This window comes from Gossypium hirsutum, chromosome A12, assembly GCF_007990345.1.
Source record: "Gossypium hirsutum isolate 1008001.06 chromosome A12, Gossypium_hirsutum_v2.1, whole genome shotgun sequence".
Classification (NCBI taxonomy): Eukaryota; Viridiplantae; Streptophyta; class Magnoliopsida; order Malvales; family Malvaceae; genus Gossypium; species Gossypium hirsutum.
Genome location: NC_053435.1, coordinates 97781887 through 97926065, shown reverse-complemented (window position 1 = coordinate 97926065; position 144179 = coordinate 97781887). Strand labels below are relative to the sequence as shown.

The window sequence follows — 144179 nt, the reverse complement described above, 5'->3', positions numbered from 1 at the left end:
GCATAAAGCTTAGAGTTGCATATAAGTAAGTAACTACATCAACCATGCATATTATAAATTTACACAACATTCTTGAGTGAACATGGGTAAAAATAACTACATGCTTATATATATCGCAAGAATAAACCAAAGATTTCAATATCGTCCTATGACCATTATTTTAGCTAGAACTTACTCATGTCATTATTACCATCAAGGAAACATAACTAGACTCCTATCTCATAAGTTTCGAATAAGAACCTGTACCACTCACAACATGATTATATCATTCCATATTATTGTCATAAGCTTTTAAAAATAACCCGTGAAACCATTTGGAATACTAAAGAATATCTGACAAGAGGATGATTACACAAGAGGATGAATTGCCGATGCCATGTTCCAAGCATGGTTTTACACTGGCTCACATGTCGAGGCCGATGCCATATCCCAGATGTCGAAACCATCCCTCAATTTAAAAATTTTGAATTTGAAAAAAAGGGGGAAAGTCGACTTTTGAAAAACGAAAATGGAGTCGCCACCAATCCCTTTTGTTTAGGTGTGATTGGATCACCTAAGAGTTTGGTTATCTTAATAAAATATTTCTTTTTACTAAAACAACAATTTTGGCCTACGAAAATATGAGAAAACGGGTTCGGGAGTCGGTTACGTATAAGGAAGGGTTAGCACCCTCATTACGCCCAAAATTGGTACCAAATCGATTAAATACTGTCCTTATGTCTAAAATTTAAAAAATGTTTTTGAAATGTGGTTCTTGTTAATAACATTTGAATAACCCGAGTTGGTTGCCAAAAATTTCCTTATTTCGACGTCCGAAAGTTTATAATTAGAAAATCACAAAAGGATGTTTAACTATTTAGTCCAACGAAAAATTGAAACCTAGCACAGTAGGGCACGATTCCTCAAATTTCCAAACATTGACCATTGCCTCAGCTTGGAAAATATGAGTGAAATTCCGGAGAGATATTCGATTATTTTCAGCAAGTGGGAAATTGCAACCCAGCACGATAGGGTACTATTTCCCGAATTGCCAAACATCGAATATCGCATTCGTTTTAAAGGGTTTTTAGAAAACGTGAGAGAAATTTCGAAGGAATCTTCGATTGTTTTGAAAAAACGAGAAATCACAACCCAACACGTTAGGGCACGATTCTCGAATTATCAAACACCGAGTATTGTCTTCGTTTTTGGAAGGTTTTTAATAAACACGAGTGAAAACCTAAAGGAATATTCAGTTGTTTTGAACAAACGAGAAATCACAACCCAGCACGATTGGGCATGATTCTCAAATTATCAAACATCGAGTATTGCCTTCGTTTTGGAAAGTTTTTAATAAACACGAATGAAAACCTAAAGGAATATTTGGTTGTTTTGAACAAACGAAAAATCACAACTCAGCACGATAGGGCATGATTCTCGAACTTTCAAACATTGAGTATTACCTTCGTTTTGGAAAGTTTTTAATAAACACGAATGAAAACCTAAATGAATATTCAGTTGTTTTGAATAAACGAGAAATCACAACCCATCACGATAGGGCATGATTCTCGAATTATCAAACACCGAGTATTGCCTTCGTTTTGGAAGGTTTTTAATAAACACGAGTGAAAACCTAAAGGAATATTCGGTTGTTTTGAACAAACGAGAAGTCACAACCCAGCACGATAGGGCATGATTCTCGAATTATCAAACATCGAGTATTGCCTTTGTTTTAAAGGATTTTTAAAAGACATGAGTGGAATTTTAAGGAGATATTCGATTATTTTGAGCAAACGCAAAATTGCAACCCAACACGTTAGGGCTCTATTTCGCGAATTGCCAAATATCCAATCTCGTCTTCGTTTTAAAGAATTCTTAAACGAATACTTATAAAACTAACTTAAAACATATTAACTCGATTTGAAATAAGACGAAATTAATCATGAAAATTTGAATTTTATAAAAACCACATTTCGCAAACCAAGTGAAAAATGATGATATAGGATAAAAGGCACATATGATGGTACGATGCTTGATGAATAATAATATTAATCGACTAGCAGAACATGCAATTAAATATAATTGATCTAAAAATCATAATCAAATCACATACGAAGAACAATTTACAAATCATTAAGACGAATACCATGGAAAGATTGTATATATTCCTGCCATAAGATATAAAGAAAACAGCAAGATATGCGTGAAGCAAATGAAATGTAGAAATCAAAATGGTAGAAGATTAATAAGCTAGATATATCTATAGGTTGACAAGCTTAAAAAAAAATAGATATATATATATATTTTGAAATGGATATTAAAGAATGAAAATTTGAATCAAGTTGCAAGAAAAAAAAATTTAAAACACAAACATATTTTAAAGTTGACAAACTATATGACGAATTTAAATAATATGTCTAATATAAAAAGGAATAATGAAGACATATGGCAAAATATAATACACAAAGTACATTCATAGAACACATGTACATATAGATAGCTTTGAAAATAATTATTAGATTAATAAAAAGCTTTAACTTAGTCTAAAAAGTATATACATGCGTTTATATCAAAACGTTTAAATGAGGGACTATATAAAACACAAAGTAATTTAATACAAAAGAACATCCAAAAATACTAATTTTGTGATTGCAAAAAAAAATGGGGTTGCTAAAATTTTTCCATATACATGCATAAAGAAAATACTTGATAACTCATATCGCAAAAATGTTGTAAGTAGGAAAACCTATTAAAGTAATAATATCAATATATATATGTATATATAAATTTTGAAAATAATTACATGTAAATTACGTAGAAAAGATAATATTCATAGGGCTAAATTAATTTTATAATAAATTAAACAATAGATTAAAGAAAACATGCTTTTGTGTAAAGAAAATGTAAATATAAAATGTTTAGGTTTAGAAATATATATATATATAGAATATGTATACTAATATAAATAAGTATAAAAATAATTTAAACTTTACATAAAATATATGTACAAAATGTGTTAGAATAATAAAAATACATATTCCAAAATACATGAACAGAGTCAAGAATCATTATATACATGCAAATACATTAACTTTGTTATAACAATATGTATATGTATAATAATATAAAAGAAATAAATATTTAAAGAGTGCGAAATACGATCATAATATTACAACAAAAACGAATCTACAAGAATGAAGAAGCAATTATCAAGATTAATTAAAATGCACAAATAAAATAAAATAAAAATAGGTATAAGATAAAAGGACTCGATTAAAATTAAACTAAAATATATGGGGTAATTAAAAAATAAAATAGTAATGATAAGAGGACCAACATCCAACGCGCAAAAACACCTAGGGACTAAAGCTGGTAATATACCAGATCCCAAAACGTTGCGTTTAGGGGCGGGTTAGATTGCAAACAGATGTTAGTTACAGGGCCAAATTAAAAAACAAATAAGACAAGAACATGGGCTGATTTAAATTGGCGCGAAAGGGGAGGGGCCTGCTACCTAAATAACCCAATTTAGGCGCACAAAGGTGGAGTCGAGTCTCCAATCGGGTTGACGCGCGGACCCCTCCCTTTATGACACGGCACCGTTTCAAAATTAGGTCATTTAAGACCATTTTTTTCTTGCTTCTTTCATAAAACACAGCCCCACTTGTAGCCGAAAAACACAGCCTGGGAACTAAGTTTCTTGGGTTTCTTTTTAGCAGCCGAATCACCATTATTTTGGTGACTATCTGCATGTAAAAAGCACCCGCTTTCCCCGTTGAAGACACTTGAACAAGTTTTAAAAGGGTTTAGTAAATATCTTTCTGCTCTCCTTCTTTGTTTGAATGAAATACTCGAATCTCACGTTATTTTTTTTAAAAGAAAAAAAATGGAAACAGATTTGTAAAGTAAATACTGCTACTTGACCTCTCGCCATTATATCCGCATAGCAGAAATATTTTTGGCTTTCATCGGTTTTTAGTTGTATGTAATAACAATGAGTAAACTAAGAAGAAAATAAAATAAAAAATCAGAAAAAGAAAAGTATGAAATCACCTCTGCTCTTTGCATTCAATATGTGTATCCCTCCTTTTACAACTGATTCGCAGCTTCGCTTTTATAGCCGAAGAGAAAAAAGAAAAAAGGAAAATAAATTCCAAATACAATTTTCGTTCCCTTCTATTTGCTATTCTGCCATTTTTTGTTTGTATTTGTCGTTGTGTTTGTCCTTCTTGCAGGTACGGGATGCGTTGGCATCGTACAGAGACTGTACTGGCGTACGAGGGCTGCTGACGTGGTTGTTGGAGGCGTTGTACTGCGCCTGGAGGTTGCGGGGGCTACTACGGGGCAAGTGGAAAGCTGCTAGGGTTTCTCGGTTTAGACATTGGGCTTATTGGGCCTATTTTTGAGTCATGGTTAATGGGCCATTGTATTTGGTTTAGGTTTTAAATTTGGGTCATGTAATTTGGACTGTGGAATATTGTAATGATTTGAACTGTAAATGGACATTAGATGGGCTGTTAATTATTTTTGTTTTTTTCTTGGTTTATTCTTGCGGTCTGGGCTCAGGCAGAATTTAGGCCTTACAGCTGCCCCTCTTTGCTCATTGTCGTGTAACGAGAATGGGGCAAAGGCTATAAAAGGACCAAATTTGCCCGATCTGGCTAAGTCTCAAAATCTTGATCCTCATCTTCCCCAAAGGTATTCTGATGTCTTCAAGAGTGTCAAATTGGCTATCTACTTGCTTCTTGAAAACTCGGGAACACCAATCTGTTATTTTTGATATGCTCCCTGCCAATACAGAGATGCCAAATCTGCTATCTTCGATCTACTCTCCATCGCTACAGAGATGTCAAATTTGCTATCTTCGATCTGCCAATACAGAGATGCCAAATCTGCTGTCTTCGATCTACTCTCCATCGCTACAGAGATGTCAAATCTGCTATCTTCGATCTACTCTCCGCCAATATGGAGACGCCAAATCTGTTATCCAAATCTGTTATCTTTGATCTGCTCTCTGCCAATACAGAGACGCCAAATCTGCTATCTTCGATCTGCCCTCTGACAATACAGAGACCCCAAATCTTCTATCTTCGATCTGCTCTCCGCCAATACAGAGACGCCAAATCTGCTATCTTCGATCTACTCTCCGCCAATACAAAGACGCCAAATCTGTGGGATTTGTCAATGTCGTTTCACTGTCTTCTAGACACATGATATGTAGAATGGGTTTCTTGTATCTGTGTATGCCACATAATTAGGGTGCCATGATCTAAATGAATCCAATGCCCCTGCCTATATGTGGTGTTTATGTCAAGTAACTAGAATGCTATGATTGGAATGAACCAAGTGCTCCTAACTAAATGAATGATTATGGATGTACAAATGTTATGAGAGTGATTCCTTTTTAAACGCTTAAGGTGTCATTGCTCATAATTCACCCAGGTTCTATCATTGATGTGCTATCGCATCCTCTTGCTTAGTCGTTATCTCTGACAGAAAATTTGAAGAAATAGTCATAATTTAGACTACTCTTTTCTCAATGTTTTTCCACTTTGAACCTGGTTAGTCCTGACTAGTGGCCCTGTTTCAGGTCCTTGTACCATTTAGAGACTTTCCAGAGTAATATGCATAACATCTTTTATGTGAATATTACATGTTAAAAAATCGCGATTTCAACAAAAATACTCTAAAGAGATTATCATAACGGGTCAATGGAATTTTATTAAGAAAAATTTGATGTGAATACATATGATAACGAATCTGCTAAGGTGCAAAAAATGAGAAAAAGGTGCCCTAGATATCGCAGCACCAGTTTCACTATTCTAATTTCTCAAAGGCTCCTTCGAACCAAATGTGTGTTCAGGGGATCTTGCGTATTTTGTTGATGCTCCAAGGTGTACTGTTCCTATGTCCCATATTCCAAATTTGAGCTGCCCGTTTTCGGGTTTTCAACTCAAAGCCCATTTGGTTCCAAAGTGCCCTTTACGGGTTTTCACCTTGGCCTCTCCATTTTTTTTCAGATTTCAGAGCGCCCTTTACGGGTTTTCACTCTGGCCTCTCTTTCTTCAAGTAAAATACTTCTTGACCGAATCCAAATTTACAGGATTGGGTAAGTTTCTACCGTCCATCTCGGCTAAAATTAATGCTCCTCCGGAGAAAGCTTTCTTCACCACGTATGGCCCTTCCCAATTAGGCATCCATTTCCCTCGAAAATCCTTCTGTATGGGGAGGATCTTTTTAAAAACCAGGTCTCCCTCGTGGAATTCTCTAGGGCGAACCTTTTTGTCATAAGCCCTCATCATTCGTTTTTGGTACATCTGAACATGACGGATAGCTTTTAGCCTTTTTTCCTAGATCAAATTCAATTGGTCATATTGAGACTGGACCCACTCGGATTCTTCCAACTTTAACTCCGACAACACTCGAAGGGACAGGATCTCAACTTCGATCGGCAACACCACTTCCATTCCGTAGACCAAAGAGAAAGGGGTTGCCCCAGTTGAGGTTCTGACTGACGTTCGATAAGCAAAGAGGGCAAACGATAACTTTTCATGCCAATCTCTGTAAGTCTCAGTCATCTTCCCCACGATTTTCTTAATATTCTTATTGGCTGCTTCCACTGCCCCATTCATCTTCGGGCGATATGGTGACGAGTTGTGATGTCTGATCTTAAATTGACTGCAGACTTCTGCTATTGTACTGTTGTTTAAGTTTAATGCATTGTCAGATATGATCCTCTCCGGCATTTCATATCGACGTATGATCTCCTTTTTTAGGAACTTACTTAATATTGACTTTGTGACACTAGCATACGAAGCGGCTTCTACCCATTTGGTGAAGTAGTCGATAACCACAAATATGAACCGATGCCCATTGGAAGCTTTCGGCGATATTGGTCCAATCACATCCAGCCCCACATAGAGAATGGCCATGGAGAAACCATGACATGCAGCGGTGAAGAAGGCACATGAATTTTGTCTCCATAGATTTGGCACTTATGGCATCTCTTAGCGTAATTGACACAGTCTCCTTCCATGGTGGACCAATAGTACCCGATCTCATAATTTGCCTGGCCATTGTAAAGCTATTAGCGTGTGTCCCACAAATGCCTTCATGGACTTCTTCCAAGATTTTCTTAACCTCTACAACGTCTACACATCTTAGTAGCACTTGATCCTTCCTTCTTTTGTACAGGATATCCCCATCTAAGATATAGTCAATGGCCAATCTTCTTAGCGTTCTTTTGTCATTCTCGCTTGCCTGGTCCGGGTACTCACGATTCTTCATGTATTGCAATATATCGTGATACCAAGGGTGATCATCTTTCTCTTCGTCTTCTTCAATATTGTAACAGTGGGCCGAAATTTCATAAATGCTCATCCGGATGGGTTTGACATCTTCTTGTTTGTTCACCTTGATCATGGAGGCTAAGGTAGCCAAAGCATCAGCCATCTGATTTTCGTCTCGTGGAAGGTAGTGGAAGGTAATGTCATCAAACTCTTTAACCAATTCAATGACCAGTTTTCGATAGTCTATCAACTTGGGGTCTCTGGTCTCCCATTCTCCCTTGACTTGATAAATCACTAGCGCAGAATCCCCATACACCTCTAGCACTTTAATCTTGCGTTCTATGGCTGCACGGACTCCCATGATGCACGCCTCGTATTCCTCCATGTTATTCGTACAATAAAAATCCAATTTACTAGTAAATGGATAATGATCTCCGTTTGGGGATACTAAGACGACCCCGATTCCATTACCCACAGCAATTGATGCCCCATCGAAGTCCAATTTCCAATGAAGTTCTTCCAGAGCAGCTTCTTCAGTGGTAGCAACACACATTAGGTTTTCATTCGGGAAGTCGAAGTTCAAAGGCTCGTAGTCTTCCAAAGCTCTACTGGCTAGAAAATCTGCTATTGCACTTCCTTTTACCGCTTTCTGGTTCACATAGACTATGTCGAATTCAGAAAGCAGAATCTGCCATCGGGCCATCCTTCCATTCAAGGCTATTGACTACATCATGTACTTTAAAGGGTCCAATTTTGATATGAGCCAAGTGGTGTGATACAACATATACTGCCTTAGCCTGCGGGTTGTCCAAATTAGGGCACAACACAACTTCTCTATCCGCAAGTACCTTGTCTCACATTCCGTGAAATTTTTACTAAGATAGTAAATAGCTTTTTCTTTCCTTCCTGACTCATCATGCTGACCCAGCACGCACCCCATGGAGTTCTCCAATACTGTCAAATACAGTATCAACGGCTTATCAGGGTTAGGTGGCATTAGCACCGGGCTGTTGGATAAGTACTGTTTGACCTTGTCGAAAGCCATTTGGCATTCTTCATCCCATTCACCTGGGTTATGTTTCTTGAGAGGCGAAAGACAGGGTCACATTTCTCGGTTAGTTGTGAAATGAACCGAGCAATGTAATTTAATCTTCCTAGAAAGCCTCGAACTTCTTTCTGAGTGCGCGGCGGGGATAGCTCTTGTATGGCTTTAACTTTGTCTGGATCGATCTCGATCCCTTTCTCGCTGACCACGAATCCGAGCAACTTCCAAACTTGGCTCCGAATGTACATTTGGCGGGGTTGAATTTTAGCTGGAACTTTCTCAATCTCAAGAATAATTTCCTCAGGACTTGTATGTGCTCCTTCTCTGTTCGAGACTTAGCGATCATATCATCAACATAAACCTCAATCTCTTTATGCATCATGTCGTGAAAAAGGATTACCGTGGCTCTTTGATAAGTTGCCCCCGCATTCAGTCCAAACGGCATCACTTTGTAGCAGAACGTGCCCCACATGGTTACAAATGTGGTCTGCTCCATGTCTTCAGGATGCATCTTGATCTGGTTATATTCGGAGAAATCGTCCATGAATGAAAACAGTGAGTATCCCGTTGTGTTGTCTACTAGGGTATCGATGTGAGGCAGTGGGAAATTGTCTTTCGGACTGGCTTTGTTCAAATCTCTGTAGTCCACACACATTCGCACTTTTCCATCTTTCTTAGGGACGGGGACGATGTTGGCTACCCAATCTGAGTATTTTACCACCTTCAGGAATCCGGCGTCGAACTGCTTTTGAACCTCTTCTTTTATTTTTAGCAAGAAATCGGGCCTTATTCTTCGGAATTTTTGCTGAACTGGCTTACACTCTTCTTTTATGGGGAGTCGGTGCACCACGATGTCAGTGTCCAACCTGGGAATATCTTGGTATGACCATGCGAAGACATCTTTGAATTCTTGAAGTAATTCAATGAGGTCTCGCTTTATCTCCGTAGTGATAAATGTTCCGATCTTCACCTCTTGTCATTCTCCTAAGCTCACAATTTCGACTGATTCTTTGTGAGGTAGGATTTGTTTCTCATTTTGTTCTACCATCCTCAACAAATCAGGAGATAGGTCATAGCCTTGGTCATCTTCAAAATCCTGAGAATCATCCATACACACATCTTGCTCAAAAGGAAATTCTGAGTCGCTAGCAGTGTCACTCGTATCATTAATATCTGAGGACCTGTTATGAGGATGAAGGCAGATACAAAGAATCAAAAGAATTCGAAACGTTTATTTGCGTGGTATGATTGTGAATGATGAATGAAAGAACATTTAGAAAAATGTTTCAAGAATAAAAGAATCCGAAAGTAATCATTTGTATGGTTATCAAGAATAAAAGAATCCGAAAGTAATCATTTGTATGGTTATGAATGAAATGGAAAAGACGAGATAACATTTGCTCAAAAATGATAATAACCGTGCATTTTATTGAAATAACGTTTTTAAATATCAGCCTATTTCACAAAAGATCTTTATCACTCCTAGGCTTAGTGTTTTGGACATTACTCTGAATCCGTTCTAAAAACTATAGGGATCTCTTTCGCAGTCCAGTTGTCCAGAACACTTTCAGGTGTGTAGGGGCCAATGCCCGATAAACTTTCTCTTCCGGTCTCCTCTTTGTACATGACGTTGATGTCCAAGCTTTCCAGCCTTTCTTCTATAGCTTCCGTCATTAGCGTGTCTCTCTTGGGATGGATGATTCCCCCAGACACAAATATTTTCGATATATGAGGGAATATCATTGGTTCCCACTTGATTTCCTTCCCTGTTAATCGAGCTCTCCTTCTTTCTTGCTTTTTTTCCAGCTCCCTTCGTCTTTGTTTCACATCCGGCTTAAATCCTAAGCAGAAGCGGTGTCTCTTGTCTTTCAGCATTGGTGTTTCAATCCTTCCTTGTAGATGTCTCCCAAGTCCCCTTTTGGGTAGGGCCCATTTTCCAATCGTCAACTGGAGGCTCATCCTCGTGGTTTTGGATAATTTCGGCACTAGAATTTTGCTTCCCTCAGCGATGAACGTCGCGTTAACAAATTCCAAAGATCGAAATGAGCATTCGATTACTTCGTCATCTGTCTCCAAATAGGGTGCATTATTGCTCACAGTTGCAATAATATCTTCTTCAGCCTTAATCGTTATCAACCTCCCCTCCGACACCAGCTTCAATTTTTGATGCAATGAGGAAGGCACTGCCCCAGCTGAATGTATCTAGGGCCTCCCCAACAAGCAATTGTATGAGGGCTTGATATCCATCATGAGGAAATCCACCTCATATATGTTTGGCCCAATCTGAAGAGGTACCTCGATTCTGCTCATCACCTTTCTCTCCGTGCCATCGAATGCCTTCACGATGTTCTGGCACTCCTTCATGTGAGAGCTGTCTATAGGTAATCTATTCAGTGTGGTCAATGGCAGGACGTTCAAAGCCAATCCATTGTCAACCAGTACGCTTGGCAGCGTATACCCTTTACAGCGTGTGGTGATATGCAGAGCTTTAGTCGACCTCATGCCCCCGGGTGGTATCTCGTCGTCATTAAAAAAGATATAATTTTCGGCACTTATGTTGCTCATCAAACGGTCCAGCTTGTAAACAGAGAAATCATTGGCAACATATGTCTCGTTTAAGACCTTCATTAGCGTGCTACGATTAACTTCCGAGCTTAGAAGTAAGGCCAGCACCGAGATACGGGCTGGTTGTTTACGTAGTTGTTCTACCACACTATATTCGCTATGCTTTAGGAATTTTAAAAACTCATTGGCCTCCTCTTCGTTAACTGGCTCATTAATAGGTTTGGTTGCTTTTTCCTTCGTTTCTTCGACCATTGGGGCTTTTCCTTTTGTGGGCTGTGCCTCCTCATTCGCCGTATCGTAACGTCTCCTGCTACGTGTATAGGAACCCCTGTCTTGATCCCCTCTTGAAGCGTTAACTAGGCTCTCCTTTCCCGGCATCGTCACACTGCAATCATAATTCCATGGGACCTTTTTGCTGTCTTTGTAGGGGAAGACTGCAGGTCTTTGGATTATAACCCTCGGTGGCATTTGAACTCCAGCTTCATTATTTTTGGGTCTCGATATGATAACCACAGGATAGTTGGTCATTTGATTCTGCGCTGCCGATCCTCCCTCTGATGCACATATATCTCCCTCTACGGGATCTTCGGTCTTTTCATAGAATTCTATTTCCTTATTGTTTATCATGTTTTGTACTAGGCCCCTGAACTCCATGCAATCTTGGATTTCATGCCCCACCTCGTCGTGAAACTCCCAGTAGTTTGTCTCTTCTTTAGATTCTTCCCTCGAATCCAACGCGATCAATCCTCTCTTTGCCATCTCCCTCCATACCCGCCTCAACGGGGTCCTAACTTCTGCCACTTCATACTTGGTCTTCCTATTCAAGCCTTCACTTATCCCATTCACTCCTTGGTTGGTATGATTGGGGAGTGGGTTTTCTGCTACATTGGGTGTGGCTGGGTCGTCAAATCTCACGATCCCCATCTTAATGAGTCTTTCGACTAATTTTTTAAACGCAGCGCAGTTTTCGATAGAGTGCCCGATGATTCTCGCTTGGTATTCACATTGGGCGTTTGTGTCATACCATTTAGGATACGAGGGCTTTAGTGGCTTTAGGTAGAAAGGGGACACCACATGAGCATTGAATAGGTTCTGGTACAACTCCCTATACGTCATGGGTATGGGGGTGAATTGTGGCCTTTCTGTGTTCTCCCTCGCGTTGGATTCTTGTCTTACAGAGTTTTGCTGATTGGTGGTCACCGTCTTGGGTTGATTTACGGTGAATGACTTGGACTGACCTTTGTTAGATGTGCTCATGTTGTTCACTTCATTGTCTCTTTTCCTCGGGGCCGACTTCCTGACACTCTTTCCCGATTCTATCTTGCCGCTCCTCACAGCATTTTCGATCATTTCCCCCGTCATCTTTTTATGGCGCTTCCTAACATATGGGTGATAAAATGGGCTTTCAAGGTGTTGATAAAGAGCATTGTCGTCTCTTTTTCTAGAAGTGGCGGTTGAACTTGTATGGCCACTTCTCTCCACCTTTGTGCATACTGTCTGAAGCTTTCATTTGACTTTTTCTCCATATTTTGGAGAGTGATTCTGTCAAGGGTCATGTCCATCACATGATTGTATTACTTCATAAAGGCCTAAGCCAGGTCCTTCCACGAATTAATTTTAGCTCGGGTTAATTGGTTATACCACTTAAACACCGCCCCGACCAGACTATCTTGAAAGCAATGGATTAACAGCTGGTCGTTGTTAACATATCCCGTCATTCGCCTGCAGAACATAGTGATGTGGGCTTCAAGGCAGCTTGTTCCATTCTATTTCTCGAATTCAGGCATTTTGAATTTAGGGGGAAGGACTAAATCTGGGACCAGACTCAAGTCCTTGGCATCAATCCCTTGATGATAATCCACGCTCTCCATGGCTTTGAATTTCTCCTCAAGCCATCTACACCATTCTTCCAATTGTTTTTGCGAATCTATCCTCGCTTTTTCTTCTTCAGCAATTTCTTCCAAATCGGGAACGGGCGGATAGTTCGGGTTGTTGACGAAGTTAGAGCATGAGCCAGTTTGGAAATTCATCGGTATTGAAGCTCCGGCCTGAACCTGCTGGGGCATGATTGTGACAGATGGTTTCGGTAGATTGATCTCGAGCTTCATCGGTATATGTGTCGGAGTGAAGCCGGGGGGTATTGAGGATCTTCGTTAGTTTCTTCAATTTTGTCCATGGGGCCCTTTCCCTTATCCGTTCCTCCCAACACAATTGGGATAACTGACTCATCATTTCCCTCTAGGACTCCATCATTTGCTCTTTCATCTCTCGCTGAATCTTGGCTAGCTGCTCTTGCACCTGGGACTGCATTTGTTCTTGCATGTCTTTTTGCATCTGTTCCAATTTCTCGAGTCTTTTATCCATTAATTTTTTTCTTGTACCGTAGGGGTGTGTGGTTGGTTGGTTTTCGTTGGTTTCCAGGTTACTGAAATAATTTTTAATTAATTAATTAGAAAACTCTTATGGCCTTTAATGCATAACGATATGATGTAATGCAAATACATGAATGCAAAGGAGGCATCAATTTTGATTCAATTGCCCTTAGAAAATTTCACTTGAAAATAAAATCTTTTACATAAAGTCGGGTTACAAATAAAATTTCGCTCTAATACTCAAAGTCCTAATTTTTCTAAGCAACGAGGCCAGCTCTTGTCTGCGATCTGACTCCAACTTATACTTCGCGCTTAGTGTGTCCGCCTGAACCGCTAAAGTTTGTAAGTAGTCCGCTACTTCCCGAATCTGGGTTATGGCTTCCCCCATAAGGTAATCTCTGTTTCTGACTTGATCTTGCGCACGGTGAAGCTGCTCTTTCCAACGATCCTTGTTTGCCTCGAAAAACTGGATCCGCATCTCACAGTTTTGCAGTGACGCCTTTAACTCTTCTATTCTTTCTTTCATTTCTTTTATCTTGCTCAAGCTTGCCCTCAACTCTATTGCGGTGTTTCGATTTCGGTACTGATACAGAGACTTCTCGAGTTCTGCCACTCTAGCCCTTAATTCACCTCGCTCATTTCTGCTCTCCGATAGACTCTTCTCTAAATCTTCATTTCGTGCCTGAGCTTCTCGGAATTTCCTTTCCCACCGGTCGGTATTGGCCTTTTCTTCTCGAATTTCATGGTGCCATTGTTCGGAAGTCTTTCCTAACCCCGCAGTCCTCATGGATAGGCGTAGCTTCTTATAGTCAGTCTTTAAGCTGTTTAGATCCTCTTTAGCCTTGGTTTTCCCTTTTCTCCACTTTTCAGCCTCAGATCTTTGAACATCAGCGTCTAACCTTAAATGCATCTTCTCTTCCTCCAATTGTTCGATCTTCTCCCCAAGCTTCAAATTCTTCTTCTCAAAATCTTGCCTTATAATTTCCAATTCTGACGGGGCGACTTGTAATTGTTCCCCGATAGGTCAAGCATTCTCCAAGCTTGGCCTAAGAACATTATCATTAACCCTCTTCTTAAACCACTCGTTATACTTAGGCGTTACCATGGAACCGACGGCTAACCTCTTCATCCAACAAGTTTGTTTCCAAGCATCCGATAACTCCCGGACTCTCTTCTTATAATGAGCACCTTTAAAAGAGAATTCACTCTGAGCAAGTCCGTAGGTCGTGGGTACAAACTGCCTCGACTTATATTACCTCAAGGCTAGCAATGGAGTATACCCGGTAGCTCCCCAAATTCTTAACAGTGGCACCCAATCGAAGTTACCACATCGGTACATGATCTCGTCCAGAACCATCCAATAAGCTCTCCACTCGATATCCCCCTCCTTGAGGTTCTGAAGAATGTCCATCCATTTCTCCTCCGAGATATCCTCTCTCCTTTGTATAGCTGCCTCTTCTCTTAACGGGGAATAACCTTCGAAAAAGACCCGATAGGAAACCTTTTCTACCTTCCAAAAGGGCTCGTGAAACCATGCCATCAATAATTGTGCACATCCAATGAACCGTCCCTCACTTGTCTTCCGATGTGAGCTCAAAGATCTGAACGTTTCTGCCAATATCACCGGTACCAATGTGATTCCCTTCTCAAGGCAATTGAATAAATCAATGACTGCTTCGTCCACGTGCCTCAAATCCTTGGGAAAAATTACCAATTTGTAGATGCTTAAAGCGAAGATGTTGACCTTCTTTCTTTCGTTTGGATGCGTCAAGATCAAATCTTGCAAATTCTCCCAAGGGATACATTTGCTATCTCCTTTTTACTGAATCCGAGCAGTGACCCAAGGCTCGCTCATACCAAAAATGCTCATCAGTTTCTTCACAAAAGTCTGACTACTAAAAACCCGGGCATAAGTCTTCCGGACATGAATTTTTGGACACCTGAGCAAAGTAGTGTATTCCTCCATGGTAGGCACCAAATCCACTTCTCCAAAAGTGAAACTCTTGTACGCAGAATTCCAAAACTGCACCAAGGCTCGGAACAAATGCTTATCCACTCTAATGTCTAGCAAGTAGGGTATGTCACCATAGCTTTGGTAAGACAACTGCTTGATCCCTTCATCCCAACTAGCCCAAATATCTCTCAACTCTTGCAGCTCATTCTGTATTACATTGACGCGAGTGAAATCCTGCAGCTCTGATACATACCCTTCTACCAAGCTATCCCTTCTCTCTGATTGTAGCTTCTCCGACCATGCACGAACGGCCGCATTATCCTCAACTTGACTAAGAAATTTATTCTCCATGTCAAACTTTCTAACTTAGTAATTGAACACGGATTGACACCTCCTTTAATATGCAATGTCATGCAAAAAGACAATCAAAACAAAAACACAGGTTAGTATCAAATAATATCGATAAAATGCAAGCACATAAACGATAATCACAACGTACATACGGGTAAGTACTAAGGCTTGACGCGGCTCCACCCAAGGATAGCTCCTAAGGTTCACTATATATGGTTCGGTTCTAGAGATAAGGTACCCGAACCAGTAGATTCCTCAATCCTCACCCATTATAGGCTCATATAGATCAAGTTCGGTTCGGGGGGATACATTTCCCTATGACCATGCGGAGATGAAAATCTCACGAAATCATAGGTACGGATGTACCCCGGAAGCAATCCATTAGCCCATGCGGAGGTGAAAACCTCACGAAAGCGTAGTTTCTTACTCCCACTTAGAAGGTGTGACCACAGCGGTCATGCAATGAAATGCAGTACTATTCTACGAGATTTGAACCATAACAATCATACGAACGAATGCAATTATGATTTTCAAAACAAGTTTTCGATTTTTGATAAAAAGACAGCAAATAAATTGATTTTATGGCTTCACTCTCTAGCTCCCTAGTGGAGTCGCCAAGCTGTCAAAACCATCCCTCAATTTAAAAATTTTGAATTTAAAAAAAGGGGGGAAAGTCGACTTTTGAAAAACGAAAATGGAGTCGCCACCAATCCCTTTTGTTTAGGTGTGACTAGATCACCTAAGAGTTTGGTTATCTTAATAAAATATTTTTTTTACTAAAACAACAATTTTGGCCTACGGAAATATGAGAAAATGGGTTCGGGAGTCGGTTATGTATGAGGAAGGGTTAACACCCTCATTACGCCCAAAATTGGTACCAAATCGATTAAATAATGTCCTTATGTCTAAAATTTAAAAATGTTTTTGAAATGTGGTTCTTGTTAATAACATTTGAATAACCTGAGTTGGTTGCCAAAAATTTCCTTGTTTTGACGTCCGAAAGTTTATAATTAAAAAATCACAAAAGGATGATCAACTATTTAGTCCAAGGAAAAATTGAAACCCAGCACAGTAGGGCACGATTCCTCGAATTTCCAAACATTGACCATTGCCTCACCTTGGAAAATACGAGTGAAATCCCGGAGAGATATTCGATTATTTTGAGCAAGTGGGAAATTGCAACCCAACACGATAGGGTACTATTTCCCGAATTGTCAAACATCGAATATCGCCTTCGTTTTAAAGGGTTTTTAGAAAACGTGAGTGAAATTTCGAAGGAATCTTCGATTGTTTTGAAAAACGAGAAATCACAACTCAACACGTTAGGGCACGATTCCCGAATTATCAAACATCGAGTATTGCCTTCGTTTTCGAAAGTTTTTAATAAACACGAATGAAAACCTAAAGGATTATTCGGTTGTTTTGAACAAACGAGAAATCACAACCCAGCACGATAGGGCATGATTCTCGAATTATCAAACATCGAGTATTGCCTTCGTTTTGGAAAGTTTTTAATAAACACGAATGAAAACCTAAAGGAATATTCAGTTGTTTTGAACAAATGAGAAATCACAACCCAGCACGATAGGGCATGATTCTCGAATTATCAAACACCGAGTATTGCCTTCGTTTTGGAAGGTTTTTAATAAACACGAGTGAAAACCTAAAGGAATATTCGGTTGTTTTGAACAAACGAGAAGTCACAACCTAGCACGATAGGGCATGATTCTCGAATTATCAAACATCGAGTATTGCCTTCGTTTTAAAGGATTTTTAAAAGGCATGAGTGGAATTTTAAAGAGATATTCGATTATTTTGAGCAAACGCGAAATTGCAACCCAACACGTTAGGGTACTATTTCGCGAATTGCCAAATATCGAATCTCGTCTTCGTTTTAAAGAATTCTTAAACGAATACTTATAAAACTAACTTAAAACATATTAACTCGATTTGAAATAAGATGAAATTAATCATGAAAATTTGAATTTTATAAAAACCACATTTCGCAAACCAAGTGAAAAAATGATGATATAGGATAAAAGGCACATATGATGATACGATGCTAGATGAATAATAATATTAATCGACTAGCAGAACATGCAATTAAATATAATTGATCTAAAAATCATAATCAGATCACGTACGAAGAACAATTTACAAATCATTAAGATGAATACCATACAATGATTGTATATATTCATGCCATAAGATATGAAGAAAACAACAAGATATGCGTGAAGCAAATGAAATGTAGAAATCAAAATGGTACAAGATTAATAAGCTAGATATAAAAAAAATAGAGATATATATATTTTTTTTGAAATGGATATTAAAGAATGAAAATTTGAATCAAGTTGCAAGAAAAAAAAAATTTAAAACACAAACATATTTTAAAGTTGACAAACTACATGACGAGTTTAAATAATATGTCTAATATAAAAAGGAATAATGAAGACATATGGCAAAATATAATACACAAAGTACATTCATAGACATATGTACATATAGATAGCTTTAAAAATAATTATTAGATTAATAAAAAGCTTTAACTTAGTCTAAAAAGTATATACATGCGTTATATCAAAACGTTTAAATGAGGGACTATATAAAACACAAAGTAATTTAATACAAAAGAACATCCAAAATAATAATTTTGTGATTGCAAAAAAAATGAGGTTTCTAAAATTTTTCCATATACATGCATAAAGAAAATACTTGATAACTCATATCGCAAAAATGTTGTAAGTAGGAAAACCTATTAAAGTAATAATATCAATATATATATGTATACATATATATATAAATTTTGAAAATAATTACATGTAAAATTACGTAGAAAAGATAATATTCATAGGGCTAAATTAATTTTAGAATAAATTAAACAATAGATTAAAAAAAACATGCTTTTGTGTAAAGAAAATGTAAATATAAAATGTATAGGTTTAGAAATATATATATAGAATATGTGTACTTGTAATACCCCTACCCGTATTCATTGCCGGAATAGGGTACGAGGCATTACCGGAGTTTACGAATTAATTTTTTTTTTCAATTCAACATAATTTCATGATAGATTCATGCATTTATATAAGATAACGTCATCACATATCTATAACCAGGTTTGTTAACCATACTAATGGCTAACTTTACATTCATTTCACGTTAACATTTACTTTGTTAGCTTATACATGCCATTGATTTCCAAAATAAAATTTCTTTATAAAATTTCGTTGTATGGCGTGCTCGTTTGGGTTGGGCGTCGGCTAAGAGTGCTCAGAGCTTGGATTAACTCCAGTCGCCAATCAGGTGTGTATTTCTCGCTACTCTAGCTGTAGGATGGCTACTTCGGGCCGCGATAGGCCGAAAGGGGTCATGTGGGCCCAATGGGCCTACGGGCCCAATTGGATAAGTTGTTTGATTGTGTAGTAAATATTAGACTAGGCTAGGTGAATCTCAAATCTGTGGCTAGATTTGGGCTAAAATGGCCACACGAGCGTGTGGGCCCATTTAGGCCGAGAATAGGCTTTAGGCCCATTAGTATTGTTATCCCTGTTTAGAATACTTTAGTTTACCAAATTACTGAAATGCCCTCAAATTGTAAAATTTCCAAAGTACCCTCGATTTATAGAATTACCGTTTTACCCTCGATTTACAGAATTACCGTTTACCCTTAATTTATAGAATTACTATTTTACCCTTAATTTACAGAATTACTATTTTACCCTCGATTTACAGAATTACTATTTTACCCTCGATTTACAAAATTACTAAAATACCCTTGGTTTACAAAATTACCAAAATACCCTCGATCAGTAAAATTACCAAAATACCCTAGTCTGTAAAATTGCTAAAATACCCTTGGTTTATAAAATTACCGAAATACCTTCAATTTGTAAAATTCCCAAAATATCCCTAGTTTGTAAAATTACCAAAATACCACTGGTTTGTGAAATTACCGAAATACCCTCAATTTGTAAAATTACCAAAATACCCATGATTTACAAAGTTACAGAAATACCTTTGACTTTCTAAAAATTATGGAAATACCATTGGTTTACAAAATTACTAAAATACCCTTGGTTTGTAGATTTACCAAAACACCATTGTAGAATGAAATGACTAAAATACCCCTATTAGGTAAAAAGACCGTAAAGCCCCTGTAGGGTAAAGTGACCGTAAAGCCCCTGAAGGGTAAAGTGACTGTAATACCCCTGTATGGTAAAATAACGAATATGCCCTTATATTCCGTATGACTGATGTGCTTAGGATTTACATATATTGATATTAGATTAGTTAAGTTGAGTGGCAGGTGGTGGTTATCGTAGGGGATTGATTTTGGAAACGTTTCAACTTCAACTCGTAACAGGTGTGTACTAACCTTCGTAATAGCTTAGATTAATATTTGCTGAGAAGCCGAAATGCGAAAATACAGGTATTTCGGGAACTTGTAATGTTGCTTTTGGGTATAGATGCGATAAATACGATAAGATCGGTGTTTGGATCGATGGAACAGGTAAGAACTCAATTTTGTGCACGATGGTAAGTTGGGCTTCAATGGGCTAAAATTGGGCCCAATGGGCTTTCGGACCCATTTGGGTAGAATTGATAGAAAATGGAATTTGGAAAAGTTGCACGTTAACACGGTTAGTATTGTTGTAAAATTTGGGTTAAGTAGGCTAAATCAACATTCGTAGGGCCCATTAGGGGTTTTGGGCCCAAAAGCCCGAATTTGATAAAGTGGGTTAAAGATCATTGTTTAAACACTCGGAAATATTGATAATTGTAATGAACATGGAAAACCCTGATATTTGGTAAAATTATGAAAATACCCTTATAATGTGAAAAATGACTGATTTGCCCTTGTGGGCAAGTGACTGACTTGGACTGTGTGGTTGACGGATTTGATTGTGACTATATGTTGGTGATATGAATGACTTGACTGTGATTGTTTAATTCAAATATGGGCATGACATTCTGCATACATGACATGTTGCATTAGGTTGCGTTTTTATAATGGATGGAGGAAGTGCAAAAGGGCTTATGCCCTAGTTTATTGAAAAGGGCTTATGCCCCAGTTTACCGAAAAGGGCTTATGCCCTAGTTTATTGAAAAGGGCTTTGCCCCAGTTTACCGAAAAGGGCTTTGCCCCAGTTATTAAAGAGGCTAGGCCTCCAGATATATGATAAAGCAGCTATGCTGCCAGTGGTGTATTGGTTGGGTGGGTTGAGTTATTCCCCACATGGTGTGTTGGTTGGTACGGGTGGAGAGTAGCGGATGGTAGGTTGAGTAGTCTCCCCAAATGGGCTTGCATACATTCATTGGTATTTCATGTGATATTGAAATGGGCCTAAGGGCCATACCGTTTACAGTAAAGGCTTCAGCCCAATGATATGATTTATGAAATGGCTTCAGCTCAGTGATATGATTTATGAAAAGCTTTCGGCCCAGTAACCGTTAAACAAAAGGCTTCGGCCCAGTATATGCCAAGACTAAATAGGGCTTTGGCCCAGATTGTACTGACACTGTGTTTTCACTGTTTGTTTGTTATTGGGATTACACACTGAGTTTTCGTAAACTCACCCCGTTTCTAACTGTGCAGGTAATCCCTAAGCTTAGATGGTTTGGAGCTGCGAGGGACTCGGAGATGGCCACACTACTGTTTCTGTTTCTTTTAATTGCAATAAGTAGCCGGTTTATTTCTTTATAAGTTTTATCTTATTAATATTATTGTTTGGTTTTGGGTTGTAATAAGGCCATTTTAATTATTTTTCTGGGATTGTTTTATTTTTAATAACTTTAATCTGTTTGTTAATAAATGGGCTAAACTTAGGATGTGTTTTCAAAATGATAATTGTTTTCAAAATAACACCATGCCACGATTATCCGATTTATCAAAGATTTTAGCTTAAATAAATTACAACTCGATTTAACCAAGTGTGGCAATGGTTGTGGGCATGTCTAAGATTGGATCCATTAGAAGAGCTTGGTACTTAAGCAGCTTTCATGGCTCACCTCCTCTGTTACGGATTCCTATCTGGTGCCCAGCTCCCATTCACTTTGTTAGCTTAACAAAAGTCAGTTTTTAAAGCACTAAAACGAAACATGGGTTTTTAACTTCAATGTGGCACATCAGATTCGACCATAACGTCTGGGCCGGGTTTGGGGTATTACATAAAATATATGGGGTAATTAAAAAATAAAATAGTAATGATAAGAGGACCAACATCCAACGAGCAAAAACACCTAGGGACTAAAGCTGGTAATATACCAGATCCCAAAATGTTGCGTTTAGGGGCGGGTTAGATTGCAAACAGATGTAAGTTATAGGGCCAAATTAAAAAACAAACAAGACAAGAACATGGGCTGATTTAAATATGGCGCGAAAGGGGAGGGGCCTGCTACCTAAATAACCCAATTTAGGCACACAAAGGTGGAGTCGGGTCTCCAATCGAGTGGACACGCGGACCCCTCCCTTTATGACATGGCACCGTTTCAAAATTAGGTCACTTAAGACCATTTTTTTTCCTGCTTCTTCCCTAAAACACAGCCCCACTTGTAGCCGAAAAACACAGCCTGGGAACTAAGTTTCTTGGGTTTCTTTTTAGCAGCCAAATCACCATTATTTTGGTGACTATCTGCATGCAAAAAACACCCGCTTTCCCCATTGAAGACACTTGAACAAGTTTTAAAAAGGTTTAGTAAGTATCTTTCTCCTCTCCTTCTTTGTTTGAATGAAATACTCGAATCTCATGTTATTTTTTTTAAAATAAAAAAAATGGAAACAGATTTGTAAAGTAAATACTGCTACTTGACCTCTCACCATTATATCCGCATAGCAGAAATATTTATGGCTTTCATTGGTTTTTAGTTGTATGTAATAACAATGAGTAAACGAAGAAGAAAACAAAATAAAAAATCGGAAAAAGAAAAGTATGAAATCACCTCTGCTCTTTGCATTCAATATGTGTATCCCTCCTTTTACAACTGATTCGCAGCTTTGCTTTTATAGCCGAAGAGAAAAAAGAAAAAAGGAAAATAAATTCCAAATACAATTTTTGTTTCCTTCTATTTGTTGTTCTGCCATTTTTTGTTTGTATTTGCCGTTGTGTTTGTCCTTTTTGCAGGTACGGGATGCGTTGGCATCCTACGGAGACTGTGCTGGCGTACGAGGGCTATTGACGTGGTTGCTGGAGGCGTTGTACGGCGCCTGGAGGTTGCGGGGGCTGCTACGGCGCAGTGGAAAGCTGCTAGGGTTTCTCGGTTTGAACTGTAAATGGACATTAGATGGGCTGTTAATTATTTTTGTTTTTTTCTTGGTTTATTCTTGCGGTCTGGGCCCGGGCAGAATTTAGGCCTTACACCAGACATGGTCTTACATTAGCTTTCGTCTCAATGCCGATAACATGTCCTAGATATGGTCTTATACTAGCTCTCATAATGTGGCCGATGCCATGTCCCAGACATGGTTTTACACTAGCACACATAATGTGGTCTATGCTATGTCCCAGACATGGTTATACACTAGCGCACATATCAATACCGATGCCATATCCCAGACATGGTCTTACACTAGTTCTCACAACATCGCCGATGCCATATTATGGTCTTACACTGGCCCTCATATTGTGGCCGATGCCATGTCCTAGACATGGTCTTACACTTGCATACAGTGTAACACCGTATACCCGTAACCCACGCCGGGGCGGCGTACAAGGCATTACCTAACTTGATCTCATGCATACAACCAATCTCAAATTACTAAGACTCGGTCCAAATTTAAGACTTTTTCAATTTCTACTTTAATCTTCTTATTATAGGCCTACGAGTCCCAAATCGATCGTTGATAACTATTCGGAACTATTACGGGTCCTTAAACTAACCTTAAGAAATTGCCTTCAAAATAGGGCACACGCCCGTATAGAAGGGTAATGTGCCGGTGTGACTATTTCAACATGGTTGTGTTGATGGCCCGTATGGCTCAAACGGCCTAAGCACTCTAGGACACGCCCGTGTCCCACACCCGTGTAGAATTAATTTCAAATTCACACTTACAGGGGCTTTAAAATAGTTAGACACACGCCTGTGTCAATGGCCCGCATCCCTCGCACGGCCACGACACGCCCGTGTCCTAGTCCGTTTGCAAAAATATGAACATTCTGTTTCTGACGTCAACACGCTCAAGATGTCACACAGCCAAGGCACACGCCCGTGTGCTGGGCCGTGTCCTTCACATAGCTGAGATACACGGTTGTGTCTCTGCCCGTGTATTTAATACAATGCATATTGACTTGAAATTTTTATGTGCAGGGGACACACGGCCTGACTACACGCCCATAGGGTAGATCGTGTGTCACTCACGACCTAGACACACGCCTGTGTGTCTACCTTTGTGAACAATATAAGGCTATTTACCAAGCCTTATTGCCACCTTTACATACCTAGTTCCATACACATGTCAACCAATACCAACACAAGCACAATTCATATAACCAATTCAGCCATAATAGACATTCATTTAACCATAGTAATGCATCTTTTATAAATTCAAAATGAATGTTAACTATCATTTAAAACTTAATACAAATTGAAGGGTTCCAACCCAAGCCAACACATTTGGCCAATTCTCAAAGTCACAAAATAATAAAGTCTAAGTCCTATACATGCCATATTCAAAAATATAAATCCAACTATACTAAATACTTCGGTTGATAGTGCGATTGATATCTCTGACTTCTGTGATCCTTGAGCTAGTTAGGCGGTACTGTAAGGAAATGGAAAGAAAATGGAGTAAGCATAAAAGCTTAGTAAGTTGCATATAAGTAAATATACAACAACAATATGTCAATAATCAACATGCTCATAATACCAAGGTAGGCATAGACATAACTTACTCTTTACCATCCATACAAGTCACATATTATGTAATGAGCTTATATCTCATACATACCAATTAGGTACTTGTCCCACTCACAACATGGTTATACTTTCCTCATTAGCTTAGGAACATAATTTTCACCATTGAACCATTCAGAATACTACCGGATATACATTAAACCTCAAACATGGGTAAGGTGCTGATGCCATGTCCCAGACACAGTCTTACACTGGCTCACATCTCAAGTTGATACCACGTCCCAGACATGGTCTTACACTGACAATCATCTCGTAGTCGATGCATGGCCCAAACATGTCTTACATTGGCTTACGTCTCGAGGCCGATGCATGTCCCAGACATGTCTTGCACCAGCACTTGTTTCAATAAATAAATACAATTCAAATTTGCAATTTCAAATAATAATTGAGCGTGATGATCTGATCTTTTGACCCTCCCGTTAATCTACAATAGCAATAAACATTACAAGTAAGCTTACTATAGCTTAGTAAGTTCGTCAGCTTTAACTATAAATCTTACCAAATATTAGTTTTCCAAAATTCAAATCATATGGACATTTCAAGTAAGTTACTTTCATCCTGTAAGTCATAATTTCATTTTAAAAAATTACTTAATTGAGCTCAATAATAATAATGATAACATTACTTACATTTCTTTTTCTACACGTTACATTTACGACTTACCAACTTGTCCATTCAAGGAACAGCTTACGGATTTGAGTACATCGTGATCTGAAGCCCGAAGTCTAGTTGAAGCACATAAGTGCTAAACGGAAGCCCGAAGGCTAACTGAAGCACACAAGTGCTAAACGGAAGCCCGAAGGCTAGCTAAAGCTCATCAGAGTTGAACTGAAACCCCAAAAAGGTTAACTGAAACTTATATGAGTTAACGGAAGCTCGTAAGAGCTAAACGGAAAGCAAACACGAGAATTCGCAACAAATGCTGAATCTCAATTTACTTGGGTAATTTACCGTCAATTCATCTTTTTCACTGAACGATCATACTCATTTCCTGCGTTCCGTTCCTCCGAAATACTCAATTTAATTTCATAACTTTTGTACATAATTTACTTATTTTCAAAAATTAGCATACATAAATATTAATCACCATTCATAAAATAATATTGAAATTTAATAATTTAACCGTACGAACTTACCCAGAACAATTAGCAGTAGTTGTAGAGATTTCTGGAACAATTCTAGAATTTTCTCTTTTCTTCGTTTATCCTCAATTTCTTGATTTATAATATAAAATTTTTCCATTTATTCATTAGCATTTATTAAAATTCTACTCTAATTTATAGCTTATGCACATTAATTTTCAAAATTGCACTTTTATCCTAAATTTTACAAATTTTACAATTTAGTCCCTACTTAATTAACCCTCCAATTGAACTAATTTTTCTCAATTAACATTTTATTCTATTACTTTAAATACTTCATAACCTTTTTAAATCAGAATTTCAGCATTAGACATTAATTCCAAACTTTTTCAGAATTAGGTCCTAAAAATCAATTTCCACTAAAATTGCTTAATAAAATCATCATATAATAAGATTAAAACTTCAAATCCATGTTAAATCATCATAAAATTACAGAACTTATTCATGGAAACTTTCAATTTCACTCATAGAATCAAAAACCAATGAATTTAATAGTAGGACCTAGTTGTAAAAGTCTTAAAAACACAAAAATTATAAAGAAAAAGTAAGAATTAAACTCACAGGATGCAAAAATATGAAAACCAAGCTTATTCCAGGCCTCCTATGGCATTTTTAGCTGATGAGAAATAAGAAAAAATGAAGAAAAACCTAGATAATTCCAATTTAGTCCTAACTTTATTTAGTTAATCTTGGCAATATTCCAATTTTGCCCTTATTTCATTAATTTCCTGACTTTTTCTCAGCTATTTCCGTCCAAAATATCTCACTTGGGAAAATTTTCTCTTTAGGTCCTTCCTCATTAGACACTTAAGCTATTTAATCACTTTCACAAGTTTTACACCTTTACAATTTAGTCCTTTTTATTTAATTAACCACCCAAACGATAAAATTTTCTAACAAAAATTTACCATCATATTACTAACATCTCCATAAATATTTATAAAAATATTTTTGGCTCAGTTTTACGAGATCGAGGTCTCGATATCTCATTTTCAACTTAATTTATTTAATAATTTCTCTTTAAATTTTAATTTCACCTATTTAAAATATTTCTAACATCTCTCTCACTTTTAAATATTATTTTATTTTAATTTCCTAATCCCAGTAGTCGGATTTAGTGATCTCGAATCACTGTTCTGACACCACTGAAATTTTAGGCTGTTACATCATGCTATAACAATTCAAGCACATATAATAGCATTGCAGTTGTATTATTTACATACAACTTACTTCGGATTAAAAAATACACACAACTAATCAGTTTAGTCGATTTGCTTGGCTTTCTCACGGTCTAGGTTTGGATTTGGAAATTCTTGATCTATATTAGCAAAATACACTCATTTAGTCACTAAATACAATTAGGCAATCAAAATTTCATATATTTGGTAAAATGACCATTTTGCCCTTAAACTTTTTTACCCCTATACTCAAAAATCAATTTTTATCAAATTTCTTAGTATCTAAAAAAAATCAATTTTTATCGAATTTCTTAGTATCTCAAGCCTAATTGAACCATTATTACTCCTATTGCAGCTTCAAATTCTCACTATTTCACACATATATAAACTATTTTACAACTTATGCAAAATAGTCCTTTTAGGTGTTTTCATGCTAACACCTTTCATAAAAGTTGTCTATTACACTACTAAGACTCATATTCTTCCATAAAAACTCAGCAACCATTACAAATCCATTCATGGAAAAACCTTAAACTCTTAATCATTTTACAAAATAGACCCCCCATTTGAAAGCTCATGCTTCAAGGGTCTCAAAAATGCAAAAATATTCAAGAAAAGCCATTAACATCACTTAATTGGAAAGGAATAAGTGGCTGGAATTTTTTTGAAGCTTTCAAGCCCTCCTATGGCTGATTTTCGGTCAAAGAGAAGAAAAATAGACGAAGAAGGTGAATGCTAGGCTTTAAGGTATTATTAAAATGCATATTATGACATCAACCAACCTAACCCTTTGACCAAATACCCTTCCTTCTCTCATGGCCGGTCAAACTCTTTTAAAAGGGCCTAATCCAATTTTTTATTCTCTAGCTATTTGACACCTCTAGCTATCAATTTAGGACTTTTTCATTTTATGCGATTTAGTCCTTTTTCGCAATTGGGTTTATAAACGTTAAAATTAGCATACCAAATTTTTCGTGCACTGATATGAACATGCTATGACTCTATCTTAATAATAAAATAATCTCTCTAACTTCGAATTTCTAGTCCCAAGATCACTATTCTGACTAGGCCCTAAATCGGGCTGTTTCACACATATCACCCAAATGGCATGGCATGGATATCCAATCTATTCCTAGGTTCAACCAAGAATTTACCGCATTAATTTCATCATACATTATTCATAATCATATTAACCATATTATGAAAAATAAATCATTCAACACATAGGAACGATAAAGTTACCTTACTTACGTACAACTTACCTCGGTATACAAAAAATGGATGACTAATTGGCTTTAGTCTACTAACTTGGCCTTTCCCCAGTTTAGGTCTGAATTCGTATTTCTTGATCTAAAATAATATAAAAATCACTAATTTAATCATCATATCAATTAGTGCATTTCATAAATCATATTTTGGCAAAATGACCATTTTACCCCTAGACTTTCATAAAATTACTATTTTACCCCTAAGCTTATAAATTGATTTTTATCGAATTTTCTCACTACCCAAGCCTAGCTGAGTTCTTTTTATACTAGAAGTAACCCAAAATTCCTATTATTTCACACATTTACCTCATAGTTTATAACTTATGCAAAATGGTCCTTAGTTAGGGTTTTCATGAAAACTACTTCACAAAATTTGTTTGTTTAACAACCATGATTCATTGTCTTCCATAAAAATTTAGGAAAAAACATGAAAACTCTCATGGAAAAACCTATACTTTCAACCATTTTGCAAAATAGTCTCCTCATTACAAAAATTATGCTACAAGGGTCCTAAAAGTACAAAAATTATCAAGAAAGGCCATCAAAATCACTTACTTGTATAGGTAAAGAGTGGCTGAAATTTTAAAGCTCCAAAACCCCTATTTTTTCTAGTATTTTCGGTGGAGAGGAGAAAGATGAAAGGTGATATCTTTTTCTTTTATTATAAATCTAGTTAATTTAGTCACCCAATTTCACTTAACGTTGACCTTACAATTTTTTTGACCCTATGATAAGTTATTAACAAATTTGTAGTCTATTTACTCAATAAAGACCTATAATTTAATGTTCCATAGCTATTTGAAATCTTTAGCTAGTAGAGCAAAACTTTCACACTTTATACGATTTAGTCCTTTTTCTCAATTAAGCATGCAATCGCTAAAATTATTTCACCAAAATTTTCATGCACTGACATAGTCATGCTACAACACATAAAATAATATTGAAAATAACTTATCTGACCTCAGGTTAGTGGTTCTGAAACCACTTTTCCGACTAGGCCCAAAACCGGGCTGTTACATACCACATATGGCACACTTAACTCAGGCTGAGTCAACACTAGAGCCTCTGTTAACATTTTCTTAGGTTGATTAAAACTTTTCTAACACTCCTCAGACCATACAAATTCAATATTCTTCTGCAGTAATCAAGTCATCGGTGATGCAATCATTGAAAAGTCTTTTACAAATTGGCGGTAATAACCGGCTAGTCCTAAAAAACTTCGTACTTCTATAACATTCTTCGCAGTTTTCCAATTAATCACCATTGACACTTTGTTCGGATCTACTCGTATCCCATCGGCCGACACAGTATGACCCAAGAATCCAACCTCATGAAGCCAAAATTCACATTTGCTGAATTTTGCATATAACTATTTTTCCTTCAAAATCTGTAACACAACTATCAAGTGTTGAGTATGCTCGGATTCTGTCTTTGAATAGATCAGTATATCGTCAATGAACACAACTACAAATCTATCCAAATAAGGCTGAAAATTTTGATTCATTAAGTCCATAAAAGCAGCAGGAGCATTGGTCAAACCGAATGGCATGACTAAAAATTCATAATGGCCATACCGAGTTCTGAGGGTTGTTTTCGGCACATCACACTCTTTTACTTTTAACTGATAATACCTGGATCTGAGATCTATCTTTGAGAATAATGCAGCACCCTTCAACTGATCGAATAAATCATCAATACGAGGCAAAGGATATTTATTTTTAATCGTTACTTTATTCAACTGTCTGTAATCTATGCACAGTCTCAGTGAACCATCCTTCTTTTTCACAAATAAAACAGGTGCACCCATTGGCGACATACTCGGTCTTATAAACTCTTTGTCAAACAAATCTTGTAACTGTGTCTTCAACTCTTTTAATTCCGCTAGAGCCATTCTATACGATGACACTGATATGGGAGTTGTTCCTGAAAACACATGTATCACAAATTCAACTTCTCTATTGGGTGGTAAACCTAGTAATTCTTCAGGAAACACATCAATAAATTCATTCATAATAGGAAATTGCTCTAAATTTGATTCAGAACTCCGAGTATCAAGAATATGGGCTAAATATGCCTCATTTCCTTTACATAACAATTTTTGAGCAGAAAAAGATGAAATCATTTTAACAGTATCACCCAAATTCTCAGACTCAACCAAAATTTTATCTCTTGTCTAAAATTTCAAACGTATTCATTTTTCTCAACAATTCACCACCGCATCATGTTTCATTAACCAGTCCATACCCAAAATGATATTAAATTCCCAAAAGTGTAGCAATATCAAATCAGCAGGGAAATCATAGCCTTTCACTTTTAGTGGGCAGTTACGACATATTAAATTAATTGCCACACTTTGGCCTAATGGATTAGTGACTTGAACATCATAATCAATAGGCTCAACAAATAAATTCTTTTCAGACACTAACATAGTGCAAATATATAAATGTCTAGACCCAGGGTTTATTAATGCATACACAGGAACATCATAAAGATAGAAAGTGCCAGCAATTACGTCCGGAGCTGTCGCTTCCTCTCTTGCTCGAATGGCATAGGTACGAGCAGGTGCCCTAACCTCTAATCGACTAACAGTATCTTTCGTACCCGAACGAGTAGCACTTGTAGCACTACTCTGACCCGAACGTCTACCTTTTTGATGAGGAGTTTTCTGTTTCTCTTTCTGCTCTACTTCTTCTATTTGTAGTTGGGGACAATCTCGAATAAAATGATCAGTGACCTCACATTTATAACAAGCCCCTAATTTACCCCTACATTCACCGGGTTAACTTCTTCCATAGTGTTGGCATTTAGGCCTTGGGGTATTTTTCACACTACCCACACTAATAGCAGGTCTATCAGATACTCTAAAATCAGATTGTCTTGGTCTACTCTTACCTGATCTTTTCGGTGCCGAAGTGGCTTAACTAAATTCCTCTCTAGATTTCCTCACTGGTAAAACTGAAAATGACTTAGATGCACTTCTTTTGAAAAATTCTTTACTCTTTCTATCTCGTTGCATCTTTCTATTATAGACCTTTTCAAGTTTCTGAGCACGATCTGATAGAACAACGAATTCCCGTATCTCAGTGCCCCCTATCATCATTCTGATCTCATCATTTAGCCCTTCTTCAAATCTGATACACATTTCTTCCTCAGTAGTACAATATCTCAAGCATATTTATTGGGAGAAACAAATTCCCGTTCATATTCAACTACTGACTTATTTCCCTATCGTAGATCAATGAATTCTCTTTTCTTCTTATCCAAATACCTTCTACCAACATATTTCTTTTTGAAATCATTCTGGAAAAATTTCCATGTAATTCTCTCGGTCGGTACCACAGCTTCTATTGTTTCCCACCAATTATAAGCTTATTCTTTCAATAATGACACAGCACATCTCAAATAATCATCTGGTGGACATGCCACTTGTTTAAAAACCCTCATTATACTTTATAACCAATACTCGGCTTTAACGGGGTCATCATATGTTCTTCCCCAAAAGTCTTCAGCCCCATGTTTTCTAAGCTTTTCTAACGGAGAATATTTACTGGATTCAGTTATCGAAGGATGCGGAGGTGCAACCTGAGGCTCTACTGATGTTATAGTAAGGGGAGGGGGTTGCTGAGCCTGATTTCTTTCTCGTACATTCTCATTATACCACTGATTCATAAATCCGTAAATCATGTTCTTGAGTTCTTGTTCTCGCATCAATGAAATTGGAACCCCCACTACTGGTTTATTGTTCAAAGGTCTGTACCCTAGTGTTAACTTCTTACTGTTCAGTACGTTTTGGTCTATCTGACATCTTCACAAGTCGAAGATAATCTATAATAAAAACAAAGATTAGATCGGATCGTACACATCATACTATCACAGATTTATATGGAATGTATTTCTATGCACTTTACACATTACAAACATTCTGAGAATCGGCTAAACCGAAGCTCTAATACTACTAAATGTTACTCCCTTTACTCGCATTCGATGCCGAAACAGGGTAGAGGCATTACCGGACTAAAATACAAGCATTCATACAAAACCAAAATAATAATTTCCATTCAAATTTAAAACTTTTCCAAAAACATATATTTTGTCCCTATTATAAGCCTTCGAGGCTCGAAACATGCATTGGAAATGGTTTGAGACTAAATCGAGAATTTTGAAAACTTTTTAGAAAACTTAAAAAATTTTCATGTAAAAGGGGCCACACGCCCGTCTGACATGGGACACGCCCGTGTGGTGTAGTCGTGTAGCCCACATGGTCGTGTCTCTGGGGCGTGTACCTCTCTGACTTGCATCCATGGCGAAACTTAAGTTACACAGCCTGAGTTAGGGGTGTTCAGTCGGTTAACTGACCCGAAATAACATTAACCGAATTAACTGGCCCTTCAAAATTTTTAACCGTTAACCGAACTGAATTTTTTTTTAAAACAATTAACCGAATCAAAATTTTTCAGTTAATTCGGTCGGTTAACCGAATTAACCGAAAATTATATTTTTTTTATTTTTGGTTAAAATAAGTATAAAATTAACCGAATTAACTGAATTAATCGAATTGACCGAATTACCCGAATTACCCAAATTAATCGAATTATTTGTATAAAATTATATGTTTTTTATTTTTATTTTTAGTTTTTATTTTTATTTAAATTATTTTTAATTTTTATAATTGGGTTGGGTACTTGGGTTAATATATATTAGATTGAGTATTTGGGTTTATGTTGGATTAGGTTTGAGTGAATAGTGGACTATTAATATATTATAATTTTATTTATTATTGTTTCGGTTAAACCGAAAAAATTTGATTAACCGACCAGTTTCGAACCGAATTAACCGTTAACCGAAAACTCAAAAAATTATTAACTAACCCCCGACCGAATTAATTTGGTTAACCGACCGATTAACAGAATTCAGTCAGTTAACCGAATTTTTTCGATTTTACCTGAATTTTGGACATCCCTAGCCTGAGCACACGTCCGTGTTGCTAGGCCGTGTGGTAATTAAAATTTCACATTTTAGGTGCAGACTTCACACGACCATGTTGGAGCCTGTGTGTGTCTCTCGGCCAAGCCACACGCCCGTGTGTCTAAACTTGGATATTTTGTTTCTCATTTTTAAGATGCAAGAGACACATGGCCTTAACACATACCCGTATGGCAGGTCATGTGTCACACACGGCCTAGACACACACCCATGTATCTGCCCGTGTGGACGAAAATAGGCCATTTAAGACCACTTTTCTCACCCTCATGCTATCTTCCTGCACAAACTCACTGGCAAGCCCCAAATTTCTATAATTTCGGCTTTTGTGGTTGTTGAGCATGGAAATTTTGAAATTTTTGTTTTGATTCTTTCTGGTATATATATGTGGTTTAAGAGGTTGTGTGCTTTGGGGTGTGTTTGGGAGGTCCCAAGTTCGAGCCTTAACTTAGGCTAAAATTTTGGTTTTTTATAAGAATTAAGCCTGTGTTTTGGTTAACGGGTTTATAAGAATTTATTGGTAAAAACTTAACAGAATGGACCTGCTGGTCTAGTGGTTAAGTGGCAAGGGATTATGCCTGAGATCCCGAGTTCGAGTCTTGAGTGTGGCATTATTTTACTGATAAGCCGTGTGGACGTTTGACTGGGTTTAAAACTAAAAAGGTAGGGTTTATCAGATTCTTCGGTGAAGTTTTCCCCAAAAGAACTCTCTCTGCCTTTTTACTCTTTTATTTTTCCTTCTCCACATTCTTTCTCTTTGTTTTCTTTTTGCTGAAAATCCCCTTCTTGTACTGCCAAAATTTCTTTACACTACTTCCTTTCCGTTTCCTCTCTTTTCGATAATTGTACTTTCGTCTTTAGAGATGCGCTTTCGACAATCAGGGTGCTGCAGATCTTTAATCGATGTTCCAAATAGCGAGGAATCGCTGTTTATCATTTAAGGTAATAATGTCATTAACTTTCGGGATTTGCCTGTTTCTTAGTAACTTGGATTAAGTGATTAAAAGGGTGAAATACTATTCAATATTAGGTTCTGGAGTGCTCAGGATTGCGTTAGGATTCAATCGAAACCAGGTGTGTACTCTGATTACGCAAAAAACGAGTTTCAGTGAAAGCCAAAAAATGGCCTGTCGACGTTACACGGGCAGATGGTCTGCCCGTGTGGTAGCCTGCATCGTGAGACACGGGCGTGTCACAGGTGAGCCAGGCCGTGCGCGTGCCACACGAGTGCGACAGACACGGGCGTATGATGGCTTGTGGCCGTGTGAGAGGCACGGGCTTAGGCAAATGGGGCGTGTGGGAATCTGGGCCAAGCTGTGTGATCCACACGGGCAAGGCCAATTTAGGTCGTGTAACCCACATAGGCGTGTGGTCTCACAAGGGCAAGGCACACGAGCGTGTGAGCCCCTTTAATCTGAAATATACTGTAAGGTTGCACGAGTCACCCAAGTCGACTATGACCTGTAGTAGGGTTGGTAAGCCTCAACTAGACTCTTAATTCGGTGATGTATGTGTTCGTATGATATGCTTAACATGATTATCTGATCTGTTCTGTAAATAAATGTATGATCTGTTTGTTTGCATTAGAGCATGCCATACTTGTATGATGCATTACATCGGGGCGGGTTTGACGAAGTGAAAGGAGTATCTGAAGGGCTTCATAAGCCCGTTATCTGGCAGCTAAGTTGCATACTTATGATATGAGTTGCGATACGGTACCTTATGGTGTGTAGGGTTTGATGGGTCGATTATATCCCCATATATGGTGTACAGGGATGGGTAGGTCGATTTTATCCCTACATGGTGTGATGAGTTGGACGGAGATGGTGTGCAGGGTTAGTGGGCATGATATTTCTGATATCTGATCTGTTATGCATGCGATATCTGTATGGCTAAGGCTGAATAATTGTATTCTGTTATCTATTTGTATGCATGCTGTTTGAAAGGATGTACACACTAAGTTTGTGAAAACTCACCCCTTTGTTTATTTTGTTTGTCAGGTAATCCTCAGCAGTAGATGGATCGGTGTGACAGAGGGCTCGATGGTGACCACTGATAGACAGTTACCAATTTTTTGAGTAACACTTTATTTTGTCTGCTTTATTTAAATATATGTTTTGGGGATTTTAAATTGTTAAATTATTGATTTATGAATTAATGATGTTTTAGCTTCCGCGTTAGTAAAATGTTTTCACTTAATATTTGGAATAGAGATTTCATGACTTAAGTAAAAATAACTAATTGGACGATTTTTGACTTGCTAAGGTTTTTCTAAAAAGCACCACATATGAAGTCGCTAGATTCGGGCATAGCGTTTAGGCCGGGTTTAGGGGTGTTACACTCACATTTATATACTAATTAAGTCCAACCATTTCAAGCCAAAACATATATATTTCATTATCTAACACAACCATCAGATTCAATTTACTTTGCATACTTAATCATTCATTCTATTACATTATCATTTCAACCCCTATACATGCCATATGAATTTACAAAAAAGTTGTTTAACAAAATCTACCTGAGTAAATCTGGATAGTATGATCCTTGATGTAGATCCGATCCTCTGAATGTTTGTACGTCAAACTACAAGAACAATAAACATACACAAGTAAGCTTAGTAAGCTCATAGGCATAGAAAATAAATCTTACCGAACATTTTTTCAACAATCATATAATATTCAATTCAATAATTCCTCCTGTCAATCACAAAATCATTTATAAGTTCATTTGATTGATTTCAATGTCACTATTAGCCAATTCTAGATTTCTTGGGCCCATTTCTTCTTTACCTTCATAATCAAATTAGGGAACAATAATGAAATTGCGTGCTTCAATTTCACATTGTCATTTTCATATTGCCATAGTAAAACTATGGACTTGCACATAGTCACATATTACACACCGAATCCATAGCCCAACCATGGTCTTACAGGGATCACATATCACACTGATGCCATATCCCAGATATGGTCTTACACAGAAGCACATATATCATCAATGTTATATCCTAGATATGGTCTTATACGGAAGCACGTAATTATATCTCTCCGATGCTATAACCCTGCTATGGTCTTATACGGGAGCACATATCACATGTTGCCATGGTCTAACCATGATCTTTTCCATCAATTCATCTTGGGCACAGAACAAAAGCACTCAAATCCATTGTTCCCTCTAATTTTTAAAATTTCACTTTTACCCCAAACGCTTTAGTTTTTACAATTTAGTCCCTATTCAATTTATTCATCAATTGAACTAATTCCTTTCAAATAACAATTTATCTAAACATTATAAACTACTTCACATCCTTTGATATTCAAAATTTCAACACAAAACCCTAATTACAACAACTTTCACAATTAGGTCCTAAAAATCAATTCTTATAAGAATTCTCTTCATAAAATCATCATAAAATAAAATTAAAACCCCAATTCCATGCTAAATCATTATAAACTTTCAACACTTACTCATGGAAATTTTCCAAATCATTCATAAAAGCAAAAACTAATGAGTAGGACCTTGTTGTAAAAGTCTCAAAAACACAAAAATTACAAGAAATAATAAGAGTTGAACTTACATGTTGTAGAATATAAAACCAACTTTTTTAAAAGCTCTCTAATGGTGTTTTTAGCTGGTGAAGATGAAGAAAAATGATGACTTCTATAGAATTACCAATTACATCATATTTTATTATTAAATTTTTACCCTATTTCCAATTTTACCCTTTATTTCACCTAATTTCAGATTTTTCTTCTTCTATGTCATCTCATGCATTTATTTTAGGCATATTTATGCCTCAAATCCTTCTTATTCATTACTTATGCTATATAATCATTTCCCACAATTTTACAACTTATTCAATTTAGTCCTTATTATTCAATTGACTACCGAAATGTTAAAATTTCCTAACGAAACTTTAATACTAACTTATTAAGGTTATGAATTCAAGGTCCCGATACCTCATTGTTGACCCAATTACCTAATAATCTTCTTTAAACACAAAATTCACTAATTCAAAAATATTTCTAAAATCACACCTAACATTTACTTATTAATTTCTAAATTACTAAACTCACATGTTGGTTTTAGTGATTTGAATCACTGTTCCGACACCACTGAAATTTGGGCCGTTACATATTAAATGTGGCTTATTTGACCCGCTTGAATTGACCCAACTCATGGAACATATGAAGAAGCCCATCTACTTCAAACGTTGGTGATCTAGTGAAACACTCCAGTAAGCTTGAGTTACTAGAGTAATTAATGTAAATCTTAAGGGATAAAGATATATAGAGTTTAAATCCCTTAGAACTCTCATCTTGTAGATAGACAGAAATCTCGACCGTCGATGTAACTTAATCTAAACCGGTAGTTTTAGGGAAACTCAACTATAAATAAAGGTCTTCCTCCTCATTTGTCTGGATTTTGTAATATCCCAAATTAGGGCCTAAACAGAATAGTGGTTTCGTGACCACAAATCCGAGATAGAAATAACTATTTTATAATTATTTTGATGTTTATGATATGATTGCATGATTGTGTGAAAATTTCGTGATGAAATCCTATGCCTAAAGTTCTTAAATTGAAATTAGGGACTAAATCGAATAATTTGCAAAACTTTCATTCTAGGAGTTTTTAGTATGAAATTGCTTTGGAATATTAATGAGGAGGTCTTAAATAGTAATTTGACCAATTTCTAAGTCTATGGACAAAAATTGGACATGGATGGAATTTTTTTTGAATGTTTAGTAGGAAGGGCATTTTGGTCATTTAGTTATTAAAATGAATTAAAAAAAATTAAAAGCCAATTTTTGTCCATATTCTTCATTAGGCCGAAATTTCAAGGGTTCTCCATAGCTAGGGTTTGTTTCAAGCTTCCAAGCTCCATAATCAAGAGAAACGAGATTTAAGTCGCGATCGAGGGAAAAACAAAGTTTACGAAGAATAGGCTCGATTGCTAATATTTTGTATCGAGTTGTTGAAAAGCCGACTTGAGAATCAGGATAGGTCGAAGATTCGTCCACACTATCCGAAGGCCTAAATTGGTAAAATGGCTTGTGTATTTTGAATGTGGCATGTATGGCAAAATACTCACTTTGTGTAAATGATTTTATGACCTGGTTATGGTTTGGTAAGAAAAGGGTTTGTGAATGATTAGCCATTGGAATAGCCAATCTAAATCATATTTGATGCCATGTATGTTTAAAATGCTATTTAGTCCATGGAAATCTATAGTAAAGTGAAATTTGTTATGAAATAGAATATTGCTGTAGCAATGATGTGAATTTGAAAAATCACTAAAAATAGTAGAAATTGACTTAAATAATGAATAAGTTAAGGAACCGAATCTTAATAAGTCTATTTTCATATGGATTGAACAAAACAGGTATATGAATTATATTTTATGATATATTTGATTTTTTGTGAAACAGGGCCAGAGTGATTTCTGGATCCCTTGTTCTGAGTTTAAGAATTCACCATAAATTGTATAAAAATAATTAGAAGTCATTCTTTATATGTACAGATTCCTTATTGAGTTTAGTTTTAATAGAAAAAATAGCATAGTCATTGAAATTCTGTATAGAGATAAATCTGATTCGTAATACACAGAGGTCAGAGAAGTCAAACCCTGAAACAGGGGAGACTTTAACTATTAAACTGTACTAATTTGCCCAACAAAAAATTCTAGAAAAAAATTAGTAGATAGATATATGAGTATAGTTTTAGGAAAAATTTACATAATTGGATTTTGAGTTTCGGAACTTGAGATATTAATTTTTAAGCGACTATAACGTAGATTGCTAGCTTGTCTGGAAGTTTTAAAAATAAATTATTTGAGCTGTATAAGTAATGAATTAAGTCCGTTAACACCTCTTATTCGACTCTAGCGACTGTCTCGAGTACGGGGCATTACAAATTTAGTTGTAAACCTTCAAAGTAATATATTACTTTTAAGAGCATTTACTCAAATACTTGGTGTATACTATTTTTCTATGGCTTTTTGTTAATTTGTAACTTCTTTTGTCTTTCGAGTTTGCTTCCACTTTGGTTTGACACCTTAGAGAATTTCTGCAAGAATTCTCAATTTTCAAAAGTAGGCTAACTTAGGCAGAATTTAAATCCAAGAAATCACCTAATGCCACGCGGATTATCAGACTAAATTTCTAGCCCTGCGACACTAGTTCAAAGATGAAGGTTGAACCAATTTTCTCTATTTTTAAATATTTTATTTTTATAAATTTTTTAATAATTTATTTGATCAAATTGGGATCTGATGGCTTAACCAATTCAACCATTAGTCTAGTTTTGAAGAAAAAAACTAAAAAATAAAAAGAATATATGTGATACATGCACGGATTGGGTGAAATTTATTAAATTTCATTCATTGAAGCTGCCAATATTCAAGTTTGGAAAATTACTCAACTTGAGAAGACTTTTTGGTAGGGATTTAGACATTTCTAGGTTGAGATGTCTTCATAACATTCAAAGATTTATTTATTAGCTTCAAAATGCACTTTGAATAACTCAATTTTGAGTTCGGGAGATCAAGTTATGACGTTTTTAGTGAAGGTTGTGCGAGTAGAATTTCTAGACAGGATTATTATGAGAAATTAGTGTTTCGAGTTTAAATCATATGGGGTTTGCATTTGAAGCATAATTTTGATTATATATGAGCAAAATATTGTATTTTAGGATGTTTTTAAGTATTTTAAGTTGTTTAGGAGTTCTATAATTGTTAGTGAACAAGAGAGTTTAATTTAAAGCTACTTGTTAAATTAATTAGAGTTTCATTATACTTGAGAGTTTTATTTAGATGTAAGTAGCTAGCTTATATAAATGCCTCTTCATTATTCATTAAAGGAAATTGAATATTTTTTCATTAATAAAATCTTGAACTCTGGGAGTAGATTTCTTTCGTGCAAGATTGCTTTCTTGTAAATTTTAAAAGTAATTTTTTTCTTGATTTTCTTCAATGAGTCGTGAGAATTCATTCTTCATCCTTCAATTTGTCAAGGATTATTTATTAGAGGATAGCTTAGGGTCATTAATAGAATTTATTGGGTTTATGTAACAACCCATTTTTAATGAAATTGGAATAGTGGTTTCGAGACCACAAATTTGAGTTCGGAAGGAAAATTATTTTAATATTATTGCATGGTCTACATCATGAAAGGAATGTCGTATGAAAATTTCGTTAAGAAAATTTTACCGAATACATGTTTAATTGATAAAAGGACCAAATTGAATGAAATGCAAAAGTTGAGTTCTAGTAGCTATAAGTATCAAATAGCTATGGAATTCAAAATTAGAGGTCCTTATATGGAAAATAGACCATTAACAGGAGTTAGTAGATAAGTATGATGATTCATCCATAGAAAATTAAATAAAGAAAATGATTAAATTGGAAAGTGAAAATAATAAAAGATGACAAATGATTAAATAACAAAATATCATCTTTTTCATCATCTTTCCCAATAAAAATACATGTAAACCCTAGTTTGAAGCTTGAAGAACAAACAAGCTTATATTGCTTAATTAGGTGAGTATTCAAGTCCCGTTTTTAATGATTTTTATGTTTCCGAGATAATAATAGCTTAATCTAGCTATAACGGGGATTAATTTGTAAAGTTATCAAAGTACTAGGGTTTTTCCATGGATTAGTATGCATGAATTATGAATTTTTATGGTAGAGAATGAAAAGTTGTTGATAGATAAACAACTTTTGTAAAGGAATTTTTGATGAAATTGTGATTTAGGGACTAAAGTATAAAGATGTAAAATTTATGAAAAAATTTTGAATTTTATGAAATACATGGGTTGTTATTGTTACATGTAAAAATCGGTTAGGCCTGGAATAAGAATTAAATTGCATGAATTTCATTTTCCGAGTCTAGGGATGAAATTGTAATTAATGAAAAGTATAGGGAAAAATGAAAATTTTTCCTAAGATGTGAATATGAATTGAATTGAATATGAAATTGTAACACCCCCTACCCGTATCCGTCGCCGGAATAGAGTACGAGGCATTATCGAGAAGCACGAAACACTTACAGATAATTTAAATACATTTTCATAACAATTTGTTTCGATTTCATGCTATTTCATATTTAAGCTTTATTAACCAAAGGTATTTGAAATATCATCTTTATGCAAATAGCACACATGAGGTACATAATTCCATAATTATGAATGAACACATTTATCAAACATATTTCATGTTTTTATATATATCATAGTTTCATATTTCCATGTGTCAATTACCATCACTTCCTCGTATTTCAGACAAATACATGTAACAATTCATAAGTATGCAATTCATTAACTCTTCCTACCAATCACGATTTAAATTGTCAAATCACTTATTGAGCCCAATTTCAATGTTCACTAAAATCTATCATATAAATTTGGATGTACGTATTCATCAATAAATTCCATGTACAGATATCATCATCTCATATTTCCACATACATTTACTTTCCACATTTATGAATTTAAATAGCATATACAAGACATACCAATGTATTTCAAGTACGTTTTCATGATATTTCATTTCGAACTCAGATTATTTCATACTAGAAGTTTTCTCATTAACTCATTTGGAATACCAATTCATACGGATAATACACTCAAGGCGTATAAATATATACTCACAAATGAACCCATTCATCAACCAAGTTTTATGCTCATGCCTCATTAACTCGTATTTCCTTATGTCACATAATTCCATGTAATACTTACCAAACTTCTTCAAATTAGTGAACATCTTACGGAATTGAGTACTTCGTTTTCTCGATGCCATAGTTCAATTATGGTTTTACACATCTTCACATAATGATGCCATAGCCCAGCTATGGTCTTACACATATTCATATATCGATGCCATAGCCCAGCTATGGTCTTACACGTAATCACATATCATATATCGATACCATAGCCCAACTATGGTCTTGCACGAATCACATATCTCAATGATGCCATATTCCAGATATGGTCTTTTACAGTAGCATATATCACACCGATGCCATATCCCAGATATGGTCTTATACGGAAATCACTTGTCACTTGTCACTTGTAGCCAAAGCTACCACTATTCACTAATCAGGTAGCCAGAGCTACCATTTTTCACTGATCAGGTAGCCGGAGCTACCACTTTTCACTGATCAGGTAGCAGAAGCTACCACTTTTCACTGATCAGGTAACCAAAGCTACCACTTTTCAGTCGTCATTTGTCATTGATCAGATAAGTGTAGCCGAAGCTATCACTTATCACTTTCACTTGTCCTTAATCAGATAAGTGTAGCCGAACCTATCACTTATCACTTGTTGCCATGGTCCAACCATGGTCTTTTCCTTCAATTCATCTTGTCACTGAACTGAAATACTCAATTTGATCATTTATTCAATTTTCATGCTTTTATATTATTCATGATTTTATCATCAATACATATGAAATAACACATCATCAAATTCATAAAATTAATAAATAATCACTAAAATTTAGCCATATAAACTCAAAAGTTCGATTTTTGTATTATAACGATAATCATAATTTCATAATAAATATTCCAAATAAATCATTATATTATTTCTAATTCAACACTTATCGATTATAATCGGGCATGTGATCAATTTATACACGAGTCATTCATATATATATGTATATTTTTCCTCCTCCTCCTCTCCATCCACATCCTTAGTATAAATAACACACTTGTGAGTAACCTTATCCATAATTTTCACTAATTACTTATGTGAATAGTCAAGCTATCCACCCGTGTCATAGTCACTAAATTATTTATATCTGAAGCTACAGAACTCCAAATTAAGGTCCGCTAATTTTCCTTGAAACTAGACTCAAATATATTTTTACCATAAAAATTTCATAATTTTTGGTTGGGCCAATTAATACAGTTTATTCATTAAAGTCTCCCCTGTTCTGCTGTCTGACAGTTCCGAACCTTCTTCACTAAAAATTAATTATCTCCTCGTACAGGATTCGAATGATGTTTTTGTTTGTTTCTATTGAAAATAGACTCATTCAGGATTCTAAAAATATAAATTTAAGCCCCTAATTATTTTTATCCAATTTTTTTATGATTTTACAAAGTCAAAACAAGAGAACCCGAAATCATTCTGATCTTGTCTCACAAAATTCATCATATCTCATGATTTACAATTCTATTGCTTACATCATTTCTTCTATAAGAAACTAGTCTCAATAAGCTTTAATTTCATATTTTATTCATCCTCTAATTCCATTTCTACAATTTTTGGTGATTTTTCAAAGTTAGACTACTGCTGCTGTCCAAAACAGTTTTAGTGCAAAATGTTGATTTCCATTTTGCCCCAAATTTCACAATTCATACAATTCAGTCCTTGCTCAATTAACCCCTCAATTAAGATAATTTTATCAATTAATACTTTTCCTAGACATTATAAGTTATTTCATAACTATTTAAATTCATAATTTCCACATAAAACTCTAACTTCAAACTCTTTTACAATTAGGTCCCAAACATTCACTTTCTATTCAATTCTTTCAATAAAATCAGCATATAAACAATTTAAAGCTCTAATTCCATGCTAAATCATCACATAATTCCAGCACATATTCATATCAACTTTCAATTTCTTTCATAGAATCAAAAACTAATGAATTCAACAAGTGGGCCTAGTTGTAAAAGTCATAAAAACACAAAAATTTCAACAAATAATCAAGAATTGAACTTAATTGAAGTAAAAATATGAAAAACCAGCTTAAGGTAACTCTTCCATGGTGTTTTTTCTGATGATAATACAGAAAAATAAAGAGAAATCTAGATAATTCCACTTTAGTCCTAGCTTTATTAAGTAAATTTTTCAAATTTTCCAATTTTGCCCTTAATTCTCCTTATTTTCTTGCTGATTACATGCCCATGCCGTCCATCCCAAATAGACCTTGGGTCTATTTTCTTTTTAAACCCTCTTTCTTCTATCATTTAAGCTATTTAATTATTTCCCACAATTTTGCATTTGATACAATTTAGTCCTTTTTGTTCAATTAACTATCAGAACTTTAAAATTTCTTGACGAAACTTTAATACTAACTTATTAACACTCTATAAATATTTATAAAAATATTTATGGCTCGATTTTAAATTCTCGAGGTCTCGATACCTCGTTTTTTATTCCAATTATTTTAGTATTTATTTTTAGTACACTATTCACTATTTCAATATTTTTCCTAACTTCACATTTAACTTATACCCACTAAATTAATAATATTTCCTACTCATTTGTCGAATTTAGTGATCTCGAATCACTGTTTCGACACCACTGAAAATTAGGTTGTTATAGATCAAATACGGAGTTAAATCGAGGAAAAGAGAAAGTAGCGGATTAGTAAATTTTGCGTATACAAACATTGTTGAGGTAAGTTCATGTAACTAAATTGTGTATTTAAATGTTTTAAATTGAATACCGTTGTGTGTGAAATATATAATTGCTATGTATAAGTATTGAACACATATCTAAATATTTTCGACAAGTATGAAGTCTCGTTTGAATAAATGAAATTCGATGGATACAGGGTTCCCAAATTGGTTGTGGTCTTGCATGTGTTGTGGACACACCACAGCTCGAAAGAGCATCACGTTATTAGCTCTCATGAGCTTCTCGTTATATGGTTTTTGCGAGCTTCTCGTTAATAACTCTTCGGAGCATCCTGATTTGGTTGTGATCCTACATGTGTTGTGGACACACCGTAGCTCTTATGAGCGTCCCGATATATAGCTCTTTGTGAGCTTCCCGTTTAAAGGTTTTTTGTGAGCTTCCCGTTAATGGCTCTCCGGAGCTTCCTGATATTGGCTCGCATGAGCTTCCTGTTAATGGCTCTTTGGAGCTTCCCGTTACATGGCTCACATGAGCTTTCCGTTATATGGCTCAAGAGAGAGCTTCTCGTTTATGTGCTCATATGAGCATTCTCAAATATGAATTGACGAATTATAGATTTGTACACTTCGTGTGTACTACCCGGGTATCCATTAATATTTTAAATGATTCTATGAGTAAAATTCTGATATGAGAAAGTAAATGAATTCAAAGTGAATTGTTACCTGTATATACATGAAATACATGGAAATTTGATATTGATGAGCTCATACATGGTTCTTGATATTCATGTGAAATAAATGACTAACATGTTTGATGAAGTTGTGTGTTTAGGCTATTAGCTAAATTGCTTGGATGCATTTTGTATGTTTATTTTAATGAAAATGAATGGTAAGTTATTTTCTCGTTATACGAACTTACTAAGCATTAAATGCTTCCTCTATTTTATTTCGCCTGTTTATAGCATTCGGAAGCTCATAATGGTTGAAAGTTGGTCAGAGCTACATCATACTATCCTTTGGCTCATTTCGGTATATGTAACAAACTAAATTTTTAGTATAATGGCATGTATAGGTTGAATTGGGCTATTAATGACAATAATGTGTTTTGCTTATAGCTAGCCATTGGAATGACTTATGATGAATATGGTATGATGTATATATATAAGTAGATTTATCATGTTTGAAATATGAGTTGATTATGCATATATGCATTTGATATCTAGGTAAATATGAGTTTTAGAATGACATAATAATAATAAATAGTCATTTGAAGTGCCTAAGAGCACTTTGGTTGTATGTGGTAATATATCATGTTTAAGACATGATTTTGGCATGTTTTGAGTGTTATGATAGGGTTTGTAAATGTGCAATTTGTGATGATAGGTTGATGCCAAAACTAGGTGAGAAATATGACCTAGAAGTGGCCTTATTTTATCCACACAAGCAGAGACACAGGCGTGTGTCTCAGGCATGTGTCACATACGGCCTAGCATATAGGCGTGTGTTTTAGCCGTGTGTCCCTTGCATCTTAAAATTTCAAAACAGAATGCTCAAAATTGATCACACGGCCTGGTACACGAGTGTGTGGCTTGGCCGTGTGACCCCTGCACCTATTTAATGAAAATTATTATGTTCACACGGCCTAGCACAGGCGTGTGACTTGGCCGTGTGACCTAAGTCAAAGAGTTGCACAGGTATGAACACGGACTGGGACACAGCCGTGTGCCCTACTTCGAATGTCCATATGGCTTGAGATACGGGCATGTCTCTTGCTCACACGGCCTGATCACACGGGCATGTGTCCGTTGTATCTTGGAAAAATTTTGAGATTTTGCGAAAAATTCTTTGAGTTTCCGGTTTAGTCTCGACTTGATTCGAAGGTGTATTTTGAGTCTCAATGGCTCATATAAGGGACAATATGATTGATTTATGATTGATTTCTGATATGAATGTGAAATGATATGAAATGTCTGTATTTGATCCGTAAATTTCGACAATGTTTCGTAACCCTGTTCAGGCAACGGATATGGGTTAGGAGTGTTACAGTTTATGTCTCAAATGATTCAATTGGATATTTATCTATCTATCCATCGATCTATTCAATCTATCTTCCACTTTTTAATTTTTGTTTTATTTATTTATTTATTTGAATCTTTATTCTTTGTTCTCCATTTTTTTCTTTATTATTTTTTAAAAATCTGTTTGGTTTATTATTTTTCAAGTCAAATCCAAATCCCTTCATGTTAAACAACTTGAATATGGTCTTGGTCCGTTGCCTCCTATTATTTGCTATCAATATATGTAAGAAAAAAATATTACTTGTTTTTTTTTGCTACATGTCAATTTTTAATTATTTATCTTTTTTAAATAAACTTAAATGTTTAATTAATGATTAAACTAATAGAGGTACCAACTTAGGGAAAAAAAGTATTTTAGGTACCAGTTGTGACAAAAAAAATTAGGTACCAAAATGAGAAAAAGAACATAGTTTAGGTATTAATTTGTGGATTAAGCCTTTCTTTAAATAGATTTAAGGTTCAACTTACAAAAGTACCACTTGTGACAAAAAAAAAAGTTTAGATACCATGAGATATAGAGAGAGAGGGTTTAACTATCAATTTGTGGGTTAAACCATTGGGAAATGGGTAAAGACGATTAAAAATTAAAAAGTATACGCTCATACCATACAAATGAAGTATCTTAATTATTAAGTTGTGAATTTGTTATTTGTCGTTTTTAAATTTTATTATAAAAGGAAAAAAAATAATAATGTTTTTGATACATATGATTTATTTCTTTTCTAGTCAAAACCACTTCTAGTCAAAACTTTATAACATAGAATAAAATATGTGCAATAATATTTATGTTTAAAGCTCGAAAGATTTAAATACTGTATAATTACATAATTTTGAATTTATGTTTATAAAATAAATTAATATTCACAAATAAAAAAAGTAAAATGATATAAGATGTGCATTCTATGTTTAAAATTTATAATTATTTCTCTTACCAATATTGTCTTCGAACTTAATAGTGTTATAGTTATCTATCATTGATCTCAGAAGCAATACTAAACAGACAGCTTTTTAAGTTAGAAGTGCTTTTGAAAATGCTTTTCAATCTAGAAGTAAAAGTAGTTTTTTTTTTTTAGCTTTTGTTTTTGGCAAAAGTATTTTTAGGAATAAATGACAATTTTAACCCTTATAATGTATTTTATATAATATTTATATGGTATATGTAATTTTTTCCTTATTATAATTTATTTTATATATAATATTATATATTTAAATTTTTATTGATCATATTTTATTATTTAAAATATAATTTATATATTCGAATTAAATTTTATGAATAATTAATATTAATTACTTAAAAATATTTAAAATTTATATTTCATATATTAAAATATTAACAACAAATTATAATAAATTATTTTTATATTATTACTAAGGTATTATAATATTAATTAATTTAAATATTATTTAAATGCATATTTATTACTTTATAACATAATATTTAAAATGGACATTTTATTTATCAATATACTTTTTAACAGCAATATTAAACACTTAAATTTTAAATTAAACTTTTCAAAAATATTTTTCAAACTTACTTTTCCACAACACTTTTTAAAAACACTTTTTAAAAGTAATGCTAAACTGGCCTTATATAAGTTGCGCAAGAGAAGCGAGGATGAGATATTAGTTATTACTTTAAAGGAGAGGACATGACAAGCTAGTGATAAAATTGCAGACTTGAGAAAGTTAAAATGTATAATGTCCTCTTTAGATCACTTAATTAGATAGTGGCTATGAGATTAAAGGATAGATTACGTTGAGTTAACCAAATTCATATTTTGCTTATATTTTGTGAAGTACAAGTATTTTCAAATTTCACATAAAGCAATTTGTGGTACAACCAATCGTACCATGTTGTTGGGACCAAAGAATAACCCACATTTTGAAATTTTAAATTTTATTTAAAGAATAATGGTAAGATTATATATTTTTGGACTGATTTTTTTTAAAATACTAATTTTAAAAAATAATTAGATTAGGTCATTTTTAAAAAAAATTATGAGATTAGATCGACTTTACAGAAATACTTTCAATTGATTTGTAAAAATATATTTCCACTTTCAATTTTCTTATAAAATAAAATTTATAAAACAAGTCTTTATATATATCCCAAATATTATTTTACTTGTTTTATTAAACTGATATAGAATATAAATCTATATAGACTCTTGTAACATTTACAGTTTATTTATAATGAAATAGACTTGAGATATTTATATAGACTTGTTTTATAAATTTTATTTTCACAATAACCACATAAAAAAATAAAAAAAATATTGGGGGTACAATTAATATTTGAAAAAAAAAAAAGTGGATAACGTTCTAAAGATGTTTATTTCTGCAGAGAAAGTAGCGCCACAGTTTGTTTCATTTGAAGCAATTAATTTGATGGTTCAGGTTTTCTAGGCCTTAAAATGGCACCCCTCACAACAAGTCCGCTTTTCCAATGGCCCCCATATTGATAGAAGTCAAAGCAAACTTCTCCAGTTTCATCATCTTCGTTATCTGGTGTATGAAAACTGCCAACATTGAGCTCCATCCATTGCCCTCTAGGCTTCTGCAAGAGGCTAACTTGCCTTTCTTGGACTCTTCCATTAGGGAGGGATAGTCTGAGCTTCACTGGGAGTTCCCAACCAGATGCCCCTTTTGTCAACTTTACTTCATATACAACTTCGTATAAAGTTGCAGGGGAAAGCTCTGATATTTTCAACTTCCCTCTCACATCCAGCCAACATACATGGCTTAATTTCGCTACTTCGATGTTTTCACCACTGCAAATCATGTATTAATGGATCACTGAAACCAAAAAATATTTAAAAAATCCATGAAAAGAAGAAGAGAGAAAAAAAAATCCAACCTTGTGTCTTTAAAACTGTTCCAGATCCAGTACTCACGGCCACCCCATGTCACGTAGAGTGACCTTGCGTACAACATGAAGCATTTTTTACCAGTCTTTGCATCTTCCCAGGTTTTCTGCATGATAACAAAATATTTTGTTTGTGAATTTTTTGTTAGATTGGTAAGTTAAAGATTTGAAACATACCTTTGTCTTGTGATCCAGGAAGGTCTCCTCGTTCTTGTTCTTCTTCTTGTTCTTAAACATGTTCGTTGATTATGTTATGTACCCAGACAAAACCAAAGAGTTTACACACTCGTATAAGCTTTAATTTCCTGTATTGACTTCAATCTATTCTTTTTATCTTTTTTATAGTGAAACCTGAAGAAGAATGTACAGGAAATGAAAAGGATGAGAGAGAAAGCATACTTGCAATTTCCAAGAACATCAGATGAAATTTGCTGTAAGTTTCTTTTTCCATGGAAGCGCGTCCAAACAATAAATTTTGAGCCAGAAATAATAAGTTTTTCACTTTGACTATTTCTCTATTAACTTTTTCACTTAAGACTATTTCTCTTTTTTTTCCTTCTTCCAGACAGAGGAACACGTATAGTGGATGGCCAGTTCCAAGTCCTTTTTTGTCCTGTATATGGAAAACCAGTTCAATCCGTGTCGAAGAAACTAAGAAGAAGCTTCGGAGGTATCACTACTGTCTGAACTTGATCTATATAAAGACAGAATCAGGAAACAAAGGAAATCAAATCAATTAATTCATCCCGTTTCAAGCTCCAAATGAGCTGTCAATTTTAGGGTTTTGTTGTTGTGTAATCTTCCTGTCGTGTCATTTATTTCCAACAGAGTTTCTCTTGCTGGTGAGTTTCTGTGTAATTCTTCCATGCAGCACAGCAAATAACTAATATGAACGAAATGAAAATAACTTTTTTGTTCATTCTTGCAGGAGTTGTGATCAATAAGACTTAATTCCAACTAGTTATGGCTGAGATAGCTTCTATTTTTGTTAGTCCTATCGTGTCCAAGCTCACTGAAACTGTTGCAACCTTGATCAACGAAGAACTTGCAGCAATAAAGGGTGCTAAGAAGGAGCTGGAAAAGCTTTCAAGCAATCTAATCACCATTGCAGCTGTGCTTGAGGATGCTGAGAAGAAGCAGATGGATGCAGCCTGTGGTCGATCTTTGAAGGTGTGGCTCTCCAAGCTCAAAAATATTGCTTTTGATGTAGAGGACATACTAGACACTTTTGCAACGGAAGCTCACCTCTCCAAGGTACGCAGAATCCCATTTCGAATCCGTATGGCACCTGAAATCAAACAAATTTTAACAAAATTTGACTTGATTGCTAAAGAGAAGAGCAATTTCGGTCTCAGTGTAAGTAGTGATGCTGCAAGGTCTGATTCCCAAAGTCAAAACCACTTTCCACTCACCAATTCCTTCGTAGATACAACCGATGTGTTAGGTAGGGATTCTGATAAAGATAAACTAATAGATCAGATGCTATCAAATGAAAGTCATAATAGGGAAGGTGATGTTTCTGTCATTCCCATCACTGGGATGGGAGGCCTAGGCAAAACAACTCTTGCTCAACTCATCTTCAATGATGAACGAGTTAAGAAGCACTTTGAGTATAGGATGTGGGTCTGTGTCACTATTGATTTCAATCTCCAACGGATACTCAGGGGAATCATAGAATTTCACACTCAAATGGAGGTCTCTAATAACTTATCCATGGACAGCCTACTGACACGCTTTAAAGACATCTTAGCTGGGAAAGACTTTCTGCTGGTTTTAGATGATGTTTGGGTTGACAATTACCAAGATTGGGAGCCACTTGGAAACATTTTGAAGCTAGGAGGTAAGGGCACTAGAGTTTTAGTCACTTCTCGATCCACCAAAGTGTCTGACATTATGGCGACCCAAACTCCCTATACCTTACAAGATCTGCCCCACCAGGAATGTTGGTCCTTGTTCAAAAAAATTGCTTTCAAAGACCATAAGAACATGTCGAGCGAATTGGAAAGCATCGGTAGGGAAATTGTAGGCAAGTGCAACGGCTTGCCTTTGGCGGTGAAGGCAATGGGGGGTCTCCTGCGTGGTAATGTTGATGTAGACAAATGGAAAGGAATCTTGAGAGACAGCATATGGGAGCTAGAAGACGAGAAAAGCCTCAATAAGCCCAAAATTTTGCCAGCCTTGAAATTGAGTTATGACCACCTGCCTTCCTATTTAAAACAATGTTATTCGTATTGCTCTATATTTCCAAAGGCCTATGTTTTTGATAGGAAGGAGCTGGTCAAGCTTTGGATGGCTCAAGCATTTATTCAACCTAGAGGGCAAAGTGCAGAGGAGACTGGACGTGAATACTTTGATGAGTTGTTAACCAGGTCCTTCTTCCAAACTCTAGACATTGATAACAAAGAGAGATATAGAATGCACGATCTTATCCATGAGTTGGCAGTATCAGTTTCAAGTCCCCAGTGCTGCCAAGTGATGGACCACAAGTCGTTTGTTTTCTCTCAACAATGTCGTCATATCTCATTGCTCTATCAGGATTTAGAGAGTCCTACCTGCAAGCAGGTTTTTAAGACGTGCAATAAGCTGCGCACACTCCTGCTGCCTAGCGAGTACTTGAAAAGCTTAGGAGGGCAAACTCTGGACCAGATGTTTCGTTCTCTAAAATACATTCGTGCCTTGGATCTAAGTTCGAGCTCGCTCACGGAATTACCAGACTCTGTTGGAGAGTTGAAGCTATTACGCTACTTGGATCTCTCTAGGACAGAGATCAAGAAGCTTCCCAACTCAGTATGTAAGCTCTGGAATTTGCAGACACTTAAGCTCCTAGGCTGCCTTTGGCTTTTTGAATTGCCCAAGGACCTTGGAAAAATGGTTAACCTGATTTATCTTGAGCTAGATGACATGTTTTGGTTCAAGTGTAGGGAGCTGCCACCAAGGATGGGAAACTTAACCAGGCTACAGAATTTGCATGCATTTCGAGTACTCAGCAGTACACCGGGACATGGCATTGGAGAACTGAAGGACATGGCGGATCTTACAGGAAAGCTGCATATCTCCAACCTGGAGAATGCAGTGAATGCAGCTGAGGCAAAGCTAAACCAGAAGGAGAGCCTTCAGATGCTGCTGTTAGAATGGACTGACAAAGACTTCAACCAAGAAGATGAAGTCAGAGCAGAGAGGGACCTCAATCACCTCCAGCCTCATTCAAATCTCAAAGGCCTGGCCCTTCATCACTTCAAGGGCTCTAATTTTCCTTCCTGGATGACAAGTGGTTTGCTTCAAAATTTGAGAACACTTACCTTAAGTCATTGCATTAAATGTACTACAATCTCTGTTGGTCAATTACCTCGCCTTAGAGAGCTCTGCATCAAAGGGATGCTGGAACTGGAAGATTGGCCAGAGGATCAATGTCCTACATTGAATAGACTACAAATCAGTACCTGCCCCAAGCTAAGGAAGGTACCAAACTTGATGCCAAAATTAACAGTTCTGAAGATAAAGAAGTGTGATTCACTCAAGGCTCTTCCAGTGGCTCCTTATCTGATGTTTTTAATACTTATTGACAATCTTGTTCTGGAGGATTGGCATGAAGGTATGCTCACTGCCGTAGATGAGCAACGCAACCCAGTAGACCAACCTAGGCCTTCTCTTATTGGTGTTTTGGAACTGAAACTGCAAAACTGCCCCAACATACAAGCACTTCCTCGGATATTTTTTCCACAGAAGCTGGAAATAAGAGGATGTGTACAAGTAACTGCCCTTCCGTTCTCGCAACGTCTTCAACATTTAGCTCTTGAAATGTGTTCTGGTGAAGCACTCCTAAGGGAAATACCGAGCACCAACTCTCTCTACTCCCTGGTCATCTCGAAAATCTCAAACCTTACCTCCTTCCCCAAATTGCCACATCTTCCGGGGCTTAAGAGTCTGTATATCAGTGAATGCGAAGATCTGTCTTCATTGTCTGAAGAAGAAGGGTTGTTGAAAAGCTTGTCATCTCTCCAACTTCTCTCTATTCGAGGGTGTCCAAAGCTTGAAGCACTTCCTGATGAAGGGTTACCGACAGCACTTGAAGGTCTAATGATTGGCTCATGTTCCAGTCTAAGCTCTCTAGGTTCCAAACAGACCTTAAAGAGCCTTCACTCACTCACTGACATGTATTTAGAGGATTGTCCCTTAATTCAGTCCTTTCCCGAGGATGGACTACCTTCCTCTCTGAAACATTTGGAGATTCGTGGATGTCCCCTGCTAATAGAACAATGCCAAGAAGAGGGTGGAGAACGGCCAAAGATCAGTCATGTTACGGACCTGGAAATTGGTTCCATCTGATTGGCTGTTGGCTATCTCATATTTCGATTCATGTTATTTTAGGTAAACAAACATTTTTCAAACTTACTCTGCCTGTGAATGTTCTTGATCATTAATTGCTTTAACCTTAAATGGGAGCCAACATATGCTTCTATGTGTTGTGCAGGACCGTAGAATGGTGAGTGGTTGATCGAATTACTGCTGTTTGCGGCCATCAAATATTAAGCGGCTACAAGTGACGAGAACAAATAATGGCTTGCTAGCTTAAAATTATGATTGTTATTGCTAATATGTGTCCTTGTAAATATATATGTATAAGAAACCTAGAGATAGACAATGGCTTAAATCATTGCAATATTGGTGTCCGATTCTGTTCATGTTCTGCTGTGCTTTTTGTTTCTACATTGTAAGTAAAGAGTGCCAATTTCCATACTAGTGTTGGATTGTTGGTTTTCTTTTCATTTTTTTGTCCAAAATTGATGCCACTTTATCCGATAAAAGTTCATATCTTTCTAATTACCATACAAATGGTAGGCTGCCGCCATACATGCATTCATAAAATAGAAAGAACCATTTCTCTACATGTCAAAGCAAGCCAGCAGTTTAGATGCTGGGTCCAGGTCCTATACATGAACCCACACTACTCACCGATATTTAGTTTGCTATTTAGTTTCCCACGTATGGGATCTTTCCTTCTCATTGCAAAAAAGAATATATAATATAAATTATGTTATGCCCTACTCACCGATATCTTGAATCGATACCTAATAGTCTCTTTTTTGGATTTATTTTTTCCAAAAGAAGCAGAAAAACTGCTACAAAAGAATCATTGGTTGCTAATACAGCATCATCAAGACTACAGCTCTATTTGTATTTTGTATTCCCCAATTGGCAATTCTCTCTATCACTTCTATCTATACACTTCCCTAAAAGTCCTAACTGTACAAATTCTTTAATGCTAATTAAAATTTCTTAATCTCTTTGTTGTTTCTCTGCAAACTGTCCTTCCAAATCAATTAGATAAATGCAATCTTCAAAACCAATGTAAGCAATGGCTTTCCTTTTAACCTTGTAACAACCCAATGAAGTTCTTGAATCCAAGACATAGCCCTTGTATGAATAAGACATAGTTCTAGTACATCTTACCAAATCTGTCTACAGAACTCACATTCAAAAAATAGATGATTTCGAGTTTCCATCCCATCATGACAAAGATTGCAACATCCCCCCATGAAATGAGTCTTGTCTTTTGTGTAGGAAGTCAGTCAAGGATAGCCATCCAAGCAACAAAAGACAACTTTGGAATATGTAAAGGAAACCAAAGGAGTTTGTTCCAAGCAACCTCTCCTTCCCTACTCTGATTTCTTTCCATATTTTGGATACAGATACCTTTCTAGTTACTCTCGTATTATCAAAAACTTGAGAAGCGATATCCCTCAACTTCAATAATTTCTTCCAATTGCAACTGCAATTGAACTTTGGAGCAACCTGCCAATGTGTTTCCATCATCCCTATTTCTTCACAAACTCCACTTATTCCTTTACCGGACATTTTCATGACCAAAAGTATAATTAAGCGGAGCTTAATTTCGGGTTCGGACCTGAAATTAGGTTGGAGCTTAAAACGTTTTCCTTTTAAAAGCTAATTTAAGGTAAAACCTCACCTAAGTCAGAGTTCATAATATTATTGGTAAAATTTGACCCGTGCTAATTTTACTATTATAAAATAGAGTTATTACTTAAATAGAATTTTAAATATCTTAATTATCATTTGATTAATATTAGAGTTAATGGTGCTAATTAGTTATTATTTTGAATAATGTTACTTTGCATGAATTACATAAACTAAAACTATATATGTTGTATTGAATATGTTAAAATTTCCTATATAATATTTGAATTGACAAGTTAATATATTTTAATTATATTCAATAATTCAAATAAAAAAGTATTATTTTAAGTTAATTACTGCAATTTTTAAGTTAATTACTGCAATTAAAAATACAATATTTAAAAAAACTAATTAAATATTAAATACATGTGACATAAGAAGCTATAATTTAAATTAAACGAATGTGAATAATTAAAAATCTATTAAAAAACAATAAGCAAACAAATTTAAACAACTACAAATAAACATGTACATAAATATTAATATATTATTATAAATAAAAACACAAATAATAATATTAATAATTATTTTACCAAAATATTAAAGGTAGCTGTTAATATTTTTTTCATACTGACTTTCAAGTTTGGATGAGTAATCTTACTAGTGGAATTCAGCGTGACCATGACCGTACTTCTCTTCTTGTTTTATCCATTGCCATTGGCACGTCTGACCCCTTGATTTCTGAGCTGCACGCTGTAAAGGAGGCTTTGAATATGTATGCTCCTTCTAAGTGGGCAAATGTTAGTAATCTAGTTATTGAGAGTGATTGCCTTAATGTGGTTAATTTGTTAAAAACTCTTGTTACACCATCAGTTGTCGGGAAAAAATTGAACAACCGAAATAAAGAGAAGTACAACTAGTGTTTTTTCTCTCCCTATAACTCTTGTAAAAAATTATGGCAAGCACAATAGCACAAAATATGTTCTTTAGCAAACTTAATCAACCACAAATCAACTAATGCAACCACAACAAAAATAAATAGAGACACCGATATTTTTACATAGAAAACCCCTCTAAATCAAGGGTAAAAAATACGGGATTTTAGAGTCCGATCAAAAGCTCCACTATCATCAAATATTCAACTAAAGATCACAATTTCAAGCCTACAACAAGCATTCAACTCCAACAATGCCAACAATATGTAATCTTTAGCAAAAGAGAGAAAAATGAGAGAACATCACCAAAAACGAAGTTGCTGAAAAATGGGTATTTCCGACTCTACAAGACTAGGATGAAAAATCCGACCGTACAAAGTCAAGAACACCTTATCGCCTAACTGCTGTCCAAAAATCAACTCAATCGAACCACAAATGAACCTTCGATCAAAGAGTTGATCACTGCTAAAAAACTGATTTTTCTTTTCTCTCTTTTCTCTGGCGAGTTTCAATCTCACTCTCTGTTTTTAAATTGAGAATTTTACACTCAAAAATAAAAAAAAAACTGCCCACATCCCACACATAAAAAGCCAAAAAGAAAATGACTTTTGACAAATTCAAAAAGAAAGCAATAAAATGGGGCAAAAATTTTGGGTCCCCACATAGTGGGACCCATACCCAACACCAGTTTCTTTCTCTGATCTTGTGCAGAGATGTGTTAAGTTATATGGTAATATTAGTTGGGATATAGTCTTTGTTAATAATCGACTTATTATTATTATTGTTTACTTCTATTATTACGATAATTATATTATTAATAATTTGATAATTTTGCTCCTACCACTAATAATTACATTTTATTATTGGTCATCATCCTGCTATAAATTATAATTATTGATAAATTCTCTTATAATTAGCTGATAAAAATTTTGCCACAGAAAATATCATCTTTTATTTATATTATTGTGTTGATAATAAGTCAAATTGTGACTAAGTTAAATTTCATATTATATTGTTAACTTTGTTACATTAATAAATTAAATAATATGGTAACGATTCCTATAACCGATGATGACTTGACTTCTTTTATTAATAATTCATAATTGATTATGAGGTGACGAATGGTTGTCTTAGAATATTGATTATTAACTTACTTTTATTGTTATCACTATTTCAAAATAATAATTTCATGACATTATTTTAGCATATTATGAAATGATATATTATGTCATTAAATATGAAACATTTTTATAATCTATGTGACGAAACAAACTTTCACTATTTTGATAATAAGGTGAAGTTATGTATTATTTTCATTACCGCTACTATTTATTTATATTTAGTTACAATATAGTATAGTAACCTAACAATGTGACAAATTCTTTTTCAAGAATATTATTTTATTATTGGTGATGAAATTATCAACCATTAAATACTTAGCAAAATGAGATTCATCAACTATATGTTTAAAGTTATTTAGGTATTGGTAACGATAGTAGTTGAGAAATCTTATAATTTAGTGATGCAACTAGTTGCTACCAAATACTGAATACATTATCAGCCTCATATTCCTGTGATGAAAGTAATGAATTTTCACTTTCAATCTTTATAGTAACACGTCTACCGTTGAAGACAATGTAAATAAAATTTTCAATTTTAAACATCATAATACACAAATAGAAGCCCTGCAAATGTTTTCCGTGACTGATTTAATGTCTTTATGTAATGTCTCTTTGAGTTGCTTAAGCATTTTGTCTGTTTAAATGGTGTTTACCACATTAGATGTTGTGAGAGCTAATACATTCATCGCTCAGTAGATGTTCCGTTCTAACTGATCTTCCATTATTTGCATCTACCATCTAACTTGGAAGGATTTCTTTGATTTGGTCTTTATCTTCAGGGGTTATCTGATTATGAAAACAAGGCTTCAAGAACTCCTAAGCCAGCATTGAGAAGAAAATTGCATATAGATCAGTACCAAATTTAAAGGGTATTTTTTGTTTTGTAGATGACAATAATGTAACTCTTCAGGGTTTGAATTGTTTTCGACAGCTCTGGAATAACGTGGCTGCTGCCATGCAGGTTTTTTGTAAAAGATATAACCATTCTACAATCTTTATATATTAAATATCCTCATTCTTTATATATTTGTGTAGTTATCATCGGTTTTTAAGAATAAGCAGGCATTTCAAAACAAGCAATATATATATTTGTTAGAGATTGAAATAAATTGTTTAGACTTAGATCATGGAGATGGTTGATGAAAAAGAGTCTGACAAACCCCTGCGACAATTAGCTCTAGTAATTAAATCCAAATCACTTGCTCGGCTACCAACAGCACCGGTGGAAGATGGTGACTGATTCATAATCGACGGCGGCACAAGCTTTCTCTTCTTGTAATTAGCCTTGAAACAGGCTTGCCTAAGTCTTTTGGTCTTGTCTTCCAACTCCATGTCCGGCATCTCTTCTAACATTTTCCTCTCCCTTTCCAATACCTCTATTGCTTCCCTCACTTTGCTTTCCCTTTCTTCTCCTTCCTCCAACTCCTGCCATTTTTCATAATATCAACACCACTCATATAAAACAATTTTCATATTCTTAGTCATTAATAAATTTATGTTACAAATTATAAGCTTTTTTAAACCGTCCCATCAATTATAAATAACTGCAACCAACGTCGAGTTTCAGCCTCGATAATTAATTACGTACCTGAACGTTGTTGATAAGGGTTCGGAGGCTCGTAAGCTTGCGGTGAGGCCACCTCCTGATTCCGAGTTCCCTACACCTTTTTTTCAACAGTGTCAGCCCCACGTTTAGCTTTTTTGCTGCTTGAATTATGGGCATATAAAAGTACTGTGAGATGACTTTCCTTGACAGCAATTTAGCCTTGCGTTGATCTTCCTTGCACCTTTTACTTGAAACCCTCTCTTTCTTCATCACTTCTTCTCCATTTATATCTTCATCTTTAAGCATTGGTTGTTTGTTGCAGGGTTCAAACAACAAACCCAGTTCATCCCAAAACCCATTCCCATTTTCATCATAACCATCTGCAATGATAATATATACTATTAATTTAAGATGGGTGATTGAAGATGTTTTAATAATAATGAAAGCAAATAATAAGAAGAAGATGACCTTGAGTTGAAGTTTGTTCAATGTCCAACGAAGCATATAAAGGATCAGTAGAGAAGGTGCTCATCAAAGGAACTTCATCGTAAAAGCCTTGTTCAATGGGAAACTGCCAATCCATTGGATTACAATACACAGTAGTACTTGCACAGAAGAAAAATTCATTTTAAGCAGAATATTCGTAAGTAAAGAAAAAAAAATGCAGAAGATTTATAACAAGTGCCACACAATCATTAATGAATGCCACCTTGAATCAAGAGGAAGACGGGGTGGGAAAGGAGATGAGTAGTGTTCTTCTTCTTTGGCGATCATTTCAGAAGACTTGAACCAACAGCCATTAAGCGGGCACTGATTTGCCATTTCTTGATTTGGAGAAAGAATAGTAATGCAATTGAGGATGTGATTCTGAATAGTAAGGATGGAGTTTAGGGTTTGGAAATGCGAAGAGGCGATAATGGAGGTATATATATATATAGAGAGAGAGAGAGAGGGGTAAAGTAATTAATTAATTGCATTGGAATATGGTGCGCCGTCAATGGATAAAACTCGCCATGCATGAATCATCATCATCATGGCCTTGCTTATTTATTACTTGTCCTGTGTATGTCTCTGAGATTCTATAGGTTTATCATTTGATTCTAGAATCTATCTGTAGTATTGAGAAAGAAAGATAAAAGGAATTCAGTTTCAATCTTTAAAAATCGTATGGCGCCCTTGCTTATTTATTAATTGTCCTGTGTATGTCTCTGAGATTCTATAGGTTTATCATTTGATTCTAGAATCTATCTGTAGTATTGAGAAAGAAAAAAGGAATTCAGTTTCAATCTTTAAAAATCGTAGATTTTGCGGTGCATATGTCACATAAACCCAGATCAATGATGATGATCATATGGAGCAGCAGTTAATGATCATAATTAAGAGAAAAATAATATGTTATGGAACGTAACTGCTAATCAATAACAAATTATTTTATCTCCGTTTCTATTCCATATATGGATAATAATGAAGCGAACTCATAATCTAATTTTCATGCGTACGTTAAATGCTGTCCCATATATAGTTCCAATCTACAGTTACAAAAGTTGAGTGGAAACCAAAAAAAGAAAACGGGTTATCACTTGTCAGTGTATGTATAACTCATTTACTTCGTATCTATTATAGTGACTGATAAAATGGAATATATGAATCTCACTAAATCTCTTCCCGATATCTAAAAAATAATAACAGTGGGGGATTACTAAATAATCCAATTCCCAAGTGCAATATCATAATTAAAGGAGTGGGTTTTGGGGGTTTGGATATAAACAAATGATCCCACGCTTGCTTGGAATCTTGACGTTGCTGGAGTAGGCCCCTAAACCTTAGGTAATCCACGTAGCAGCCATGATGCAAACTTGCATGCGCTGTCTAAAGCAACTTCTATACTCATATATATCTTCCTCTCAACCAAAGCAGGGTTACAGTTCTCTTATGCATAATCTCCTTCACTTACCCATTTATATCACAATTTTGACTCTTGAGTAATATAGCCTTTATTGGATTTGTATTTTTGAAATGAATATACCTTTAAGCACCTCCTTAAAATGATAAAAAGGGTAGTTTTGTGTAAGTACGGTGTTTACATATTTATTGTTACAATGAGTTATATAAGTTTTGATATAGATTTAATTTTCTATGGTATATGCGAATAGAGCACTACCTTAATTAGTACTTGTTATACATAACTCTTTTACAAGAACCTTTGTCAACCAGTCACCTTAGTCAAGTTTGACGATGCACCTCTGCCAATGATACTTGGTAACTGTAAAATTAGGAGACATTTGAACCACCCCTGTAGTAAGACAATCACATTGACAAAACATCTATTACATATCTCTCACACCCACCCTCATTAAAAGACATTGAGAAGATTTAATGGGAGGCCGCCGTGTCACCTCTTAGGCCCTCAATATAAAAAAACTTAGAATTCATTCAAAGAACATACAAAAAGCTCTCTCTCTCTCTCTTTTTACTGGGCGACCTCCGCCACACCTTTCCCCTTGCTCATCTTAGGCTTAATTTGGATGGGCGATTGGATGCGGTACGTTTAGCTTACTTTTTATCTCACGCTACAGTATCGTTACAGTATCTAATCTCGCTGCCACCGTTGTTTTTACACTAACCGCAGGTAAACGCACCGCTCATCTAAACTCACCTTTAGTCATCAACGGTACTGTTCCTATTACAGCAACTTGAAAGTCATGGATTTCAACATATTTTAAGTACATAATATTATTTGATTTAATGGTTTATGAACAGTTTAAGAATGAAATAATATACTAAAAGTACCTAAGTTTAGTTTCAAAGTTGAATGGGGTTCTTTGTTTTCCAATTTAAGTATCTATGGGTTCTATCACTCAATTCCGTACCCAAAACTATTTTTTAACTTCTTTTATATTGAGCCAATGAAACTGCGACATATGTTACTTTATTACAAGGTTAATTAATTTTAAAAAGGTTAAAATATGCTATATTCTTTGTATGTTTTGAAAATTAAATAATTTAATCTTTATACTTTTATTTCATGGAATTTAATCTCTTTATTTTTCAGATTTTAAAATTTAAGTTTACTTCTTAATGCTGTTCAAAAAAAATTTCAATTAAATTTGTGGCTATGACATTTTTGAAATAAAAAAAAGAGATTGCTAGCCATGTAATTAAAATTTGACTTTGTAATTAACTTAAATTTAACAAAATAATAATAATAGTATTAACAATTAGACCTAAATTTTGAAATATAAAAAAGTAAAAGAACTAAATTTCATGAAATTAAAGTACAAAGACTAAATTCTTATTTCTCAAAAAAAATAAAAATTGAGAAGCTTGTGGCACATTTTAATCTTCTAACAAATTTAATTAAAATTTTAGAAAAATAAAAAATTATCTATATATATATATTCTGTAAATTTACTTCAAATTTTAAATATACATATAAAATTAAAAAGGCAAAATTGACGGAAGTTGAGCAGTACTGGTTGGCTTATTGCCACATTGATGAATGCTAATGAATTTTTGTATTTTTGAATTTTTAATTTAAAAATAAAAAATTAAACTAGATATTTGTTGAATTAGAAAACATGTGACTATTTTTAAAAATTTATATATAAACTTTTTTAATTTCTTAAAATATTAACTATTTTTAATTTTAAATAAATTGTAAGATTTTAAATATAATTTTTATATTTTTCTAAATTTTTAAAACATATTTAAAAATTTTGGATTTTTAATAAATTCTTTTAAAAATTAAAGTTGAAGCTAATTAAAAGAGAGTGATGGAACCCAAACAAAAAGAATGTCACAAATTTGAAACACAAAAGCTAATCACATAGTGTCAGTATTAATTCTTTTAATCATGTTATATCTTCTGTTTCGTCTCTTTTAGGGCCCAAGACCTGGTAATTTGATGGGCGTAATACCCTCACGCGCAAAGGTTCTTTTTTTGTTTTCTCCCATATGGACTCTCGGGATTGATACATTAATTCTTAGGGATACTTGGGCATCATTTAATGATTATCTACTTTATTATTTTAAAAGAAATATATTGTATTTAATACAAGGTAACTGATGAATAATTTAAAGAAAGTTGAGCAGTAGGGCTTTCACTACAAATGTAAAAATCCCTATTCCATACTTGAGTAATGTCAGATCAACATGAACATATTTTACTACTTTAACCATTTATCATGCCACAGCGAGTTTATACGATTGAAAAAACACAGCCTAGTGCCTAAAAGCCACAACGTAACTAGTACTAGACTGCGAAACAATGCATAAAACATTTTGACCTAAACGACCCTCCCGTTTCATATGAGTGGAAATCTTATCTACCTGATAAATCAACCACTTGGATCCTACAAAAAAGCTAACATCTTAATTTGAACATAATTAAATGTATCCCTTCGATGGGATATCAAATTTAACATCCATTTACACTTGTATTCAGTGACTCATGTTAATTTATCATTATTCGTACCGCCAATCTAACATGTATGTCCTATGAGAAACACAGGCATCGTAATATAATTCAAACAATAATAAATAGAAAAGGAGAAACCTAGCAATTCATGCATGTCAGGCAACCAAGAAAACATCCCAATCATGCCACATACCACACTACAATAATTAAAATGACAGAAAGGAACCGGAGCAGCTAAGAATTGAAGACACCAACAAACCACAACCCAAAAAGTCTGAACTCTGAAGAAAGCTGACCCTAAGAACCAAAAAAGGACTTTGGAAATCACCAACTTAAGCAGAATCCAACTATATCTTGACCACTTCCTGAGCTTTTAGCCAAAAGGTTCAAAAATTAGAGCTCAGTTAACAAGGCGGCATGGAGAACGGCGATCTGCACCCAGAGCAACAGTTTATAGGCTCATGGGAAGGAAGAAACGCGGTTGATGAACTCATCAAAGCGCTTCCAAACAACCTACCATTGGTTTAGAGGAAATGGAACTCTTCCATCAGTGCACCATGAAGAACATGGGGGGTGCTTATATATTCAATTAGTATGCAGATCCCTTGTTGCGCCAAAAAAAACTCGCAATGTTTTAAGTTTATAAAACCATGCCCAATTAGCAACAAAGAAACCCAATCAAGTATCCATAAAGGGCACAAAGTACAAACGTCCAACCATCCTGCCAAAAGGTCAATAACATTAATACCGCACATACTATTTAAATTTTTTTTCTTAAAGAATAGAAAACTAGCGCGGATCAAAGCAATATGTAAGAAATAAATTACCCGCTTGACTCCTGTTTATTTAGTAAGATACTGAAAACAGGGCCAGCCAAAATGGGCATTTACTTCTAGAGCAAGATTCTACTCCTCAAAGTGAGAAGAAGCAAAACCCAAATGATTGATTCTTCCATATAACCAACGTTACCAACCAAAGACCAAACCATCTTCCATGTTGGGCATTCAAAAAAAGCCAACAGAACTCGGACAGAAGGAAGGGCAATTGCGGTTGATAATGCATGAATCACAAAAAATGGAGCATTCAGAGAGCATAAGACCATATGTGAAGAGCATGTCAAGAAAGCACAAGACTCCATCGAACACAGCACTTAGGAACACATAAATAGTTGAAGATTTGTGCCAAGTTCACACTTCAAAGGTGAAAGGACTGAACTACTATATTGTTCCACCCCACAAAACAACGAAGAGAGAACATCCTGTAAAAAAGATAATAAATAAAATAAAATAAAATAAAACTTCATGCTTTGCCATAAAAGCAGCAACCCTGGTTCATCAGCTGCAATCAAAGTATGCTTCCATCAGCACAATGATAATTAGACAAAGAATCCAAAATTGGAAAAGCAGAAATTAGCAAGCAAAAAGGACAAGTAGATCTGCATACCACAAAAAGTCATCTTATCCAGAACGAGGACCTCCAGCTCCACGGCGCTCATATGGTCCAGAACGATCACGATTATATCTGTCACTACCAGACCCCCCTCGACTACCTGCATCTCTGCTGCGCCCACCAAACCTGTCTCCATTTCGATCAGGACCATAACGGCCACCATCACTACCACCACCATAACGATCCCCCCTACCATTATACTTACCCCCCCTAGCCCCATCACTAGGACACTCCCTAGCAAAGTGTCCAGGTTTCCCACACTTAAAACACTCCCCACCATTAGATCCACGACTGCCATCATAGCCCCGGCTACGATCGTGGTCACGATCACGTCCACGATCACGGCTACGGTCACCATCATAATCTCTCCCTGACCCTTGTTGAGGTTTAGCTCTATCAACAGTTATATTCCGCCCGTCCAAATCCATTCCATTCATTGCTTCAATAGCTTCTTCCATTGCTGCTTTCTCATCAAAAGTGACAAATCCAAATCCACGAGAACGGCCAGAAAACTTGTCAGTAGCTACCTAAATCAAACGAAAGTTTTCTCAGTCAAATCAGGTTGATGATTGATTAAAATACCAAAATAATAGTCAGAAGGGCAGACCAAAACCAGGGAAATTAATACCAAAACGTATTCAGAAAATAATGAAGTTCCATAGCATTTTATCAGTTATCACGCGTTATACAAATAATGCTATTATTATTACTAGTTTTGCTGCATAAAACATATTAGGGCAATCTGTAAGTACTTAAGCTTTCAGCTTTTGAATCGCCTTCAATCGGAATTGGAGAATAAACTGACATCCAGAGGTAGAAAGTATAGTTTTCAAAAGGAAGAAGGGTCAACGTTCAGAAACAGAAAACACAAGTATGGAGGGTAAACAGAGAACAGAAGGTGGAAGCATGAAGATGCAAACAAAGACGCTCAAAAAAGCTTATTAATTAACGAAAACTATTACCTTGTCTAAATGCAACAACAAATAAAAAATAGTGTTTGACCAGGATCAAATTTGATGACGATAATCAGTAACTCAAGCATTTAAGAAATTAAAAAATAATAATAAGAGAAGAGATGTCCTGAAGAGAGAGAGTTTGATGACTCATTACCTTAGCCTCAAGAAGATTTCCAAACTTTTCAAATGCATCTTTTAGGCCCCTATCAGATGTAGACCATGAAAGGTTACCAATAAAACAGCGATACTCTGTGTCTTCTGGCATACTGTAAGCTGCATTTTTTTCAGCAAAGGAATACCAAAAAGAAAAGATTATCTAACAGCTCGTGAGTGTTAAATCAGTTTGAGACATCTTCTTGGGAACAGCAAGCCATCACCGGATAAGCATTGAGCACAAGGAATCAAAAAAACAAAAAGCTACGTATGACTGTCAAAACTTATATGACCACAAGGAATCAGAACTTAAATGACCACAAGGAATATTCTCCACAATAGTAAATGCCACATCACACTTTCCAAAGTAACCACTTACGAGAAATAGAAACGGTTGAGAGAACCAAAGGTAACAAAAAACTAAATGAATCACATAAATGAATCACATGTAACAAAACCAGTTCGTTGCATTCACTTAAACAACTTCAATAAAGAAAAGAGTAGGAACTCTTAGGTGTTTACATTTTGCTTCCACAATTGTTGCTATAAAGGAAAGGAGCAACAATTAAAATGCAACAAATGTTCATTTAAGATTGATAGATATTAGAGTAAGGATTTTGTAACGATGTTCCTTGAAGTTACCATTCAATGTAATATCTCTACTCAATGCATCAGAGATCAAGAACAGAGTTGTTGACTATTGCATCTGTTACAATAAATAGGATATTTATTAACTGTGCTTAGGGCACTCATTAGCAAACCCTTGAAGGTAAAAATGACGCTTTTAGGCTGTTTCAGAAATTTTAGTTTTCAATTTTAAACTATGGTAAAGGCTTTTTTTTTTCCGACCGTAGACAAACGCACTTGTTGCCCTTTGCTTCATAGCAGACACAACACCCAAAATTCAGGCTTGGCCTACAATTTCCAGAAAACTCCACTCACAGTAATCATGGTAATTAACATTCCACATACAAATTATTTACTATATGTGTCTTCAAAAAAAAAAAAAGGAGAAAACTTCCCCTTAATCATCACCACTACCAATGTGCAACATCTTAATTAAACCCTATGTTAGCAAACAGCACACAATCAAATTCAAATTTTGCCTCCGTAAATCCAGCTTCCAGACAAAACCCTAGAAACAGTCCACGATAAATAAGTTTATATAGCGTATAAATTATAAACAATCAAATATAATTCCAGAAATTATCTAAAAATCCGATAACCTACTAGAAGCAAGAGATTGCATTTAAAATCATTGTGAAACAAAATCAATAATTGAGATCTAAAGCCAACAAGAAATCAAACAGAAGCTAATCGACAGAAAATAAGCAGATTTAGTGGAAAATTTAGGAATTAATGGCAGAGAGAAATGGAGAGAGAATTAGCGTACCAAAAAAGTAGAGGCGAGGGAGAAGTAAAATCGAAAAGATTTGTTAATTTGGCTTTGCTTCGAAGGGAACTTATCAAGAAAATTCAAAATATATAGAGAGAGAATCAGCAGTGGAATCGATAAGGATCAGTTACTGAAATCGACTAAAAATAAATTAATTCTGTTATTAATTAGTAAAATAAATAATTTTTTTGATTAATTCAATTGAGTTATTGTTTTTTTAAAGGTAAAAATTACATAGAGTATTATCTTAGAGTTGATTTGCCTTTTGTCGTTTAATTAAAAATATTAAATTAATTTTTTATTAATTTTATTTTTTTAAATTTTATTTATTTTTATTGTTAAGCGTTAACTTAATTTAAGAAATAATCAAATAATGACATATAATATGTAGTGCCACATATGTTTTATATTAACATTATCATATTTAAAAAATTAAAAATTAAAAATATATATAATTATTTAAAAGCTACCTCTGGGATAAATTTGGAAAAATTAAAATTTGGACAACTATTTTCTCCATAGTTATCCTAGACATGAATTTTCAAAAAATTATAAAAATTATAAAAAAAATATTAAGAGTATGTTTTGAATGAATTTTTTTTTAAAATTTTAGAATTCATCTATTCAGAAGACATTAGGTTAACAAAGTTTTACAAATTAAAAATAATTATAAAAGAAGAAGAAATATATTAAAATTAAATAATATAAAAAATATATCATTATTTTGTAAAAAATTATAAATAGTATTAATAAATAAAAATTAAAAATATATATTATGATCAAGTAAAAAATATTTGAAGTTTAAGTTTTTATCTTATAGTGAGATCATTAATTTTAACTTCGTGTGATGCATTGGTCAGTTGTATATATTAATTTTATAATTTTTTTGTGAATTATAATTATGGTGTAAAGTATGAACAACAAATGCGACTCAAATGCAAGTCACACTTGAAACGATGAACACTCTTGACCATCAAGCCATTACATGAAGTTCAATTTTATAATATTTTTATAACATTAGTTTTATCATTAATGAATTTCTTAAAAAAATCGAAAGAAAAAAAAAGAATGTAAGCAAAATATTTTTTAAAATGTATAATGAATTTAGAATTGGTTATAATAATATTATTTAATCTTAAAAATAGCTAATAGTGAAACAATTTAAAAATCGTCATATTTGAATATTAATATTAATTTATTATAATTAAAATTCCTTACTTACCCTTTATCACTAAACACGAATTTCTCCTTCATATATATAATATCATGAAATCATATCTTTACTTATGGTTGTTACTATATGTTCTCGCTAATACTAGGAGTGTTCAATCGGTTAACTGGCCCGAACTACCATTAACCGAATTAATCGACCCTTTTAAATATTTAACCGTTAACCGAACCGAGTTTTTTTCAAAAAAATTAACAGAATTGAACTTTTTCGGTTAATCCAGTCGGTTAACCGAATTAACCGAAATTTATATATTCTTTTATTTTTGGTTAGAACAAGTATAAAACATATAAAAAATTAACTGACTTAACCGACAGATTAATTTATATTTCCAAAAAATTAACTGAACCGACTGAATACTTATATATTATAATATTATTTATTAAATTCGATTAATTCGGTTAACTGATCGATTTCGAACCGAATTAACCGTTAACCGAACTTTCAAAAAATTATTAACCGATCCTCGACTGAATTAATTCGGTTAACCGATCGATTAACCAAATTCGGTCAGTTAATCGAATTAATTCGGTTTTACCCGAAATTTGCACACCCCTAGCTAATACGCAAAAATAATCATTTGGATGAATAACACTTCGTTAGTCAAACTATTTACTATTATACATCAAAACTTTGGACTCGCCGGACCTCGGTGTTACAGGTTTATTTGTGATTGGACTCACACTAAGCTTTTAAGCTCACTCTCCTTTTTATTTCCATCTTTATAGATAATTCACCATGTTAAAACGTAGACTCAGCACTCGAAAAGTCTCAATTCGAATTATTTTTTTTAAAGAATATTTTAGATATATTATTTGAAATTTTCCGTTATTCAAAAACTGTATTGTTTTATTTTTGAACTATGGCGTGAGACTTAAGTTTTGGGATTTATATAACATGCATGACATTTATTTTAATTATAAGATGTAGATATATGAGTTTTAATTAATTATGCATGAGATATGATTTTTATTAAAACTATGTTCGATATCACTTTTTCCGTTGCATGACTAAATAAATGAGGTTTGAGAAAAATATATACATTTATAATTCTAGAATTCAACATTTGTAAAACAATTATTAAGATCTGTCAATATTTGAAACTAAATTATAACCCTTTTGGAACCTACTAAGTTTTCTATTAAAATAAACAAACATTTTAAGAGATTGTTTTATAACTCCTGATAGTTTTACTGGGCCATTTTGATGGCCAGTGTAATCTTCCGAATTTGATCTTAACATTTAGATCGGGTTGGGGACACCCTCCTTGTAACACCCCTCACCTAACTTGAGTAAGAGGTGATATATTTAAACACTAAACACTTAAACATTAATTGTTTCATTACAATCGAGCTAACTTATAGTACAAAACATTATCATTCACACATAATTCATATTTTTTTACTAATAAACCTAAATACATGCCAAACTAAAGCCCAGTGTGTATGTGTACACCGAAGGGACCAAACTTGAAGCTTGGGGAGTGACATGATCCGAATTGAAGTAGCACTCCTCAATTCTTTTTAAAACTTATCTATACCTATGCGTTTAAAACAATCGAGTTAAGCTACGTGATTAGCTTAGTAATTACTCAATTGAATTCAGTATTACCATTTATATGTATATATATAATTTAAATAAAAATTTAATAACATTTATTCCCACAATTTCTTTCAATAATATACTTAAACTTTTAATCTATTTTCCAACACATAAAATAATTTAAATTAACTTTATAACTTATAGTTTTTTACTTTAATACATATGGTTACTAATCAACTTTCACAATCACATATTAAAATCTTTTTCTTGTATCACAAACATAACATAAACACTTAATTCACATATTTCATTTAACACTTAATTCATATGTATTACTGAAACACACATATCACCATAACACTTTTACTTTCACATATCACTTTTTTGCAATCCTTAGTGAATTTCAGAGGAGTTGAATAATTTCTATACATTGCCTGACCAAACACGAACTCTCAACCTATAACGGAACTCTGGCCTAGTTCCTATATGAACTCCTAGCCCCTTTCAGCTCCAAAATTATTTTATTGTCACATATCATATATCCTCTGAACTTGTTAAGGTATTTATTCATATAACACTTTATTCATTCATTTTAAATAACACAAGCATATACATAATATTTTCATTTCACACATTCACTTTTATATAACATACTTGAAATATATAACGTTATATTACATTACTTATTCACTTTAAATTATATAACCATATGTACTACATCTTCATACATTAATTCACAAGAACATTAACATATCACATATTTCCAACACTTTACACTTTAGATTTTAATTCACTTTCATATAACATTTTATTTTCATAAAACAATTCAATTAAATATTTATTTCACTAATTTAACACACTTAGTAATTTTTAAACATTTTATAATTTAATCCCTAAATTCATAAAAATTTAATGTTTACTTTTATAACACTTTAATATCACTTTTCACTTCATTTATTAACACTTAACATTTTATTTAAACCATTTATTATAATATTTATTCATATATCAAAATTTACTCTCTATTCAATTTAGTCCACTCTATAACAATTTCACTAAGCTAATACATCTATTCACTTGTCAATTAATGACAAATAAATAACTTTTCACTCTTTATAATTTAATCCATAGTTTTATGGAATTCATTAATCACTAAATTATTACTTTATTATTTCTTACATTACTAACATTCATTTAATTACATATTTACTACTAAATTCAATATACATATTCAATGATCTTAATCACATCTTATTTAATTATTTCATGTTAAAATTTAAATACTCAAATATTCAAATTAAAATAAACTAATTTAAATTCAATTAAGTACTTACTAATTTCAATCACTTGAAATTAACTTTTCTCTTCGCTTTCCCTTGACTTTCATTGCCAGCTAAGTTGTTTCCATAATTGATATATTTCCATTGCACTTTAGAATATGGAATTAAGCTATGGTTTTAAGGAAATCTCAAGAAAATGCATGGGAGATATTCCTCTCTTTTTCTTTTTCCTTTTCTTTATTTTCTCCCTTTCTTTCTCTTCTATTTTTGTTGCCCCTAAGCTGCTATTATTCAACCTTCCAGTTGCGTAGAAAGTTAAATACATTTCCCTTCTTTTTTCTAATTTAGTCCATTTTCCATCATCCAATCAAATTTCAACACTTTTCAAACTGAATTTCCATAAATTTTCAAAACTTTCCACCTCATCAACTATGGGATTTCATTCTCATTATTATGTCTCTAAATATCAATTAAAAATGAAAGAAAAATACATTTAAGTCCCTTATCCATAAAATGGAAAAAGTGCACTTTTGTCCTTGTACATTTCCACTCTATTCAATTTAATCCCTATTTCAACTTTTCAAAAAGGGTGAATTTGTACTTTTATTCCTCCAACTTTAAAAAAATTTCAAATTAGTCCTTACTAAATTTCATTCTTCATACTTTCTCTCCAAATAATTAATTCACCTTTAAAATGATTATCCTTTCTCAAAGACTAAAATTTCACGGTACTGCACTTCCAACAATATCGTCTCCAAAATTTGAACTTGCAATAATTAATAATTTAATACTATAATGAACAATAAAAAATGTATTCTCCTCAATTCATTTTTTTTAGATTCATGCTTTTTATCTATACTATTAATAAAATCCTTTATTGAGTTGGTGTCATGGCCTCACGGGCCAACCGGTACCAACTTGGTTAGAAAATTATTAATATATCATTTTATTAGATGACTACTACTATTAAGTTGATGGCCTTTTTTCTTTTCATACTTTTATCTAGTTTTAAAAATAAAATAACTAAAATTAACATGCTTAGGGATTAAATCCATGTTTAATGAATTTATAAACAAATTATTTACCACTATACCAATAATAATTCTTAAGTGAACTTTAAAAAATTACATTTAACATAAAGTATTTTCTCTCACCAAAATTTAAAAATGTTTAATATTCTTAATAGGATGCATTTACCTATTTTAATTTTCTTTTACTTACAAGTTAAACTATTTTTTATTTTAATTTTGTATAAATTGTATATGTGTTGTTATTATTATTAATTTTAAATCTTATATTTTATTATTTATTATATGCTATTTTTAAACACACTTATATTTTAATATGTGATTTTCATATGCTTACACGTACAAAAAAAATTTCTAATATTTATTATAGATGACGAGTATTTGAAGGTATAAATTAATCTGAAGGACTTAGGCCCAATTAAATATAAATTGCATTAGGTTAACTACCCACCGCACAACAAAATATCTAACAGATTAGCCCTTTTATGAAGAAAAGAATCCAGATTCTTAATCTTATGACAGTTACATTTTTAATTTTTCATTTACTAAGCCACCTACTTCATCTTTATAAATTAAACTGCAAACCTTTTCATTTTCTTTTGCATAAAGTTTTCATTATGAAATATCAATTTGTCACCAGGGAAAGGCAATCATATTGATTCTGATACGTAACAACATAAGTTTTTTTTTTTTGTCTACATACAACATAACCTTTAAAGTATACAGGCATATCTAAACGTTTAATCAAAATCAAACTCTTAGGGATAAACACTTGATCCTAAAGCAGGGGCAGCGCTAGAGGAGCAGAGCCGGCCTGGCTCCTCTGAAGCGGAAATTATTTATCTTAATCCTTTTAAAATTCAAAAAAATTATAAATTTATATATAAAAAAACTGCATTTTACCTCCTAAAATAATAAAATTGTAATTTAATATTTTTTAAACTATAAATATTTAAGCTTAAAATAAAAGTTATATTTTAATTCTCGCCCCTCCAGAAAAAATTTCTTGACTTCATCTGTCTTAAAGCATTGTTACGAAGAAAAAAATAAGTCAATAAGGTTATTAACATATGAAATCGAATCACGTTCTATAATGTCAACCACCAAATCGAAACACCACAAATTGGTATATTGATTTCGTCGATAATGATCAGGGAAGGATTTTCCCTGTATAATTCATATAGTTTGTATTTCTTGCTACAGAGGGATAATATTTAATATATTGATAATGTATTTTCATAAATAGATTTAAAAAATAAAAACCTACCATGTGTTAGATGAAATTTTCATCTCTTTTTTATTTAATAAAAAGTAAAGTTTGCATTTTAATTTAATTTCTTTTTGTGTTTTTAAATGAAAGTTTCTTACATACATCATTGAAAATAATAGGGATGTGATGGGTAGATAGTCACAAAAATATTTCATAGTTTTCACAGGGGAGGAAAAGAAAAACATAGTCAAAGTCAAGAAATAGAAAAATGTCTTACTCCTGGTAAGAGAAATTATTATATATATACTATTGGTAAAGGTTTTGGATTTTTTTATTTGTAGGATGAGAATTTTTTAATATTTATAATTAAAAATAAGATGATAAATTTTAAATGGCCTCAAAAATAGCTTGTAAGACGGAGTCAATTATATCTTTCCAATGTTTGTCTGCTCTAAATTTATAAGTAAAAGTCATTTATCCTAAAAAGTTGGTTTTAAGGTTGGAATTGCATTTTGTTTTTTAATTAAAAAAATAAATTAGTCATTACATATTAGATTAAATAATAAATTGATTTTTTCTATTAAAAATATCATTTATTTGTATTATTAAAAATTAGTGTGATTAATAGAATAACTAAATAATGACATGTAACGTATTATATGTATACTATGATGACATATAGAGATCAATTTTTAGCAACATAAATAAAAAATTTAAACAAATAAATTAATTTACTCCTTAATTTAATGTATAATAATTAATGTCTATATTTTAATAAGGGCTTACTCCTAATATTTATAGTTATAAATATTTGTTAACATTGTTTTGAATAATGATGAGTTTTCTAACAAATTTAAATCATGAAGGGATAAATGAAGGCTAAATTCAATGTTGGCGACCAAGTAATATTTTTAATTTTCTACCCATCAGAACAAGTGCGGGTCTAGCACTCTAATTTCTTTGTATATTTTAAATTTTATATTAATTCATGAAAAGAAACTAATGATTCAAGATTCTGAAATAAATATAATATTGTCGATATTTACGATACGATGTAAAACACAAACTGCATTTTAATATTAAATCGTACACACTTTGGGGGTTTTAAAATATGTTTTTATCAATTTCTTTTGTTTTATTTAATATAATAAGGTTTAATTACAAAAGAATCCTTCAACTTTATTTCAAACTATACTTGTCTCTTGTGTTTCCCGAATGGAAATGTACCTATTTCAAAACAATTAGGTGAAGTTCAAAAGGAAATTTCTATAAAATAAATGGATTTAGTTTTTGTTATTATCAAATCAAAATTGAGCAGCTCGAATTATTGAATTCAAATATTAATTTAACTTAAATAGTGTGTAAGATTAATTAAGGTTTTTAAATTTTTTTTTCTTAAATTAGTAGTAAACAATCTCAATTCCAACTCAATTTGATTTTTATCTTACAATGTTTTAATTGGAGATAGGAAATATTGTTTCAACTCTTGAAAAAAAACATATAACCACTATTCTATATAAATCAGGATAATTTTATCTTAAATTTAATTTAAAATTTAAAAGTAGAATTAAAAAAAAATTAAAATGTGTTATAAGCCCCTTTACTCAATTTAGCATTCTAATTTTATTTCAAAAACTTTAAATTTTTTCTTTTTTTAATTTAAAAAACATAAAATTAATTATTGATATTATTAATTTTTTCATTAAATTCATGTTCATAATAACATTGTGTTTTTGTTAGTACCTTTTTTATTTCAAAAATATTATATTAACACATCTAACAAAAAAAACTTATCAAGTTTAACAATTAAGCTTAAAATTTAAAATTTAAATTCTTAAAAATAAAAATATTAAACTTTAAATTTACAAAAATACTAAACATATTATAACAAAATTTAACAAAAATAATAATAAATCCTTCGATGGTTTCGCCGACATATATTTATATATCGTTTTTGTCCGAAATACAATGGTCTACAAAGGAATTTCCGATCATAACCTTTGACGTCCGTTATACGAAAATGTTAAAAAATCAAACGGGGAGAGACTTCTGGAGATAACGTTGGACGGACGTTAAGCAGCCTAATCCACAAAGCTTCGTTTCTTTGTTTTAGACCAATTCACCAAACTACAAATCTTCGTTTTAAAATTTAATTTTTTTTACTAAAATTATATATTTTTAACATAAAAGAAAAAAAAGTAAGGAAGAAAATCTCTATTGTCCAATTGTTTCACCTCCAAGCAAAGGGAAGGAAAGACCTTAGACTTTTCATTAAAGCGTTATAAAGATAAGCAAAAGAACATTTCGGACTCCAAGATCAAAGCGGTATTTACGGGTAATTTTTCATACTATGTTTTGTTTTTTTTTTATTAATGGATTTGTTCTATTCTGATCATTATTGTGGTATTTTCGTTTTGGTTTTGATTTGATTTTCTTTCGAGTTTGGGAATTTTGGTTTGGTTTGGGTTCGGTTGGATTGGGTTGTTTGGTTGCCCAGAAAATGGAAATAATTTGTTTTTTTCTTTTCTCATTTTCAGCGGAGAGTGAAAAAAAAAAAAGACCATGAAAATTTTGAGTAAAAGCTGGATTTTCTTTTTTATGGATAGCTAAAGCTGAAAATTTTGGGTTTTTTAATTTGGATATTTATTGTGGGTGTAGCCTATAGGAAGAAACTTTTAAGAAATAAATAAAGGGAAAATTTGAATTCCATATGAAGATGAATAATAAAACAAGAGAGTTAATGAGAAATAGAATGTCAAAGCATCCGATAAACATAGGCTAGGAGTTTCAGTAATTACACAAAGTAAAAAAGAAAAAGAAATGGTTTTGGTTTATTATATTACGAACAGTTGAATCCTTCACTTAGTTTTAAAGTCAAAGCCTGGAATGTTAATTTTGGAAGTCATTTTGCAGTTAAAGCCTCAACTGTTATCCTTACTAACTGAAACTTCTTCTGCATTGCTGTGTGTTATAAGGACCTTTCATTTTGGATAAAAATGGGTGATCATCTGGTTTTATGTGTGGACCGTCTTATAACACCTGAAAGTTTGCAATCAATGCAAGAAACTGAGGCTGCAGGATCTTCCGGTGAAGGTTCTTCTCAAGCCTCTGACCCAAATGCTTGTGCTATTGGTGTTAAGGAAGTGGAAGAACATGGTTGCTGTGATGAAGAAGAACCACTTATACAGACAGCTGAATGCCGTATCTGCCAGGAGGAGGACTGCATTAAGAATTTGGAGACTCCTTGTGCTTGTAATGGTAGCCTGAAGGTATTCATTGTGTTGTCATATTTTGAGACTTACTCCCTGAAGCTTCCTATTTCAGTTTATTCATTAACACTGTCTGGTCTGCTGACAAAATTTTGTTATCCAGTTTGCTCACAGGAAATGTGTTCAGCATTGGTGTAATGAGAAAGGTGATATAAATTGTGAGATCTGTCATCAGGTAAACCTCAGTTCTTGAAATGGTTCCACCTTCATTATTAGTTCATCTAGGAGGAATAAATCTGCTACCTTTTGCATTTTCATTCACCAACATCAATTTGCGTATTCGTGAAAATAAACAAGTATCTGGTTTTAGAGGGTAACAATTTTAATTTAGTTTCATTTTGTTGATGAATCAATTTAATAACAATGGTGTAAACTTGCACATCTTTGATCTTCCTGGTTGAATGATGCTTTTTCTCATGCACTTAAACGGGAAAAGAGCTTTCAATTCTGGCAACTTTTAATTTCAAACAAGAACAGACCTACTAGTCATATGGTTATGGTCACTTTATCTTAATTTTGGTCTCCCTTATCTTAGCGGAAGCCGTTTGTTTTAACCTTTTTGTTTCCTGTTTGTTTATGTTTACATGTTATGGTGGTTCATGGTTTTGAATTGTTCATTGTAATCTTTAGACTAACAACTTCACGGATGTTTCGCTCTTTTCTTTGGCATCCTAGGGAATATTTTTGGTGGATTTTACTTCCACAAAAGAATTGGTCTTTTGACCTTGTTGCATTTTCTTTTCTTGACTGGTTCTACACTCATTGTTTAACCCCAAATATAAAGTCCTTTGTCAGTAAAGTGTTTTAGGTGTGAAAACATTGACTTTTATGTTTGAAATATCTATAATCTATCTGTTTCAAGGTGTCTGGATGAAACCATTCAAGTACATGGAACAGTAGTTCAGTTGTTTATTGCATTAATGACAGCTTATATAGTCTATGAATAAACTAATATTTTATATTGTTCACTTGGTCTTTCCCATATAACATCATCTACCTGGTTGTTATTTGTAAATTAGCAAATTATATGCTCATTGCGAGTCACGTTTTCCTGCCACAAATGATACTTAATTTATTGAATATGATGTGGCAATATTCATGGCATATTTGCTCTTTAAAGTAAAATTTTCCCGCAAGTGGAACATGAGATGAACATCAGCAGCTACCTTTTAACCACCAAGTTTTGAAAACCATGATTTGATCTAAAATCACTTAACAGATTCCAACAATTATTTATATATCTTGTTTATCACTTTTTTTGGGGGTGTACTTCATGCTCGAGGTTGGATGCTGTGGATCTGCCTCTTCTATGTTCAACATGACATAAGTTTTGCTTTCTGTGTTGGGAACGACGTGTCAGATTTATGAAAGGGAGTTCTGTCATGGTCTTATGCACCAGATTTTGATAAATTTTCTTATTTTGGTGTTTCTTGTCTTCAAATGACAAAGTGTACTCATAACTATTTGAGCCATAATCCTTTGTTCTCAAGGTGGGCGTTGCCTATCAACTTATATTTTCAGCATGAAATAAGTTTCGCGATTTATGTTGGGGACTTAAAATTGAGTGTCTGGTTCAGGGTGAAGTTTTGCCTGCTGATAAATAGTCTTATGCATCAATCTTTTGTAACATTGCTTATCTTGCTGTTGCATGTTTTCAAATCACCAACCAGGATATTTTTATTTTGCAGCCTTACCAACCAGGATATACTGCACCACCACCACCCCCTCAGTCAGAGGATGCTACAATTGATATCAGGTAAGTCTCACAAGTGCACTCACTTACGCAGAAGATAGACATGATAAAGATCAGTCATCAGTGTGGCTCTAACTTTGGTCTCTTCCATTCTTGGTTTTTATTGTCGATGGTGGTCTTGTAACTAAGAGCCTTTTATTTTTTTGAGGTTCTATGTCATAAGTTTTAGAATTCCATCGGAGGGGATGCTACTGTATGCTCATAACTGTTGACCTATTATTTTTCCACCTTTATATGTTGATACAGTGAGGGTTGGACAATTTCTGGTGCACCTTTGGATTTGCGTGATCCTCGGATTTTAGCCATGGCAGCTGCAGAACGCCATCTTTTGGAGGCAGATTATGATGAATATGCTGAGTCCAATGCTAGTGGAGCTGCATTTTGCCGGTCTGCGGTCCTAATTGTAAGCTATAATTTCTCTATAGAAATAAAACTATTAATTACTGTTTCCTACTTATAGGCATTATGTTAATAATAAAATCCTCGCGGTTCCTTTTATTTCTTTTATGAGCTTTCTGCTCTCAATGGATTGAGTTTCAATATTCAAGGCATCTTGTCTGTAATGCAATATTGGAATGCAGTATTCTTTTATCTGATTTGCCCTTTCCTTTTTGAACTGACATAGCACTAGTCAAGATTCATGATCCCCATCTGGACCTTTGATTTAGGTTATGAAGTTAGGTCCCAAATCCTGAATTACTAGTTTTTGTTTTTGGAGGCAAACATAATCGCGGTTCTGGTTTTCAGTTTGATGAAAGATTTTTCCTCCATACCCAATAAATAACATGAATTGCTGTTAATTTTCTCTTCTACATCTGTTTGTATTTTATTTTCTGTTTATTTGCAGTTAATGGCTCTTCTACTCTTAAGGCATGCTCTGTACCTAACTGCTGGAGATGGGGATGATGATGCATCTGCATTTTTCTCTGTAAGCATGAGATGAATTTGCATCTATCCTTTAGTAATTCACATTGTTTTGCTGTTTAGTTAAATTCTTTTTTTGTGCTATGCAGCTTTTCATGCTTCGCGCTGCTGGCTTTCTTCTCCCATGTTACATCATGGCCTGGGCCATCAGCATATTGCAGCGCCGAAGGCAGAGACAGGTAATGTCTCTTAGTTCCATTAAATATTTTTTGTTTGAAAGAGTAATACTTTACTTAAGCATGTTGAGGTTGATCCACATCACAGAAGAATACTGAAAACTTAGATTCCTTTCTTCCTTCCGAGATCTGTTCCGCACATATGCTTGTCTGGTTTGAGACTTGGGAAAAAATATTGCTTAAAACCTGTTTAGGAATAGGTAGTTACACCTTCAAAGGTTTCCATTTATGACATCCTGTTTCACTTGTATTAGTTGCCGTGTTCATGTAGTTTCTTAAACAAAATCCAAATTATCCTCCTACTGTTTTAGCTGGTTCAAGTTATTTTAAATTCTATATTACTTGTGGCAATTAATTTATTTTTCCGTTGAAACAGGAAGCAGCAGCTCTTGCGGCAACTGAAGTTGCATTTATGATACAAGCCGGACAACGTCGTGGTCTGTTAACTATAGCACCGGGACCTGCAACAGCTGCTCACCAGGAGCCACTTCAATAATATGACAGCCCTTTTCTCCAGTAAGTGGCTATGGTGGTCTGGTAGGTTAGTAATCAAACTATGGGTAACTGTTTTACTCATTCTACTAGCATTGTAAGACAAGAAGTTGATTCGTGTTGCTCGCATTTTTTATGTTGTACTTGAATTGTTTATTCAGAAGTCCCTAAAGATAATATTTTTCCCTACTTATTTCAAGGCATCAATTTCAGTGTTAATGTTTGTATATAAAACTTGAATCTGTTTGCCTCAATTTTATTGCATAAGGAACTTGGATTGTGACAACGCTCACAGAAATTTAATCCTTTCTTAGATTTTCTCCAGGTTTTCCTTTATTATGGCGTAATACTGGTATAAAAAAATAATATAAATGTTGAAGCAGTTAAAAACCAGTTGAAGCGAAAAAGCTATGATCTGTAAGACCAGTTCAGCATCGTTGTTGATATGTTGTCCTAATCATTTTAGTTGCTATTGTTATGTTACTTGTGTTCAGATGTGAGGGTCAAATGCTGCTGGTATATGTTGGATATTGGTTGTTTATATTCATGTTCTAAGTTCTAACATACATTGAATATATAGGTAACAAACCCGAATATTTTAAAAAAAATGAACCAGAAAAATAGTTTAAATTTGTAGTTGTTAAATCTTTGGAAAATAAGAAGAAAAACAGTTTTAAACTTGGCCATAATCAGAAGCTTATGCTAGCTTTCATCTCACCTTGTTTGAAGCATGACCATTGGTTGTGCTTCATCACCCTCACTGTTACAACCTTTACTCTTCCCATACTTTACCCTTATAGACCTAGCCTCCGTTATCGAATCCCAACACCACCATCTATCCTGAAAAAAAAATGAAAAATCATAAATCCAACTTCTTAGCAATCTCTCGGCAACCAAAGACAATAAGAAGAAAAGAAGAAAAAGAAAATCCTATCTCTAATCCTAGTGAGAAACCTGTAGTAAAAAAACAAAAGAAGGGGAGAAAAACAAATAACCAACACAAATTTCTGATACGGTCAGGTCAATGAAATATAGGGAGTTGGGTAGGTGTGTGCCTCTCATCTTTACTTTTGTGTCACTATCATTTATATGTGAGAGGTTGATAATTTATGGATTTGCCTTACGCATGTGGAGGGTGATGATTAATAAGTAGTCTTGGATGAGATTTTAAGTTTAAATTTTCATAGATCATAATAGAGTCATCCTATATGGTTTAAGCGTCCCTTAAATTTAAAAGAATTTCTCAAAACTTAAAAATTTGATCAATGGTAGTAAGTGGTAATCCAAAGTATTCTTTTAAGGTTTATTAATTCAGTTTTTTTTTGAAGCATAGTTGATTAATCCATATTCTTTGGCAGTTTAAAAGTAATAAAAAACCCCAAGAAATTACTAGTTTTATTTGATACTGGTAAACCATGATCTTACAGTCCATCTCCATTTTTATATCTTATTTCCTCCATGTCCCACCTGGAAAAAGTTAAATCTTAATCCTAACAGTTTATAAATATCCAACATTAAAGCAAAAAAAAAACATTTCCAATTTTAAGAATTGTAGGTGACACAAAAATAATGTAAAAAAGTTTAAGAAAAACAGAGAATTTTAACCACAAACAAAGAAAAAAAAAAAGAAAATTCAACAGCAAATTTTGTTTATTTTTTAAGGGAAAAATATTAAAAGCATATATGAAATTTGGTCTAATGTGTAATTTAATATATAAATTTTAATCTGGTGTAATTATACATATGAAACTTTGATTGTAGTTTAAATATGTAAATGAAACTTAAAAATGATTTTATTGCTATTGGTGTTACATTGAACCAAATCAATATTTGTATAGAAATACACAAATCAAAATTTTGTTTAACATTATAGATTGAATCAAAATTTATGTCTAGTGTTTTTTTATACAATATTAGAGGTGGGGCATGGGGTCACACAGTTTAAACCTGAGTCAAATGAGTGTCCGACAAAAGTTTTAACCACTGCTCTATACAAGTCAAGACAGTTCATGTATAATTTTGAACTTTTATCTTTTTTTTTTTAAATTAATTAATTTTATTGTTTAATTACATTTAATACTTTAACTAACAATTTCTTTAAAAAAAATTATCCAATTCTTATGTCATTAAGTTTACACGTCATATGTATGAACTGCCATTTGAAACAAATAGATGATCTGGCAATTGGTAACTGTCACATCAATAACAATTAATGAAATTAACAGTTATAAATAGATTTCGTCAATCAAATAACTTAATTGATATAATTTTTGAAAGCTTAATTAGGTACAAACTTTACTAATTGTTTTTTTTTTTAAAGTTGAAAGGTTTATTTTCTACTCTTAAACCTTATATTTAAATATGTGATGGTAAAGAGTTAGTACATTTAATAATAATATTTGTATATTTGTAAACTTTATTAAAACCAAACTAATAATAATAGACAATAGATTTGTAAGCAACACACTTGTTTTTAGCTATAGATTTAAAGAGTTAAGAATATTAACAGTGTTGTCAAGGATTAATTCCATTGTCATTAAGATGAAATTGTTTGTTATTTTGATTTATTCAGCTATTATTATATTTGCTACCATCACTACATATTATTTTGGGATAAATATTTATACTTATATATACTATTATCTTTTAATTTGATTAAAAGATGAAATTAAGAGAAATATTTTGAAACAAATAAATTTAGATTTTGACTTTAGGTTTTAATTAAGGATGTCTAATATTTTAAATAGATTAACTGAAACAAAATACCGCCAAAATGACCTACATAATTTTGATGCAATTGCCTCCAAAGACTTTAACAACATCACCTTAAAAAATTGGACATGTCAAAGGTATATAAATTTATAGAATTTAACTAAATTCTCTTTACAATAAACATGAAAGTGGTGAGGAAGAGTAGGAAGAACTCACTAATATTAAAAAAATGGATAAACTATATTAGTAGTCATTCAATTATTAGTAAATTTCTTTTTTGGTCATCTAACTATTAATACATTTTTTATGGTTGCCCAAGTATTGAACTTTGTCCTTTTCTATCACCAGCTGGCTAATAGTGGTAGCTTTTAAGGTTGGCAAAATAGTAACTTTAACATTTAACATTTATACATTGTGTCAATTTAATCTTGATTCTAAAAAAATTGACCCTCAACATTTACATATTGTGTAATTTGGCATTTTTGGGTACTTTTGGTTTTCTTTGTGACCCATTCACCTAAAAAGCTAAAAAAAAGAATTTATTAATTAATTCGATTGAAATTATACAAAAAATAGAAACACCCAAAAATCTAAGATAATCTTGTTCTTTTAAAATTAACCTTCAATGTAACACCCCTAACCCGTATCCATCGCCAGAACAGGGTTACAGAGCATTATTGGAGTTTACAGATCAAATAAACAAACATTTCATATCATATAACATTCATGTCAGAAACCAATAGAAATCAAACATATTGTCCCTTATGCGAGCCCTCGAGGCCCAAAATGCGCATTAAAAACGAGTCAGGACTACATTGAGTACTCAAAGAATTTTTTAGAAATTATTGAAAATTTTCAAAGCTGCAGGGGTCACACGGCCAAGAGACGTGCTTGTGTCTTAGACCGTGTGGACATTCGAAATAGGGACACATGGCTATGTCCCAGCCCGTGTTCATGCTCGTGTAACTCTTTGACTTGGGCCACACGGCCAAGCCATATGCCTACGTACTAGGTCGGGTGAGCATACTGACTTGCACAATTTAAAAGATACAGGGGACACACGGCTGAGACACATGCCCGTGTCTCTGTCAGTGTGGATGAAAATAGGCCAATTTTGAAGCCATATTTCTAATTTAACTTGACACCAAACTAACTCAACATTTTGCACATCAACATGCCATAAAGGCATTCAAAACAAGCCAAAATCAAGTCTTAAACATGAAATATCACCAATACAACCAATATGCCCTTAGACACCTAAAATTACAACTTAAAGACATGTCAACCAAGTATCTCAACTTACTTAAAACACCAAATTCATATATGCATATTCAAACCACATTTTTCTTTCTTTCATTCTATCATATCAATCACACATCAAACATGATAAGGTCACTAATATATATGCATCAAAATATACCAAACATAAGCCATATAAGTGGCTAATCTCAACAAAACAATTATATGCCAACATTGGCCAAATTAACCTATACATGCCATTATAATCGAAATTAATTTACTAAAAGTACCAAAAGGACCAATGGATAGTGTGAAATAGCTCCGACCAGCTTCCAACCCGTACGAGCTTCCGAATTATTATGAAACATAGAAAATAACACAGAGTAAGCATTTAAGCTTAGTAAGTTCGTATAACACAGAATTTAACTTACCATATATCCATAAAATAGGTAAGTAAAAAAATCATATCTCAACCAATTTGGCCGAAAGCCTAAACACATGATCACCAACATATTAGCCGTGAAAGTCACATATAAGATCCAACACACATGGTTGAATTCATCAAATAATCATATTTCATGTATTTCATTTAAATACCAGTAATAGTTCAATGAACTCATATAATTTCATAACAGAACTATGCCCGTTGAACCATTTAGAATATCGTTGGATACATGGGTAGTACACACGAAGTGTACTGAACTATAATCCATCAATTCATGTACATGAATGCTCATACGAGTTGTAAATGTTAAGCTCCTCCGAGTTAAATAACGGGAAGCTCATATGAGCTGAATAACGGGAAGCTCATGCGAGTTGAATAATAGGAAGCTCATGCGAGCTGAATAACAGGAAGCTTATGCGAGCTGAGTATTGGGAAGCTCATAAGAGCTGAAATCGGTGACCCTAATGACATGTCATCTGTATCCTACAAATTCCTAAGGTTCTAACAGGGCTCGGTAATTATCGAATATACAATCAATATTTATTCATGGAAATTATACAATTCACAAACAAATAATTCAATTTTAAACATATAAATGTACAATTTGATTACACGAACTTACCTCGACAAATGTACGTAGATACGGATGCGACTAATCAGATATTTTCTTTGTCTCGGTCTAACTCTATACGAGGTCTGACAGGATCTATATGAATGAATTTAACTCGTTTCAATATAATTCACATTCAATTTAATCCAACATGGAATTTCGATAAAATTAACATTTTGCCCTACACTTTTAATTCCTTTGTAATTTAGTCCCCAGGCTCGAAAAATAAAATTCATACAATTTAATCCTTACTTAAGCCTAGCCAATTTTATACATATTAATAACAGCCCATATATTTCACAAAATTCACAAATTTTACCATAAGTTTATAATTTTTTTAAATTTAATCCCTCACTGATAATTTTATCAAAATTCTCTTTACAAAAGTTGTTTATCTAACAACAATTATTCACTTTCTATCATCAAACTTTAAAATTAAAACATATTCAATAATGGTCAAACCCTAATACTTTAATAATTTTGCAAATTAATCCTCGAACTAGCTAGATTAAGCTACTATGATCTCAAAAACATAGAAATCATAAAAAACGGGACACAGATTCATACCTAATTGAGCAAAATAAGCTTGCCTAAATTTTCAAGCTTCCATGGCTACGTTTCTTTTTTTCTTTTTGATGGATGATGATGAGAATAGATTATTTTATTTTATTTATTATAACTTTAATCACTAATTTTCAAAATTAACCTTAATATTTCATTCAATTTCTAATGATGACTATTCATACTTAACCACTAAGCACTTAAATGGCCTATTTACTATATAAGGACCTCCAATTTAAAATTTTATAGCTATTTAATACCTTTAGCTATTAGAACACAACCTTTGCACTTAATGCAATTTAGTCTTTTTTATCAAATTAGGCATGTAAAAGGTAAAATTTCTTAACAAAATTTTTATACGATATTTCTATCATACTGTAGACCATAAAATAATATTAAACTAAAATTTTTTGACTTTAGATTTGTGGTCCAGAAACCACTGTTCCGATTTCACTGAAAACGAGCTGTTACAACTCTCCCCCTAAATAGACTTTCGTCCTCAAAAATCTTACCAGAAAAGAGGTTCGGATATTGCTTTCTCATAGCTTCCTCATGATCCTAAGTAGCTTCTTTTATTCCGTGTCGCTGTCAGAGAACTATTACTAAAGCTATGTTTTTATTTCTTAACTCTTTCACCTCTCGTGCCAAAATTCTGATCGATTCTTCACTATATGTCATGTCAGGCTGAATTTTGACATTCGTCGAAGAAATAATATTTGAAAGGTCAGATCGATACCTTCATAACATAGATACGTGGAAGACATTGTGAATCTTTTCTAATTCTGACGGTAAAGCTAATCTATACGCAACAAGTTTGATTCTCTCAGTAATCTTATACGGTTCGACAAGTCGCGGACTCAACTGTAACACCCCCTAACTCTTATCCGGCCCCGAAACAGGATTACGGGGCATTACCAGTCAATACAGTTCAATTACGGTCATTAATTAAAATAATTGTTTACACTTATCATAAATTTAACATATCATCCTTTTAATGGGCCCTCGAAGTCCAATAAAAATAGTAAAATTAATTTGGGACTGATTTAAAATCACTACAAATTTTTCTCAAAATTTTAAAATTTTCCTTATGAGCTGTAACACCCCTTGTCCATATCCAACGTTGGAACAGGGTTCGAGGTGCTACCTGAATTAAACAATAATAAACGAACAAAATCGAGTCATAAATTTGTATTTCAATTTAAAATTTTTCAAATTTTATCTTTAAGTTCTTAATATGGATCTACGAGGCCCAAATTATGCTTAGGAAGTGATTTGGGACTAAACCGGGTACTTTGGAAACTTTTCCTTGAAAATAGGGGCACACGCCCGAGTGGCCTGGGACATGTCCGTGTGGCCTGCTCGTGGGGCTTCCATGGCCGTGGGTGGATCTATTTTGCTCACACAACCGTGGGACTAGCTTGTGGGCGATTCTGACTTTGCCACACGGCCTGGGCACACGCCCATGTGACTTGGCCATGTGAAAACCTAATTTTTCACCATTTTTAAGCTATTTTTACATATCAAACACACCTAGTTCATGCCCAGAACATTGACTTATAAATCTTGATCAAATAACATTCATTTATCCATTTCTTGTACCTAAACACAATTATACACTAATAGAATCCAACCAATCAGTTATTTCAAGCCAAAACATGTATATTTCATTTTCAAACAAAAAACATCACATTCAACATACTTTGCATACTTAATCATTCATACAATTACATTATCAAATCACCTCCTATACATGCCATATAAATCAAAAAGTTGTTTAACAAAATCTACCGGAGTAAATCTGGATAGTGTGATCCTTATTGTAGATCTGATCCTCCGTATGTATATAAGTCAATCTACAAAACAAATAACATACACAAGTAAGCTTATAGAAGCTTAGTATGCTCATAGGCATAAATACAAAAATCTTACCAAATATTATACACAATCATATATCTATTAGCTTATCTAATTCATCCTGCAAATCACAATTTCATTAATAAACTCATTTGGGTAATTTCCAGGTTGCTATTCACAAATTTAACTCCCTTGGGCCCATTTCTCATTTACTTCCATTGTCAAATTAGGAAACAATAAAGGAATTGAGTGCTTTATTATCACCTCACCATAGTAAACTATGGACTGTCACATTGTCACACATCACACACCGAAGCCATAGCCCTGCCATGGTCTTACACGGATCACATAACATACCAATGCCATATCCCAGATATGGTATTCTATGGAATCACATTATCACATCACACCGATGCCATAGCCCAGCTATGGTCTTATACGGGAACACGAATCACATTGTACCGATGCCATAGCCCAGCTATGGTCTTAAACGGAAGCACATATCACATCTTTTCTATCAATTCATTATGGTCACAGAATGAAAGCACTCAAATCCATTGTTCCAAATAATATGTACTTTTACTTAAATACTTGATAAACCGTAATTTATACATATTTCTATCCCATGCTTAGCACATTTTATGGATGATTTTTCCTTAGATTTGGTGAATTCGATGCTCCTAATGCCTTAATTTCATGTTTTATACTTAGGTGAGCATAGGAGAATGAAAGGAACGAGAAATGGGCCAAAAGCGGAGAAAATGGGCCAATGTACGAAATCAACACGGCTAGACTTCCTCACATGGGCAGACTACACGGCCGTGTCAATTTGGCAGAATCGGAGCACGACTTACACGGGTAGACCACACGCCCGTGCCTATTTAACAGGCTTGACCACGGCTTGAAGTAATCACACACGGGTGTGTTACACAGGCGTGTCCCTGTCAAGCCCAAGTAGAGTCCTATTCGGAAAAGGCCACTTTTGAGGGCTCTTAGGCATTCCAAAGCGTATAAATACACCTTAAAAGAGGAGAAGAGGGGGGATGCACAGGAGGAAGCAAGGAATTTATCAAGAAAAGCCGATTGATCCATCTCAGAAGCCGAATTCACTAGCAAGACTGAAGATCTCCCTTTAAATTCCCTCAAGAGTTTTGGGTTTTCTTATGTTTGGTTATTTTTATTCTTTTGACATGTTTTCTTTCATTAGTATCAACTAAAACCCTTAAATACCTAAGGGGAATGAAACCTAAGACGGATCTTGTTATTATTATCTGAATTGTATGATAAATATTTAACTTGTTCTTAATTATGTGTCCTTAATTCTTGTTTTGATATTCTAGGATATTGATTCAAGTTAAGCTCTTATTCTGAGGAGGAATAGACCCTGTCTAAGCGTAAATTTGTCATAATTAAGCGGAGTTGATTGCATGCCTAGAGATAGGGTGACAAGATTTTGCTGGATTAGGGTGAAACCTAATAAGAGGATTCATAGATCGAGTTAATGCAACCCTAGGGCATTAATTAGAAAGAGATTTCAATTATACAATCTAGGGTTAGACGTTGTTAGTCTCGAGAGAGATAATAATATAACTTAGGGATCTTGTAACACCCCTAACCTCGTCCTGTCGCCGGAATAGGATTACAGAGTATTACCGGTCAGTACAATATATTTATACGTAAAACAAGAATAAATACAGAATCATGCATTTCTTTATGTAGCTTTAGTGGGTCCACAATACTTAATAAGAACAATTAAACAAACTGGGGCTCGATCGGAAGCTTAGAAATTTTTTTGTAAAATTTTAAATTTTCTTCTTTTAAACAGTACCACACGCCCGTGTGGCTAAATTTAACATACCCGTGCGGCATGGGACACGCCCGTGTCCTCAACCCGTGTGCAACACTGACTTTTAAACACGGCCATGACACACATCCGTGTGGCCTGCCCGTGTACTAAATTGACTTTAAGAGATGGCCGTGGCAACCAAGGCACACGCCTGTGTGACAAACCATGTGGTCTCAAAATGAACCTTGTATTTTAAAATTTACCAATCCTGCAAATTGTAGACAACAAGCATTTCAAAATTTCTCCATTAAATTAGTCCAAATATGGTTAAACACACTTAATACTCATTAAACCATCATATAATAATTTAACACGTATACTTAATAATGTCTTAAACTAAACCATTTCAAACACATTTTATGTACTATCCAATACTTACTTTAAACACTTATCATGTATCATTACCAATTATCAATTTACTTATTTCACTATTACAATCACAATCCAATATGACACACTTAAGACATCCTAGGTACATGCCATTATCATCAATTAACATATTTTACCTTATTGAGTTTGGGATTGGCCTGGGATGCTGATTCAACGATTTGACTTTACCTTAACCTGCGCACGAAAACAAATCGTATGCTGAGTATGAACTCAGTGGTTTTTCTATAAACCAATACTTAAAATATAATATATACATAAAATCATATAATGATCATAATTATTTAATCATTCAATTCATAAATAAACTCTTCATAATTCACTTAATCTTTATCATTTATTAACTAGATTAGCTTTTCAAATGAATTCATAAATCATCTAAACATTAATGCTTTCCATTTGTATGTTTTACTCATACTTCAGTCCTCGATTCAGTATCAATAAACATTTATAGTATCAATCAATTTATCGGTTTTATACAGTAACATTCCGGCACTCTATAACAGTCAGTTATGCAGTAATAGTTATTTATTCAATAACAGTCAATTATTCCGTAGCAGTCAACCTTTAATACTTTTAATTACACCTATTAACATGACTCAGACCTGGACGGATACACGGATCCAACCCACACACCAGGGATAGTATACAGTGTTTCATCAGCCGAAGCCGAAATACACCGTAACGGTAACAGTAATAGTAACAGTAACAGTAATGGTACACAAAGTACCTCATCGAAACGAATCTGAAACAGTAACAGTAACAGTCAGGTACAGAGTACCTCTTCGGAAGGAATCCGAAACAGTCACAGTAGTCGACACATATAGTGTCTCATCGACACACAGTCGGAATATCCCTAAACACTTCTAATCGTATGGCATGCCAATTATATTCGACTAGCCCGATACTGTTAATAGGGATTTTAGTAAACTTTCAAATTTTCAGTTTCATTTCAATACACTTTTCCATATCAATTCACATGCAATTCAATTTCAATACAATATACATATTTTAATTTTAATACAACATACCTTTTAATTCATTTTCCAAAAACCACACGTTCAAATATTTCATACTTTAATTATTGGTCACATATCAATCATGATACAACAATTAATAATCAAATTCAATAAATTATAAAACATTATAATTCTTACCTTAGCATTTCCATTCTCAAGCAATTCAAATATTAACATAACAATTAACTATTAAGTTCAGTTTATAGAAATACAAACCGTAGTTTCCGAGCTAACTCCCGTTGTCTTCGCCTTATCCTCGCTTAACCAAGATTTTCTGAGACATCATTAGCTACGGGAATTAATTAAATATTATTAATACACTATCATTAAATTTTTCACATTGAATATTTCAATTTCTATCCAACTTTTACCTTAATTCCAATTTAGTCCCTAAACCGAGACTAACTTTTATTTTTCATATTTAACTCAATATTTTCATTTAATTTCTACTTCAAACTTATTTTAGCTCTCTAATTTCACCATAAACTATGATTTCAAAATTTTTCAATTTAGTCCTTACTATTCAAAACTTATGAATTACTTTACAATTCAATCCTTATTTCATTTCTAACTTGAATTTCTATCAATTTAGCCCTTAATTCATCTTTTTGTTCAACAAGAACAATTCTTATAATCAACTATCTTACAATATATCAACTTAACTTCATCAAAACCTTGTTCTAAAGTTTCTAAAACATCAAAATCAAGTAAAAAGGGATAAATTGACATACCTATTTAACTTTCAAGCCTTGAAATCCCAATTTTCTCCTTTTTCCTTCTTTCTTTCTTCCTTCCTTTCTTTCCCCTGTTCTCTGTTTCGTTTCATCCTTTCTTTCTTTTTCTATTCTTTTTCTTTTTTATTCCTTTTACTTTATATATATATTATAATAACTTAATAATAGCTATAAAAAATATCTATTTAATATCCAATATCTATTTTACATTTGTATACACATATATTATTACATTTGTCTTTCTTTAATCTATTTATTATATAAATATCTTTTACTTAATACTAATATATAATTTAATAATATACTTATATAATAAGTAAATATACATGTATTTTAAAATTGTATGTATATTAGTATTACACATGTCACCATATGCACCATACATTTGTCTTTTCTTAATTTATTTCATAATATAATAACATAATTAATTTAATTTGTAATATAATGACAATAATAACAATAATATATTTATAATTTAAAAAACATAAAAATCAAAGATTTTTATGTTTTGTCGCCTCATTCTTTAGAATAGGCTTAATTGCCTATTTAGTCCCCTCAAATTTTTTTGTTCTACAATTAAACTTTCACTCTTCATTCAATCTAGTCCTTTCACTAAATTAGCCTTAATTCAAGTTAATTCACTTAACCAAAATCTAATCAACTACACTACTAGCTTCATAAATATTTCTCATAAATATTTACGAATTTATTTTGCGAAAATAATGACCCGAAAATTCAATTTTTCGATGACCTTAAAATTTGGGTCGTTACAGATCTCTACGGAACAAGTTGAATGAATAAATCATCCGATTCAGAATCAAATAACAAGTGAAGTCTAGGTGGATTTTTCCTTAGGTATTGTCTCAATCAATCCAGTTTTCCAAAAAATATTTTCCCCAAATTTCTTTTCTGTGATTTCTTAGTTTAATTAATTAGTTAGATAAACAAAATCCTTTTATTTTTTTAGGCTAGATAATAAAAAGAAAGTTGATACTAGTACTTTTAGTTCCTTTGGGTTCGATAACCTGGTCTTGCTAAAGCTATGCTACTGTTCGAGAGGTACACTTGCCTTCATCGTGATAATAGTTAGTTTCAAGAATGATTCATAATAAATATTTAAAACCTGTCACGAATATCAGGTATCAATTTTTTGGCACCGTTGCCGGGGAATTAAGATATGAGGAACACTCGATTTTTATTACTTTAGCCATTTTACTTTTATATCAATTTAAATTTTTATTTTCCTAATTCTTCATTTATTTTCTTCTGACAGGTTTTTCTAGTTTATGACCAGGAGAATCCCGTCAGGACCATTACTTTTTGATAGTGAGATCGATCGCACAGTTCGCAGAAACCAAAGAGAAATAAGGCGAAGCTTAACATACACAGAGAACGAGCAAGAGGACGATATTCAAACAACAACCAAGGAGATGGCTGAAAATTAGAAAAACCTCATACCTCCTGCGATTGCTGTTAATCCAGTAAATCAGAATCCTGCTCCGCGCACTATGTATGATTATGCTAAACCTTCTTTAACAGGAACTGAATCGAGCATAGTTAGACCTGCTGTAGCTGCAAATACTTTTGAACTGAAACCTAACACAATTCAAATGATACAACAATTTGTTCAGTTTGATGGATTGCAGGACGAAGATCCCAACGCTCACTTAGCAAACTTTTTAAAACTATGTGATACATTTAAAATTAATGGCGTTTCTGATGACGCCATCCGCCTTCGGTTATTCCCTTTTTCATTGAGAAACAAAGCTAAACAGTGGTTGAACTCGTTACCGCAAGGGTCAATCACTACTTGGGAACAAATGACCGAAAAGTTTTTACTAAAATACTTTCTGCTGGCTAAAATGGCTAAATTACATAATGATATCTCTTCTTTTGTACAGATGGATTTAGAAACACTCTACGATGCGTGAGAGAGATATAATAACCTTTTGCGAAGATGCCCTCACCATGGGTTACCACTTTGGCTACAGGTTCAAACTTTTCATAATGGCCTGAATCTTTCGACTCGACAAATGGTTGACGCAGCTGCTGGTGGAACCATCAATAATAAAACACCTAAAGATTCCTATGAATTTATAAATGAGATGTCACTGAATAACTATCAGTGGAAAGTTTTGATGACAAAGCCAACGAAAACAGCCGGTATTTATAACGTCGATTCAGTCACCATACTTTCTAATCAGGTAGAACTCTTGAATAAGAAAATTGATGGTTTTCTTAATTCTTCACAGGTTCACCCAATAATGCGGTGCAAAGCAAATGGAGGTGGATCAAGCAATTCAGAATACCCACTTTATGGCTACAACATGGAGAACGAGTAGTTAAATTACATGGGTAATAATCCTCGATCTCAAAACAATCCTTATAGCAATACTTACAATCCAAGTTGGAGGAATCACCCAAATTTTTCATGGGGAGGCCAAGGAAATCAAAAACCACCACCTCTTCCAGGCTTTCAGCAACCACCGTACCAGCAGGAAAAAAAGCCGAACCTTGAGGAGATGCTAACCAAATTCATCTCGGTGTCAGAGACTCATTTTTAGAGTACCGAGAAGACACGTAAAAATCAAAAAGCATCTAACCCAGATTGGACAGCTCGCCAAGTTGATTTCCGAACGACCACAAGGTAGCCTGCCAAGCAACACTGAATCTAACCCAAAAGAGCAACTCAACGCAATTGCCATTCATGATGAGGAAGGGTTAGTGGAAAAACCAAAGCCAGAATCAATGGTAAGCGAAGGTAAGAATGAGGTAGGCCAAAAAGAACAAAAATCGGTAAGTACAGAATATAAACCTCGTGTGCCATACCCCAATGCAACAAGGAAAGACTTCTCAGACGAACAATTTGGTAAATTCCTTCAACTTTTAAAGAAACTACATATTAACCTACCATTTATTGAAGCACTTTTACAGATGGCAAATGGAGTCAAATTTTTAAAGGAGCTTCTAGTAAATAAACGAAAGTTAGATGAAAGGTCGCATGTGGAGTTGAACGTGGTTGGCTCAGCCATTCTTCAGAATAAGTTACCCAACAAACTAAAAGATCTAGGGAGTTTTATGATTCCTTGTTTAATTGGTAGTTTAGATGTTAATTATGCGTTGGCTGATCTTGGGGCTAGTATCAATGTTATGCCTTACAAAATTGTTTAAGCAACTAGGTCTAGGGAAACCCAAACAAACTTGGAAGAGCATTCAATTAGCAGATAAAACTGTCAAATTTCCTAGAGGTATCATTGAAGACGTACTCGTTAAAATTGAAAAATTTATATTCCCAGTTGATTTTGTTGTTTTAGACATAGAAGAGGACAATAATGTTCCTTTAATTTTGGGAAGGCCCTTTTTAGCAACTGCTAGAACAATTATTGATGTTGGTACAAGTGAACTCACACCTCGTGTAGGAGACGAAACAATCAACCTTCAAGCTTGCAACTCGAACAACACATCAAAAATTGAAGGTGATTGTACAAATTATTCTACTAAGACTGATCATATAGTGCAACCTATTTTGCAGGAAATAAGTTCGAAGGACACAAATGAGCCATGATCAATCTACAACAAAGAATCTACCCATGAAGAACGAAGGTTACGAATCAAGGAGTTAGATGTGTAACGCCCCCACGCCTGAGACCATCGCCGGAGTCGAGTATGAGGTGTTACTAAGCTTAGTTTAACATTTTTAGAACTTTGGATTATTGTTTCTACATTCACAGCTTTTAAGCTACTTGCGTCACAGTCACAAGAAAAAACATATCTCGAGTTACGAAACTCAAAATCAAGATCCGTAAATTTTACCTGAATCTAGACTCATATACCTATCTTCTAATTTTTTTCTAGAATTTTTGGTTGGGCCAATTAGTACAGTTTATTAGTTAAAGTTATCCCTATTTCAGGACTCGACTGGTCTGACCTCTATTTACTACGAACCACGTTTCTCTCTGTACAAAATTCATATGACTATGAGATTTGTTTCTACTAAAACTAGACTCAATAAGGATTCTGAGGATATAAAATATACCACCTAATTATATCTTTATAATTTATGATGAATTTCTAAAGTTGGAACAGGGGATTCAAAAATTGCTATGACCCTGTTTCACTAAAATTCAAATATCTTCTAACATATAATTCCTTTACCTGTTTCATTTGTTTCATGTGAAACTAGACATAATAAGCTTCAATTTGATATGTAGTCCATCACCAAATTCAATTGCTATGATTTTTAGTAAATTTTCAAACTTGCATCAATGTTGCTGCAGTATTCTGTTTATGGCAAATTTCATCCTTTTTATGAGTTTTTATGCACTAAGTTATCTTAATAGTTTTCCTTAACATCGAACATAATCTACACTAACCATTTTCATAATTTATCATTATCAAGCATTTCCTCAACCATTCCACAACCATACCATAAGATCATTTTCACAAAATAGGTATATTGCTATACATGCCATACTTAAATTTACAAGCAATTTACCAAAAGTCTTCCGGATAGTGTGACTGAGCCTTCGACCTATCCCGACTCCTGAGCTGGCTTGTCCAAAACTATAATGAGTAAGAAGGAGGGAGTAAGCATAAATGCTTAGTAAGTTCATATGCAAATAATAAGTAACATAACAAACAGTTATACCAATCAACATTAGCATACATCACTAAAACACATATCACATTTCTAAACATCATTCCTCATCATCTTATTACCTTATAGTGGTTGTATCAATACTCAACCCGAGGGTTAAATACATACCTGTCCAAAATAACCATTTCACATCACTCACCAATACTTCTCTTTACATCTCGAATATTCCTCCATTGAGTAGAACTTTACCCGTTGAACACATCGGAATATAATTCGGATACATGGATAATTTGCATATAAGTGCCACATATTCAATCAAGCAATCATGTAACCCGCCCATAAGCGAACTCGGACTCAACTCAACGAGCTCGGGTGTTCGCATCCATAAGTGAACTCGGACTCAACTCAACGAGTTCGGATGCCTAGTTACATCTCACGAACTCGGACTCAACTTAACGAGTTCGGACATTCGCATCCATAAGTGAACTCGGACTCAACTCAACGAGTTCGGATGCTCAACCATCCCAGTGACATGTCACTTGTATCCTAATCTATTCCTAAGGTTCAAACGGGATTTTTCTCGAACACTTATCCTTGCCGTCTTCCGTAGAATGCCGAAATCAATACTCGGTAACAATTATATTTAACAAGTAGCTCACATAATTTACATATTATTTGAAATTAACCACAAAGCATACATTTCATAATGAAATTCAGCATAACACATAATTAATATCAATAACTTAAAAATAACAATTATGCTACATTATTTACACATGAACTTACCTTGGTACCAAAATACAAAGATTTTGCAATTTAGTCCACAATCTTTTCTTTTCCTCGATTGAGGTCGATTCCACGTCTTTCTTGATTATGGAGCTTGGAAGCTTGAAACAAACCCTAGCTATGGAGAACCCTTGAAATTTTGGCCTAATGAAGAAGATGGACAAAAATTGGCTTTTAATTTTGTTTTTAATTCATTTTAATAACTAAATGACCAAAATACCCTTACTACTAAACTTTCCAAAAATTCCTTCCATGTCCTAATTTTGTCCATGAACTTAAAATTGGTCAAATTGCTATTTAAGACCTCCTCATTAATATTCCAAAACAATTTCATACTAAAAACTTCTAGAATGCAAATTTTGCAGCTTATTCGATTTAGTCCCTACTTTCAATTTAAGCACTTTAGGCATAGAATTTCATCACGAAATTTTCACACAATCATGCAATCCTATCATAATCATCAAAATAATTATAAAATAATTATTTCTATCTCGAATTTGTGGTCACGAAACCACTATTCCGATTAGGCCCTAATTCGGGATATTACAAGATGAATGGCTGACATTTAAATCGAGAAAACACGATAAACCAAAACTACTCCAGAACGAGCTCAATGCCTCACCAAATCAACTTATGGTTGGAGATAAAGTTTCATTAGATGCCGAAGATCCTCACAGTGTCCGAATGAAGAAATTTCTCTTACGGTACTTAGCATTTTCCCATTTGGAACAGTCGAGGTAAGTTATCCCAAATTCGGCACCTTTAAGGTAAACAATACCCGCCTAAAACCTTATTTTGATGGGATTCATAGCAGGAATGAGGAGTATAAACTCCTCGAACCACCATGACCATTCACCAGAGAGGTAAGTCGAGCTTAGACTATAAATAAGCGCTTCTCAGGAGGCAACTCGAGCACTAACAATATTAATTTCTTTAAATTTTAGTTTTTAAAATCTAACATTCTAACCAAATCATTGAAAACAAGCTTTCCAAAACCACACGACTAGGCACACGGGTGTGCCTTATTCCGTGCTTGCACCACGGGTAATGACACGACCGTCCGATATGACCGTGTGTAAATAGGGCAAAAGTTTTTTCCCAACATAGGGTTGCGATAAGTTGCCACGACCGTGGGTGAAACTGTCAAAACAATACGGGCGTGCGGCACGCTCGTGCCCCATACCCGTGGTCGACACTATCAAAATAACACGGGCGTGCGTATGGGTACACGAGCGTGGGAGAAGCGAACCACATTACACACGGTTGTGCAACACAATCAGACAGTCACATGGCCTAGACACACGGTCGTGTCCTTAGGCCATGTGACGATCTCTCAATTCTCAATAAACAAGGGCTGGACACATACCACACGGGAGTGGGACACGGCCGTGCCACTTTTAAAATTAGATTATCTCTTTTATTTATTTTATTTTACCTTTGTTTTAACTCTAATTTATTTGAAGTCTCATTTGTTTTTAAACACGACTTATCTTTGATTACTATTAGATTATTCCTTCAATTCTCCTTTTATCCTTCAGAATCATGCTTGCCCTCCAGCTTTATTTCCAATACTTGCTCTCGCTAATCAAGGAGTTCATTCATCATTCAGGAAGTTTCACTTCTCTCCCTATCTTATGATTATAAATCTATCATTGTCAATATATCTATCTTTGTACATTGAGGGCAATGTACATCTTAAGTGTGGGGGGTCTTTTATATCACCATTAAGAAATCCCTGATTTTTTTTATTTTCACGTGAATTACTCATATCACTATTAGAATGAATTTTAATTAATTTATGATTTTTATTGATATGTCTTGAATTAAAACATAGGCATTTATATGTTGATTGTTTAAACTTTAAGACATTAGAGAATCAAGCATGATAAGTTGATTTTTGAAGAATTAAAAAACTTTTAGGTTGTTTCCCCCAAGTTTAGGTATTACCTTGAGTTGGAATTCACAAGTTTAAACATCAAAAAGCCATAATTTTTGTGAGATTTTGAGCCTTTAGAGCATCGATTATTTCTTTCATGCTCACTTTCATTATGAGTACGATAGTATTGAATTGTTATTCTAGAACTTGCTTGATTATGCATGTCAAGACTACACCATTTGATTTGATATGTCAAAATGATTAAGGCACTTAGGTTTAACCCACTCACTCCGTAAAAGCCTACCTTCACAATTAACCCTTAGTGAACCTCCTTGAGCCTAACAACTCATTCATTAATTTACCCTCAATATTAACCAATAACTCATTATTGTTAAAATCCCCTAAATTAATTTGATCCCTATTTTTGTCGAGATTTGAGTTGGAATAGTTGCTTAGCTATGTTTTATTCTATTTTGTAATTAGAATTGTTCTTAAAAAAATAAATACATGTATACATATTAGTAGTAGTGATCTTCTGAGCTAAAGAAGTTAAATTCTATATTCTGAGAAAAAGCTCTGTTGTACGCAATTGATGACTAGTCATTTTTCTATTTAGGTAATTTTTCAATTCAATCTCGATTCTAACCCTTTCTTTCAGTTTGTGACCATACCCTTTAACTAAAGCCACGTTACAACCCTTGAAAGACCTTTTGATTGATGTTTCATCTCAATTTATAGTGGTGGAGATTTGATTTTCATGCAAGCCTATGGTAATGACTTTTCACTATTGACTATTGAGTGCTTCATTTATTGTCCTTAAACACCTCGAGTGATTTGAGTGAATCTTTAGTGAGAATGTGAAACTCTGTGATATTTTGAATCAAAGGTAATTACTTAGATGAGGGGAGGCACCTATGTTTTCATGATAAAATGCTCAACTTGGAATGTTTGAAACTTTGTTGTTCTTTCAGTTGAATTTTCAATATATGATTATCTATGGATTATTTTGAGATATTATCGATAGAAATTATAAGTTGAGAAGAATTTATTTTGATTATGAGTTGAGGATTTTGCTTGAGGACAAGCAAATGCTTAAGTGTAGGGTATTTGATAAACCGTAATTTATACATATTTCTATCCTTAGCACATTTTATAGATGATTTTTCCTTAGATTTGGTGAATTCGATGCTCCTAATGCCTTAATTTCATGTTTTATACTTAGGTGAGCATAGGAGAGTGAAAGGAATGAGGAATAGGCCAAAAATAGAGAAAATAGGCCAACGTACGAAATCAACACGGCTGGACTTCCTCACACGGGCAGACCACACGGTCGTGTCAATTTGGCAGAATCAAAGCTCGACTTACACGGGTAGACCACACATCCGTGCCTATTTAACAGGCTTGACTACGACCTGAAGTAATCACACACGGGCATGTCCCTGTCGAGCTCAAGCAGAGTCCTGTTCGGAAAAAGCCACTTTTGAGGGCTCTTAGGCATTCCAAAGCCTATAAATACACCCTAGAAGAGGAGAAGAGGGGGGACGCACAGGAGGAAGCAAGGAATTGCTCAAGGAAAGTCGATCAATCCATCTCAGAAGCCGGATTCACCATCAAGACTGAAGATCTCCCTTCAAATTCTCTCAGGAGTTTTAGGTTTTCTTATGTTTTGTTATTTTTATTCTTTTGAGATGTTTTATTTCATTAGTATGAACTAAAACTGTAACACCCTGAATTTGGGACCTAGAAGAGTTGGGTTTTGAGTCTGGGATTCGGATAGAAGAAAACCTGAGTAATTAAGAAGTTTTAAATATTATCGTTTAAGGAAAAAAATTTGAATTAAATTACTACTAGAAAATTTTTACTGTATTTATTATTACGGATATTTTAAATTTTTATGAAATTTTAATTAGTATTATGAGATAAAATTATTATTATTAGAAAAATATTACTGTATGTATGTTTAAAAATTTTTTATGAAAATTATTATTACTGTAATTATTATTATTAGATAGGAATATATATATATTTATAAAAGTATTTTTGTTTTGGTGTTTAAACTATAGGAAAAAAATTGTTTTAATTTTTGCCTCATAGAAGGAATCTGGACATAAGGCTTATAAAATAAATTGGACAAGACTGGGCATGAAGAAGCGTACCTGGCCTAGTGGTTAGCATGCTAGGTAGTGGGAAAGAGAGCTGAGGTTCGACTCCCAACATGTGCAAAAGTGTTTTATTTTTCTTTATATCAGGGAACGACGCAGGGAAGCCTTAGATATAGTTGGGGTTAAAAGGTAACACAAATGGAGGCTTGGTCTAGTGGCAGAGTTGCTGGGAGTGTGGTATAGTGCCTAGGTTCGAGGGTTGGCGCACGCAAAGGCTTGTTTTTATTTTAGAAGCCAGGTTGCATTAAAGTAGGGTTTAAGAATAGTTGCGACTGAGTTATGCCACAAGGAGCGCTTGTGGCGCAGTGGCAGCAGCGTGCTGGGCATGCGGAAAGGGCGTAGGTTCGAGTCTTGGCGCGGACGAATTCCGTTTTATTTGTAAAGCGGGCTAGAACTGAAGTAGGTAAGGTTTATAATTAATTGTAACCATATATTAGTAAAGGAAGGAAGCATGGTGCAGTGGCCAGCAACACGGGCGTAGACACAAAGGCGGATGGGGTTTGGACTTTCTATAGTGCCCATTTTACTGACAGGATTTATCACCACTTTAGCGACTTTGGCGGCTTGGCCAGTTACTTGAGATTCGCGATTATTTCATTTCCTGATGCTAGCAATGTACAGTGGTCAAATAGGATCATTGGCTGAAGGAACCAGTGTGTTAGCGTGAGCAAGGGGACATACAACAAAGGGTTTGAAGACTAATTCGGTTGGCTCTTCAGATCTAACCCATATTTCGGCAAAAGGTAAAGAACTCTGGGATCTAAGGCTGTGTTGGCCGAATATGGTAAGGGGTTAAATACATAGTTTGTTTTCGAAATTTAGATTTGACGTGGTAGAAATCCAATTGTAGGTAGTTCGTGTGTGTGGATCTCGCCAACGTACCATTCTAAATCAGGTGTGTAAATGACACCCATTCATAGACTAGATCGGCAAAAGTCGAAATGCCGAAAAGTCAGCATTTTGTGAACTTGCGAGCGTGCGAGCGCTCGTGAGGTGGTTTGGTTGTTAATTTTGGTAATCGCAAGCAGTATGATTGCAGAGTGTACAATTTCATGCACTTCGGTATATTTAGGCTTAATGGGCCGAAAACGGGTTAGTGGGCCAACGGGCCCAATTTGGTAAAAACGCTCGATAAGTGCTTCTGTTAATGTGTTAATGGTTAGAATATGTATGTAAACTCTAGAATAGTAAATTTTATTAAAATACCCCTAAGTATGAAAATTACCGTTTACCCCTAGGTGCAAAATGATCGTTATACCCCTAGGGTTAATTTTGACTGGAATGCATGATATTCTGATTCTATTTGTTGTATGCCATAACATGTATATCTGTTGCATGGGATCTGGGTTATGTTATGGAGGAAGAACCCGTTCTGGTGGCTGTGCCACATATTCTGATATAAGCAGCTTTGTTGCGGATTATAGTTAGTGCCGCAACCGGTGCTAACACTGTAAGTGTAGGGATGGCGTGGGTGATTTATTCCCCACAGGAAGTGTAGGGATGGACAGAGGTAAGTGCAGGGTTGGATGGGTTTATCATGCATGAATCATATAAGACTGTATTGAAATGGGCCCAACTGTGTTAATATGGGCAAGGCCCAATATATCTCGACTTGTAATAGGGCTACGGCCTAGATTCATACTGATATGGGCTAGGCCCAATATACTCTGATACTGTAAGGGGCTATGGCCCAGATTAATATTGATGTGGACTAAGGCCCAGTTAACACTGATTTCTGAATAGGGCTTAGGCCGAGTAAAGCTTGAACTGATTTGGGTTTTGGTTGGGATACTTTACACACCGAGTTTTCTAAACTTTCACCCTTTCTCTTCCATCCTTGCAGGTGAGCCCTAGTTGGTAGACTTGGAGCTGGGCGGGATTCAGAATGGCCACGAAGATTAAATTTCTAGTTTTTAAATAAGTTTCAATTATCTTCCTTTTAAATTTCGCATTTATTTTTGATTATTTCTATTTTGGTTAAAGTTGTAATAAGGTCGCTCTATTATTTTTATTTTGGGTTTTTAAATTGCTTAAATCGTTTTCAACTTGAGATTCACATCACTTAAATTGATTCCTTAAAATTAGTTAGCTCTAGGGCGCGTTTTATAAAAGTTACTTATTTTCAAAATATCACGATAACCGAGTAAAGCTTCCGCAACGTAAATGTTTTCAAAGGAAATAAATATTTTAAATAGACTTAAACTTAATTTGTTCGTGGACAAGTAATAAGCTTAAAGTGTGGAAATGGATGTGTGCATGTCTAGGATTGGATCATGGAAGAGCTAGGTACTTAAACAGTCTAATTGACTCACCTCCTCTTTTCTTGAATCCTACCTGGTGCGTAGTATCCATTCACTTTAAGCCATAACAAAGAAGGTTTGATTTTTCGATACTTAACTGTTTTTAAAATAACATGTTTCTGCCACTACAAAGGTTTACAAGTGTAACACCCCTATCCCGTATCCATCGCCAGAATAGGTGAAGGGGCATTACCAGACTTGAAACTCATATCAGAACAGTAAATTTTTTTTTGAGAACATTCCTTTAGATAAATACTAAAGACAGTCAGGGATACAAATTTAAACTTCTATAAGTACACATTCAAAAGATGCCATTTTCACATGGCTTATATACATTAACCAAAATATTCTTCGGCCACTGGTCTATTCTATACATGCCATAAAATAATTCAAAACATAACAATAACTAGCAGTGGATAGTGATAGTGTGACTAGTTGCTGACGATCCCCGAGTCTGTAGCTTCCAAATGAGATCTATAAAACAGAGGAAACAAAGTAAACGGAGTAAGCATTACAATGCTTAGTAAGTTTTAAGCAGTGTCAACAGATAACAATCAAATTATAACATAGTTGTTCGTATTTTTATTTCACTCTTCCATCGGGCATACCATCCCTTTACTGAATATGCACATCTCATCATATACAAGAGGCAGATAAACTTTCACATAATAGATATATTGTATAATTTCACATAACCTCTCACACTGATCCGATGTCACATAATCATAGGAATAGTCTCATAGATTGCTCACGTATGCATCACATAACTACCTTATGATTTAGTTCAAATCAAGCTCACATATAAACTTGGAGTACATACCTGTTTAACCTTTCGCATTGAATATATTTATAAGCAATTCTTATTGCGAAGTCTTATAGCTTTAAACTCTACTCGGATTATCGGCGAGACCTTTAGCTCAGATGAAATCTCCACACGAGTCAGCGGGTCTTAACCCAGACATAGTCACCACATATGGTCATCTGGTCTTTAATCCCGGGTTTACATCATAGAGTTTCATGCATATTTATTCACATGTTACAACATTCACATCGACTATCATATTTGTAATTCATTTACCTCATCAAATATCTAATAAAACACACCTTCCGCTGTTTGTCATTTGGCCACAATATATATATACACATCTCATACATATCTCACATTAGCCATTTGGCTTTACCACATATCCATCTCATACACGTTTCGCATTAGCCATTCGACTTTACCTCATATCCATCTCATACACGTTTCGCATTAGCCATTCGGCTTTACCTCATATCCATCTCATACACATTTCGCATTAGCCATTCGGCTTTACCACATATATACACTTCCACGTTCATCACATTGGCCATTTTTCCTTATCACATATATGCATGTTCACATTCATCACATTGGCCATTCGGCCTTATCACACATATGCATGTTCACATTCATCACATTGGCCATTCGACCTTATCACACATATGCATGTTCACATTCATCACATTGGCCATTCGGCCTTATCACACATATGCATGTTCACATTCATCACATTGGCCATTCGGCCTTATCTCATATATGCATGTTCACATTCATCACATTTGCCATTCGGCCTTATCTCATATATACACATTCACATTCATCACATAAAATCCTAAATCAAAATATAAATTTTCATGTATTCACATCACAATTATCCAAATATACTTCATATACCACATATACTTTCATGTATACACTTTGTCTTGGCTGAATCTACATCTATCATTCTCCAATGAATAATTCAATTTCAAGCCATACTATCATTTCATATTCGAATACTTATAAACTTACAATTTCACAAATTTTAATATCAAAGATCCACTAACACTCATATATCATTTTATAATATCACAATTTAGAATTCACGTATGGGTTTAATCAACAGCTTATGAGCAACTAAAACAAGTTTTATCCATGTTTACAACATAACCACAATTTCTCTACAAGCTATTTTCCTGAGCAACAGTCGTTAAATTATTTGTAACTGGGGCTACGAAATTCCAAATTATGTACCGTTAATTTTCCATGAAAATAGACTCGTATATCCTCTATCAAAAAAATTTTCAGAGTTTTTGGTTTGGCCAATCAATACCAGATTTTTCTTAAAGTTTCCCCTATTTTACTGCTGACTACTCTGACTACTCTTCACTAAGAATTTAATTTCTCAATGTACAGAATTCAAAATATGTTTCGTTTATTTTGTTTGAAACTAGACTCATTCAGGAGTCTAAACATATAATTTTATCTTATAATCATTTTTGTACAATTTATAATGATTTTCCAAATACTAAACAGGGGATTTCGGAGCCGTTCTGACTCTGTCTCACACAACTTTGAAAATCTCATTATCGGCAACCCCTTTACTTACACGATTTCTTTTATACGAAACTAGACGCATCAAGCTTTAATTACATAATTTATTCAGCCTTTAACTCAACTCTCACAATTTATGGTAATTTTTCCAAAACACGCTACTGCTGCTGTCCCTAGCAGATTTATACAATTTACTCTGTAAAGTTCTCATTCACATATTTAAAACATAATATCATATATGCCGTCATTTAGAAAAGTCATTGACCTTAACGTATATACATAATTCATATTCACCCCGTTTTAAAACTTAAAACTTACAAAGGAATCAAACTCAATTACTTAAGAACTTACTTTATTTATTTGAGCAACTGCGGATAGGCTACTCGACGGCTTTCTCTTTCCCCTTATCTGATTTAGACCCTCTTTGCTCATGAGCTTAATTAAAACAAATGAATTTGTTTCATTACTTATTCAACATTACTTCTTTAATAGTCACAGTTGATAATCGTATAACTTCAGTGCATAATGTGTTTATGAAATATACCATGACTAACTTTTATGTTTATTTCACTAATACCTAATTCACATGCACAAACAAGAATTCACATTACTTGCCATTGTAAATGGAACCTAGATAGCCAATTACCATGGCCGAACATACAGCCACTTATATAAATAACACAAAGTGATACAAATTTATTTTTACCATTACAAATCATAAAAAAAGACCAATGCATATGACATCAACAATATATATACATACCAAATACCTGTATTGCATACTTATCAATATGAACTTAAAGCCCTATCCTAATATTCATGTACATATTATCCACCATTTCCAAACCAATTCATCAATGCAATCATACCATTACAAATCAACTTAGAATAACTATATCTAATAATCAAATACCTATAGCATTGCATATTTCTCACATAGCAAGTACAACTAAATTCATTATTAATATATATATCTAAACACTTAACTACAAGATTTAATCACCATTATCAAATCATAAAACAGCTTATAACCATCATCTATATTTACTTCACATAAACCGAAATAACCATTACATCATCTTTAATACACTTAGCATTTTACCCATTTAATCAAGCTAAATCTCAAGACCATTCCATCACACAAATTATACCATAAATCATACTTACAATTTAAGTTAATACATGACCGAAAATCACCATCATTAACATCATTATCAAACCAAAACCAAAACACATCTATCATCCGTATACCAAGCTTACCAAAACAAACTACTATGAGTTTCAAGCTTATTGACCGAATCTCAAACCTCAAAATTCTAAGTTTAATCCATGTGATAAGTAGAGTTTGAACTAATCATCTCAAACATGCATAGATTTTCAAGAATCATTCAATACATACCTCATTCTAGCCATCTTCTAAGCCAAAAATTAAAGCAACCAAACTTTCTTCTCCCTCCTTTTAGGCTACGGCAATGGAGGACAAGGATGGACCAACTTTGGTTTCTCCTCCCACTAACTATTATCTAATATCTCTTTTTTTCTTTTATTAATTCATTTGTAATATAATATCTTAAATCACAATACATATTATATATATAACACCATATCATGACCGGCCACCATCTCAAAAGTGGGTAATTTGACATGCAAGCCTACATTTTTGAATACATGCTCTATTAGATCACTTTATATATTTACCTAACCTATTTTACCAATGTTTCACATAAGTCCCGTTTCAAAATTTCACATACAAATGGCAAAATTAATGCTTGAAATTTTTACACATGCATTTACTCACATCATGAACATAGAATATAACTTTCAATTATTTATAAAACTCGGTTTCGTGGTCCCGAAACCACTTTTCGACTAGGGTCTACTTAGGACTGTCACAACAAGTTTTCAAAGTTTCCCATAAGATTTTACAAGGTTGTTAACAATGTTTTGATTATTACAATGAATCACGTTTTGGAAAAAAATAAGGCTAAGGTTTTATACAAGTTGAAACGGTAAAAGTTTCTAAACATCAAGAAGGGTTTTCAATGAAAACATGGTTTTCGAAAAACACTTCAATGTGACACACCGGATTCGGTCGTAACGTCTGGGCCGGGTTTGGTGTTACAAAAACCCTTAAATATCTAAGAGGAATGAAACCTAAGACGGATCTTGTTATTAATATATGAATTGTATGATAAATATTTGACTTGTTCTTAATTATGTGTTCTTAATTCTTGTTTTGATATTTCAGGATATTGATTCAAGTTAAGCTCTTATTCAGAGGAGGAATAGACCCTGTCTAAGAGTAAATTTGTCATAATTAAGCGGAGTTGATTGCGCGCCTAGAGATAGGGTGATAAGATTTTGCCGGATTAGGGTGAAACCTAATAAGGGGATCCATAGATCGAGTTAATGCAAGCCTAGGGCGTTAATTAGAAAGAGATTTCAATTATACAATTTAGGGTTAGACGTTGTTAGTCTCGAAAGAGATAATAATATAACTTAGGGATCTCTAAGGAACAAGTTGAATGAATAAATCGTCCGATTCAGGATCAAATAACAAGTGAAGTCTACGTGGATTTTTTTTAGGTATTGTCTCAATCAATCGAGTTTTCCAAAAAGTATTTTCCCTAGATTTCTTTTCTGTGATTTCTTAGTTTAATTAATTAGTTAGATAAACAAAATCCTTTTATTTTTTTGGGCTAGATAATAAAAAGAAAGTTGATACTAGTACTTTTAGTTCCTTTGGGTTCGATAATCCGGTCTTGCTAAAGCTATACTACTGTTCAATAGGTACACTTGCCTTCATCGTGATAATAGTTAGTTTCAAGAACGATTCATTGTAAACATTTAAAACTTGTCACGAATATCACGTATCAATACTATTTCATACTTTTTACAATTTAATAGTATTCATCTACAATAATATACTTAAAAACCATAATATTTTCATAAGAAAACATTAAATTTGCCATATGAACTTACCTGGGCTAATTTGCAAAAGTCGTAGAAAGTTAGGGACTATTCTTGAATTTTCTTCTTTCCACGATTCACTTCATTTTTTGATCTATAATTATAAAATCATTCCTTCATTAGCATCTATTTTGATTCTATTCTATTTCACAACTTATGCCCTTAAATTTTTGAAATTACACTATTACCCCAAACTTTTCAATTTTTACTATTTAGCCCCTGCTCAATTTATTCATCAATTAAACTAATTCCTTTCAAATATAATTTTATCTAAACACTAAAAAATACTTCACAGTCTTTTACATTCCAAGCTTCAACACAAAACACTAATTTCAACAACTTTCACGATTAGGTCCTAAAATAAATTTCTATGCAAATCTCTTTATAAAATCATCATATAATAAAATTAAAACTTCAATTCCATGATAAATCATCATAAAATTTCAGAAATTATTCATGGGAACTTTCAAAATTACCCATGAAATAAAAAACTAATGAATTAAACAAGTGGACCTAGTTGTAAAAATCTTAAAAACACAAAAATTACAAGAAATAATCAAGAGTTGAACTTACATGCTGTAGAATATAAAAAATAGCTTTTTAAAAGCTCTCTATTGGTGTTTTAGCTAATGAAGATGAAGAAAAATGTTGAATTCTCTAGAATTACCAACTACATCATATTTTACTATTAAATTTTTACCCTATTCCAATTTTACCCCTTGTTCACACTTCAATTTTATTTTACCTGCACACACATGCCGTCTAGCCCAATAATAGGTGTTTAATTTCCTATTAGTCCTCCTTTAATTATTACTAGAGCTATTTAATCACATCTCACAATTTTGCACTTAATTCAATTTAGTCCTTTTTACCTAATTAACTACTGAAACCTTAAAATTTCTTGACGAAACGTTAATACTAACTTATTAACACTCCATAAATATTTTTTAAAATATTTATGGCTCGATTTATGAATTTGAGGTGTCAATACCTCATTTTTATCCTATTTTATCTACAACTTCCTTTAATTCATGATTTCACTATTTCAAAATTATTTCTAAAACCACAATTAGCATTTACTTACTAATATCTAAACTCACATGTTGGATTTAGTGATCTAAAATTACTATTCCGATACCACTGAAATTTTGGACATTAAAACTCTCCCCCTTAGAAAATTTCGTCCTCGAAATTTCGTACCTGAAAACAAATGTGGATACTGTGATCTCATAGATTCTTCCGTCTCCCAGGTTGCTTCCTTCAATCTGTGTCAATGCCAAAACACTTTTACTAACGGTACTCGTTTATTTCGTAGTTCTTTAACTTCCCGAGCTAATCTTTTCACTGGTTCTTCCGAATAAGTCATATCTGATTGTAGCTCTATCTCAGTATGAGGAATCACAAGTGAAGGGTCTGATCTATACCATCTCAACATAGATACATGAAATACATTATGCATGTTTTCAAGTTCTTGAGGCAAGGCCAATCTGTAATACCCCTACCCGTATTCATTGCCGGAATAGGGTACAAGGTATTACCAGAGTTTACGAATTAATTTTTTTTATATAGCCCCTTTATAAATATCTAACCTTCCCTGCAATATTAAATCGAGACCAATCCACATCAACCAAACCAATTCAACATATTTTCAAGATAAATTCATGCATATTTATAAGATAACGTCATCACATACTTAAAACCAGGTTTGTTAACCATACTAATGGATAACTTTACATTCATTTTACGTTAACATTTACTTTGTTAGCTTATACATGCCATTGATTTCCAAAATAAAATTTCTTTATATACCGAAATCCTGAGGTTGATAGTGTGATGTGTCTCCGACCAAATCCGACCTCTGAGCTCTTAACACTACAAAACAGGGAAAAAGGAAACGGCGTAAGCACTTTGTGCTTAGTAAGCTCATGTAACAAGAATTATACTTACCTAATATTTTCAATACAATATAATAAACATTCATATATCCATTCAATGCATTATTACCCTAATATGCACAAACTTAACATTCAAGTTAGTACAATAATTTCCATGTATCAATAATATATACTATGATTGATGAGCTCATCAATACCATGATTTCCATTTCCTTGTTATTTTTCCATATTTATCCCGTTGAATTTCTTGGAATTTTCGATGGATTTTCAGAGGTACACTTTTAGTGTACATTTTCGGGTCCGTCAATTCATATTCATGTGCGCACATATCCATTTCAGAGAGCACACTCCCGCGAACCTCAACTTTGCAGCGGGATTACCAGTCCAGGCTAAATCCCCTGCAATATAAACTCATAGAGTATTGTCGGGATTACCAGTCCAGGCTAAATCCCCTGCAACGACAATTACTCTAATGAGCTTGGATCTGAATTACCAGTCCAGGCTAAATTCAGACCCTAATTCGGATTACCCGTCTGGGCTAAATCCATTTTCCACATATTCTTCGGGAGGGCTATATCAAGATAGGATCACCCGTCTGGGCTAGATCCTTTTTACCGTCAATTCCTTTTCAGAGATCCATCGAAATTTCCTTTCATTCAACCGAGATTTCTTCCCTTTTTTTTTCAAATATATCAATGTTTCATAAATTTCCATATAATGAACATTCAAATCATATTCATATCAAAAACATGCATTTCAAGCATTTAAGAATATAATTCAAGTTACATAAACTTACCTTGATACTTGTTTGTAAACAATAAAAATCTACTAATCTCGAACTTTTTCCTTTCCTCGATCTAGCTTTGTATTTGAATCTTCCGGATTTGGTGCAAAAATTATAAAAATACCAGCTTAGAGAACCCTCCTATGGCGTTTTTAGCAGCTGGAATTGAAGAGAAATGAAGAGAAATCTAGATATTTCCTATTTAGTCCTAGCTTTATTTAGTTAATTTTGCAATATTCCAATTTTACCCTTAATTTATCAATTTTTCTGCTGATTTCATACCCTTGCCGTCCAGCCCAAATAACTTTTGGGTCTAATTACCTTTTAAATCCTTTCTCATTAGACTCTTAAGCTATTTAATCATTCTAGCAACTTTTACACCTATTACAATTTAGTCATTTTTATTTAATTGACTATCCAAACATTAAAATTTCCTAATGAAATTTTAATACGACATTAATAACATTTCATAAATATTTATAAAATTATTTATGACTCGGTTTTACGAGATAGAGGTCATGATACCTTGTTTTTACCCAATTTCTTCAATATTTCTTTTTCTATCTAATCACTAAATCGGTAAAAATTTTTCTATCAATATTTTCATACGATTTTCCTATCATATCAATTTTCAAGTAAAAATGTTCCGATAACTTTGAATTTAGGCCATTACAACTCTCCCCCTTTAAAGATTTTCGTCCTTGAAAATCTTACCAGTAAAGAGGTTTGGGTATTGTTTCCTCATTGCCTCCTCCGGTTCCCATGTCGCTTCCTCAATCCCGTGCTTTTGCCACAATACTTTCACCAAAATTATCTTTTTATTTCTAAGATCTTTTGTCTCCCGTGCCAATATCTTGACCGGTTCTTCACTGGAAGTCATATCCGGTTGAATCTCTACTTCTGTCGGAGAAATAACATGTGAAGGATCTGATCGATATCGTCGTAACATAGATACATGGAAAACATTATGGATTCTATCAAGTTCCGGTGGTAATGCCAATCGATAAGCGACCGGTCCAATTCTTTCTATGATTTCATAAGGCCCGATAAATCTTGGACTCAGTTTACCCTTTCGACCGAATCGGAGGACTTTCTTCCAAGGAGACACTTTCAGGAATACCTTGTCACCGACTTGAAATTCAATCTCTTTTCGTTTAAGGTCGGCATATGATTTTTGACGATCGGAAGCTGCTTTTAGACTATCCCGAATAACCTTTGCTTTTTCTTCTGTTTCCCAGATCAAATCAACCCCATGTATCTTCCTTTCACTAAGCTCTGTCTAATATAACGATGTTCTACATTTTCTACCATACAAAGCTTCATACGGAGCCATTTTAATACTAAACTGATAACTGTTATTGTAAGCAAATTCAATCAAAGGTAGATACCTCTCCCAATTACCTTCAAACTCTAGTATACAACATCGGAGCATAGCTTCCAATACTTGAATTACACGCTCAGATTGACCATCTGTCTGAGGATGAAATGCAGTGCTGAAATACAACTGAGTACCCAAGGCTTCTTGCAATTTGTCCCAGAAACGAGACTTAAATCGGGGATCTCTATCTGATATAATGGAGACTGGCACTCCATGTAGCCTGACAATCTCAGATATGTACAGTTCAGCTAGTTTATCTAAAGAATAATCCATACGTACTGGAATAAAGTGAGCTGACTTTGTTAATCGGTCAACAATCACCCAAATAGCATCTTTTTTCCTCAGAGACAAAGGTAACCCCGATACAAAATCCATAGTGATTGTTTCCCATTTCCATTCTGGTATAGTAATTGGCTGAAGTAACCCCGAAGGTACCTGATGTTCAGCTTTAACTTGTTGACATATTAAACACCTTGATACAAACTCAGAGATATCACGTTTCATTCCCGACCACAAGTACATCTTTTTCAAATCATTATACATTTTATTACTCCCTGGATGTACAGACATAATACCGCTGTGAGCCTCGCGTAGAATCTTCTGTATGAGCTCTGAATTCTGAGGTACACATACCCTACCTCTGAATAATAAACAACCATCAGAACCAATCTGAAATTCAGAATCATTACCTGACTCACACTGTGCCCGTTTAACTTGTAACTTCTCATCATTCTTCTGAGCTTCACATATTTGTTGTAAAAATATCGGTTTAGCTCTTAATTGTGCTAGGATTGAACCATCATCAGTCAATGATAACCCGGTATTCATAGCTCGTAAAGCAAACAGAGATTTTCGGCTCTAAGCATCAGCTACAACATTAGCCTTACCCGGATGGTAATCAATAGTCAAATTATAGTCCTTTATCAGTTCAAGCCACCTGCGCTGTCTCAAATTCAAATCTTTCTGTGTCATCAAATATTTTAAGCTTTTATGATCAGTATAAATATGACATTTCTCGCCGTACAAGTAATGCCGCCATATCTTTAATGCAAATACAATAGCAGCTAATTCAAGATCATGTACTGGGTAATTTCTTTCATGTGGTTTAAGTTGTCTTGAAGCATAGGCTATTACTTTACCTTCTTGTATCAAAACACAACCTAAACCATTTAATGAGGCATCACTGTAAATAACAAATTCCTTACCCGATTCAGGTTGCACTAATACAGGTGCTTTCATTAATAGGTCTTTCAATTGGTTGAAACTTTGTTGACATTCATCAGTCCACTCAAACTTTACATCTTTCTACAATAATCGAGTCATTAGAGAAGCTATTATAGAGAATCCTTGTACAAATTTCCGATAATAACCAGCTAAACCCAAGAAACTTCTAAGTTCAGATACATTCTTCGATGGATTCCAATTGACAATAGCTGATATTTTACTTGGATCTACCCTGATGCCTTCGGCAGATACAATGTGTCCAAGAAAACCCACTTCTCGGAGCCAAAATTCACATTTACTGAATTTAGCATAGAACTGCTTCTCTCGTAAAATTTGCAACACAATTCTCAAATGTTCTACATGTTCTTTTTCATCCTGAGAATAAACCAAAATATCATCAATGAATACTACCACAAATCTGTCTAAATACGGTCTGAATATCCGGTTCATCAAATCCATGAATACTGCAGGTGCATTAGTTAGCCCAAATGGCATAACCAGAAACTCATAATGCTCGTACCAGGTTTTGAAGGTTGTTTTTGGCACATCTGACTCCTTTACCCGTAGCTGATAATAACCTGATCAAAGATCAATCTTTGAAAACACTGTAGCACCTTTTAGCTGATCAAATAAATCATCAATCCGGGGTAACGGGTACTTATTCTTTATGGTTACTTTATTAAGCTGCCGATAGTCGATACACAGTCTCAAAGACCCGTCTTTCTTTTTTACAAACAGAACCGAAGCACTCCAAGGTGAAAGACTCGGTCGGACAAAACCCCTGTCAACAAAATCTTGCAACTGTGTCTTTAACTCCTTTAATTCTGTAGGAGCCATCTGGTACGGAGCTACGGAGATCGGAGTAGTTCCCGGAATCAAATCTATAGAAAATTCCACTTCTCTTTCTGGTGGCAATCCTGGTAATTCTTCTGGAAACACATCGAAAAATTCACATACCACTGGAACTGCCTGTATCTTTGACTCAGATACCTTGGTGTCAAGTACATAAGCCAAGTAAGCATCATACCTTTTTTGACATACCTCTGTGCTGCCATTACTGAAATCACATCAGATAACCCCTCTGTTTGATCAGATTTAACCTAGAGCAACTCACCATTCTGACATTTTAGCACAATATATTTCTGTCTACAATTTACTACTACATCATGCTGGGTCAACCAATCCATGCCTAATATCAAGTCAAATTCATCAAATGGATGTAACATCAAATCAGTCGGGAAACAATAACCTCTTACCATCAGGGGACAATTTTTACAAAATTTATCCACCAAAACAGATTGACCCAGGGGGTTCGAGACTTTAACCACAAATTCAGTAGGTTCAACAGATAAATTTTTAATAATTGCAAGTTTAACACATATATATGAATGCGTAGAACCAGTATCAAGTAAAGAAAATGTACCAGTAATAACATCGGGTGCTGAGGCATCTTCTCTGGCACGAATGGCATATGTCCTTGCAGGTGCTCATGCCTCAGGCCTACCTGCAGTATCTTTTGTAGCTCCTTGACTACCACTGACATTACCGGATGATCGAGGTGGTCTACCTCTCGAAATTGGATTACTCAGCTTCGATATCTGTTCAGCTTCTTTTTCACCCCTTTCTGGACAATCTCTGAGGAAATGGTCAAAAGAACCACATCGGTAACAAGCCCCGCTCTTTAATCGACATTCACCAAAATGAGCTTTATTACAGTACTGGCATCTTGGTTTAGGAGTGCCAACACTGGTCACTGATGGAGTAGAAGGCCTTGGATTAGTGCGTTGAGAATCTCGCTCTTTGCCTGAATACCCAATGGATGAAGTAGAACGATCCTGACACTTCTTCAATTTCTTTGAAGCAGAAAACTGAGATTTTCCTATCGATCTTTTACTAAAAATTCGAGCTTCCCTCTCAGCCTGTTTCTTTTCTTTGCTCAATTCTTCTATTTTATAAGCTCTCTTTGCCAATGTAGCAAACTCTCGAATTTCAAGAATTCCGATCAGTAGTTAAAATTCTTCATTCAACCCTTCTTCGAATCGTTTGCACATTTCAGCTTCTGACTGTACCCATTCTCGAACATATTTATTCAATCGAACAAATTCTCTTTCATATTCAGATACTGATCTGTTTCCCTGTTTCAACTCAAGAAATTCTTTTCTCTTCTGATCGAGAAACCTCTGGTTGATATATTTTTTTCTGAACTCGGTCTGGAAGAGTTCCCATGTAATTTCTTCTTTCGGAACAACTAAAGCTTTAGTATTCCACCAATGGTAAGTTGTGTCTTTTAGCAGTGAGACGGCACATTTCAGACATTCTTCTGGTGCACAAGATAATTCCTCTAGAACCCGAGTAGTGTTTTCTAACCAGAATTCAGCCCGTTCGGAATCATCATCAACTGCTGCTCGAAATTCTTCGACCCCATATTTTTGAATTTTATCTACTGGAGCTTTCCCTTTTTTGACAGATTCAGTACCTGTGCCTTGTGGGATCTCGGGAACCGGTGGAGGAGCAGGAGGGGGAGCTTGAACTTGCTGCACCACAGGGTTAGTTCTTAAGTATTGATTAAACCATTCATTCATCATTTGAAAGAATGCTGTTTTTGCCTCCTCCCCTCGACCCTCTGTCTTGGGCCTTCTACTGCTAGTTTCCTCTCTTTGTACTGAAGCCGGAGCATGACTCCCAGCTTCCTCAGATTGAGCTCGGTCAGATGACATTATTATAAGAAAAACATATTTTAAATGGTCAGGAGGTATCACACTATCAATAATAATTTAAATGGCATGTATAGCTAATCCCATATTTGCTACATCAGTCCTAGAACCAGCTAAACCGTAGCTCTGATACCAATAAATATAATACCCCCTACCCGTATTCATTGCCGAAATAGGGTACGGGGTATTACCAGAGTTTACGAATTAATTTTTTTTATATAGCCCCTTTATAAATATCTAACCTTCCCTGCAATATTAAATCGAGACCAATCCACATCAACCAAACCAATTCAACATATTTTCAAGATAAATTCATGCATATTTATAAGATAACGTCATCACATACCTAAAACCAGGTTTGTTAACCAATCCATCTCAGAAGCCATTCATCATCAAGACTGAAGATCTCTCCTCAATTTTCCTTCAGGAGTTTTAGGTTTTCTTTATGTTTTGTATTCTTTATTCTTCTGAGATGTTTTCTTATTTAGTTATGAACTAAAACCCCTAAATACCTAAGGGGAATGAAACTTAAGACGAATCTTGTTATTATTTTATGAATCGTATGATAAATATTTAACTTGTTCTTAATTATGTGTTCTTAATTCTTGTTTTGATATCCCAGGATACTGATTCAAGACATGCTCTTATTCAGAGGAGGAATAGATCTTGTCTAAGAGTACATTTGTCATAATTAAGCGGAGTTGATTGCGCACCTAGACATAGGGTGACAAGATTTTGCCGGATTAGGGTGAAACCTAATAAGGGGATTCATAGATCGAGTTAATGCAACCCTAGAGTGTTAATTAGAGAAAAGTCTCGATTATTCAATCTCAGGATTAGATATTATTAGTTTTGAATAGGGATAATAACATAACTTAAGGATCTCTGCGGAATAAGATGAATAAATCGTCCGATTCGGAGCCAGAATAATAAGTAAAGTCTAAGTGGATTTTTCTTTAGGTATTATCTTAAGTCAATCGATTTTTCCCAAAAGCAATTCCCCAATTCTTTTCTCTATGCGTTCTTAGTTTAGATAATTAGTTAATTAAAACAAAGCCTCTTTATTCTTAGGCTAGATAATAAAAAGACAGTCATTACTAGTACTTTTAATTCCTTTGGGTTCGACAATCTGATCTTGCTAAAACTATACTACTGTTCGATAGGTACACTTTCCTATAAAGCAATTATAGTTAGTTTAAGAACGAGTAATTATAAATATTTAAAACCTATCACGAAATAACATGATCACGTTACAAATTCAGAAATTTCTCGCTTCATGCCTGGCCACCAATACATTTTCTTCAAATCACAATACATCTTCGTACTGCCCGGATGAATCGAGTACATGCTACTATGAGCCTCTAATAAGATATCATTTTTCAATTCTAGATTATTCGGGACACAAATTCTATTACGATAGTATAAATACCACTATCATCAATAGAGTACTCCAAGTTCAAGTTGTCTTGAACCATCTGTCGTTTCAACACCAACTTCGGATCTTCATCTTGCAACTCCCGAATTTGTTGAAAGATTACTGGTTTTGCCTTTAATTCGGCTAACACAGAACCATCTTCATTAACAGAAAAATGAGCATTTAATGCCCAAAGAGCAAATAATGACGATTTCTGACTAAGTGCATCTGCCACTACATTTGCCTTGCCCGGATGATAATCATTGACAAGATTGTTATCTTTCAATAGCTCTAACCATCGCCTCTGTCTCAAGTTCAGCTCTTTCTGTGACGTTAAATATTTCAAACTTTTATGGTCTGTATACACATAACATTTCTCTCCATATAGGTAGTGTCTCCAAATTTTTAGAGCAAATACTATAGCAGCTAGCTCAAGATCATGTGTAGGGTAGTTCCTCTCATGTGATTTCAATTGTCGAGAAGCATATGCTATAACTTATCCTGACTGCGTTAGTACACAGCCTAAACCATTCAGAGATGCATCACTATATACTACAAATGGCACACCAGATTCGGGCTAAGTTAACACTGGAGCCTCTGTCAACTCTTTCTTCAACTGATCAAAACTTCGTTGGCACTCATCAGACCATACAAATTCAATATTCTTCTGCAATAACCGGGTCATCGGTGAAGCAATCATTGAAAAATCCTTCACAAATCGACGATAGTAACCAGCTAACCCAAGAAAACTTTGCGCTTCCGTAACATTCTTTGGAGTTTTCCAATTAATCACTGCTGACACCTTGCTCGGATCTACTCATATACATCAGCTGACACAATGTGACCCAAGAATCCCACTTCATGAAGCCAAAATTCACATTTACTGAATTTTGCATATAACTGTTTTTCCCTCAAAATCTGTAGTACAATTCCCAATGCTGAGCATGTTCAGATTCTGTCTTTAAATATATTAGTATATTTTCAATAAACACAACCACAAATCTATCCAGGTAAGACTGAAAAATTCAATTCATTAAATCCATAAAAGCAGCAGGAGCATTTGTCAAACCGAATGACATAACTAAGAACTCATAGTGACCATACCGAGTTCTAAAAACTATTTTTGGTACATCACATTCCTTTACCTTTAACTGATAATACCCAGATCTGAGATCTATCTTCGAAAACACCACAGCATCCTTAAGCTAATCGAATAAATCATCAATACGAGGCAAAGGATATTTATTTTTAATCGTTACCTTATTCAATTGTCTGTAATCTATACACAGCCTCAATGAACCGTCCTTTGTTTTCACAAATAAGACAGATGCACCCCATGGTGACATACTTGGTCTGATAAACCATTTGTCCAACAACTCTTGCAACTGTGTCTTCAATTCTTTTAATTCTGCTAGAGCCCTTCTATACATTGTCACTGATATGGGAGCTGTTCCAGGAAGTACATTTATCACAAACTCAACCTCTCTATTGGGTGGTAAACCTGGTAATTCTTCAGGAAATACATCTATGAATTCATTCACAACAGATAATTGCTCTAACTTTAATTCAGAACTTTGAGTATCAAGAATATAGGCTAAATAAGCCTCATTTCTTTACGTAACAATTTTCAAGCTGAAATAGATGAAATCATTCTAACCGTATCATCCAAATTTCCAGACTCAACCAAAATAACATCTCCTGTCTGACATTTCAAACTAATTCCTTTTTCTCGACAATTCATTACCGCATCATGTTTCATTAACCAGTCTATGCCCACGATAATATCAAATTCCTAAAAGGGTAGTAGTATCAAATCAACGGGGAAATCACAGCCCTTAACTTTCAGTGGACAGTTATGATATATTAAATTAACTACCACACTTTGACCTAACAGATTTGTAACTTGTACATCTTAATCAGTAAGCTTAACAATTAAATTCTTTTCAGATACTAACATAGTACAAATATATGAATGAGTAGACCCAGGGTCTATTAAAGCATACACAAGAACATCATAAAGATAAAAAGTAACAACAATTACATCCGAAGTTGTTGCTTCTTCTCTTGTTCGAATGGCATAAGTACAACCAGGGGCCCTAACTTCTGATCGACTAGCAGTATCTTTCATACCTGAACGAGTAGCCCCGGTAACACTGCTCTGACCAGAGCGTCTTCCTTTTTGAGGAGGAGTTTTCTGTTTCTCCCTCTGTTCCACTTCTTCTACTTGTAATTGGGGACAATCACGAATAAAATGATCAGTGGCCCCACATTTATAACAAGCCCCTAACTTACTTTTACATTCATTGGGGTGACTTCTTCCACAATGTTGGAACTTAGGCTTTTGGGTATTTTGTACACTACCTACACTAACAGCAGGTCTGTCAGATGCCTTATAATCAGATTGTCTTGGACTACTCTTTCCCGATCTTTCTAGTGCTGAAGTGGCTCGGCTAAATTCCTCTTTAGATTTCTTTATTGGTAAAGCTGAAAATGACTTAGATGCACTTCTTTTGAAAGATTCTTTACTTCTTCTATCTCGTTGCATCTTTCTATTATATACTTCTTCAAGTTTCTGAGCACGATCTCATAGAACAACGAATTCTTGTATCTCAGTGCCCCCTATCATCATTCTGATATCATCATTTAGGCCTTCTTTGAATCTGATACATATTACTTCCTCAGTGGGTACGATATCTCGAGCATATTTGCTCAGATAAACAAATTCTCTTTCATATTCAGCCACTGACTTGTTTCCCTGTCGCAAGTCGAGAGATTCTCTTTTCTTCTTATCCAGATATCTTCTACCAATATATTTCTTCTTCAATTCATTTTGGAAAAATTCCTAAGTGATCTTTTCAGTCGGTACCACAGCTTCTATTGTTTCCCACTAGTTATAAGCTTCTTCTTTCAGTAATGACACAACACATACTAAGTAATCATCTGGTGAGCACGCCATTTGCTTAAAAACCCTCATTATACTTTGTAGCCAATACTCAGCTTTGACGGGGTCAACATCTGTTCTTCCCCGAAATTCTTCAGCCCCATGTTTTTTAAGCATTTCAAATAGAGTATGTTTATCGGATTCAGTTGTCGAAGGAGGGGGAGGAGCAACCGGGGGTACTACTGATGTTGAAATAGGGGGAGAAGGTTGCTGAGTCTGATTTTTTTCTCGCACATTCTCATTATACCACTCATTCATAAATCCATAAATCATATTTTTGAGTTCTTGCTCTCTCATCAATGAAATTGGAACTTCATTACTTGTTTCTTGTTCCGAGGTTTGTACTCTACTGTTAACTTCTTCTTGCTCAATTTGTTCTGGTCTATCTGACATCTTTTCAAATCGAAGATAATTTATAATAAAAATAAGGATTAGATCGGATCATACACATCACACTATCACAGATTTATATGGCATGTAATTCTAGAACTTTTCACATTATACATATTCTGAGAATCGACTAAAACGAAACTCTGATACCAAAAAATGTAACACCACTCGCCCGTATCCAACGCCGGAACAGGGTTCAAGGTGCTACCTAAATTAAACAATAATAAACGAACAAAACCAAGTCATAAATCTGTATTTCAATTTAAAATTTCTAAAATTTCATCTTTAAGTCCCTAATATGGACCTACGAGGCCCAAAATATGCTTAGGAAGTGATTTGGGACTAAACCGGGTACTTTGGAAACTTTTCGTTGAAAATAGGGGTACACGCCCGTGTGGCCTGGGACATGCCCGTGGGGCTCCCATGACCGTGGGGCTAGCCCGTAGGCAGAACTGTTTTGCTCATACGGTCGTGGGACTAGCCTATGGGCGATTCTGACTTTGCCACACGGCCTGGGCACACGCCCATGTGACTTGGCCAGTGAAAACCTGATTTTTCACCATTTTTAAGCTATTTTCACATATCAAACACACTTAGTTCATGCCCAAAACATTGACTTATAAATCTTGATCAAATAACATTTATTTATCCATTTCCTATAACTAAACACGATTATACACTAATAGAATCCAAACAATCAATTATTTCAAGCCAAAACATGTATATTTCATTTTCAAACACAAAACATCACATTCAACATACTTTGCATACTTAATCATTCATACAATTTCATTATTAAATCACCTCCTATACATGCCATATAAATCAAAATGTTGTTTAACAAAATCTACCGGAGTAAACCTGGATAGTGTGATATTTGTTGTAGATTTGATCCTCCGTATGTATATAAGTCAATCTACAAAACAAATAACATACACAAGTAAGCTTATAGAAGCTTAGTAAACTCATAGGCATAAATACACAAATCTTACCAAATATTGTACACAATCATATATCTATTAGCTTATCTAATTCATCCTGCAAGTCACAATTTCATAAATAAACTCATTTGGATAATTTCCAGGTTGCTATTCACAAATTTAACTCCCTTGGGCCCTTTTCTCATTTACTTCCATTGTCAAATTAGGGAACAATAAAGGAATTGAGTGCTTCATTATCACTTCGCCATAGTAAACTATGGACTTTCACATTGTCACACATCACACACCGAAGCCATAGCCCTGCCATGGTCTTACACGGATCAGATAACATACCGATGTATGTATTTTTATTAATACACTTGTACTAAATCATCACCCTACATTTGTCAAAATCTTAATTTTTTTTTTAAAATTTAATATTTTAGTATAAAAATCTATTTACTTAAATAAAAAGTAATTAAATAAATATATTACAATTGTATAAATATATGCATTACATATGTATCATTTAATCACCGTAAACTTGTCTATTTCCAATTTATTTCATAATATATCAATAATATTTAATATAAATTATAATTTAATAAAATAATACTAATAAATAATAAATATCTATTTACTTACATTACAAGAAAATACATTAGTATTTTACAATTTTCCACATATATTTATTACACATGTAATTTATTAACGCCATACATATGTCAATTATTTAATTTATTTATAATAATATAATTAATATAATTTAAAATATGATATAATAATATAATTTAATATTTAACTAACATAAAAATTTAAGATTTTTATGCACATTGCCGCCTCTTTCATTGAAATAGGTTTAATTGCCTATTTAATCTTTTTTATTTTCTTTTAATCTATAACTCAACTTTTACCCTTTATTCAATTTAGTCATTTTTCCTAATTACTATTAATTAAGAAAAAATTGCCTAATTAAAACTTAATTAAGCTCACTATTGGACTTATAATTACTCCTAATAATTATTTAATAATTTGGTTTACTAAGACGGAGGCCCGATATTGCACTTTTCTGATGCCCGTGAATTTTGGGTCATTACATCAGCTTTCCTTTATGACCAAACCGAAGAACTTTCTTCCAAGGCAAAACTTTAGAAAATACTTTGTCGCCGACTTGAAACTCTATATCTTTATGTTTAAGATCCGCATAAGATTTCTGGTGATCTGAAGCTACCTTTAAGCTATCTTGGACTACTTTCACTTTTTCCTCAGTCTTACGAATCAAATCAACCCCGTGTATCTTTTTCTCACTGAGCTCAGTCCAATATAACGGAGTTTAGCATTTGCAACCATACAGAGCGTCATACGGTGCCATCTTTATGCTTAATTGAAAACTATTATTATATGCTAATTCGACTAGCGACAAATATTTCTCCCAATTGCCTTCAAACTCTAAAACACAACACCAAAGCATATCTTCAAGAATCTGAATCACAAGTTCGGACTGACCATCAGTCTAAGGGTGAAATGCAGTGCTAAAATGTAGTCATGTACCTAGAGCTTCCTGTAACTTTTTCCAGAATCGCGATGTGAACCGTGGATCTCTATTTGAAATAATGGAGACTGGCACTTTGTGTAGTCTGAAAATATCCAAAACATATAACTCCGCTAATCTGTCAAGTGAAAAATCGGTATGTACTGGACTAAAATATGTAGATTTCGTCAAATGATCAATGATAACCCAAATGACATCTTTCTTTTTCAGAGATAAGGTAACCCCGATACAAATTCTATAGTAACTCTATCCCATTTCCACTCTGGTATCATAACTGGCTGTAATAGTCCTGAAGGTACCTAATGTTCAGCTTTAACTTGCTAACATACTAAACATCTAGATACAAAATTTGAAATATCATGTTGCATTCCGGCCACTAGTACATTTTTTTCAAATCATTATACATTTTATTACTCCCCGGATGAATAGATAAGCTACCATTATGAGCTTCATGCAAAATTTTCTGTATAAGCTCCGGATTCTTGGGTACACAAACTCTACCTCTAAATAACAAACAACAATCGGATCCTATTTGAAATTCTAAATCAGAAGTTGACTCACATTTTACCCTTTTAGCTAACATCTCATTGTTACATTCTGAGCTTCGTAGATTTGTTGTAAAACGTTGGTTTAGCTTTTAACTCGGCTAAAATCGAACCATCATCAGATAGTGACATTCAGGTATTTATTACTCGTAAAGAAAACAAAGATTTTCTACTCAAAGCATCAGCAACTACGTCTGCTTTTCTTGGATGATAATCAATAACTAAGTCATAATCTTTCAATAGTTCAAGCTATCTACGCTGTCTCAAATTCAAATCTTTCTGCGATATCAGATACTTTAAACTTTTGTGATCAGTAAATATATGACATTTTTCACTGAGCAAATTGTGTCGCCAAATTTTCAATGCAAAGATAATAGCTGCCAACTCTAAGTCATGTGTCGGATAGTTCTTTTAATGTGGATTTAACTGTCTGGAAGCATCAGCTATTACTTTACCTTTATGCATCAAAACACAGCCTAATCCATTCAATGACGTGTCACTGAAAATCACAAATTCCTTACCCGATTCAGGCTAAACCATAACTAGTGCTTTGGTCAACAAGGCTTTCAACTGGTTAAAACTTTGCTGACATTTATCAGACCATTCAAATTTCATATCTTTCTGTAATAACCGTGTCATCAGTGTAGCTATTATTGAAAACCCTTTTTTTCAAATCTCTTGCAATAACCAGTTAATCCCAAAAAATTTCTAACTTTAGATACGTTTCTCGGTGGTTTCTAGTTAACAATCGCTAAAATTTTATTCGGATCAACATTGATGCCTTCAGCCGATACTTTGTGTCTTAGAAAACCAACTTTCTAAAGTCAAAATTTGCATTTGCTAAATTTAGCAAACAGTTGTTTATCTAGCAAGGTTTACAGAACAATTCTCAGATGCTCGACATGTTCAGTATTATTTCGGGAATATATCAGAATATAATCAATAAATACCACAAAAAATTCATCTAAATATGGTCTGAAAATTCTATTCATCAAATCCATAAACACTGCAGGTGCATTAGTTAAACCAAATGGCATCATAAGAAATTCATAGTGTCCGTACCTGGTTTTGAATATTGTTTTCAGCACATCCGAATTTTTCACACGTAATTGATAATAGCCAGAACGAAGATCAATCTTCGAGAACACCATGGCACTTTTCAACTAGTCAAATAAATCGTCAATACAAGGCAGTGGATATTTATTCTTGATTTTAACTTTGTTGAGCTGACAGTAGTCAATGTATAATCTCATCTACCCATCTTTTTTAGAACTGGTGCACCCCAAGGTGAAAAACTAGGTTGAGCAAAGCCCCTATCAGTCAACTCTTGCAACTATACTTTCAACTCTTTTAACTCTGTAGGAGCCATTCTGTGTGGTGCTATCGATATCAGTGTTGTTCCTGGTACAAGTTCTATATCAAATTTGACTTCTTTGACTAGTGGCAATTCAGGTAACTCCTCTGGAAACACATTAGGATACTCGCAAACCACTGGCATTGATTTAAGCTTCAACTCAGACACTTTAATATCTAATACATAAGCAAGGCAAGCATTACAACATTTTCTCACATATTTCTGTGCTGACATAGCTGATATTACAATAGGCAACCTATTCAATTTATCTGATTCAATATGAAGTATCTCACCATTCTGAAATTTCAATATGATATGCTTTCGTCTACAATTTACCACAGCATCATGCAGAGTTAGTCAATCTATTCCCAATATCATATCAAATTCATTGAACGGTAATAGTAAATCAGCCAAAAAATAGTAACCCTGAATCATTAACGGACTGTTCTTGCAAACCTTATCAACTAACATATACTGACCTAGAGGGTTCAATGCTTTAACCATGAATTTAGTGGACTCAACAGGTAATTTTTTACTAGACCTTAAATTCGTACAAACATATATATGAGTTGATCCGAGATCAATTAAAGCAGTTACATCAGTATCAATAAGAGAGAAAGTACTAGTAATAACATCTGGCGCAGAAGTATCTTCGCGCGCACGAATAGTATAAGCCCCAGCTGGTGTTCTTGCCTAGGATCTTGCAGTAGAGTCTTTCATCACACCACAGCTACCATTCATATTTTTAGGATTACGAGGTAGTCTACTTGTCGCAACTGTGTTGCTCGACCTCGAAGTTTGAATATTATCTTTTTCAAATTTCTCCAAGTAATCTCTAAAATAGTGATCAAAGAAACCACATTTAAAACGAGCTTCACTCTTTATTCGACACTCATCGAAATATAGCTTGTTACAGTGCTTGCACTTAGGTTTAGTGTTTCTAGCACTATCTACACTTGCTACAGATGTAGCTTGAGATTAAGGACTGGAGCGTCGGGTACCTCTGTCTCTACTGGAGTATCCCGCAGAAGTAGTAGAGCGATAGTGTTATTCTTTAGATTTATTTGATACTGGTTGGTATGACTTTCCTGTCAATCTCTTTCTCGAGTCTTTGGCTTTAATTTTAACATGTATTTTCTCTTTGCTCATCTCTTCAGCTTTATACGCTCGATCAATTAGTACAACAAATTCTTTCAACTCAAAGATCTTGACTAATAATTTTATATCTTTGTTTAAACCATCTTCAAACTGTTTACACATTGCAGTTTCAGTCAGAATATATTTTCAAGCATATTTGCTCAATCGAACAAATTCCCATTCATATTCGGACGCTGTCATACAATATTGTTTAAACTCTAAAAATTCTTTACGTTTCTGGTTGAGAAACCTCTGACTGATGTATTTCTTTCTGAACTCAGTTTGAAAGAATTCCCAAGGGACCCAATCTCTCGGCAAAAAAAAAATCAACGTATTCCACCACTGATAAGCTGAATCTTTTAATAGAGATACTGCACACTTAAGACATTTAGCTTGTGAACAAGATAATTCATCAAGAACTCTAACAGTATTTTCTAATCAAAACTCAACTCTTTCGAGATCATCTTCAGCTGTAGTTCAGAATTTTTAAGCATCGTAATTATAGATCTTATCCACAGGATGCTTACCAACTCTAATAGGTTCTGTACTTTGAGGAATAATGGGAACCGGTTGAGGAACAGGAGGGGGTGGAGGTTGTTGAGCAGTCGGGTTCATCCGTACGAACTCGGTGAACCATTTATTCATCATCTAGAAGGAGGCTTCCTTAACCACTCAAAGCTTGTAACACCCTAAATCTGACCTAGACGTTATGGCTGAATCTGGCGATGTCACATGAAATGGAATTTAAAATTGAACCTATCAAGTTAAAACCGTTCTTGTTTGTTAGCCTTTACTTTTCTTTAATCCATTTCAAAACTATTTATCTTGTTAGTTTGAATTGTTTAAATACATATTCTGTAGCGGAAGCTTTAAAAACCTTAAAATTTTAAGAAAATTATTTGCATTTAGGAAAAACATTGTGTTTAATAAAACTAAGTTTTCATTGCAGTTCAAAAGTTCATGAAAACAACTAAAATCCAAAACAATGGTAAACAGTCCAAAAGTTGCAAATTACATAAAAAAATACCCAGAAACAAATAGAAATTAAAAGCATAATAGACTTATGGTCACCGTTAAGTCCTCCGCCACATCGATCCGTCTAAGTCTGGGGATTACTTGTATAGATAAATCAAAAAGGGGTGAGCTTACATAAACTCAGTGTGTAATTCCCACAGAAGACATGCATATAGTCAAACAACAGTCATCAGTCAAATACAGTCTGGGCCTAAGCCCATTTCTATTTCAGTAGCTGTTTGGGCCTTAGCCCATTTTAGTTTCTGTATCAGATATGCATTTGGGCCTAAGCCCATCACAGTAACAATATCAGATTTACATTAATAAGTAAACAGAGTCCTATCTAACCAACCTCTACACACCATCTCCGTCCATCCCTACACTCAATGTGGGGTTTAAAACACAAACCCATCCCTACACTCCAAGTAGCACTGAGTGCTGCACATAATCAGTAAATTGCAGCTGAGTTACCATAAAATAAGCTTAAGAGCCATTCAGTACACTTCCTCCAAATATCAACATCCCAACTCAATGCAATACAACATACAGTATATGACATGCTAATAAATGAATATCAGTTATATATACCGTTCAGTATTCATTCATATAATCATCATGCTCAGTACATACATCATACATACAAATCACGCATTTAAGGCTTTAAGTAATGCTTACCGACCCTACAGTAGGTTCAAAGTTGACTTGGGCGACCCGTGTAACCTTAGAACACATGTCAGTTAAATGGGCTCACACATCCATATGGCCAGCCCATGTGCGGCCACATGCTCGTGTGGCCCATACGGCCCAATTTGGCCTTGGCCGTGTGGATCATATTACCTGGCCCAAAATCCCACATGCCTATGTGACTTTTTGTGTGGACCCACAAGTCTGTATGGCCCACACGACCCAAATCAGTTTAGCTCGTGTGTTGCACAAGGCCTACCTGGTTGTCACATAGTCGTGTCTTGTGTGTACAGCCTAGCCTCATCGATTACATGCCCGTGTTATGGCACACGACCTACTATACGGGCGACCACACACCTGTGTGGCATTGACAGTAGGGTTTTCGGCTTTCGTAGGAACCTCGTTTTATGTATTTTTGGGTACACACTTGGTTCATTTTCGTAGCCAACGCAATCCCGAGACATCTAAAACCACTACCAAACAGAACCCTAAACACTTAAATCGTTGCAGGAACCCCAGCCAAAAGTCGTCTTTCACCTAAATCGAGAGTAACAAAATAAACCCTTCATCAATCACTAAATCGAATAATATTAACACTTAAACAAAAACAAAACTTACCGAACGAACACAACCCAACGTTGCCCAAAAAGAACGATACGGATTCAGAAAAGAAATTGAAAGAAAATAAGTGGAGAAAGGGGAGACAGAATTTCGGTAGTGAGGAGAATAGAAGAATGACATTTTTTTCTGAAACAATTTGAAAAAGGAATAAAATCGAATTATCCTTGAATCCCCTAATTCACTCCACTTACCCCACTACTGATAATTTCCTCAGAATTCTTATTTGACCAAAACTCCCTCAGTCAAATAAGCAAAAATAAACTTCCATGCTCGCGCAAGGATTTGAACACCAAACCTTCAACACACCAACACACATCTTAACCACTAGACTAGCATGCTCATTCTGATATGGTTTTACCAATAATCTAATATAAGCCCGCTGAACAAGTATAAGGTTTAAGTCAGAGAAATACTAGACTTGAACTTGGAACCTCACACACCATACCCAGAACACTTAACCACTGAATCAGATACACACTTATGTCCAATATATCCAGAAACAGTAATATGAATTTTGAAGCGTTAAAAAGCTACTCCTTGAAAGGAGGCTTGAGGCTCACTCTCTACTTCATCGAAATCTTCTCGGTTTGATGTCATTGCTATATAAAAACATGTTTTAAAATGGTCAGGAGATATCACACTATCACAGGTTATATAATGACATGTACGCTCAATCTGAGAATCCACTAAATCGTAGCTTTGATACCAATAAATGTAACACCCTTAACTTGTATCCATCATCGAAACAAGGTTACGAAGCATTACCGGAGTTTACAGATCAAATAAACAGACATTTCATATCATATAACATTCATGTCAGAAACCAATAGAAATCAAACATATTGTCCCTTATGCAAGCCCTCGAGGCCCAAAATATGCATTAAAAACAAGTCAAGACTAAATAGGGTACTCAAATAATTTTTTAAAAATTATTAAAATTTTTCAAAGCTGCAAGGGTCACATGACCAAGAGACACGCCCATGTCTTAGATTGTGTAGACATTCAAAATAGAGACACGCGGCTATGTCCCAGCCCTTGTTCATGCCTGTGTAACTCTCTAACTTGGGCCACATAGCCAAGCCACACACCCGTGTGCTAGGCCGTGTGAGCATACTGACTTACGCAATTTAAAATATATAAGGGACACACGCCCGTATCACCTGGCCATGTGTCATACATGGCTGAGACACACGCCCGTATCTCTACACGTGTAGACGAATTTCCAAGCCATATTTCTCACTCAAATTGACACCAATCTAACTCAACATTTTTGCACATCAACATGCCATAACAAGGCATTCAAAACAAGCCAAAATCAAGTTTTAAACATGAAATATCACCACATACAACCAATATGCCCTTAGCCACTTCAAATGACAACTTAAAGACATGTCAACCAAGTATCTCAACTTATCTAAATGACCAAATTTATTTATGCATATTTAAACCACATTTTTCTTTCTTTCATTCTACCATATCAATCACACATCAAACATGATAAGGTCACTTATATATATGCATCAAAATTATGGTTATAATATTTTAATATTATTTTAATATTATTTTCAATTCTTATAATATGTGAAATGACATGTGTGAAAGTTTCGTATGAAAATTTAATTGTTTGTGTGCTTAATTTGATAAAAGGACCTAATCGCGTAAAATATAAAAGTTGTATGCTGTTTGTTAAAAGTGCCTATTTGATTTGTCTTCATAAAAGGGAGGTCCTTATGATGCAATTAGACCATTGAACATATGAGTGGACATTAATGGCCTTGATATTAATGTTTTAAATGTTTATAATGCAAGGGTAAAATGGTAATTGATGTATTATTAAGTATTAAATAAAAGAAAACATGTAAGTGGTGTTATATTCATCCTTGTTCAGCCAAAAATAGAAGGAAATAATAGGGTTCTTGAGATTTGAATGTTCGGCCATGATAAAGCTTGATTAAAGGTTCATTTTTGTTCGGTTTTTGATAATTTCTATGTTTTTGTGAACGTTGCTTAGTATATTATCAAGCCCACATCTTAATTTATGATTTTGATAATGATTTTGAGTTATGCCACTGTTGATTTTGTAAGCTTTGTGAAGTTAGTTGATGGAAAATGAAAGTTACTTTTCGGGTTAGTATATTTTGTCTTTGAATTTTTGATGAATTTGAGTAAAATGGACTAAATTGTGAAAATGAGTTTTTGAGTGACTGATAAGTCGTAATTTATACATATTTTTATCCCATTCTTAGCATTTTTTGGATTAATTATCATCATATTTTTGGAATTCGATGCTCCTAATCCTTTAATTTCATGTTTTATACCTAGGTGAGCATAGGAGAGTAAAAATAGCGAGAAATGGGTCAAAAATGGAGAAAATGGGTCAACGTGGGAAATCAACTCGGCCTGGACATCTTCACACGGGTAGTTCACACGCCCATGTCTATTTAATAGATTGCAACACGACCTAAGCCACCTCACGCGGGCATGTCCCTGTCGAGCCCAAGTCTAATCCTATTCGGAAAGGGCCACTCTTGAGGGTTTTGAAGCATCCCAAAGCCTACATAAACACCCTAGGAGATACCTAGAAAAGGCACACGGAGTAGGAGTTATGGAATTACTCGAAGAAAGTCGATTGATCCATCCTAGAAGCCAGATTCTCCTTCAAGACTGAAGATCTCCCTTCAATTTCCTTCAGGGGTTCTTGGGATTCTTTATGTTTTATTATCATTATTCTTCTGAGATGTTTTCTTTTACACTTATGAACTAAATCCCCTAAATACCCAAGGGGAATGGAACTTAAGACGGATCTTGTTATTATTTTCTGAATTATATGATAAATATTTGACTTGTTCTTAATTATGAGTTCTTAATTCTTGCTTTAATATTCCAGAATATTGATTCAAGTATTGATGTGCTTATTCAGAGGAGCAAAAGCCCCTGTCTAAGAGTAGATCTAGCATAATTAAGCGGAGTTGATTGCAGCCCTAGACATAGGGCGACATAATTTTGCCGGATTAGGGTGAAACCTAATAAGGGAATCCATAGATCGAGTTAATGCAACATTAGGGGTTTTAATTAGAAAGAGATTTTAATTAATCAACCTAGGGTTAGACGTTGTTAGTCTCGAGAGAGATAATAATATAACTTAGGGATTTCTAATGATCAAGTCAAGTGAATAAATCGTCTGATTCAGAGTCAAATAACAAGTGAAGTCTAGGTGGATTTTTCCTTAGGTATTGTCTAAATCAATCAGTTTTTCCCAAAAGTATTTCCCCAATTTTCCTTCTGTGCATTCTTATTTTAGTTAATTAATTTAGATAAAATAAACCCCTTTATTTTTAGGCTAGATAATAAAAAGAGAGTTCATACTAGTACTTTTGGTTCCTGTAGGTTCGACATTTCGGTCTTGCTATAAACTATATTACTATTCGATAGGTGCGCTTGCCTTTATCGTGATAATAGTTTGTTTCAAGTACAATCAATCATAAATATAAAACTTATCACACACATCAAGTTTTTGGCGCTGTTGCCGGGGAACTAAAATATTAGGAGCGCTCAATTTTTATTACTTTAGCCATTTATTTTATTGCAATTTAAATTTTATTTTAGTTTTGTTAATTTTACTAAATTTTCTTTTTCCTTCTGGCAGGTTTTTTTAGTTTATGACTAGATGAAACCCGTCGGAACCATTACTTTTGAATAGTGAGATCGATCGCACAGCTCGCAGAAATCGAAGAGAAATAAAGTGAAGACTAAGATACAGAGAGGAAGAGCAAGAGGACGATATTTCCACGACAACCGAGGAGATGGCTGAAAATCAAGAAAACCCGCTACCTCCTGCAATTGCTGCTGATCCAGTAAATCAGAATCCTGCTCCGCGCACTATGTATGATTATACGAAACCTACTTTAATGGGAACTGAATCGAGTATAGTTAGACCTGCTGTTGCTGCAAATAATTTTGAACTGAAACCTAACACGATTCAAATGATACAACAGTTTGTTCAGTTTGATGGTTGATCGTGTGATTCGTAACAAGTAATAAATATGTATAATGAAGACCTGTAATGACTAAATTTAAAGTTATCAGAACAGTGGTTTCGTAACCACAAATTCGATTTAAAGAGAAATTTATTTCAATATTTTTGCATGAAAATTGATATGATAGAAAAATCGTATGAAAATATTGATAGAAATATTTTACCGATTTAGTGGTTAGTTAGAAAAAGAAATTATTGAAGAAATTGGGTAAAAATAAGGTATCGAGACCTCTATCTAGTAAAACCGAGTCGAAAATAATTTTATAAATATTTATGAAATGTTATTAATGAGGTATTAAAATTTCGTTAAGAAATTTAATGTTTAGGTAGTTAATTAAATGAAAAGGACTAAATTGTAAAATGTGTAAAAGTTGATGGGATGATTAAATAGCTTAAGTGTCTAATGAGAGAGGATTTAAAAAGCAATTAGACCCAAAATTTATTTTGGCTGGACGGCAAGGAAATTAAATCAGTAGGAAAATTGATAAATTAAGGACAAAATTGAAATATTGCAAAATTAACTAAATAAAGCTAGGACTAAATAGGAAATATCTAGATTTCTCTTCATTTCTCTTCAATTCCAGCAGCTAAAAACGCCATAGGAGGGTTCTATAAGCTGGTATTTCATAATTTTTGCACCAAGTGAGTTAATCCTTGCCTTTTTCTTGTAATTTTTGTGTTTCTAAGACTTTTGCAACAAGGTCCTACTATTAAATTCATTAGTTTTTGATTTCATGGATGAAATTGAAAGTCACCAATATTGATTTATGTAATTTTATGATGAAATAGAATGAAATTAAAGCTTTAATTTGTTTATGAGATGATTTTATTAGGTAATTTCAATAGAAATTGATTTTTAGGACCTCATTGTGAAAATATTTGGAATTAAAGTCTATTGCTGAAATTCTGATTCCTAAAGGTTGTAAACTAGTTTAAGGTAATAGAATAAAGTGTTAATTGAGAAAAATCATCTCAATTGAGAGGCTAATTGATTAGGGACGAAATTGTTATTTTCTAAAAGCTTAGGAGAAAAATGGTAATAAACAGCTTGCACTAAAACAATATTGGACAGTAGCAGTAGACTAAATTTGAAAAATCACTATAAATTGTAGGAATCTAATTAGAAGATGAACAAAATATGGAATTAAATCTTATTGAGTTTAGTTTCTCATAGAATAAATAGTGTAAGCAATTGATTTGTAAATTTTGAGATATAAGAAATTTTGTTAGACAAGGTCAGAATGAATTTGGGTTCCCCCTGTTCTGAATTTGAAAAATCATAAAAAATTTAATAAAAATAATTGGGGGTTTAAATTTATATGTCTAAAATCCTGAATGAGTCTATTTTCAAGAGAAATAAATGGGAACATCATAAAAATTCTGTATGAAGAGATAATTAATTTTTAGTGAAGAAGGGTCAGAACTGTTGGACAGCAGAATAGGGGTGACTTTAAAGAATAAACTGTACTTATTGGCTGAAAAAAAATTCTGAAAATTTTATGGTAAGAAGATATGTAAGTCTAGTTTCAGAGAAAATTATCGGATCCTAATTTGGAGTTCTTTAGCTCAAGATAAAAATAATTTAGTAACTATGACTCAAGTAGATAGCTTTGAATGAACTATAAATAATAGTTGAATTATGGAGAATGTTGCATATGAACATGAAATGTATTAAATTGATAATTAAATTTATTTATTTAGATCCAGAAGATTCAAATATGAAGCTAGATTGAGAAAAGGAAAAAAGTTCGGGATTAGTAGATTTTTTGTTTACAAACAAGTATCAAGGTAAGTTCGTGTAACTTGAATTATATTCTTAAATGCTTGAAATGTATGTTTTTTATATGAATATGATTTGAATGTTCATTATATGAAAATTTATGAAACATTGATATATTTGATAAAAGGGGAAGAAATCCCGGTTGAATGAAAGGAAAATTCGATGGATCTCTGAAAAAGAATTGACGGTAAAAAGGATCTAGCCCGGACGGGTGATCCTATCCTGATATAGCCCTCCCGAAGAATATGTGTAAAATGGATTTAGCCCGGACTGGTAATCCGAATTAGGGTCTGAATTTAGCCTAGACTGGTAATTCAGATCCAAGCTCATTAGAGTAATTGTCGTTGCAGGGAATTTAGCCTGGACTGGTAATCTCGCTGCAAGGTTGAGGTTCGCAGGAGTGCGCTCTCTGAAATGGAAATGTGCGCACATGAATATGAATTGACGGACCCGGAAATGTACACTGAAAGTGTACCTCTGAAAATCCATCGAAAATTCCAAGAAATTCAACGGGATAAATATGGAAAAATAAAAAGGAAATGGAAATCATGGTATTGATAAGCTCATCCATCATGATATATATATTATTGGTACATGGAAATTATTGTACTAACTTGAATGTTGAGTTTGTGCATGTTAGGGTAATAATGCATTGAATGGATATAGGAATGTTTATTGTATTGTATTGAAAATATTAGGTAAGTATAATTCTTGTTACATGAGCTTACTAAGTACAAAGTGCTTACCCTGTTTCAGTTTCCCCTGTTTTGTCGTGTTAAGAGCTCGGAGGTCGGATTTGGTCGGAGACACATCACACTATCAACCTCAGGACTTCGATATATAAAGAAACTTTATTTTAGAAATCAATGGCATGTATAAGCTAATAAAGTAAATGATTCTATGAAATGAATGTAAGGTCAGCCAATGGCATGGCTAACAAATCTTGGTTTTGTTATGTGATGAAGTTATCTTATAAAAATGCATGAATCTATCTTGAAAATATGTTGAATTGGATTGGTTGATTTGGATTGGTCTCGATATAATATTGTAGGGAAGGTTAAATATCTGTAAAGGGATTATATTGAGTTTCCTAAAAAAAATTCGTAAACTCCGGTAATTCCTTGTACCGTATTTTGACAATTAATACGAATAGGGGGTATTACATTTCTTGGTATCAGAGCTACGGTTTAGCCAGTTGTAGGATCGATGTAGCAAATACGAGATTAGTTATACATGCCATTTAAATTATTATTGATAGTGTGATATCTCTTCACCATTTAAAATGTGTTTTTCTTATAGTAATGTCATCCGACCGAGCTCAATCTGAGGAAGCTGGGAGTCATGCTCCGACTTCAGTACAAAGAGAAGAAACTAGCAGTAGAAGGCCCGAGACAGAGGGTTAAGGGAGGAGGCAAAAACAGCCTTCTTTCAAATGATGAATGAATGGTTTAATCAATACTTAAGAACTAACCCTGTAGTGCAGCAAGTTCAAGCTCCCCCTCCTACTTCTCGACCGGTTCCCGAGATCCCACAGGGTACAGGTACTAAATCTGTCAGAAAAGGAAAAGCTCTAGTAGATAAAGTTCGAAAATATGGGGCCGAAGAATTTCGAGCAGCAGTTGATGATGATTTCGAACGGGCTGAATTCTGGTTAGAAAACACTACTCGGGTTTTGGAGGAATTATCTTGTACACCAGAAGAATGTTTAAAATGTGTTGTCTTGTTGCTAAAAGGCACAGCTTACCATTGGTGGAATACTAAAGCTTCAGTTGTTCCGAAAGAAGAAATTACATGGGAATTCTTTCAGACCGAGTTCAGAAAGAAATATATCATCCAGTGGTTTCTCGATCAGAAGAGAAAAGAATTTCTTGAGCTGAAACAGGGTAACTGATCTGTATCTGGGTATGAAAGAGAATTTGTTTGATTGAGTAAATATGCTCGAGAATGGGTACAATCAGAAGCTGAAATGTGCAAACGATTCGAATAAGGGTTGAATGAAGACATTAAGCTACTGATCAGAATTCTTGAAATTTGAGAGTTTGCTACATTGGCAGAGAGAGCTTATAAAGCAGAAGAATTGAGTAAAGAAAAGAAACAGGCTGAGAGGGAAGCTCGAATTTTAGTAAAAGAGTGATGGGAAAATCCCAATTTTCTGCTTCAAAGAAATTGAAGAAGTATCAGGATCGTTTTACCTTAGCCACTAGGTATTCGAGCAGAGAGCGAGGTTCTCAACGCACTAATCCAAGACCTTCTACTCCATCAGTGACCAGTGTTGGCAGTGTTGGCATTCCTAAGCCGAGATGCGAGTACTGTAATAAAGCTCATTTTGGTGAATGTCGATTAAAGAGTGGGGCTTGTTACCGATGTGGTTTTTTTGACCATTTCCTTAGAGATTGTCCAGAAAGGGGTGAAAAAGAAGCTGAACAGATATCGAAGCCGAGTAATCTAGTTTCGAGGGGCAGACCACCTCGATCATCGGGTAATGTCAGTGGTAGTCGAGGAGTGACAAAAGATACTGCAGTTAGGCCTGAGGCACGAGCACTTGCTAGGACATACGCCATCCGTGCCAGAGAAGATGCCTCAGCACCTTTTTTTTACTTGATACTGATATTACTGCATTGATTGATCCTGGTTCTACTCATTAATATATATATGTGTTAAACATGCAATTATTAAAAATTTATCTGTTGAACCTACTGAATTTGTGGTTAAAGTCTCGAACCCCTGGGTCAATCTATTTTGGTGGATAAATTTTGTAAAAATTGTCCACTGATGGTAAGAGGTTATTGTTTCCCGGCTGATTTGATGTTACTGCCATTTGATGAATTTGACTTGATATTGGGCATGGATTGGTTGACCCAGCATGATGCAGTAGTAAATTGTAGACAGAAATATATTGTGCTAAAATGTCAGAATGGTGAGTTGCTCTAGGTTAAATCTGATCAAACAGAGGGGTTATCTGATGTGATTTCAGTAATGGCAGTACAGAGGTATGTCAAAAAAGGGTATGATGCTTACTTGGCTTATGTACTTGACACCAAGGTATCTGAGTCAAAGATACATGCAGTTCCAGTGGTATGTGAATTTTTCGATGTGTTTCCAGAAGAATTACCAGGATTGCCACCAGAAAGAGAAGTGGAATTTTCTATAGATTTGATTCCAGGAACTACTTCGATCTCCATAGCTCCGTACCGGATGGCTCCTACAAAATTAAAGGAGTTAAAGACACAGTTGCAAGATCTTGTTGATAGGGGTTTTGTCCGACCGAGTCATTCACCTTGGGGTGCTCCGGTTCTGTTTATGAAAAAGAAAGACGGGTCTTTGAGACAGTGTATCGACTACCGACAGCTTAATAAAGTAACCATAAAGAATAACTACCCGTTACCCCGGATTGATGATTTATTTGATCAGCTGAAAGGTGCTACAGTGTTTTCAAATATTGATCTTCGATCAGGTTATTATCAGCTACGGGTAAAGGAGTCAGATGTGCCAAAAATAGCCTTCAAAACCAGGTACGGGCATTATGAGTTTCTGGTTATGCCATTTGGGCTAACTAATACACCTGCAGTATTCATGGATTTGATGAACCAAATATTCAGACCGTATTTAGACAGATTTGTGGTAGTATTCATTGATGATATTTTGGTTTATTCTCAAGATGAAGAAGAACATGCAGAACATTTGAGAATTGTCTTGCAAATTTTGCGAGAGAAGCAGTTATATTCTAAATTCAGTAAATGTGAATTTTGGCTCCGAGAAGTGGGTTTTCTTGGACACATTGTATCTGCCGAAGGCATCAGGGTAGATCCAAGTAAAATCTCAGCTATTGTCAATTGGAATCCACCAAAGAATGTATCTGAAGTTAGAAGTTTCTTGGGTTTAGCTGGTTATTATCGGAGATTTGTACAGGGATTCTCTATGATAGCTTCTCCAATGACTCGATTATTGTAGAAAGATGTAAAGTTCGAGTGGACTGATGAATGTCAGTAAAGTTTCAACCGATTGAAAGATCTACTAACGAAAGCACCTGTATTAGTGCAGCCTGAACCGGGTAAGGAATTTGTTATTTATAGTGATGCCTCATTAAATGGTTTAGGTTGTGTCTTAATGCAAGAAGGTAAAGTAATAGCCTATGCTTCAAGGCAACTTAAACCACATGAAAGAAATTACCCAGTACATGATCTTGAATTAGCTGATATTGTATTTGCGCTGAAGATATGGCGGCATTACTTGTACGGTGAGAAATGTCATATTTATACTGATCATAAAAGCTTGAAATATTTGATGACACAGAAAGATTTGAATTTGAGACAGCGCAGGTGGCTTGAATGATAAAGGATTATGATTTGATTATTGATTACCATCTGGGTAAAGCAAATGTTGTAGTTGGTGCTTTAAGCCAGAAATCTTTGTTTGCTTTATGAGCTATGAATACCCAGTTATCATTGAATGATGATGGTTCAATCCTAGCTGAATTAAGAGTTAAACCAATATATCTACAGTAAATATTTGAAGTTCAGAAGAATGATGAGAAGTTACAGGTTAAACAGGCACAGTGTGAGTCAGGTAATGATTGTGAATTTCAAATTGATTCTGATGGTTGTTTATTATTCAGCGGTAGGGTATGTGTACCTCAGAATTTAGAGCTCATACAGAAGATTCTACACGAGGCTCACAGTAGTACTATGTCTGTACATCCGGGGAGTAATAAAATGTATAATGATCTGAAAAAGATGTACTGGTGGTCGGGAATGAAATGTGATATCTCTGAGTTTGTAACAAGGTGTTTAATATGTTAGCAAGTTAAAGCTAAACATCAGGTACCTTCGGGGTTACTTCAGCCAATTACTATACCAGAATGGAAATGGGAAAGAATCACTCTGGATTTTGTATTGGGGTTACCTTTGTCTCTGAGGAAAAAAGATGCTATTTGGGTGATTGTTGACCGATTGACAAAGTCAGCTCACTTTATTCCGGTACGTATGGATTATTCTTTAGATAAACTAGCTGAACTGTACATATCTGAGATTGTCAGGGTACATGGAGTGCCTGTCTCCATTATATCAGATAGAGATCCCCGATTTACGTCTCGTTTCTGGGACAAATTGCAAGAAGCCTTGGGTACTCAGTTGTATTTCAGCACTGCATTTCATTCTCAGACAGATGGTCAATCTGAGCGTGTAATTCAAGTATTGGAAAATATGTTCCGATGTTGTATACTAGAGTTTGAAGGTAATTAGGAGAGGTATCTACCTTTGATTGAGTTTGCTTACAATAACAGTTATCAGTCTAGTATTAAAATGGCTCCGTATGAAGCTTTATATGGTAGAAAATGTAGAACACCGTTATATTAGACAGAGCTCAGTGAAAGGAAGATGCATGGGGTTGATTTGATCCGGGAAATAGAAGAAAAAGTAAAGGTTATTCGAGATAGTCTAAAAGCAGCTTCCGATCGTCAAAAATCATATGCCTACCTTAAACAAAAAGAGATTGAATTTCAAGTCAGTGACAAGGTATTCCTGAAAGTGTCTCTTGGAAGAAAGTTCTCCGATTCGGTCGAATGGGTAAAATGAGTCCAAGATTTATCGGGCCATATAAAATCATTGAAAGAATTAGACCGGTCGCTTATCGATTGGCATTACCACCGGAACTTGATAGAATCCATAATGTTTTTCATGTATCTGTGTTACGACAATATCGATCAGATCCTTCACATGTTATTTCTTCGACAGAAGTGGAGATTCAGCCGGATATGAATTACAGTGAAGAACCGGTCAAGATATTGGCACAGGAGACAAAAGAGCTTAGAAATAAAAAGATAAATTTGGTGAAAGTATTGTGGCAAAAGTACGGGATTGAGGAAGCGACATGGGAACCGGAGGAGGCAATGAGGAAACAATACCCAAATATCTTTAATGGTAAGATTTTCGAGGACGAAAATCCTTAAAGGGTGGAGAGTTGTAATGACCTAAATTTAAAGTTATCGGAACAGTGATTTCGTAACCACAAATCCAATTTAAAGAGAAACTTATTTCAATATTTTTGCATAAAAATTGATATGATAGAAAAATCGTATGAAAATATTGATAGAAAAATTTTACCGATTTAGTGATTAGTTAGAAAAAGAAATTATTGAAGAAATTGGGTAAAAATAAGGTATTGAGACCTCTATCTTGTAAAACCGAGTCAAAAATAATTTTATAAATATTTATGAAATGTTATTAATGTGGTATTAAAATTAAGTTAAGAAATTTTAATGTTTGGGTAGTTAATTAAATGAAAAGGACTAAATTGTAAATTATGTAAAAGTGGATGGGATGATTAAATAACTTAAGTGTCTAATGAGAGAGGATTTAAAAGGCAATTAGACCCAAAATTTATTTGGGTTGGACGGCAAGGGCATGAAATTAGCAGGAAAATTGATAAATTAAGGGCAAAATTGGAATATTGTAAAATTAACTAAATAAAGCTAGGACTAAATAGGAAATATCTAGATTTCTCTTTATTTCTCTTCAATTCCAGCAGCTAAAAACTCCATAGGAGGGTTCTATATATAACACCCCAAACCCGGCCTAGACGTTATGACCGGATCCGACGTGCCACATCAAAAACGTTAAAAACATTTTTCCATTCTAAGTTCAGAAAATCGTACTTGATGTTCAAAGGATTAATTCATTAAGGGTTAAAGTGAATGGAAGTTGTGCACCAGGTAGGAAACCAGAAAAGAGGAGGTGAGTCCATCGGACTTCTTAAGTACCAAGCTCTTTCGGATCCAATCCTAAACATGCACACCGCCATTGCCACACTCCAACATCGTGTATTTCCTTAAGTTACCTTTGTAATTATGTTCATTTTAAAATAAAACATATTTAATTTTGGGAACGTTATCATAGTAGAAGCCTTGTTCGAGATCGTGTTACTTTGAAATCAATTTATGTTTTTTGAAAACGAACCCTAGATCTAGCCCATTTTGATAGTTAATATAATTTAAGATCATCATGATAAATTATAAATCAAAACCCAAAAAAAAAGAAAAATCATAAGCGGCCTTATTACATAACAAAACCCAAATCATCAAAGTGAAGAAAATTGAAGTCCAAATCACCAGAAGAAATCCATATTGCAGAACGAGTGGCCACTCCGAATCCCTTGCAGCTCCAAGCACACTATGGTTGGGGATTACCTGCATGGATGAAGATAGGGGATGAGTTTGGGGAAACTCAATGTGTAAAATTGACCCAACCATAGCCCATATCAGCTCAAACCACAGAAACAGAATAAATTGGCCTTAGCCCAGAACAGTATACAGAATTAAGCCTATAGACCCATAACAGAACAGATCAGATATTTTATGTATATACAAAACCCAACACATAACCAACCACATACACCCCCTTACCATCCTTTCACCATGTGGGGAGACTACTCGACCCACCCAACCGCCACACGCCACAGAATTACGCAGCATGGCTGCCAGAACAGATAATGTGACAGAGTCACCAGAACAGATAATTGTGGCAGAGTCACCAGAATAGATATATGTGGCAGAGCCACCAGATCAGATAAATGTGGCATAGCCACCAGGATGCTTCCTCCATAATATAGCCCATATCCCCATGCAACAAATATTCATTCATGGCATACATCATACAGATTTAAATCAACATGCTTTTCAGACAAAATTAACCCTAGGGGCATATTGGTCATTTACACCTAGGGGTATCATGGTAATTTTCCATATATAAGGGTATTGTAGTAATTTAGCTACTTTTAGGGTTTTCAGGCATATCCTATCCATTTACATACTATCAGAATACTTACCGCGCATACTTACCAAATTGAGCCCGTTGGCCCATGAACCCGATTTTTGGCCCATTAAGCCCAAGTTATCAAAATGCACGAAATCGCACGTACTGTAGTTTATTAACTTCAGAATACCAAACATACAAACCCAACTATCTTACGAGCATTCGCACACTCGCAAATTCCAAAATACCAACTTTCCGGCATTTCGGCTTTTGCCGATCTAGTCTATGAGAGGGTGTCAGTTACACACCTATTTTATGACGATTCGCTGACGAGATCCATGCATGAACTGCCTAAAATTATAACACTACCACGTTAATCTTACTACCGAAACGAACTACATATTAACTTCTTACCATATTCGACCAACAACACCTTAGGGCTTAGCGTTCCTACCTATGCCGAAAATAGCGTCTCGATCCAGATCCGTTCGCTCCACTTGTCCAAGCCCTTGATCAACAGCCTCTTAATCACACTATTACCAAAATAATACTATTATCACAACCCCTTAGGGCTACAAGTCCAAAAACGAAAACCTCCCTAACCTTTTAGGGATTTCGGCTTTTCTTAAAATATGCAAGATAGACTAAGTTGGAAAGACTTACCACCGATTCTTTCAGTCAACATTCCCCCTTAGTTCCTACTTGATTTTGATGCAGTTCTAAGCCCTCAAACATAACAAAAGTCGAGCCTTCAGTGATCCCAGTATTCGGCTATGTCCCTAGGATAGTGTGGGAGTTTCGGCTTTTTACAAAGGTGTAGAGAAAGATAAAATATGAGGGTTTTTACTTGTGGTTTTGTCGACAGAAACCTGGGGTTTAGAGGTTGAGAGAATCGGCCAAAGATGATGAGAAAAATAAGAGATTTGGCTTAGGGAAAAATCGGTACAAAAGGAGTTAAGTTTTCGGGATTTCGGGTTTTGAGGCAATCGGCTATAGTCTTAAAAATAATGGAAGGAAGGTGGTACAGAGTAGGGTGGCTGAAGGATTCAGCTATGGGGAACAGAAGAAGAAAAGAATAGCAAATGGAGAGAAAAAGAAAAATAAAAGGAGAGGAAGAGTGATCAGAAAACGACTCACTTACCCCCTTGTGCCGAATTTATACAAACACTACCCTAGCCGAATTTCCCATGCTAAAATCCCTTGGCCGGCCACCTCTTGTTCCTTAATCAGCTCCTAGATTTCCTCCCTTATCTACTCCTAAATCCTATCCCTTATCAACTCCTAAATCCTATCCCTTATCAACTCCTAAATCCTCTCCTGACAGACTTTCACTTCAGTTCCACTACTTACCTTTTCTGAACATAAAAATAATAACTCCCTTAATATGTTGCCATTGTGACTTGAACCTCAGCTCTCCCTATCATCCACACGCCACTTTTATAGCCTTGTCAGTGGCGTCACATGCC

The 144179-nt window shown here is 34.4% G+C and overlaps 6 protein-coding genes and 1 non-coding gene across 9 annotated transcripts; 2 read left to right on the top strand and 5 right to left on the bottom strand.

Annotated features, from left to right (window-relative positions):
• Positions 1-9816: 9816 nt before the first annotated feature.
• LOC107934263 (uncharacterized) lies at positions 9817-12240 on the bottom strand. The gene is made up of 2 exons (XM_016866635.2): positions 10609-12240; positions 9817-10515 (listed from the first exon to the last, which is right to left on the bottom strand). Exons 1-2 carry the CDS (start codon positions 12238-12240, stop codon positions 9817-9819), a joined length of 2331 nt encoding a protein of 776 aa, XP_016722124.2.
• Positions 12241-48688: 36448 nt separating this feature from the next.
• On the bottom strand, positions 48689-56759 carry LOC107934267 (lectin). 2 transcript variants are annotated; one of them, XM_041083207.1, is made up of 5 exons: positions 56513-56756; positions 55933-56024; positions 49533-49706; positions 49347-49462; positions 48689-49260 (listed from the first exon to the last, which is right to left on the bottom strand). In XM_041083207.1, exons 3-5 carry the CDS (start codon positions 49590-49592, stop codon positions 48870-48872), a joined length of 567 nt encoding a protein of 188 aa, XP_040939141.1. In that variant the 5' UTR covers positions 49593-49706; positions 55933-56024; positions 56513-56756; the 3' UTR covers positions 48689-48869. The 2 variants fall into 2 exon arrangements, with proteins under 2 accessions (XP_040939141.1, XP_016722129.1); XM_016866640.2 differs by having other exon boundaries at positions 55933-56759.
• LOC107934266 (putative disease resistance protein RGA3) lies at positions 50319-54121 on the top strand. Its single transcript, XM_016866639.2, has 2 exons — positions 50319-53723; positions 53827-54121. Exon 1 carries the CDS (start codon positions 50319-50321, stop codon positions 53679-53681), a length of 3363 nt encoding a protein of 1120 aa, XP_016722128.1. The 3' UTR covers positions 53682-53723; positions 53827-54121.
• Positions 56760-58446: 1687 nt separating the features above from the next.
• LOC107934262 (protein RKD1) lies at positions 58447-59695 on the bottom strand. The gene is made up of 4 exons (XM_016866633.2): positions 59583-59695; positions 59342-59478; positions 58916-59253; positions 58447-58752 (listed from the first exon to the last, which is right to left on the bottom strand). The coding sequence occupies exons 1-4, from the start codon at positions 59693-59695 to the stop codon at positions 58447-58449; spliced, it is 894 nt and encodes a 297-aa protein (XP_016722122.2).
• A 4711-nt stretch (positions 59696-64406) lies between these two features.
• Positions 64407-67504, bottom strand: LOC107934269 (glycine-rich RNA-binding protein RZ1A). The gene is made up of 4 exons (XM_041083206.1): positions 67242-67504; positions 65850-65968; positions 64734-65266; positions 64407-64628 (listed from the first exon to the last, which is right to left on the bottom strand). The coding sequence occupies exons 2-3, from the start codon at positions 65958-65960 to the stop codon at positions 64748-64750; spliced, it is 630 nt and encodes a 209-aa protein (XP_040939140.1). The 5' UTR covers positions 65961-65968; positions 67242-67504; the 3' UTR covers positions 64407-64628; positions 64734-64747.
• A 7998-nt stretch (positions 67505-75502) lies between these two features.
• On the top strand, positions 75503-80449 carry LOC107934272 (uncharacterized). Of its 2 annotated transcripts, none has more exons than XM_016866650.2 (8): positions 75503-75867; positions 76508-76801; positions 76905-76976; positions 78490-78557; positions 78801-78957; positions 79402-79482; positions 79568-79657; positions 80031-80449. In XM_016866650.2, the coding sequence occupies exons 2-8, from the start codon at positions 76529-76531 to the stop codon at positions 80148-80150; spliced, it is 861 nt and encodes a 286-aa protein (XP_016722139.1). In that variant the 5' UTR covers positions 75503-75867; positions 76508-76528; the 3' UTR covers positions 80151-80449. The 2 variants fall into 2 exon arrangements, with proteins under 2 accessions (XP_016722139.1, XP_040939139.1); XM_041083205.1 differs by having other exon boundaries at positions 75669-75867; positions 76446-76801.
• Positions 80450-93422: 12973 nt separating this feature from the next.
• Positions 93423-93528, bottom strand: LOC121211535 (small nucleolar RNA R71). The gene has a single exon (XR_005906759.1). It is a non-coding gene; the product is annotated as a small nucleolar RNA R71 (small nucleolar RNA).
• Positions 93529-144179: the final 50651 nt, after the last annotated feature.

What these genes read in the sequence shown, in the direction of transcription:
- LOC107934266 (XM_016866639.2), top strand. Translation starts at nt 50,319, where the DNA reads ATGGCTGAGATAGCTTCTATTTTTGTTAGTCCTATCGTGTCCAAGCTC.
- LOC107934262 (XM_016866633.2), bottom strand. Translation starts at nt 59,695, where the DNA reads ATGGCAAATCAGTGCCCGCTTAATGGCTGTTGGTTCAAGTCTTCTGAA. An exon ending in CGTCTTCCTCTTGATTCAAG is followed by an intron (nt 59,479 to 59,582) that starts GTGGCATTCATT and finishes CTTCTGTGCAAG; the next exon opens with TACTACTGTGTATTGTAATC. An exon ending in TGAACAAACTTCAACTCAAG is followed by an intron (nt 59,254 to 59,341) that starts GTCATCTTCTTC and finishes TTATCATTGCAG; the next exon opens with ATGGTTATGATGAAAATGGG.
- LOC107934267 (XM_016866640.2), bottom strand. Translation starts at nt 49,592, where the DNA reads ATGTTTAAGAACAAGAAGAAGAACAAGAACGAGGAGACCTTCCTGGAT. An exon ending in TCCTGGATCACAAGACAAAG is followed by an intron (nt 49,463 to 49,532) that starts GTATGTTTCAAA and finishes GTTATCATGCAG; the next exon opens with AAAACCTGGGAAGATGCAAA. An exon ending in AACAGTTTTAAAGACACAAG is followed by an intron (nt 49,261 to 49,346) that starts GTTGGATTTTTT and finishes CATGATTTGCAG; the next exon opens with TGGTGAAAACATCGAAGTAG.
- LOC107934272 (XM_016866650.2), top strand. Translation starts at nt 76,529, where the DNA reads ATGGGTGATCATCTGGTTTTATGTGTGGACCGTCTTATAACACCTGAA. An exon ending in GATGCTACAATTGATATCAG is followed by an intron (nt 78,558 to 78,800) that starts GTAAGTCTCACA and finishes ATGTTGATACAG; the next exon opens with TGAGGGTTGGACAATTTCTG. An exon ending in GCCGGTCTGCGGTCCTAATT is followed by an intron (nt 78,958 to 79,401) that starts GTAAGCTATAAT and finishes GTTTATTTGCAG; the next exon opens with TTAATGGCTCTTCTACTCTT.
- LOC107934263 (XM_016866635.2), bottom strand. Translation starts at nt 12,240, where the DNA reads ATGACGGGGGAAATGATCGAAAATGCTGTGAGGAGCGGCAAGATAGAA. An exon ending in AGGTGATGAGCAGAATCGAG is followed by an intron (nt 10,516 to 10,608) that starts GTACCTCTTCAG and finishes GGGAGGCCCTAG; the next exon opens with ATACATTCAGCTGGGGCAGT.
- LOC107934269 (XM_041083206.1), bottom strand. Translation starts at nt 65,960, where the DNA reads ATGCCAGAAGACACAGAGTATCGCTGTTTTATTGGTAACCTTTCATGG. An exon ending in GAAATCTTCTTGAGGCTAAG is followed by an intron (nt 65,267 to 65,849) that starts GTAATGAGTCAT and finishes CGTTTGATTTAG; the next exon opens with GTAGCTACTGACAAGTTTTC.